The sequence below is a fragment of the Pelobates fuscus genome, chromosome 2 (genome assembly GCF_036172605.1).
Source record: "Pelobates fuscus isolate aPelFus1 chromosome 2, aPelFus1.pri, whole genome shotgun sequence".
NCBI classification, from domain to species: Eukaryota; Metazoa; Chordata; class Amphibia; order Anura; family Pelobatidae; genus Pelobates; species Pelobates fuscus.
In genome coordinates, this window is record NC_086318.1 from 95,398,737 (window position 1) to 95,542,915 (window position 144,179).

General features: G+C 41.0%; 1 protein-coding gene across 1 annotated transcript; it reads right to left on the reverse strand.

The window, feature by feature from the left end:
- Positions 1–11,412: 11,412 nt before the first annotated feature.
- Positions 11,413–94,390, reverse strand: AGTR1 (angiotensin II receptor type 1). The gene is made up of 3 exons (XM_063442478.1): positions 94,271–94,390; positions 45,664–45,757; positions 11,413–12,803 (listed from the first exon to the last, which is right to left on the reverse strand). The coding sequence occupies exon 3, from the start codon at positions 12,756–12,758 to the stop codon at positions 11,652–11,654; it is 1,107 nt and encodes a 368-aa protein (XP_063298548.1). The 5' UTR covers positions 12,759–12,803; positions 45,664–45,757; positions 94,271–94,390; the 3' UTR covers positions 11,413–11,651.
- Between the last annotated feature and the right edge of the window lie 49,789 nt (positions 94,391–144,179).

Sequence of the window (144,179 nt, forward strand, 5' to 3'; positions counted from 1 at the left end):
ATTGAAATTAAGGTGTGGGGTGGGAGGGGGAGGAGTGGTACTGGACACACAGTGGAAAGAGGACTTAATAGCCCTGGTACCAGGGCTCGAGTCCTGCAGGAACGCGTGGGAACGGCGTTCCTGCACTTTTTTTAGTGCAGGAACGCCGTTCCCGTTTATGGTCCTGCAGGCACTCAGGGGGCGGCAATAAATGCCGCCCCCAAATGCGCCCCGTGTTCCCCCTGTCATGGGGGGCCCAAGAGGTGGCCTAATGGCCACCTGAAGGACCCACCCTGCCGGCTCTTGTCTCTCTCTGTCAGCCGCGGCGAGGGAGCTGTGTCCTCTCTGCTCCCTCTCGCCGCGCCGTTTGCTGATGCTGGGAGCCGGAATATGACATCATTTCCGGCTCCCGGCATCAGCAGACAGCCCGCGCGGCGAGAGGGAGCAGAGAGGACACAGCTCCCTCGCCGCGGCTGACAGAGAGAGACAAGAGCCGGCCGCACTGAAGCCCCATTGGACCCCAGGGACAGGTCCACGCCAGCTCTCCAGGTAGGGAGGCTGGGTGGACATTTTTAAATTTTAAAAAAATATACAAATTATTTTTGTGTATGTGAGTGTGTGTGTCTGTGAATGTATGTTTGAGTGTGTGTATGTGTCTGTGAGTGTGTGTGTCTGTGAATGTATGTTTGAGTGTGTGTATGTGTCTGTGAGTGTGTGTGTGTGTGTCTGTGAGTGTGTGTCTGTGTATGTGTCTGTGTGTCTGTGAGTGTATGTGTGTGTGTATGTGTCTGTGAGTGTATGTGTCTGTGAGTGTATGTGTGTGTCTGGGAGTGTGTGTGTGTGTGTCTGTGAGTGTGTGTGTGTGTATGTGTGTGTGTGTGTGTGTGTGTCTGTGTGTCTGTGTGTCTGTGAGTGTGTGTGTCTGAGTGTGTGTGTCTGGGAGTGTATGTGTGTGTGAGTGTATGTGTGTGTCTGGGAGTGTGTGTGTGTGTCTGTGAGTGTATGTGTGTGTGTCTGTGTCTGTGTGTGTGTATGTGTGTGTGTGTGTGTGTGTGTCTGTGTGTCTGTGTGTCTGTGAGTGTGTGTGTGTGTATGTGTCTGAGTGTGTGTGTGTGTCTGAGTGTGTGTGTCTGTGAGTGTATGTGTGTGTGTTTCTGTGAGTGGATGTGTGTGTGTCTGGGAGTGTGTGTGTGTCTGGGAGTGTGTGTGTGTATGTGTCTGGGTGTGTTTGTGTGTATGTGTCTGGGTGTGTTTGTGTGTGTGTGTCTGGGTGTGTGTGTGTGTGTCTGGGAGTGTGTCTGTGAGTGTATGTGTATGTGAGTGTATTTATATGTGTGTGTGTACGTGTGTGTCTGTGAGTATGTGTGTGTGTGTGTGTCTGTGAGTGTGTGTGTGTCTGTGTGTCTGTGAGTGTATGTGTGCACCTGAGTGTGTGTGTATGTGTTTATATATGCATGCAAGTTTTTTTTCTGGTGGTGGGGTGACGGGGGAACTCGAGTGAGTTCCCACACTTTATTCCCCAGGACTTGACCCCTGCCTGGTACTATGCTGTAAAGAACGTCTTTTCCATAGTAACATCATTATGGAGATTGTACACAAAACATACAAATTTGAATATACCTTGAACTTTTTTTTACTGGCACCAATATATGTCAAATTGTACCCAAGGAGTAACTATTTCGATTCCTTAAAGGCATACAATCTAGTGTAACCATCAATCACACACACCTTATGTAAAATATTCCTTGTATACTCTATTTGTATACTTTGCATTTTTCTTTCTTAATGAACTGGGATTCTAGTCAAATTGCAGAATGAGTATATTTTAAAAAGATTAGAATAAGGTGTGTTACTATAATGGTTACAAATGTATTAAAAAGTAGATTCAATTACATTATTTCATAACACAGGATCCTGGGTTAAGCATGATTTAATTATGATGTCATACTTTTTCTGACATCATGAGCATGACAATGAAATGGGCATTTCATCTTCGGGGTGACAAATACAGTTGTCAGGATTTCACCTCAAGTGGGTTTGACTAGGGAAATTATGTCTTATGTCAAGTTATGTTAAGTAAATAAAGATAAATATACACTGTTACACTATTGTTTACAATTAGTATAAAAAGAAATATTTTTTTTAGAAGGGAATGCTCACACTTCAAGAGCCCTTTAGACATTATGGCTCTGAACGTACTGGCTTTCTTTGTCTTTAAGACAGCAACAGAAACCTTCTTGCGTGTATCCCTTGACTCCAATGTGATATGTACATGACAGGAGACACAAAATGCAGAATAATAGTGCAGAGTATTTGTGAGAGTTCACAACAGATTATCCATAGTATGTTGCTCACCTGGTTCTGGAGCCCATATGTTACTGGCTCCAAGTTTTAGCATCTGCTTGCCAAATATGGAATGACAAGGACTCCCTCTTGGTGTGGATGGAATAGATATTTATCCCAGTTATAGTACAGTATATGTGAGATAATTGTGTTTTAGAGAGACATATATATATATATGATACATCGGTGTATTTTATCATACTTTATTACATTCACTAGGCAATTTCAGATAAAATAATAATAATAATAATAATAAATATTTATTTAGTTAATGCACATCTTATAGCTTAAACCTGAAAATGCCTAAGTTTTGGCTATATAAATGATTTGGATACAATTTCCAATTCAGATTTCACTACAGTGTGTCTATTGTAGATTTCATTTGGCAATTTGTATTTCCATTAATTGTTTCAATTTACTGTTTAGTGTGAATTCTCTACAGTCTCCAACTTTTTAATTTAGAATATCTTAATAAGCAGCTTCTATTGAGAACATTCTTTTTTACCCAGCAGAGAAAGAAGGACATGACTTACGTCTCTCTGAGTAATGACACTAAGTATGACCAGTATGACTTGCATAAACCAGTTTGATATGTAGTAGCAAATATGAGTCAACTGATGAATCTGCATGCTGTTTTGACCTCTTTGACTTCTACCTCTGGTCATATTTCTCAATGGGGATTATTTAACAAACATTGCAAAATATCTTGTAATTAATATTTAATTTTCATTCCATCAATGTTTCTAAGCTCTGTTCTTTTTTCCGTTTGTGTTGACCCAGCTGTATAAAACAAGCTATATCAAAATAGTAAGTGTAAATAAAAGATGAAAATGAACAGCTGTCTCAAATATTTAGACTAAAAAGTGTGCCATGAACTTTCCCAGCAAAAGATATGACTCTGCAGTTGCAAGAGTCCAATGAAAATACACTCACACATTGATCAGAGCTAGAAACTTTCTCAGTCTGGGTGCAGTGAACCACGTATCCCATTCATTCAGCCATCGCAATTTGAGTTATTTTTTATTTTATTTTTTTAAGGGACTGTCACTTCAAAAATTTACTGAGAAATCACATATAACTTGTGTTAACCCTCCATATTTCAGCTCATCCCTAGTCTCCACCCGCATCCCATCCCGGACAGTTGACTTCCCCCTTTCTTACTGTCCCCTGACCGACAAGCACAGAGATAGTGTAAGGAAGTAGTCACCACCTGGTTGTCACCAGAACCTGCATACGACACTGTGACTATAAATGCTACAGCTTCTATGTATAGTAATGCTATCCTAATGTACTTCTGTAGGAGTAATAGACTTTCCATTGTCTCTTGATCAGTATGGCCCACCAACAGTCCAGGATTTATATATTTTTCTGTTTTATTCCTATGGAGATACTGACAAAACCTGGACTGTTTGTTGGTCTTGAGGACTGGTTTGGGAAGCACTGTTAACCTGTTTTTTTTTTTTTTCATTTATCTGAACGATTTAGCAAATTACATTATAATCCTGTTAGACAAGGCAAGGACATTGCAAACCCTGCAAATGAAGAGGAACAAATTAAGTAGAAACATTTCTCCTCTTCTCGTATCTCTACGTTGACTGTTAGGTGCCAGGACAGAGCTTATAAAGATGATTAAAAGTAAGTTAAGATAGATGCCCCCAGATGCAGGGTAAAGATAAATGTGGATTTCTACATTTATTTTCTATATTAAATATTTACCATAAATTTTAAATTCACGTTGAATTCTCATTTTAGTAAATAACCCTGTTACTATAACGTCCAGTGAAACAGGTTTCAAACGCTTGATTAAAGAGTAAGTGCAGATACATATTTTCTTAGAAGTGTTGGGTGCGGGGAAGCAAGAAAACCGGTTGCTACCCCAATGACTGTCTTGGACTGATGTATAAATTAGCCTTATATAGATAATTTTGTATTTTCAATGTTTCTCACAGTTTACAAATGATTACATGTTTTGGATTAGCACTGGGTGAATCATGATATAATTGGGCTAATAGTCAAATAGACTAGTTCACACAACTGCCAAATGAAATACCCCTAAAGGGAAATATGCCCTGTATACCATCTGAAATAATGTTCGTGTTCGTTAAGTTATTTGTTAAAAGTATTTAAGTAATAAAAATGAAATATTAGGTGACAAAAGGTCTATTTCTGTATTCATATGTTTATTTGTGTCACTAAGCAGAGTTCAAATCTTTTTCATGCTATTTTTTGACATTTCATTTTGTCCTTTGAAAGCTGCCAGAATATGTAGCTAGGCATCAGTATCACTTTAAACTCTTGTTTTGATATGTTTACAGACTAATAAATCAATCCTTGGCAAAATTAGTCCCCAAGGCTCAAGGGACTGCATTGCAGTTAAGAAAAGATTACTCAATTGAACATTCAAAGTGAAATTATATCTCATCAAGTTTTATTGTGTTAATATCATAAGTGTTTTGCTTTCTTTTTTAGAAAAAGTTTGTTTTGTTGGTTACACTTTATATAATATTGTAGCAATATATATATATATATATATATATATATACCAAGCGATAAAGTGGAGCACTCAAAAGGACTTTTCAATAGTGGATTTATTGATACGAAAAAACGCTTACATTAAATCATCTGTTTCGACGTTTCGACCCCTCAGGGTCTTTATCAAGAACCCTGAAGATAAAGACCCTGAGGGGTCGAAACGTCGAAACAGATGATTTAATGTAAGCGTTTTTTCGTATCAATAAATCCACTATTGAAAAGTCCTTTTGAGTGCTCCACTTTATCGCTTGGTATATATTTGGACGACGGATGCACCAAAGGCAGGATACATTTGAACAACATGCAGGGGTGAGTGCCTAAATTATCACTTTTTTTGTATATATATATATATATATATTTTTTATTTTTATTTTTTTTCTTTATTTTATTTTTTTTTTATTAATTTTTTTATGTGTATGTAATGACCTGTAGTGAATAGTAGAACACTGGTGGTTAGTAGGTGGAATATTTATCTAAACTGCACATCTAACACCACAGTCTTCTTTTTACAGCTCCTGACAGCTTGATTTGTCAAAAGTAGCTTCACAGCCCGTGTCATGGCTTGTATTCATGAGCATACTCCGAAAAATTAAGTGAGAAGATGACTGTCATGATTTTGGGTTTCATCTCTGGTGTCCCACTTCAGTGCATGGATGCAGTCCACGTGAAAGTGCTTCAACAATTCTCTGTATATGGGTAGACAGTATATCTGCCCGCCATTGATACCTGTCTAACATGCTCCCTTATTGGATGGAAATTACACCTTTTCCTTCTGAGTCCTAGTACCATGCACTGCATTACTTATCACCCCTTTCCCATGTTAATATCTCCCAATGTTGGTAGGTATGAGAAAATTCTCTGGACAAAGCAATCAAAAAGTGTAATATATCAACAAGATAGACTTAGTGGGTTGTGTCAGAGAGTTCCGTGCTGCAAAATACCTCAGTGGAATCCCCAATCACCTTTATAGAAACAAAGAAACTTACATACAGAGGGTAGAGCACTGGAATGTTGGATAGTATGAATCAGAAAAATTCAAGTTAGAATATTAATAGTGCAATATTTTCTAAAAAATTATATTTGATACTAAAATCATATGAAAAGCACACTCGCAAGCCTGGAGCCAAAAGAACACTTGGCTTGAGTGCGCAGCGCATTAGGACAAATGTGGGTGGTCTTAACCCTTCTTGGACTTGAAAGTTTCTGTGGGGTAAAAAAACTCACATAGTAGTACTGTATAGTGTTAAAAGAATGAATGGAGTAAGTGTACACTCACATATTAGAAATGCTGGTGTACATCTGGGAAGAAAAATGGACATCTTGTAGGACACCCAGTATTTTATAGTATAAGAATTAAAATCACACTTTATTTGAACATAGGATGCCCTTCCTACTCACTTGGATTATCCAATCAGTGGAGAAATGCAGACGTCTGGAACGTATCAGTGTTTAAATACATACCTGCATATCCAAGTCAAGTCGATCATCATAAAAAATATTTCCTTACATTAATATTATTAATGAAATTATCATGCGTAAAGAAATCATGGGGCATTTTAATCAGAGTATAAAATGTGGGGAAAGTATCATCTGCTGTGTGCTTATTTCTTTTTTTTTTATTTCTTCTAAAGTTTTACACTTTTTTATGTTTGCTCCAGTATCAACTTAATAAGTAACCCAAATGTTTATTATATGTTTATCGAAATGTGAAAGGGGAACAAACATAGCATTTTTAATAGTTTATTAAAATATTTACTGAAACCATTAAAATATGAAAAGATTGCACAATATAACATAAACATACCTTATTAAACACTGTACATGAATACAACATAATCACATTACATGTTCAACAGCCAATGCATATAATCAAATATTAGGAAGAAAGGAGGTTTTCAGCTAATAATAATAATAAGTAACATAAACGTACTTACTGGAACATTATTATCCTAAAATTTTTTTTACTGAGGTTACTGTCTAATCTTAAAAGATCGTATTCTAACAGCTTTACACCAGTTATAGTAAAATGTTGTTTTATAGTCTAACATGTAATTCTAAAAAAAAAAAAAAATTATCATGTTCTAAATTAAAAAATTATCATGTTCTAAATTAAAAAAAAAAAAAAAAAATATATATATATATATATATTTTTTTTTTTTTTTCATTTAGAACATGATAATTTTTTAATTTAGAACATGATAATTTTTTTTTTTTTTTTAGAATTACATGTTAGACTATAAAACAACACTGAAATGGTATAATTATTATGTTTCATATAAATATATATATATATATATATATATATATATTTATATGAAACATAATAATTATACCATTTCAGTTTTCACAGCAACTGGCTATTATTTTAGAATTATGAAGTCCTCCTTAGACTTTATACATAAAGAAATCGTGTTTTTACAACAATCCCAGAATTCCCAGCTTGACACGCTAATCAGCACAGGCAGGTATTGTGTTTCAGACTTCACGGTGCATTTCTGCAGGTAACCGTAGCAATTGATGCTTTTTTAAACAGGCCTTTTTTCATATTGTAAAGCGCTACAGAATATGCTGGCACTATATAAATACCAGCAATAATAATAATGACACCATGACACCATGCATAGGAGGTGTAGTTTTGACCTTGTGGGTCTTGGCATCATGGTGCCAGTTCTGTTCTGGAAGTTGAAGTCTCTGTGAGAGTGTAAAGCTACATGTCGAAAAGATTGTGGTGAGATCAAACACAATAAAACTCCCCACAGTTCAAACATATAATTACTGTTGTCCATCATCTGCATATCTCAAGGCCAATTATTTGAGAGTTCCCAACTTGACATGCAAAAGAACACAAACAGGCACCATTGATAAGGTGTGAAATGTAAATACTTGAAAAGCAATTGGTAATTAAATCAAACCAACTTTTTAGAAATGTTTTGATATTGTAAAATTGCCTAATTTTTCACAACTGTAAAAATGTACAAGTGAGATATTAGCAATTAGATTTAACCTATGTCTTTGAAATGTATTATCATAATGTTATAATAATATACACATATTCTTTTTGAAATTAAATGATTTCTACAAATATCACTATATGAACACATATAACATTAAAACATTTAACATTACAATCAAACTCAGACTTAAAGGAACACTAAAGTCACCAAAACAACGTTAGTTTAATGAAGCAGTTTTGGTATGCAGATCATGCCCCTGCAGTCTCACAGCTCAATTCTCGGCCATTAACCCCTTAAGGACCAAACTTTTGGAATAAAAGGGAATCATGACATGTCACACATGTCATGTGTCCTTAAGGGGTTAAGGAATTAAATCACTTTGTTTAAGCAACCCTCGTCAGACCTTCCTGCCCATGACTTACACAGCTTTCCTAAACACTTCCTGTAAATTGAGATCTAATGTTTACACTACCTTTATTGCACAGTCTGTTTAATATATACTGTTTTATCTCCTTCACTGTGTATAGCTTGCTAGACCTTACAGGATGCTTTTGTGAGTGATTCAATTTACAGATCAGGAGATAAAAACTTCTAAAGTAAGTTAACATCTAATTGAATATGATACCATTTTTTTCATACAGGCTGTGTGAGTCACACCCAAGAGAGATGTGGCAAAGTCTGCAAAAACAGAAACAAAACTCCTTAAATGGCAGAGAATGGAGCTATGAGATATCTAAAGCCTGATTTATAGACAAAAACTGTTTCATTAGGTTAAAGTTGTGTTGGTGACTATAGTGTCCCAAAAATGCAAAAAAAAAAACATTTATTGTTACTGAATCAATTACATTACAACTGCATTACTATCAAGTTGACAAATCTCCAACAAAACAATATTATATTTAACATTAACACAAATAGAAGTCAGTGGTGTAAAATGTGTAGCAAAGTTATACATGAATAATATTTTCCTATCTATTGCACATACCATAGGAGTTTACATATTCACACATTTTAAAACCACTTATATGTCCAACACTAGGTTGCCTCATACAAAAAGGCTTCATAAATGGTTACAGCACAATAAAGATTTACTGACATGTAAACTAAACACACACATAGTTCACATTTTCTCAGAGGTATGCATTAATGCGAGGCATGAAGACATATCATGTGGCATTCTAAGTGGTGAACAATTTTGGGCTGTTCAATCAAACTGAGTGGCATCTGGCTAAGAAATGTGGCAAAGACATTTTGACAGAATACACACTATCAACACCCAAATAAACAAATTTAAATGGGCACTATAGGCTCCCAGACCACTTCAGCTCATTAAAGTGGTCTCTGGGTACAGTGTCCTTATTGTACTTAGTCCTGCAGAGAAACTGCAATATTTACATTACAGCACTAAGTCTGCCTCCTGTAGCTGTCTCTCAGACAGCCACTGGAGGCGCTTCCTGGCTGCTAACGAACTTTTGGTCCAATAACCGACGCTCTGCATGAGGACATTCAGCATCAGCTATTTCACCATAGGAAAGCAAGTGATTTGTATTCCTGGCACTTATAGTATCCCATTAAGTATTTTGCACTTCTATTTATGCCCGCAAGTTAGTGGAAAGAGTTTACCATGGCATTGTGGTAGATACACTTTATTTTGCCAAATGATTTAATTTATATTAAGGCTTGTGCGAAATGTATCGTAGCTTAAGAAGTACAGTCATTTTTAATACAATGAAGTCTGGATATCATACTAAATACATACAGCTAGAAGTCATTCGAAAGATTAGTATCAAATGCACATTCGTGAAGCATTGAAAAAAATATATATATTTAAAATAGAGTATTTTATTGTAGATCAAATGTACAGTAACCATATGCATTACTGGGGTAAAAAAAATCCACCAGCAAATATTGTTTACATTTGAAAAGATTTGGGGTTATAGACTCCAACCTCCCTACCCCTGACTTTGAATGCCTGAGGGTGTATATATATTCTGTGATGACTTTAACATAAGTTAAGGTGCATATACATAATGTCAGTGCATAAAAATCATGAATACATTTATGACATATACTATTATATTGTGGTCAGTATTGGAAAGTGCGTCTACATGTGTTTCAGTTTTAAAGGTCAATATGTGCATGTCCTAGATCAGGGGTTTCCAAGTACCCCCTACCGGTCCAGGATTTAGGGATTTTCTAAAAACACCTTAGACACAAATGGCCATCCCTAAATCCTGGACTGTTAGGGGGTACTTGAGGACTGGGTTGGGGACCACTGTCCTAGATCAAGGGTGGTCCAGTGGTAGAACTCCATCTATGAGATAATTTCATCTCCCATGATGCTTGGTCAGTATATAAGGGCTGGCAAATGATTATGGTAACTATAATAATTTTCTACAAAACTTGGGGATCCCTTGCTGTCAGATTTTCCTTTTTGCCAACCTTGTTCAGTGTCTGATAATATATCTGTTATATCTCCATGTAATGTAATCAATAAAAAAGAATCTGAATACTTTCATAGTGAATTAGTTTGCATCTACGAGAACTGTGTATTGTGTATGGCAGATGATATACACAAAGTTGGTATGCACATTAGAGAAACTGGCATATTATTTACAATATTCTCTCAAGCAATTAATGCCTAAGTAACTCTTGATTGGCTAACAGAATAGTACAAATGTAAGTAATTTCACTTTATACTTTCTGTAAAAAAAATATTATCATTTATCTATCCTACTTAAAACATTTGGACAATTAAGGATATCATTTGTATCTAAGTGCTTCTATCTGTTGTATTTTCCTAGCATAACAAACATTTTCAAATAGTTGTGTAATTTGTGTTACTGCATGTAAACAATGCAAGTCACAAACAATGAATAGTGGAGTGTTCCTTTAAGTCCTGAACTTAGGTTACTATTTCATTTTAAATTGTTATCATATTGTTTGCAAACCCATTTTGTTGGGTACCCAGTGCATTTTATGAACATCTTAATACTGTAAAATGTTCTGTCCTACAGCACATTAACATAGCATTTGTTCTAGAATGTGTATTTTAAAAAGCAAAATGTGTTAAAATAAATGGCTATTGTAAAAAGCTTAGCTTTACTCAATAGTGACATGAAAGAAAACCAATATAACAAATATGGAAATTGTACAAAATATAAAGCATGAAAATGTGAAATACAATCTGTTATTATTAAACAAAAAAATGTAGACCTGTTAGTTTCTGCAACTTCAGAAAATGAAACCATGTAAGAATCACACAATAAAAACACATAGATTTCCATATGTTTATGGCAAATAAATTAAACAATCAGTATAAAGACAAACATAGCTTAAAAATAATACTCTTTGTACAGAGTGAGGTAGTGTAATGACTTTTTTGTACAGTTAAAAATATTTGACAATAAGATTTTTGATATTGGTTGACCAAGAATTGTTTTTTTTTTTGTATATCATTAGGTATACAAATATTTGACAATAATATGTTTGATATTGGTTGACCAAGAATTGGGATTTAGCGATCATTAGGTATATAAATGTTGGTATGAGCACAGTGTATGTTATATCATAACGTAGGTGGAAAGATGGGGAACAGTTTTTTTGTTTTTGTTTTGTACTCTTTACATAGGTAGGGTTTATTCCAGTCATCCACCTTACTTACAGTTTCTCCTCTAGGTTAACAAAAATGATGTAATAAGCACATACACTTCCTTCTGTATTACACGTTATCTATATTTGTGCCTCTAATTAACATTGTTCCATTTAGAAAATGGAAAATGTGCCAGTATGGCAAACTGCTATCTTGACCATTCGTACCTATTTTTCGCTCATTTTATCTTTTTAAATAACCCTATTCTGGTGTTCCTCATTTTCACTCAATTTTAATGAGTTTTTGACTGATGCACTCTGATGTTCTGATGGACGGTAGGAAAGAGTGCTCATCTTTGTATTGAGACTTGCATGGGACCTTACTTTGGGAGGTATATATTTTAAAAGTTGCAGGAAATGTTTTCTGAAATTCTTTCCAAAACATCCGTACAAGAATGGGTTCAGGCAGCTGTTAAAGAAAGCAATACATATGCTGATGGGCATCCCTGTGTCCACTATGTCTACAATTTCACATTTTTCAATAACTTTTAACTGAATCAAAATATCCAAAAACGTTAGAACTTGATGGGGAATCCAGCAAAAAAAGAAGACAAGGACAATTACTACAATCATCTTAAAAATATCGTCATTTCTGTCCTTGCATTTATGGGCTTGGAAAGTCCCCTTTAATGCTTTGCAAATTAATACGTAGTTTGTTAAAATTGTTAAAAATGGAATAAGGAACCCTAAAATATTTTTGGCTATACCAATACCAACCAGAAGTGAGCTATTATCATCTTGATATACCAGAGCACAGACTGTTGCATTTGCTTCTTTGATAAAGAACACATTTCTATATATTATGGTGGGGAAACTAGCTACAAATGCAAGCAGCCATATGGCAATACAAGTTAACCTGGCGATCATCATTGTACGCCGAACACGGGATCTCATTGGATGCACAATGGCCAAATACCGATCAATACTGAGACATGTAAGCAAAAAGACAGTTGTGTATAGATTCATTGTAGTGGCAGTTGAAACCACCTTGCACAAGAAGGTGCCGAAAGGCCAATTGTAATGCATGGCTGTGTAGGCTGCCCACAATGGTAATGTGATCACAAAACATAAATCTGCTAACGCTAAATTCATCAAAAAGATACTGGCCACGGTCTTCATTTTCATGTAACAATAAATCACAATTATAACAAAGCTATTGCCAAATACTCCAACGATAAAAATCAGGCTGTAAACAATTGGAACCACAATAAAAATAGAGCTGTGTCTTCCTGCTTTGGAGCAATTAACTGGAATAGTTTCATGACCTCCACTTAGCTCTGACGATGTGTTGAACAGCATCTTGCCAATTTCTTAGCTTAGATTCATTTGCTGTAATGTCTTTACCTGTAAAATATAGAAGTAAAGGATTTGCATTGATCATAGATTTATAAACTCACAAACAAAGCAACATGAAGAGCACAGGATGTTCATCTTTAATCTATACAGACAGTATCTCCTATTTGTTTACTTATTTATTTATTTTGCAGCAAAATATCTAAGAGAAGAGAAGATTTTTCATCGCCATCATTGCAACATACAAGAAGGACACCAATGTACCACTCAATTTATATGTACTGATATCTTATATATACACACACACCACTGCATTAAGAGGACCTCACACTTAACGTGGCTTTATATATTTTTTTCTTTGTTTTCCCCTCCTTATGCCCCTTGAATCTTAATTATTATACTTCTCCCTAGCCGTTGTTCATTAGCTTTTCTTTCTGGCACTATATATCACTATGCGGGTGCTGCCATTTTGTTATCCTTTGTCCATGGTGTTTGCAGTTTGACCATCTGTGGGATTGTTTTGTCTGATGGATTGTGGGTAGATTAGCTTATCAATAGAAAAGGAACTGTGCTTATGCTGTGCCCATTGCCAAAGATTGCATTTGAAAACAAATCCTGTAGAGTGACAGTGTTGCTTCAAAAATATTTTGTTTCCACAATCTCCAATTTTTGATTTCAGACAACCACCCAAACAAAAACAGGGCACCACCCACAATTGCACCAAATGCCAGTACTCATGAGCAGTACGCGCCAACATTTTAATGACAGCAATTAAATAACTACAAACCAGGACTGTAATGGTCACTAATCTCAGGTAACACTATATGCACCAGTGCTGCTTTAATATGTAAAATCCTCACCTTAACCCCTACAGTATCCAAACACAATGCACTAAACAAGGGCTCGGCAACCTTTGGCACTCAAGATGTTGTGGACTACATTTCCCCTGGTTCTTTGCACTCATTATGACTACAAGAACATACACCTGAACAAAACAATAAACACCTACACTACACTGACATGGATACTGACTGTATTGCTCAGTTATGCCTTTATGTAATACTTATTTTATCAAAGTGAACATTCCTGTCAGTGTTGTTGGCAATAAAAAGGTGAATCCAAAGTGAATTTGAAACATAAGGCCGAAAAAGCCAAAATGGAAGCATAGCTGACTTTGAGAACATTTCCAGTTCATCTATATTTGTATGCAATTTCAAATTCACTTTGAATTAGTTTTGAATTCCTGACAATATTCACTTTTTTGAATAACCTTATTAATATGAGTATACACTACACCAGACATAGGCAATCTTTGGCACTGCAGATGTTTTGGACTACACCTCCCATGATGCTTTGCCAGCATTATTGGTGAAAGTTGTATAACACTGAAGTATCATGGGAGAATAATGACATTTAGAAGCTACTTGTCCTTCAGTTAATATACATATTAACCCAAATATTGGCATAAACCTATGATTTGCATATTTTTTTTTATATTCTTTATTTTTGGTGTGCAGCAGAAACAAACATTGCTTGATCATGACATATAGGTAAGTTACAGTATAAGTGATTACAGGCTTCAAGTATAAACACAGTATGTCAAAAGAAACTGCACATATTTTTTGGTTGAAAATGTATAACATGAGTTAGTTGCTGCTCCAGCATTTACATACATGCTATTTTACCATGTCGAGATGGCCAAGCGTTGTACCTCGCTTTGGTAAGGTCTGAGACATGGCTTGCTAAGGTCTTGCGTTATTATAAGCTACAGTAATAGGTTAATTAAGGCATAGTTAAGTACAAGCTGTTAGTACCACTGGGAGACCAGGCCCTGCTGCAGAAATGATTGGTGCACTTTCGCTAAATAAAATAAGGTGAAACATTTTAAATTGATAATAATGTAAACTTATGTGGCTGGCAGAGGCCTAGCAGAAGCCCACTGGCTGAGCTGAGTTAAACTGAGGGCACAACATTTGGTAGGTGTCTAACATTTTACATCTGTGTCATGTTATTATAGTAAATACATCAGGCCACAGTTCTATGCTGACAGGTGGCTGGCAGGGGTATAAGCTTTAAGGACAGAACTGCAGCTTTGCAGTGGGAGATAAGATGGTCACCTCAGGGGCCCTTGCGGCCGAGTTCTAGTCCGGTTGGTGAGATCAGTTTGTCAGTGGTGCTGGATCTCGCCTGTGTAGTCTCCAAAGTGTGCAGGTTTAGTTCAGCGGGGCATATAGGCAAAACAGCCATGTGAGGCTCTGCTCTGCCTGTGTCCTCTGTGTGCCTCTCGATCTTGTTTACAGGGTGGTCTAGAGGCAAGCTAGTGGATGGAGTATACCAGCAGGTAGCAGATTTCAGTCGATAATGGCTCGGAGTTCCTGAGGGTAAGATGGTTGGAGGTAAGGCAGACTCTGTGGTAGAAAGTTACCCCCTTCAGCTGCCGATGTGTTGAACCAGGGTGCCCGGTCTGCTGCCGGTCGCTGGGTGCTGGGCAGGTTCTCTGCTGTGTTCCTGCTGCCTATGAGGATCCAACAGGGGTTTGGGCGATTGCTCGTTTGCTTCTCCCTGTGCCGGTAAGCTCCCCAGTGCAGCGGTGGTTGCGTGCAGCTGATGCCTGTGTGTGATGTTTCGTTTCCCTGCCCGGAGGAGGGAGGAAATACCGGGACCCCGCGGGAAGCCTCTGAGGGTGGCTTTAGTGAAGGTGGGTGGCTTGTTGGGGTTCGAGGGTGCCTGCAGGTGGATGACTGCAGTAGGGATCTGTGCTGCTGGTGTTTACGATCCGCTCGCTGTACTGCCGCTGCGGGGAAGTAGTCTGTGCAGGCTCTGGTCTCAACACCATCCCACATGGCCTCCGCCATCTTGGCATCAGTGCCTGTAGTGCTGAACTTGGCGGACTTGTTGTTTTGCGGGTCTCGAGGGTGGGGACCGGGATTACCCCCCGGTCCATGGGGGGGGGGTATGGGGCCGGTTCCCCGCGGGTCTGACTGAGCGCTGAACGGCAGGCAGCAAGGTGGTGGCCGTCCGCCCCGCTCACCGCCGGAGTAGGCCTCGGTAGTGTCATTGAGGGATCTTCCTCTAGGGGACTGAAGCCTGTGCGGCCAGCCTCACCCTAGATCCAGGGCTTTCTGCCCGCTGAGGGTTTTGTGCCAGGAATTATGATTTTTTAAGCCTGTTTAGGCTCGGGCTGCTTGAGCTGGTCTCGCTGTCGACCATCCAGCTCGGCGGTCCGGCCCCGCCCCCGATTTGCATATTTTAAATGGTGTTTTTTTGGATCTGTGATAACGCAGATTGGGATTTTATTCTTTATTTTTGCTTTATTTTTCTTATATTTGTCTTAAAAAGTTGCCAAATATTTTTCTGGAAAAAAATAAATAAATTATTGTTTCTTCATTCACTATTAAATCAGAAAATAGAATCATATATAAAGAAAAAAAAAACAAGATTCATTAACATTAAATGACTGACCCAATTTCAAGATAATTCTATCCTTGAATATATTATGGTGACTTATGCCCTCCATAGACTGTGCAGTTGGCATTAGAGATCTTAGCTCTTTATCTTATCAGTGTTCGGTTGGGAGGACTAAATATAGCAATGCAGAGAGCTAGAAGGCCTTTCCTTTCCAGATTTCAACATGGGAAAAATCAAGCTTTAAAACAGCTGGGTAAACTTGGTTCTAACTCAAATGAGAGTGAAGAACCTCTGTGTATTTTCAATAAAGTATGCAAAGAGACATAGCATAAAATATGATTGTAACGTTCTATAAACTGGTGACGTCCAAGTTTGCTTGTGTACTGATAAGAGGTACAGAAAATATTAATGAAGATAATGCTTAATTTTTACTTTTATTCATCAGTGTCACTATTAGTTAGACATTGACCTCACAGCTAATTTGCTGATGTTGCGGTCAGTTGCACTTCAATATAATGAAGATATAAGCCAAGAACACTAAAGGAACACGTATTCCTGACACTATAGTATTGGTATGGCTGTTAGTCTGTGCAGTGTGCAGCTGGCTCCGCCTGTCTCTGCTACCGTGGCCGTCAGTTTTGAGGATCTCAACCAATTCAGTGCCATATTCAATGTATATATATATAAAATACACAAGATCCAGCACACTCACTCATCCACTAAACAGCAACTTCAAAGCAGTTTTAATATTATTATTATTATTTAATGTACCCCATCTTTGGCAGGTCCTACTCTAACAGCCTAATGTCTGCTCTTATGAGATAAACCCACTTACTTAGGGAAAGAATTCCATCTGTGGCTCTCTGCAGTAATGGCTAAATAGGGCCCTGGGATGAGGAACCTGTGACAGGGAGGGGTGCAAAACCAAGGAGTTGACTAGACTCCCAAATATATATATATATATATATATATATATGAAACCAGGGGGCTGCACTCACCTGAACATGCATAAATGGGTTGCTGCTGGGGGCCAATTTATACAATACACAAGATCCAGCGCACTCACTTATCCACTAAACAGCAACTTCAATGTTGACAGATGTTATTATTTTTTTTAAAAAAACACCTAATCTAGGCAAAAATAGTTCGGGTTTAGTTACATTATAGGATCATAGATTGCATAAGCCTGCCACAATGTCAATGTACCCCATCTTTGGCAGGTCATACTCTAACAGCCTAATGTCTGCTCTTATGAGATTAACCCACTTACTTGGGGGGGTGGGCTTTCATCTGGGGCTTTCTGCAGCACAATGGTAAACTTACTTGGGGGGGAGGGGGTGGGCGGGGGGAGGGCTTTCATCTGGGGCTTTCTGCAGCACAATGGTAAATATGATCTGGAATGAGGCACCTGTGACAAGGAAGGGTGCAACACTGAAACACCAAGATGGGGTACACTGACGTTGTGGCAGGTCTTGAAAAAAGTCCATGTCGGACTAAAACTGTTCCTTCGCACAAATAAAGGATATATTGCACAAGACCACAAGCCCACTGAGTGCATTTCTCTGGTACGTGTATATATATATATATATATATATATATTTAAAAAAAACGAAAATTAGTTCAGTATTTTCGTTGTCGGTGATATTGAATGAAACAGAAAGAAATACACTTACAATTTTCTGGCGCTCAAATGCAGCTCCAGATATAATTGCTTGGACAATACCAGCGAATATTCCTTCAATATCACCGGCAATGAAAATACTGCAATTTTGTTGTGTTCTTATCATTTCATATCATCCTGTACCCTGTACTCAATTGGATTTGAGGACATTAATGAAGGCGCTGCTTACCTATATCCCCCTTTTCACAAACTATACATATGATGATATGTGAAATAATATACAGTGTACAACTGTGAAGGATTTACTTTTGCTTAACAAAGAGCGATACCTCCAGAAGGTACCACAAAGAGGCTGGTAGAGTCTACCCCACAATGAAAAAAAAAGAAACATAAAATAAGAATTTAGGAAGATAGTGGTAAGCAAAACAGAAAGTAAAAAAAAGATAAAGAAAAAAACAATCATCGATCAGAGCTATAACAAAACCACAATGCTCATAATATGAGAACACAAGGTGGCATGCTAAAGCACTATGTCAGTGAGAAAGTCCCATGCTCAGCACTGACTTCAGCAGATGCTTAATTGCCTACCAGTGTGGACGCAGCTGAACACCATGAGGCAATCGGGTAAGCTTTGCTATGCAAGCCCGTAAGTTTGAGTGCCTGGGTGTCATCAGGAACATTCTCCTCAGTCTACGTCAGGCCCAAGCTGTGGTCATAGCCAGCTTCTCTTACCTTGTCCTCTATGGAAATCTGTGAGATAAGGAGGCACACTGCCCCTGCAGAGCAGATTCTTGCTGATGATGGTGGTTAATTTTAAGAGTCCCAGCGCTAGTGCATAATCGTATACTCTATAATGCTGTCAGCAGAGAAGAGATAGGTGCTTCCTGCCCCGTCACCATGTTGGGGCCTTTTTTACTCCCAAAACAACTGACTTCTTCTACGGGCTAGGCTGACGAGGCAAGTGGCCCCTCGACTGCTGTGAGGTAGCTTAATGTGTCCTACAATGCAACTTCTGCCAGAAGTTTATGTCACGTGGTACGTGGTGTCCTCCATGCTGGATGCATTGCTATATTTTCTGTCATGAATTGTGGCATCACCATAGGTTTTTGCTAGGGCAGTGTAGCCTCCCAAGATTAGACCAGGATCACCCCCACTAGCCCAAAGAGGGGGAAGCAGGGCACTTGCTTGGCGGTGACGGATTCTTTCAGATCAGGAGATCGACTGCCTTTCCCACTCCATGCACAATAGGCAGCATGTGCTATGGCAGAGCAAGTGAGCTGCCAAGAAGTCAACCAACTGCCGATTAGTATGTCAAGTAGGTCAGGGATCAAAAACTTTCCTGGGATTATCTTGGTTCGAGATGAGAAGATAGCAGAGAGTTGTTTCTAACAAGATAATGGAGGAGTTTATTCAAGATGCGTTCTTCCTCCATGACAGTCAGGCCCCTCCCCATGTGTTGAAAATTATGATAAAAAAGTACAAATTTTAAAAAAAATATTGCAGGACATATGGAATAACTATGTGAAAAATAATGATAAAATAGTAGAAAAATATTTGGCTACAGAAAATTATTTGATGTGGGAAATGAAGAAATACCAGAGAAAATGCAGTTTCTTCCATGTAAGAAATAAAAATTATTAAAGAAAAAAAAGTGACATGAACATATGGAAAAAGAGCATAATAAATAAAAAGGAAAGAGACAGCGCTAGATAACTATTAGGCAACAACCTTAAAAAAGGGGATCCCTCAAACCCTTTGAAACAAGATAAATAAAAACAATAAAAAAGGCTGCGCACACGAAATAAAGTCCAATTAAAAGTAAAGAAAGTCCAACAGTTTTTTCTTACAAGTGTCCTTTGATAGATGAGGTCTTCTACTATTGTAGTGGTTCCACTTATTATGAAAGATAAAAAGAGAAAGAGAGACGGCCAATGGTGTAGTATGTAAAATTCAAATATAGACGTAAAAAATAATAGTATAAAACTCACATTTACCAGAGCTAATGTCCAGCTCTGGAATGAAGCACGTACAGCGGTTTAATCCCCGCTTATGGGATATAAAGCAGGTTCCTCTCCGTGAATGGTGTCCAATTCTCGGGCTAAAAGAAAACAGCCAATAGTGCTCACTGTATGGCAATATTGATAAAATAATAAAAGAATGTACTGACAGAGCGAGAGCAGACCCACTGCTCTATGATGGCAGCTTGGGTGGATTAATCCCCACCTAAGGATTTCTTTTAAGTCTTTTAAGTGGAATAACCATTTGAAAAAGTCCTTTTGTGACAAAACGCGTTATGGATATTTAAAAATTGTGTTTTTTATATATTAAAGTATTTTTGGTCATTTGCTTGTGCCAATTATCTTTTTTTATAGACACATAACCTTTCTTTTTTACCCTGGCTTTTTATTGTTATTTTATTTATTTTTTATTGGTTTTATAAGAAACCTTGAAAATTCCTGGAAGTTTCTTGTACTTAAAAGAAATCCTTAGGTGGGGATTAATCCACCCAAGCTGTCATCATAGAGCAGTGGGTCTGCTCTCGCTTTGTAAGTACATTCTTTTATTATTTTATCAATATTGCCATACAGTGAGCACTATTGGCTGTTTTCTTTTATCCCGAGAATTGGACACCATTCACGGAGAGGAACCTGCTTTATATCCCATAAGCGGGGATTAAACCGCTGTACGGGCTTCATTCCAGAGCTGGACATTAGCTCTGGTAAATGTGAGTTTTATACTATTATTTTTTACGTCTATATTTGAATTTTACATACTACACCATTGGCCGTCTCTCTTTCTCTTTTTATCTTTCATAATAAGTGGAACCACTACAATAGTAGAAGACCTCATCTATCAAAGGACACTTGTAAGAAAAAACTGTTGGACTTTCTTTACTTTTAATTGGACTTTATTTCGTGTGCGCAGCCTTTTTTATTGTTTTTATTTATATGGAAAAAGAGGTCTCAAAGAAGGAAAAGATTTGGAAGAAATGGTTACAAAACTAAATAAGGGAGAAACAGAGATTTAAGCAGCAAACAGAAATGTAAAACAAAAAGCAGCAAAACAAATATGAAATGATTAGTACAGTAGATGTTTGCTAATAGCATCATTGGTAATCTAAAAGGCTTTCAATCATTTGATTTGCTCAATTTAAGAGCAGAGTAAATGATTTACTGATTTCTCCTTTACAGCAAATTTTAAAAGCTACCAAGGGGCATGACAGCATAGAACACATTACTAATCGGTCAATTAAACTTTATGTGAATCCAGATGACTCAAGGCTAAAATATCCAGTTTACTACTTAAAAAACTACAATTTCCATTTCAGCAAATAAAGTAAAAGGAGTAAACAAGCAGAGAGTCTTTGACCCCTACATATTCTATTTGGATCCATTCATGCACAGTACCAGGAAGATCATTCATCTTATCTACTATGTACATTTAAAATAAAACAATGCAGTTGCCATGAAACATGCAGCATATTTCAGATATGATGTTGGCAAGCTAGCACTGTTTGTGATGGGAATCTGAATACACAAAATGTCAACATTTAATAGAATAGTATGCACTAATAAAGCAGTAGAACATCAGCCACAAAGAAAATCATGTTAAAATGAAACAAAAAATAAATTAAAAAAAAGCTGAGATACGTGCCAGGAGGTCCCAGCCTATGTCCTCTCACCCATCAAGTAAGAGGCTTTAGGGATTGGATGTGTGTTACTTTATCCATGTACATGCATATGTTGTCCTCCTCCTAGCCCCTGAGTAAAATCTCCTTTCCTTTTATCCTACAGTTCTACTGTGTTATTTTTCTGCATATACTTGTTATCCATGTAAATGAATAGAGTTTGCTATAGGCAGCAGTCCACTAATTTCTTCAGTTAGTATGCACACTTCTCCTGAATTTACTCCACATCGTTTAAGTCCATCTCTATCTTCTACAAGTACTACACGTAGCTCACTCACTACTACCACCACCCAATTACAATAGTAACTTCAGTGCCAGGCTAGTGTTGCAACATCTTCCCCTGCAATCAATGAAAATCCACCTGTATCTTCAGCAGGCAAAGGATAATGTATTCTGCTGATGTATTCTGCTGAGGCAGAGTTTGGGATCACTTTGATTGCCTCCAAGAAGGCAATTTGCAAAGTGCAAGGAAGTGAATGGTGGAAGAGTGGTGGGTTATCTCACTAGTCTATCACTGAGGGAATAAACAAAAAAAGAAAGTACTAGGTGAGGCAGCAGGCCGGTTTGTTTGTGACTCAGGTTAATTTCGCCTTGGAGTTCGGGAATTTGACTGAGAATTCTAGTTGTCAATTGCTCTCTCATATCTCCCTTTCACTTTTTCTATTTCAAATCCTACTTTTTTTCTAATTAAAATTGCTCCTGCTGTTGCTGCTTCCTTGTCGTGTCGCTAGTTTTAATGTTTAGTAGATATGCCCCCACCTGCCAAATGGTATTGTGGCAATATATGGGTCTTATTGACCTGCATACAATGTGTATTTACTAATTTATTTCTTTGTTTTACTAGTTTCATGTGTTGACAGACTAGCTGGCACTGGCTAGCTGCCACATAATTAACCCTTTCCCTGCTAGTGCTGTCAGTGGGCAAATTGCAAGTGAATGATAATTTGTGAGTCCAGTACTGTAAATTGGTTGAGATGAATTTCCAAATATCAGAGATTTCTGCATTTGAACCAACGTTACAGAATTGGTTGGGGCGACCAAATTCGGAATGCATTTGTTTTTTTAAATTTGAGAATTGCCAATGCAGTCAGAAGTCGGTTGGAAGGATAATGGCCGATTATCGTATTTTTCGCTCCGTAAGACGCACTTTTTTCCTCCTCAAAAGTAAGGGGATATGTCTGTGCGTCTTATGGAGCGAATGTATACTGAGATCGAGCGGCATGGAGGAGGGAAGGCTGCAGAGAGCCGATACCAAGCCCCTGCCGAGCAGAGAGTGCTGGGAGGAAGTGGCTATCTGTTACTTCCTCCTAGCTTACTGACTGCACAGACTGGGAGGACTGAAGGCACGCTGAGAGAGGAGGAGGGAGGAGAAAGAGCTTTGCAGGCAGACTCCTATCCCATCAGCCTCAGTCAGCTCCCTGCAGCAAAAGGTATGGAAACAGGGGGTGGTTAATTATATGTCAACTGCAATTTGTGTGTCAGTGTGTATGTTTAGGTATGTGTATGTGTCAGTGTGTGTATGCCAATGTGTATGTATGTGTGTCTGTATCCGTGTGCCAGTATGTGTGTATCTGTGTAGGTATGTGTTTCTGTGTGTGTGTCAGTGTGTGTATGCCAATGTGTATCTGTGTGTGTCTGTATCTGTGTGCCAGTATGTGTGTGTAGTTGTGAGTGTCAGTGTGTGTGTGTGTAATCTGTACCAGTGTACTTAATGCCACTGTTGACTGGTGTTCACTTTACATGGTTGAAATATTATTCGGATATAGTTTATTAAATAGTTTAGTACACCATGTGATTCAGAATATTTTTTTCCTTGTTTTCCTCCTCTAAAAACTAGGTGCGTCTTATGGAGCGAAAAATACGATACATCTCTGCTCTGTTCAGGGAGAGATTTGTTGGATTCTACCTCAGTCTGTATTTCATTTAAAAAAGGCCATGCTTTTCATTACATGCTACAAGATTATTTTAATATTAATAATAATTATAATAATAAAAACCTGGTGACAGTAGCCCTTTAAATATAAAACACTTAGTGAACACTCAACAGAAAAGAAGAAAATAGTGGTTGGACATAACAAAGAAACAAAGAATGAGACGGCAGATAAGAACCATTCGGCCCATCTAGACGCCCAATTTTCAAAATACTTTCATTAGTCCCTGGTCTTATCTTATAGTTAGGATAGCCTTATGCCTATCCCATGCATGCGTAAACTTCTTTACTGTGTTAACCTCTACCACTTCAGATGGAAGGCTATTCCATGCATCCACTACCCTCTCAGTAAAGTAATACTTCCTGATATTTTTAAACCTTTGTCCCTCTAATTTAAGACTAAGTCCTCTTGTTGTTGTAGTTTTTCTTCTTTTAAATATAGTCTCTTCCTTTACTGTGTTGATTCCCTTTATGTATTTAAATGTTTCTATCATATCCCCCCTGCCTCGTCTTTCCTCCAAGCTATACATGTTAAGTATCTTTAACCTTTCCTGGTAAGTTTTATCCTGCAATCCAGGAACAGGTTTAGTAGCCCTTCACTAAACTCCCTTAAAGTATCAATATCCTTCTGGAGATATGGTCTCCAGTACTGCGTACAATACTCCAAGTGAGATTTCACCAGTGTTCTGTACAATGGCATGCACACTTCCCTCTTTCTACTGCTTATACCTCTCCCTGTACAACCAAGCATTCTGCTAGCATTTCCTGCTGCTCTATTACATTGTCTGTCTACTTTTAAGTCAACAGAAATAATTACTCCTAAATCCCTTTCCTCAGATGTTGAGGTTAGGAGTCTATCAAATATTCTGTACTCTGCCCTTGGGTTATTATGTCTAAGATGCATTATCTTGCACTTATCCACTTTAAATGTCAGTTGCCACAACTCTGACCATTTTTTTTCTAGTTTACCTATTTCATTTGCCATTTGGCTTATCCCTCCTGGAACACCAACCCTGTTACATATCTTAGTATCATCAGCAATAATACATACCTTAACATCAAGACCTTCTGCAATATCACAAATAAAAATATTAAAGAGAATATGTCCAAATACAGATCCCTGAGGTACCCCACTGATGACAAGCCCATGCTTCGAATATGCTCCATTGGCTACAACCCTCTGTTGCCCGTCACTCAGCCACTGCCTTACCCATTCTACAATATTGGAATCCAAACTTGAAGATTGCAGTTTATTGATAAGCCTTCTATGTGCAACAGTTTTAAAAGCCTTACTGAAATCTTGGTAAGCAATGTCTATTGCACCACCCTGATCAATTATTTTAGTTACCCAATCAAAAAAAATCAATAAGATTAGTTTGGCATGATCTCCCTATAGTAAACCCATGTTGTCTCTGATCTTGAAATCCATGTGATTTTAGATGTTCAACAACCCTATCCTTTAACATGGATTCTATTACTTTCCCCACTACTGAAGTAAGACTTACTGGCCTATAGTAGCCCAACTCCTCCATACTACCTTTCTTGTGAATGGGCACAACTTTCACTAACTTACAATCTTCTTGGACTATTCCTGTTAACAATGATTGGGTAAATAAACCTGTTAATGGTTTTGCTAGTACACCACTAAATTCTTTTAATAACTTTGGGTGTATTCCATCAGGTCCCATTGACTTATTTGTCTTTACTTTTGACAGTTGAAATAGAACTTCTTACTCTGTAAACTCACATGTAACAAATTACTAATTTGTCCTTTTTCCTAAGTGAGACCCCTTGCCTTCGTTTTCATCTGTAAATACTGAACAATAATATTAATTGAGGCAGTCAGCTAAACCTTTATCATCTTCTACATACCTTCTTTCTTTTGTTTTTAATCTAACTCATCCTTACTTTACTTTTCTTTTCTCATTTATGGATCTTAAAAATGTTTTGTACCCTTTTTCTTTACTGACTGTGATATTTTCTCTTCTGTGTGTGATTTGGAAACTCTTATAACTTGTTTAGCCTCTTTCTGCCTAATCTTTTAGATCTGTCTATCTTCCTCACTATGTTCTTTTTGTATAACTACTAAATGCTAACTTTTTGTTTTTTACTATTTTGGCCACATCTGCAGGGTACCACAGTGGTTTCTACGTAGCCATTTCACCGCTAACCTCTGCTAAATATTGGAGTAAAATTGTGGTTTTTTTTTGTTTTTTGGCACACAAACTTATAACAAAGAACTTCTCATGTGTATTTTGTAAAGTTGGTGTGTGCTATTCCTGTACAAAGTTTTATTTTGTGTTCAGTTAAATCTCCTGAGTAAAATTACACCCCCACTGTATGTCTTTGGCACTATTTTGTGAAGCTACAGTGCCATATATGAGACCTGTCCTTTTCAGTATTCACAGTAGAATTTTGAGACAGATTTAATGAGCCTATGCTTCCATTTGGGGTATTATAGCAGTTTGACTGTTCAAAAAACCCCCACAAAGCCCTACCATTTGTAGAAGTAGACACTCCAGGGTATCTCATAAGGTGCATATTGTCCCTTAACATGCCCCCATTTTTTCACCAATATATGCCAAAGTATGTGGTAAAAAATAATTTTGGGCATTTTTTACATACGGATTACATTTTTGCTGGGCATTTTGTATATTTCATACGTGCCACTAAGTTTAAGCCCCCCCAAATTATGCTCAGCCAAGTCTTCTGAGTAAAATTACACCCCCATTGTATGTATTTGGCTCTATTTTGTGAAGTTACAGTGCTGTAAAAGAGACGTGACAAGTTCAGGTTTTTAAGTGTGAATTTTCATGGAGGGTTTTGATGCGTCCGTGTTCCACTTTGGAGCACTTGAGCAGGCTACATATTACAACTACACCATAAAGGCATACCATTTCTCAAAGAACACATCCCAGGGTATTTCAAAAGGCATATTTTGAACCTCAGCGTTGGATAATTTTTTCCGCTAGCTTGTACCAAGTGTAGTGGTAATAAGCGTTTTTTCTGCCTTTTTGACACACAAAGTGAGTTTGCACAGTATATTTTGCAAACCTTATGTGTACTACGACTGTATAACACTTCATATGTTGCTCAGCTATGTCGTCTGAGTACAGCAATACCCCCGTATGTACCTTTGCCAGGTATATGTGGATGTTGAAGGGGCACAATTGAGACACAGCCATTCAGTTTTTTTCTAACTTTGAAGTTTTACGCTGTGTCCATATTCCATTTTGGAGTAGTTTAGATGGTTGCTTATTGAAACTTCCCCACAAACACATACTATTTATTAAAGAATACACCCTGGGGTAATTCAAAAGGCATATTTTGAACCTTAGCGTGGGATAATTTTTTCTCTAGTTTGTTCCAGGTGTAGCAGTAATGAGCGTTTTAAAATGTATTTTTTTACTTTTTAAAACTTTTTTAACTTTTTAAAACTAGTTTTTAAACTTTTGTTTTGCCTATTATTTTTTTTAAACTTTTCTAAACTTTCTCAAAACTTTTTTTTTTTACAGATTTAACATTTTTCTAAGCTTTTTTTTTTTACTGTTAACCCCGAATTAGCAGTAAGCAGCACTAACAGTAAATTTCCCATTTTCCCATAACTCCCACCCACCCCAGCTAGCAAAATATATAATTATAAAATATTTAAATTAATTAATTAAATAAATTGAACCCCTGAGGGTTAAAAAATAAATAAAAGTTAATCCTCAGGGGTTAAAAAAAATTAGATCACAGTATAATACTGTGATCTATATTTTGATCACTGTAGGCAGTGATCGACTGGCAGGGAAGGGGTTAATTTTTATTTGGACTGGTTAAAGAGGGGTGTCTTTTTTATTTTTTATTTAAACTTTAATTTTTAACTTTTTAAAGCTTATTTTAAAACTTTTTTAACGTTAACCCCTAGTTAGCCTAACACCAAATCCCCCTATTCCCCACTAACTTCCACCCACCCAAGATAGCTAAATATATAATTTTAAAATATTTAAATTAATTAATAAAATAAATTTAACCCCCGAGGGTTAAAAAAATAAATAAAAAAAATTAACCTTCCGGGGTTAAAAAAAAAAATCAGATGACAGTAAAATGTAATCCCTGCCAATTGATCACTGTAGTCAGTGATCAATTGGCAGGGAAGCGGTTAATTTTTTAATAAAAGGGGTAAAGGTGGGTGGGATTTTAAATTAACTTTATTTTTTTTTCTAACAGGGACAAGATCAGTGATGATCCGTCTCCCTGCACTTCACTGTGAACCCGGAAGTGCAGGGAGGCGGAAGGTGAGTATATGGAGCACATGTGCTGGGCGAGCACCGGTGATGGGGCAGCGAGATCGGGTGCTCCCGGTCTGCCTCTAATACAGAGGCAGTCCGGAGCACCATTAACCCGATCTGGGGTTAATTTTATCGCATGACGGCCGAGGTCCGTCACCCGTCGTTAAGGGTATCCCCAGGATGACGGACCTTGTCCGTCACCTGTCCTGAAGGGGTTAAGGACTGACAAAATAGACCTTATTCGCACAGCTAGGCTACCCAACCCCACAATTTGCCTCTTTCCAGTATCAAGGTCAAGATTTGCCCCTGTAATTTTTTTTTTTTTTTTTACATTATTCCATCATAGTTTATTGGGACAGTAAATATGACTTTGTTATAGTTCATGATTTTTTTAAGGAGGTGAACAATGCATAATGGAAAATAATGTTATGAAGTTCGAGACCCCATTATAAATCACAATACCAATGGTCAAATGGTTTATAAATGTGTCCATAAACCTCCATAAATATTAAAGGCTTTTAATAATATTTTATATATGTAATTTGTTTATTATTATGGCCTAATATAGAGCTAGAGTTAGCATTTCTTTAACCCCTTAAGGACACATGACATGTGTGACATGTCATGATTCCCTTTTATTCTAGAAGTTTGGTCCTTAAGGGGTTAAAATACCTAGCAAGGGTCTGTGAAAAAAAGCAAAAAGAACAAACAAACAAACACAGTATAACCATAACATTTATTCATTTCACATTTTATCAGTTTTTTTAAAGACTGATAACAATCATCAACATACTAAATATTTTTTTACAATCTTGCTAATTTTAATATGTTTCATTTCTCACTTATTGAAAGCATGGTTTCTAATAAAGCCACTGGGCTATAATTAAAATGAAATACTGATTCAAATCCTCAGACACCGACAAAAAAACAACTTTGCCCACAATAATCAGTGTCACACATGTAAGATGACAAAATCCAGGAAATTCAATTAAGGCTGAAATTTCTCCTTTCATTCCAATTAAAGGCTTGAGAATAAATGGAAAGGCATCGTTACTTAGTTACATCCTTCTTGATTAATACATTCACAAATGTATTTAAACGGTGAAAAAGCTCAGAATACAATTGCTAATAGGTTTTTACTTTAATCAGTAGGTTTGAGAATGGAAATTCAAGACATTTATGTGACTTTCAGAGCATTGAGGTAGGCTACGGTTTCTTATAATGGTTGAAACCAATACTACAGGATCATAATGCTTTAGAAGGATTGTTATGAAATAAAAAAAAAACTGTATATTCATTACTGAAAAATAACATTTACCTTTTTATTTCCTAAATGATATTCAATATATTGTTCCTATTTCCGATGGTTAATAAGGCACTGGGCTCTGGATCATATGCAGGTGTTTGTTTAAGGTCTTATTTTCAATCTTATTTGTAAATAGCGTTAAATATTAATAATAGCTTTTAGCAGCTTCAATTAACCACCAGGTTTACATTCTTCAGACAGCAACCACTTGCAGCAAAGCAGCCTGCAGGTAAAGCACAGAAAAAACACACCTGAGCAAGCACACTTTACCTTCAGTGACATGTAGAAACAGCCAAGTAGTGGCTGGCCAGTAAAAAGAAATGGCATGGTTGGAACAAGATTGTTTTGTATTAATAGGATGTATAACGATTTAACTTTTAGTAACTTTTTCCCACCATGCAAAATGTTTGGGGAGTTAGAGACAGCCAGCAAAGTTTAGAGACAGGTTTGGAAACTAGTCGGAAACCAGTCACTAAGAAGTTAGTGACACCAAAGAGAAAAATGGGAGATGTTAACTGCTATTAAGTGCATAACTCACAACAAGCATTCTCCTTTAAATTGGGACAGTAGGAGGAGTACTGAGGGTTAGTCGCCAGTGATGCTTGTCACATCACTAGCAGCACCCACAATGAGTTGAACCTGTCCAAAAAGTTGGCAGGCAGCCTGGCCAACCCCCTAGCTACCATGTAGGAAGTACTGCTAAAGCGCTCCCTGCATGGTTCTACTGCATGCTGCACAGCGTGAGCCCATCTGATGACATGCTTGCACTGTGCTGCCTGCGGTCAGTTACCTGGTGTCCCGAGAAAGGGAACAGCGGGAGGAGCAAGCCAAAATCAGGACTGCCCTGCCGAAGGGAGGCATGTTAGTGATTGATTTTCAGTGGTTACAGTTGATAACTTAATATCACTACTTATGAAGTTTTTCCCATCAGTAAACAGCTCCTACTCTCTAAAACTAGCAACAGTCACAGTAAGGAGAATGTACCAGCAAGACTATAAACAAGCCATTTTCCTTTTGTCTGCCACTAAATACATACCATAGCAGAGCCTTAAAATAACATGTCTGAGTCACACCGGGAATCAATTGTAAATGTTTTTTATAAAACGTTCTCTGGGCACATATTTGCTAAACTGTTAAAAGTGGTGCATTGACAACCAAAATGAAAAATTATGTCCAAATTACCCATTTTGAAAAAAAAAAAGAAAAAAAAAAGAAGCAAAACAAAAAATGTAATATTTTTGAATGAGATTGTCAATTCTAGCAGAGTTCATACTGTAAATAAATGCTTTCAGTGCACTATTTCAGAGCAGTTCTATTCAGATTAGTATATGATTTTCTTAAACTACATAAATTTACTATAAATCTATAGCAATTAATGTAGTTACTGTAAACACTGCATCAGAGCTTATTGGTAGCTAAGACTAAAATATAGTAACAGAATTGTTTTAGTTACTCTTTATTCACTTTTTTTTAGTAAATAATGTACCATAGTTAACAATGACGATAGCCAAGTTTATCATGTTTCCTTGAATGTGTACAGACCTGACATATGCTGATGCATAAAAAAAATGATGACTATTTGAAGGCAGAATTGATATATTTCTGTTAGGAAATAATTTGCCAATGATGTACAAATTTCTACAGACATCAGTGCTATGGTGTAGGGCAACCCTTTTGATGTAATGACAAGAAGGTTTGTAGATATACTAGGTACTTACTGATGTATAATGTAATATTAATAGATTTTAAACTGACAGATTTCTAACTTTGCAGTATATAAATATACATTCTGTTATAATGCATCCTGGATTAATAACTATTGGATCTAAGTTAAACAGTTACTTAACTTTTCATAATTTTCCCCCCCCTAACAATTAAAGGGAAACTCCAGTGCCAGGAAAACGATCCGTTTTCCTGGCACTGGAGGGTCCCTCTCCCTCCCACCCCCCAATCCCCGGTTACTGAAGTGGTGAAAACCCCTTCAGTGACTTACCTGAGGCAGCGGCGATGTCCCTCGTCGCTATCGCCGCCTCCGCGACGCTCCTCCTCTTCATTGCGTCGGCCGGTGGGCGAGACTGATCTCGCCCACCGGCCGAGGGGACCTAATGCCGCGCATGCGCATTACGTCTCCCCATAAGAAAGCATTGAAAAATCATTTCAATGCTTTCCTATGGGGTTTTGAGCGACGCTGGAGGTCCTCACACAGAAAGTGACCAGGAAGTGACCAGGAAGTGACCTCTAGTGGCTGTCTAATAGACAGCCACTAGAGGTGGAGTTAACCCTGCAATGTAATTATTGCAGTTTATAAAAAACTGCAATAATTACACTTGCAGGGTTAAGAGTAGTGGGAGTTGGCACCCAGACCACTCCAATGAGCAGAAGTGGTCTGGGTGCCTAGAGTGTCCCTTTAATGGCCTGACTGACATGTTCCTGCCATTTAAGTAAAATTTCTGTTTTGCAAGCAAAACTAATTACAGTGCAAAACCTCTGTTCTTTGGTTAGTAATTAATCTGCCTGACGTTGGCAGGCGGGCATTCCCTCCAATGGCCATTGGAGTAACTAAATGCCCTCCATTTGTGTAAATATACATAGGGATTTAGGAGAGAGTGCAGGTAACTTTTTATTTGTTTTTTACTGTATGTATTGGGGCTGATGTGTACTGTGGTCGTTGCTGCCGCCCAGGAGTGATGGGAGTGAGCGCAATACTTGTTTTTTTGTGTTAGTAATTCATCAAATTGACCTGCAGAAATGCAGTTTTGAAAAGTAACAGTAGTTATTCTGATAGCAATAATTTTATAATAAATCTCTTTCAGACATTAAATAGCCTGATATTAAAGGGACGCCATAGTCACCAGAACAACTACAGCGTAATGTAGTTGTTCTGGTAAGTATAATCATTGCCTTCAGGCATTTTCATGCAAACACTGCCTTTTCAGAGAAGAGGCAATGTTTACATTGCCTCCTAGGGACACCTCCAAGTAGCCACTCCTCAGATGGCCACTGGAGGTGCGTCCTGGGGATGTGCTGCACAGTAGGCAGCACTGCCATTCAGCGTCTCCACACTCTGCCTGGAGACGCTGAATTTTCCTCATAGAGATGCATTGCTTCAATGCATCTTTATGAGGAGATGCTGATTGGCCAAAATGGAGTTTGGCCCCAACCCCATCCTGCCTCCTTGCCGATTTCAGCTAATCAACTGCTTTCTGTATGGAAAATAAGGTATGCTGGAAATAAGGTGAGTTTTCACCTTTTCTAAGGGAGCTAAGTGGGGGGGAGGGAGCAAGCAACCAAAATGGTGGATTAAACATTACAGGGTCAGGAATACATGTTTGTGTTCCAGACCCTATAGTGTTCCTTTAATAATCAGCTTTCAAACAGTTAAGGCTGTATTAACTAAAAAGGGAATTGTGCTGTATTGAAAAATTTAGAACCAACTGCTGTAAAAATATTAGAGGTTTATTTAGTAAATGACAAAATGTAGTGAATTTAACCCCTTAAGCACTGGACTGTTTTTGCGATGTTGTACATTTGCGACCAGGCCTCTTTTTACACTTTTGTGGTGTTTGTGTTTAGCTGTAATTTTCTGCTTCAGGACTGTCACCAGTCGGCAAAGCGAAAATGCCGATGACGGTCCTGAACCGTCCTTGGTCCTGAAGGGGTTAATAGTGAATAGTGACTTTATTATTTTAAAAGTGCTGATCTATAAAAACTCCTCAAGTCCGTTATAATCATTATTATTATTTTATTATTATTTATAGTGCCAGCAAATTCCATAGCGCTGTACAATGGGTGGACTAACAGACACGTAATCATACGTTTTTCTTAATGTTAAAATAAATATTTTTACATGTAAACTCCTGAAATTCTGTATATCCATATATACACTGTATCTTTTGGGGATTATACTATATAGACTGAAACCAAAAAATGCCTAAAACCAGCTAAGAAAATAACCCATGACTACTTGAGAAAAACAGTGTATATCCATGTTGGTGATTACACCACATTAGTGCTGTCACTTAGAACCTGGCTGGCTCAGAAACATGTGAGGTCATTTTATTTAGTTGTTGTTGGACATTCCTGGTTAAGTGTCCAGCATTTACCAAGCTATTTAATTTAATTTAATGGGCATCCACAGGAACTTTTATTTTGTTTGAAAATTTCAGTCTTGCCCCAGTCAGTGATGCACTCACGTTACAATGCAAACTGAAAATTGAGTTCAGTTTCATAATTATGAAGACCATAAAAGAAGAGGCCATTGCTTGTGAATAATACATGTGTTTAGGCACTCTTGAGATGATTAAGTAAAAAATGTTGGTTAAAAGGAAATCCAGTTTTATATTGACATCAAATGGTTGTTTAGGGATTAAATATCTTAGGTAATGATATTAATTAACATTTGCATAGTGTGATTTCTTATGGAAGCCTTTCTGGTAATGACTGTCGGTTTTACAAATATGACTCTAACATTTTACAACTTAATGAATAAATATTTTAGCCGAGAAGGCAAGTACAGGTATATAGATGGTCGAGCAAAGGAAATGCTAAGCTTTTCTCAAATTTGGAAACATTTTATGAAAATGTATCTGAAGTAATTTTAGCAAACTATCCAAAGTGCTCAGTTATTGACCTAAATGACCTTAATAGGTTTTATTTCTTATAAACTAGGTTGAATGATACATTATACCAAGTCTATCTTAAAGAATGTATATTCTAATTAGTTATAATGAACATGCATATCATATTGACATATCTAGTGTGTTAACCACAGTTTATCTAGTTCAGGCACTCCAGATGTTTTAGACTAAACCTCCCATAATGCTTTGCCAGCATTACGGGTGTAAGAGCATTATGGGGGATGTAGTCCAAAACATCTGGAGTGCTGAAGGTTGCCTATCCCTGATCTAGATCATGATTTGGAAGTGCACACAAACCTGGATTTACTGGAATTGGTGATTAACTACTATGGAAAGAACTAAAAATGCTGTGAAGCCAGATATTTTTTTTAAGCAACATGGTAAGCAATCATTGAAGAATTATATCTGTTATTGTGTGTTCTGTTTCTGTGTGAGAAGCTGCAGCTTTCCAATAACCTTTTGTTCCAGTCAAATGATCAGTTCAGCATATTTGTAATTTGTTTGTGATTCAAATTTAAGCCACTAAAACAACTAATAATTTCTTTCATACGTGAAATACAATTTGCCCAGGAAATGATTCTTAAAGGGACACTGTAGGCACCCAGACCACTTCTGGGTGCATTGTCTCATGTCCCTTAACCCTACAGTGGTACTTATTGCAGTTTCTGAGAAACTGCAATAATTACCTCTGAGGGTTAACGTCACCTCTAGTGGCTGTCTGCCAGACATCCACTAGAGGGACTTCCTGAATTAAAATGGACCTTTGCTCCAGTATCTGATGCTGGACGTACTCATGCTTTCCTATGGGGAAATCCTAATGCGAGCGCGGCCATTGGCGCACGTGCAGAATTAGGTCTCCCCAGCCAGCTGACGTCTGTGATGGAGGAGCGTGGGCGGAGTCTGATCCAGCACCGAGGGACATTGGTGCTGGATTTAGGTAACTGACTGAAGGGGTTTTAACCTCTTTAGCACTGCGGGAAGGGAGGGGGGCTCTGCAGGAGCCTATAGTGCCAGGAAAAAGGCTTTGTTTTCCTCGCACTGTAGAATACCTTTAATCCATTAAGGGCCAAACTTCTAGAATAAAAGGTAATAATGACATGTCACACATGTCATGTGTCCTTAAGGGGTTAAAGTGGAACTCTCATTTCTGCAAAAATGATATCACTGAATGTAACATTAAAAATGATCTACTAGTTTAATTAAACTTTATTTTCCATGACATGCACTATTTTATTTAAAGGGAAACTCCAGTGCCAGGAAAACGATCCGTTTTCCTGGCACTGGAGGGTCCCTCTCCCTCCCACCCCCCAATCCCCGGTTACTGAAGGGGTGAAAACCCCTTCAGTGACCTACCTGAGGCAGCGGCGATGTCCCTCATCGCTGTCTCCGCCTCTGCGATGCTCCTCCTCTTCATTGCGTCGGCCGGTGGGCGAGACTGATCTCGCCCACCGGCCGAGGGGACCTAATGCGCATGCGCGGCAATGCCGCGCATGCGCATTACGTCTCCCCATAGGAAAGCATTGAAAAATCATTTCAATGCTTTCCTATGGGGTTTTTAGCGATGCTGGAGGTCCTCACACAGCGTGAGGATGTCCAGCGACGCTCTAGCACAGGTTTCCTGTGCTAGAACCCAGGAAGTGACCTCTAGTGGCTGTCTAATGGAAAAATAGTAAAAATAGAAAAAACTGCAATAATTACACTTGCAGGGTTAAAAGTAGTGGGAGTTGGCACCCAGACCACTCCAATGAGCAGTGGAGTGTCCCTTTAACAATTTTATTAAAGATTTAGCAAATTAAATTATCATCCAGTTCGGACAAAGCAAAGTCAGGGCAAACAATGCAAATGAGGAGAAGAAATAGAAACATTGTTTAATTAATCTCATAGGCGTGCGCAGCCTATTGCATTAGGGTGTGCACCCTAAAGCCCAAGCACACGCGGCGTGTATATATATATATATATATATATATATATATATATATATATATATATATATATGTATATGTATGTATGTATGAGGGAGGGTGCTGGTAGTGTACTATGTAGGTGAGGGTGTTTGTGTGTGCGTGCTTGTGAGGGTGCTGTGAATGTACTGTGTGTCAGGGTGCTGTTTGTGTGTGTGTGTGCACTTGTGAGGGTGCTGTAAATGTACTGTGTGTGAGGGTGCTGGTAGTGTACTATGTGGGTGAGGGTGTTTGTGTGTGCATGCTTGTGAGGGTGCTGTGAATGTACTATGTGTCAGGGTGCTGTTTGTGTGTGTGCACTTGTGAGGGTGCTGTAAATGTACTGTGTGTGAGGGTGCTGTTTGTGTGTGAGGGTACTGGTAGTGTGCTGTGTGTGTGTTTGTTAGGATCCTGTTTGTGTTTGTGAGGGTACTGTTAGTGTGCTGTGTGAGTGTGCTGTTAGTGTGCTGTGTGTTTGTGAGGGTGCTGTGTGTGTGGGTGCTGTATGTGTGTGTGGGTGCTGTGTATGTGTGTGGGTGCTGTGTATTTGTGTGGGTGCTGTGTATGTGTGTGGGTGCTGTATGTGTGTGGGTGCTGTATGTGTGTGGGTGCTGTATGTGTGTGGGTGCTGTGTATGTCTGTGGGTGCTGTGTATGTCTGTGTGTGCTGTGTATGTGTGTGTGTGCTGTGTATGTGTGTGTGTGCTGTGTATGTGTGTGGGTGTTGTGTGTGTGTGTGTGTGCTGTGTGTGTGTGTGTGCTGTATGTCTGTGGGTGCTGTATGTGTGTGTGCGCTGTATGTGTGTGGGTGCTGTGTATGTGTGTGGGTGCTGGGTATGTGTGTGGGTGCTGTGTATGTGTGTGGGTGCTGTGTATGTGTGCTGTGTATGTCTGTGGGTGCTGTATGTGTGTGTGTGCTGTGTATGTCTGGGTGTGCTGTATGTGTGTGGGTGCTGTGTATGTGTGTGTGTGCTGTGTATGTGTGTGTGTGATTGTGGGGGGTGGAGGTACATTACTTAATATCCCCCCTCCCTTCTTACTTTATGTAGGGAGGGGGGATCCTTCCTTGCTGCCTTCCCTGGTGGTCAAGTGGAGGTGGGGGCAGATCAGTTATCCCCACTCCCTTCTTACCTTATGCCTGGGAGGGGGGATCCTGCTGCTGCTGCCATCCATCCCTGGTGGTCCAGTGGAGAGTGAACTCTAGCCCCGAAGGGCTAGAGTTCACTCACGCGAGATCTGAGCGTTGCCGCGGCAACGCTCAGATCTCGCGAGAGGAACCCGGCGGAGCTCCCCGGGTCCTCTCCTGCCTCCCTCCCTGCATGTGGGCCGGTGGGGAGAGAGGCTGAGAGCAGAGCCGGCGCTCGGATAGCGCCGGCTCTGCATGAGCCGACAGGGGGGATCCTGAGATCTCCCCTGCCGGTCTCAATACATAGGCGTGCCGCGGGGATTAGGGTGTGCCCAGGTACACCCGGCACACCCCGTGCGCACGCCTATGATTAATCTTGTTTTCTAGATGCTTTCTCTATGCTGACTACTAGGTTCAAATGACAGTTAATGACTCACAGGGAACACAATGTGGATTTCTATATTTGATGTAATTTTTAAAGACCTAGAACATTTCTTCTTGTTAGACATATTGATAAGTAAACAATATGAAAAATTCTGAAAAGTTGCAATTTCCCATTAATTTTGTCTGGAAGAGAAAAAATATTTTGTAAATTTCTGATGTATGTAAGACAGCCTGAAGTGTGCATTGACAAATAGGATACGCCTGAAGGGCATACCTAGTGAAAAAGACAAGAAGACAGAAGTTAAAGTTTTGAATGAAATGTAAAGTTGAAATTAAATGGGCCCTACTAAAGCTTAATGTCCTGATATGTATTGCAGGACATACTGGAAAACGAAAGAAATCTCAATGTATTCATCCTGGTAAAATATTTATAAATAAATAAAAAATAAATATATTGTCTATTTGTCCTTGTTATTGCATCTGTCATACGGAACTTTTATTTAGAAGCATAGAATGTGATGGCAGATAGGAACCATTCTGCCAATCTAATCTGCCCAATTTTCTAAATACTCTCCCAGTGGCATCTTCAGGATTCATACTTAGGGGAGGCACATAAGGGGCCAGGCACAAAAGTAGGGTGGCAGTTATAAAATGTGATATATATATATATATACATATATACATACATACATACACAGGGCTCGACAAATTACAGGCGCCAGGTCACCATGCCGACTAAACATTTCGCCCTGGCGCCTGGCAGGCTGGGCCAGGCTGCCATGGGGAGCATGTGGGCAGCGTGCGAGGGGGCAGTAACCTTCCTGCAGTTCCTCTCTGCTCCCTCAGGTGCTGTTTTGTGACATGACGTCACTCCGGCCCCGGCATTACTACATAGAGCATGCAGGGCAGGGCCGCCATCAGGGGGTGACAACCATGACGGTTGTCATGGGCCCGGGCCCCACATGTAGCGGCGGAACTGCCGCCGGTACACCTGCACTGGGGTCTGCATGCTGATAGGTCCCTTCGGGTGGCCCAAGCATTAAGGGCCACCCGATGGGCCCTACATCTTCAGGGGCCAGGTCAGCGCTGCGGCCGGGCAATAGCGCAACTGGGCCTCTTTAAAAAATTGCAGCCGCAAGTAATGCTGGGAGGAAGTGACAGCCGGTCCCTTCCTCCCAGTCCCTCAGCGCGGGAGGGAAGAGAGACACAGCTAGGCTGCGAGGATAGGAGAGCAACGCTGACTCCCATCAGCCCCAGCCACCCTCCTGCAAAAAAAAGGTAAGAAAAATTAGCTATGTGCGTATGTCAGTATGTGTATGTATGTCTGTATCTGTATGTATGTCAGTATGTGTCTGTCTGTCGGTGTGTATGTATGTATGTATGTGTATGTATGTCTGTATCTGTATGTATGTCAGTATGTGTCTGTGTGTACGTATATCTGTATGTATGTATGTCTGTATGTATATGTATATGTCTGTCAGTATGTATGTATCTGCATGTATATGTATGTCAGTATGTATGTATTTGTGTATGTATGTCAGTATGTATCTGTATGTATGTCAGTATGTGTATGTATATGTCTGTCTGTGTCCGTATGTATGTCTGTCAGTATATTTGTGTGTGTGTGTGTCTGTATGTTAGTATGTGGCTGTATATGTCCTGTGTCTGTTAGTATGTGTGTGTATCTGTGTACCAGTGCGTGTGTTTGTGTCTGTGTATTTCTGTGGGCGGGGTTTGGAGGTGGGCCCCTTGGGGGCTCGGACCTTGAGCATTGTTAGGGGCCCCAAAATTTCTGATGGCGGCCATGATGCAGGGGAGCAGAGAGAAACTGCAGGAAGATTAGAGAGGAGACACACTGGATGCCAGGGAAAGATTCACAACGCGTTGTTACCGTCCCATTTTCTATTTTTTTCTTTGTCCTTATAAGTCAAGGTGTTTCTTCTAAGAATTTTTAGGACTTCTTCTAGTGCGGTCTGGAGTTTTCCTTCCTCATATCCTTTTTGTATGAATTGTGTTTTGATTATATTTGCTTGTGTTATATAATCATGGTCGTTAGTGCAATTGCGCCTAATTCTCAAGAATTGGCCCTTGGGAGCATTTGTTAACCAAGGGGCATAATGACAGCTTTTTTTGTCAATACACCCATTAGCATCGACTTCTTTAAAATGGTTTTGTGTTATAATCCTATTGTCTTTGATGTTGATCTCTAAATCCAAAAAATTAATTGTTTCCTTGCTAATCTGTGCTGTTAAAACGATATTCCGCTGATTGTTGTTTAAATACAGGATAAAATCATTCAAATCTGTATTAGTACCTGTCCAAATAAAAAATATATCATCTATGAAACGGCGGTAGCACACCAAGTCCGCCCCCCATGGGTGTCCCTGATATACAAACTGCTCCTCCCAATAGGCCATGAACAAGTTTGCATAAATAGGGGCGAACTTGGTGCCCATCGCCGTTCCCCTAACCTGTAGGTAAAAAGTTTCATTAAACCAGAAAAAATTATTTGTTAAGATCAGGTAAATACCTTCTAAAATGTATAAAATGTGTTCCTCCTTAAAATTGTGTTTGTTTAAAAAGTACTGTACTGCTTTGAGGCCCTTTTCATGCGGTATAATGGTATAAAGTGAGGTCACGTCACACGTGACCAAAAAATTCCCTTCTTTCCAAGTCATCTCATCCATTAATTGTAATATGTGAATGGTGTCCTTCAGATATGCTGGGTTCTTTACCACAAGAGGCTGTAGCAAATGGTCAAGGTACTCTGACACCTTAGCTGAGATAGAATCTATCCCAGATATGATGGGCCTCCCCGGGGGATTTTCTATGTTCTTGTGTATTTTTGGGAGATGGTAATATACTGGTGTCTTCGGATGCGGTGTTGACAAATATTTGGCTTCTTTAGTAGTTAGAATACCCTTTTCTAAACCTTTTTCGATGTAGTCATCAAATTTTTTCTCTATATTCTCTATCGGATTTTTCTCTAATTTCTTATACGTGCCTGGATCTGAAAGGATTCGTTCCGCCTCTTGTAAATACTTGTCATTTGGCATGACCACTATACCCCCTCCTTTGTCCGCCGGTTTAATTACAATTTCTTGGTTCTGTTTTAACTTTTTTATTACTCTTTTCTCCTTAATTTACATATTTTGCTGGTATCTACTTAATGGTTTAATTTTCTTTATTTCTTTCATTATAATAATTTCAAAAGCTTTTATTTCATCTGAGATAAGATGCTTCGGAAAAAAATTTAATTTAAGCTCTATGTGTATATACTCTGATGGTGCTTCATTATTCAGTTTCTCTTCTTTGTTATAAAAAAATTTCTTTAGGCTAAGGTTCCTAATAAACTTATTAATATCTATAAAAAAATCGAACTCATTAAGATCAGAGGTAGGGGCGAATTTCAAACCTTTTTGTAAAATTGCCACTTCCCCTACGGGTAACTCATTCCCCGTTAGGTTAAAAATTCCTTCTGAATTTATCTCTTTCCTCTCTTCTCCGTATGTCTCTCTTCTTCTTTTACTGCTTCTCTTTCTTTTGTTACCGATCTCTGTCTTTTGCCTGGAGGTTCCCAAATTTTGATCTGGCGTTGTTGTTTCGATCTCTCTCCTGTTAGGTCCTACTGAAAAGGAGTCAATATAGATGCGTCTTCTTGTCTTGATCCAGAGAGCTCTCCATCTACCCTCTCAATTCTATGTCTTTGTAACTCTGGGGAATATCTATCATCTCTTCTCCTCCTCTCATCTCTCTTCCATGTCGCACCTCTTCTTTCTTCAGTTTTTTGAGGGCTTGATTTGACTACTTGACTGTAGCTTCTATAGTCCGTATATTTGGATGGAGGAGAACAGTATATACATTTGGTATAGTGGTCATGCCAAATGACAAGTATTTACAAGAGGCGGAACGAATCCTTTCAGATCCAGGCACGTATAAGAAATTAGAGAAAAATCCAATAGAGAATATAGAGAAAAAATTTGATGACTACATCGAAAAAGGTTTAGAAAAGGGTATTCTAACTACTAAAGAAGCCAAATATTTGTCAACACCGCATCCGAAGACACCAGTATATTACCATCTCCCAAAAATACACAAGAACATAGAAAATCCACCGGGGAGGCCCATCATATCTGGGATAGATTCTATCTCAGCTAAGGTGTCAGAGTACCTTGACCATTTGCTACAGCCTCTTGTGGTAAAGAACCCAGCGTATCTGAAGGACACCATTTACATATTACAATTAATGAATGAGATGACTTGGAAAGAAGGGAATTTTTTGGTCACGTGTGACGTGACCTCACTTTATACCATTATACCGCATGAAAAGGGCCTCGAAGCAGTACAGTACTTTTTAAACAAACACAATTTTAAGGAGGAACAAATTTTATACATTTTAGAAGGTATTTACCTGATCTTAACAAATAATTTTTTCTGGTTTAATGAAACTTTTTACCTACAGGTTAGGGGAACGGCGATGGGCACCAAGTTTGCCCCTATTTATGCAAACTTGTTCATGGCCTAATGGGAGGAGCAGTTTGTATATCAGGGACACCCATGGGGGGCGGACTTGGTGTGCTACCGCCGTTTCATAGACGATATATTTTTTATTTGGACAGGTACTAATACAGATTTGAATGATTTTATCCTGTATTTAAACAACAATCAGTGGAATATCGTTTTAACAGCACAGATTAGCAAGGAAACAATTAATTTTTTAGATTTAGAGATCAACATCAAAGACAATAGGATTATAACACAAAACCATTTTAAAGAAGTCGATGCTAATGGGTGTATTGACAAAAAAAGCTGTCATTATGCCCCTTGGTTAACAAATGCTCCCAAGGGCCAATTCTTGAGAATTAGGCGCAATTGCACTAACGACCATGATTATATAACACAAGCAAATATAATCAAAACACAATTCATACAAAAAGGATATGAGGAAGGGAAACTCCAGACTGCACTAGAAGAAGTCCTAAAAATTCCTAGAAGAAACACTTTGACTTATAAGGACAAAGAAAAAAATAGAAAATGGGACGGTAACAACGTCCCATTCATATGTAGCTTTAATGGAAATAATAGAAAAATAAACAATATCATCAACAAACACTGGCATATCTTAAAAGATGATCCGATTTTGAAAAACATTTTATCAGATAAACCCAAAATAATTTACAGAGGGGCCAAAAACTTAAAAAGCACTTTAGTACAGAGTTGCAACAAAAAGAGAACACCTGTAAATAATACTTTTTTTAAATATGAATAAAGGGTTCTATGGCTGTGGACAATGTCTAGCATGCAGAAACACCAAAAGCAAGAAAAGACACATCACAGACATGGAACCTATTATCAATCAAAAATTTCAGATAAGGGTTCACTTAACCTGCTACTCAAAGGGAGTAATTTACATATTAAAATGCCCATGCAATGTCGTGTATGTTGGCCGAACAATTCGAAATTTGAACACCAGAGTGGCGGAACATACAAGGAATATAAAAAATGGGGTAGAGACACATAGTGTCTCAGGTCATTTTAAGAGAGTTCATAACTCAAACCCGGATGGAATGTTTTTTAGCGCAATTAAATTGGTGAAGAAAGATTGGAGAGGGGGAGACTACACCAAAAAAATAGGAAGGGAAGAAATTAAATTAATTTACGACTTTAATACCATGGTCCCACATGGATTGAATAATGACTTTGAATTATGTCATTTTATGAGTTAATAATCCTTTTTATAGTGTAAAATGTTTTTTAGTCTTGAATAAGGTTTTTTAAAAATTCTAAATTGATTATACTTTTTCCTCCATTTTTAAGATATTTTATATAACTTTTAAAAGACATCTACAAACTGCCACTACTATATTACCTTTTATGTTTACCTGTATATATGCTCATGGGATATTATTTATTTGTTATACTTTATATGGATCCTCTATTGAAATAATTAAGCCAATATGTTGTTTGGCTGATAGATATAATGCACTTGAAAGGAGAAAAATGAGATTTCTGTCATGTTTTAAATTATGTTCTTAATAAAGTTTGTTGTTTCAATAGGTGGAACGCATGTGCGTTTCACCAGAAGATGCCAACAAAGGGAGACGCACATAGAGTGAAACGTTGGAACGCACGTGCATTCCACCACAATGAGGAATACGGAAGTGGATGCGCATTGAATTAAGCGCCGGAACGCACGTGCGTTCCACCGTAATGAAGAACCCGGAAATAGATGCGCACAGTGGAACGCACGTTGTGTTCCACAAGATGGAACCCGGAACCCGGAAGTGGAAAAAAAGGCGCACAGGATCCGATCAGTGGAGGACATTTAAACAGAAAAGAGAGGGAAGATTCACCTAACAGCTAACTGAGGAAGCCTTTTGTAAGGCGAAACGCGTTTTGGACACTGTTGCAGACTATTGAGTCAAACCAGACTAACATCTGGAACTTATTCTTTGATCTTTTATTTTATATATATATATATATATATATATATATTTTTTTTTTTATATTTGAATTTTTACTCATAATAAAGCACCCTTTTTTGGAATTCCTTTGGGATTTTGCATTTCTATTAGCAGCAAATCTAAAAGGGAAAGCATAAAGCACCAAGCACCCTTAAAGAAACCATCTAGTCCTCAAGGAGAGAAAAAGGATTGGGACATCCTTGAATGGTCCAGAGGCGTATACCACCTGAGTCATATGAGGGTATGACTCCAGGCTTGTGAGTTATAATATTTCAGCTTATACACTTTCAATGCTTACTTACAGTGTTGCACTACTGCCTGTATAATTTTGTCTTACAGAATACTGACTGTATCATATTTCTAGGAGCTCCACCTTTCTATATGTATGTATATTATATGTTTTGAAGTGGTGTAGGGGTTACCACTTATTAGGTGTTTGAGCACAACCTTCCAATTAGTGCACAGAACCAGTTTTATTACTTATATTACAACAATAATATAGTCCATAAAAGTGCAGTTTGTTTGTAAAAAATGCAAAAAACATCATTTTTAATTAAAATATCATCATTGTAATACAATTTACCAGTTTGAAACACTAATATCTGAGTTCAGCGAAGTCTCTCAAGTAAAACAGTACCCCCTATGTACAGATTTTATGGTGTCTTGGAGAGTTACAGGGTCAAATATGGTGCTTGCGAATTAAATTCTCTGCACTTTTCCCTGTGTTGTCAGGCATAGCAATCAAATTTTAATTAAATCACATAATTATGTTAAACGATTACTAAAATATACATGTAGAATTTTAATATATATGCATTTCTAGGTATTTAAATTCTACGTGTATACTAATGTAATCTTTTATGTATTTATATGTATTTATCTATTTATAGTTATTTGCGGTTATTTGTATTTTATATATAGATAGATATATATAGAATGTCATTCTAAGTCTATTTTGTTACATATATATATATATATATATATATATATATATTAATAACAAAATACAGTTAGAATGAAATGACATATGAATATATAATTTATATAAAATTTTGTTTCAATATTTTATTTATTTATTTTATTATTGTATTTATTTATTATTGTAATTATACGTATATATATATATATATATAATATGTGTGTATATATCTATTATATATATATATATATAATATACATATTATATATATGTAACGTCATTCTAAATGTATTTTAATACTAATATATGTACTAATATTAATATTAAAATACACTTTGTATGACGTTACATATATATAATATGTATATATATATATATATATTACATATATAATATATATATATATATATATACATATATTATCTATATAAAAATACTTTTTAATTAATTTTAAACATGTTTATTATTTTTTTTTTTTTTACACCTCCTACCAGCAGGGGGACTGTCTGACATTTTAGACAGTCCCCTTGCTGGAACATCCACAGCCTGCTATAGGGGGCCATGTGATCGCTCTTTGAGAGCGATCACATGGCTCCCGGGGGCCTCATTTGCCGGGGGAGGGCTGCCTGGGCTGTCAGGCAGCCCTCCAGAAGAGGATCGCGGCGGAGGTAAGTAGATCTCACCTCCTGGGAGCTTAAGCCATTACGGCGTTCTATGCTGCCGCAACGGCTTTAAAGCCCTTTAAATGCGGGACGGCATAGAATGCCGTCACGGCATTAAGAGGTTAAAAAAATGTAACCTTACAACATGGCGTTGTAAATGTGTTTTTTATGGTTTCAGAAAATACATAAACCTGAACCTCGTCTATTTGCTGTTCACATCTTCGGCCAGAGCAGTTGGTGGATCCACTTACTGATGCGGTCACTTCACTGGTCATAACACGCATGAATAAAAAAAAAAACATTGAGAAAAACCAAACCTTGGCATATGCACATGAGGTGTAAATCAGACCGGATACATATATTTATTCATAATTAGTTATTTTTAAAATGATGCATGTGATGTAGAATTAGATTTGCATGTAGCTTGCATGAAGTTGTTTGCTGAAGAGATTTTGCAACATGCTATATATACAATGTACTTTTCTATGTGTTTGCCTTTATAGTCATAAAGCTCACAATTGTGTAAATACTAAGTATGAATAAAATGCCATACCTTGGAGCTACAGCGATCTTCCTTAGATCATTGGTGCGGATTCAGGGCTGGGTAAAGTGCAAGATGTCCATACACCAACACGTTCAGCTACGATCTGTAAAGACAAAAGTCTTAGAAGTGGCAAAAAGAAAAATGAACCTGTAAAGATATTACAAACTAATTAATAAATTAACTTAAAAACTGTCATGCAGTGTATATGATCTATTACTATGAATTTCTGAAAAAAACAAACAAACAGCGGGATGTGACTTTTGTAGTTATTTAGTTGCATAACTTAAAACAACCAGAGGCCCGAGTTAAACCTGTAATTTGGTAAAGTTGAAAGAACTACCAATAATGAAATTTTGGACACTTGAAAAGTTCTCTCATTAACACAGATTACCACCAGTTAAAGACATCTGTCACTCCTTAAAATAAACACCAATTGATATTATCTATATCTATGAGAAACGTTCTATATTATATATATACATATATATATTCTTCCAGCACACATGAAGAGTTAGTCAGCCCTAGGACCTGACATGATCCACAACTACTGGACTACATGAACACGTGCACCAGCTACTAGCAACAGGCTCCCACCCTGGCTGGCTAACACAAGGCAGAACAATACTACTGAATGTCACATTCTCGACGGAAGAATACGCCGCCCTCAGCACTGTATTCCCATTCCCCTGGTGCTCTGGTAAAACGAAATATCTTGGCATCTGGGTAACCACTGGGGGAACAGACACGCGGAGATGTGGCGCCCTTAGTCCATAAGCAAGCTTACCAGTGGGGGCATGACGACCTGACCTAGGTAAACTACGTGGCTCACAAAGCAAACTAAAGGCGGGTGACGAATGAGTACTAAGCACTCTGTGTTTCTCACCATACCTACAGGGGTAGACTCAAACTAATCCCTTGCCACCTAATATAACCATCAGGTTCCACATATTCATCTAGCTAAGAGACACAGAAACCCTCTGGGGACTCTACCTGCCCTCCTTCTCTTTCTCTGTCTCCACATTTACACATGTACCCCTTCTTTTCCCTTCGAGACCCTTACCTCACAAACACTCACTCCAAAATCAAGATATAAACAAACACCAAGATGCAACTCACACTCACGAAAGAAAGCACGGACACGAACGCATGATAGACAACGTTTTGCATGTTACACTATCATAAACGTGTTATATTGGTGGAAACGAATGACGAAAAAACAACCTTTCTAGTGACTGTGCTTCAATGGCTGTCTAAAAACTGAATACATGTGCAAATAAGTATACTGAGTTGCCATGCATGTAAATGAAAATGATGTATATATATATATAAGTCTGTATGTACTCCTGGAGGCCTGCGTGCCTGCCACTGTTTCTAATGCCACTTCAATAAAAGATAAAAAAAAAAAAAAAAAGGAGAACAATATTGATTATGAAGGACCCTCACAAGGGAACAGCACCATCCAAATACTGACCAATAACCTGCCTCCCCACAACATGGAATCTCCTGTCAGGTATCGTAGCCTCCAAGATCCAAGGGCATATAAGTCCATATATGAGCAATACTCAGAAGGGGACTGGAAACAACACCAGAGGATCAAAACATCAACTACTGCTAGACCAAGCAGTCACAAGGGATTCTAAGACCAGACAGACCAATCTGTGCACGGCCTGGATTGACTACAAGAAAGCCTATGACACAATGCCACACACATGGATACTGGAACGCTTGGCTTTCTGCAAGGTCAGTAAGACAAAAAGAGCCTTCATCAAGAACTCAATGGGCAAGTGGAAAACAACTCTAGAAGCCAATTCCAGGACAATAACTCAAGTGAACATCAAATGTGGCATATACCAAGGTGATGCACTATCTCTAATGCTGTTCTGCATAGGCCTCAACCCCCTTAGCCAGATCATCAAGAAGAGTGGATACGGATACAGGTTCAAGAGTGGAGCTACCATTAGCCACCTACTCTACATGGGTGACATCAAGCTGTATGCCAAGAATGAGCAGGACATTCACTCACTGATCCACCTAACTAGGATATACAGCAAGGACATCGGAATGTCGTTCGGGCTAGAGAAGTGCGGGCAGATGAAATCAAAAAGAGGGAAGATCAGGACAGAAGGAGTTGATGTTCCAGAATGCCAAATAGAAGATGTAGAGAACAACTACAAGTACATGTGGGTACCACAAATGCATGGCAACCATAAGGAAGGTGCAAGGAAGAAAGCAACATCCAAGTACCCCCAAAGAGTCAGACAATACCAGATGTATGGCTAGAACAAGATCCAAGCCATCAACACATATGCCCTACCAGTCATGAGGTACCCAGCTGGAATAATAACCTGGTCAAAAGAAGAACTGGTCACCATGGATGTCAGGACCAGAAAACTACTCACTATGAATGGAGGATTCCACCTGAAATTCAAGACCCAGATACTGTACACCTGCCGTAAGGAAGGAGGTCGCGGTCTGATGAGTGTCAAGGCCACAGTTCTGGATGAAACACAGAGCATTCACAAGTACATCATGAAGATTGCTCCCAAAGATGAACTGCTAAGGGAATGCCTGAGACTTCAACAGATAGAGGATGCAAAAAAAGAGGAGGTTCCTGTCAGGGTTTCTTTGCTGTTTTAAACAGCAACCCTTCCTTTCTCTGTGTCTGAGCTTTTAACAATCAGCTCCTTCATTAATGTTGCCACGGGTACTCACCTGATTGTAGTAACCAGCCCTGCTGCCAATCGGGTCAGCCTATTTAAGCAGCAAGTTCCAGTACCTCTTTACCCTTGTGTGGTTTCTGGTTTCCCAAAAGACTTCCTGTTTCCTGTGTGTTCCTGGTTCATGACTTCTGGCCTTGTTCCGACTTCGCTGCTCTCTGTTCTCTTAATCCTGGCTCGTCTGAATACCCACTTTGGTGCCTGACCCCTGCTTGCTTCCTAGACTTTGCTTTTGGTTTATGTCATTATTTGCTATTTATAATAAAAGTGTTTTGCATCTACGTTCTGTCTCTGTCTGGTTCCTGGTCCCTGACAGTTCCCTGGCTAGACAAACCTGTTACGGTTGCCTCTCCGATCCTGGAGAGTGGTAGAAAGTCCCAAGTCAGCACCTAGCGATCATCCTGCAAGTGAAGAGTATCCCTGGAGCATCCCTGGAGATAGTGATCAGCATTTCCCTACAACACGAGTCAAAGCTGCGAGTTGAGGGTAAGACGTCTGGTTTATTGAACGGCAAGGCATCGCTTATATACACATTTTCAGGCCAGAGGCACACCCCTCTAGACCTGATGGTACACAGTGTTTTAAGGGACAATAACCAATAAGAACAAAGTTAATTTTTCAAACCCCCCCTCTATCCTGGAGATAATTAGCTTAAATGGTTACAGTAACTTAATTATCTCCATGTAAGGCAATATTCTGGTTTTGCAATTACTCTAAAAACTACATTAAAATCCATAACTCATACAGTATATTATTTAACTTATACGTTCAACATATCCCCAGACAGCTTGGATCTGAGCGCACAAGATATCTGAAAAGCACTCCGATCTCACGAATAGCATGGGAATTCCATGGAGATAAAGTTTGTCTCCAGGGGTATTCGGTAAAATTCAACCCAGTAATTAGCTCTCCAATGTTCAGTTATAGGGTCAGTATAACCTCCAAAAACACAAAGTACCGAACGGCACGGTGTTCGTTGATTTAAATCCGGACGGACGAGGTTCTGAAGATCCCAGCGGGGTTCGTGCACAATAGTATCCGAAAAGAGTACCAGGGGGTTGACAACCAAGTCCCACTGGGCGTTCGGCAGTAAAAGATGGCCACCGCCATGTGTTCGTGCATACGAACGATGACCACCCAGCCGATCCTCAATTAAGCTGCGGTTAACCACAAAACCGCAGCTTCTGGGAGGTTAATAAGGGGCACACTCCTCATGTAGGGTGGTCAGTCGTCCGGTAATATGTTTGGTATTTTATTCGGTAGTTTAGAGTGGAACGGGGTTAACAAGCATAAAACCGCAGCTTCTGGGTGGTTAATAAGGGGCACACTCCTAATGTAGGGTGGTCAGTCGTTCGGTAATATGTTCACTATTTTGTTTAGAGGGGAACGGGGTTAACAAGCAGTTTCTCGTGGTCAATAGGTGGCACACGCTATATGCCGGGTGGTTGGTCATTCATACATGCGAATGCCCTGGTCAAGGTTTTCGTGGGTTTTACTACAACAACATAAACAGCAACAATGTAGCAAAAGTGGAAGCCAGAGGGTTATTTGTAACACTCTCCATGGGGTGTACCATCAGCAGCTAGTGGATGTGGCTCACATGACCAAATCCAACCAGTGGTTGAAAAAGGCAGAACTGAAAACAGCACTGAGGCATTAATCCTAGCAGCAAAGGAGCAGGCACTCAACACCAGATCAATAGAAGCTGGAATCTAGCACACCAGCCAAGACCCAAGGTGCAGACTGTGCAAAGAGGCCTCTGAGACAGTCCAGCACCTAGTAGCCAGATCTCAAGCTACTGGGATTGTGTACCGAAACATCTGCAGAGAATATGGATTTACCTGCCTAAGTCCAGATGGGAGATACCACAAAGGGTAGTTGAGAATGACAGGGCTAAGATCATGTGAAACTTTAAGATCCAGACAGACAATGTGCATGCGCGGAAATGGCGTGCACGTGCATTAGACCTCCGCATAGGAAAGCATTGAAAGATACTTTCAATGTTTTCCTATGGGGATTTCAGCGACGCTGGAGGTCCTCACATAGCATGAGGACGTCCAGCGACTCTATAGCATACCACATAGCTCTATAGTTTATGAAAACTGCAATATTCACAGTTGCAAGGTTAAGGGTAGTGGGAGTTGGCACCCAGACCACTCCAATGGGCAGAAGTGGTCTGGGTGCCTGGAGTGTCCCTTTAATATTTAACATCCCCTAGGGATGGGCCTTTCTAGTGACTGTGCTTCAATGGCTGTCTAATCGCTGGGTTTACAAGTTTAGTAAATATGCCCCCACCTACTGAAATGGTGTAAATTCAAATATGACAATTATGTCTAAAAAGTAACAGATGAAAAAAAATTGATGAATTTAATAAACTGTGCCACAAATTTGCCTAGGAATAGATGTAATATTTCTCCCAACGTATCTCAAAGCCATGAACTGAGCTAGAATGTAAGACTATAGCTAAAGTATACTTATAATCTCATCTGTTAGCTTGTCCCTGTCAAATTAAAGAGGCACTCTAATCATCAGCATTTGCAGTAGTTATGATGCAATGAGTCTTTGGGTGCTGTCCAGTTGTTCTTTATCAAACTACTTTCAAGCAGTTTAATTGTCGTGCAAATTTGTATAAATATTGAAGTAGTAAAATTCCTCATCTTGGTGTTTGAGGTGGGATTTGTTTTTTGAGTGGCTTGAGTAAAAGCTGGGCAGTAGTTTGTCAAAAACTCGAAGACAAACATAATAACCACTAACCTCTAGCTCTATAACTGTTATAACAAAATAGTTGTTAATGGCATATTTCTTTAACGTCTTGCAAAAAAAAACCTTAATGTAGTGCTGTGGAAATTCCCTTGCAAAAGTAGAAATACTTACAAAAAATTATGTATTCAGTAACACACCACCCTCTTTCCACGTATCGACCACATGTAACAATATTATCATTTAAACTATCATGTTTTGTTCACCTGTTTCCAATATATCCGTTGCATAGCTGTTAAAACTGTAATGACATTGATGATCTTTGTTTTTTTGCAGGGTGATCATACAAATCTTCTATAGTGATAATGCTAATATCACTTATTTACTGCTCTTTTGTTAGATAAGATATATATTTTTTTCTTTTTCAAAGCAGAGTAAAAGAGAGAATGTGATTTAAATGCAAGCAATTTGTGGAAATGATTATAGATAATGGCAAAACATGTATCCGGGATAAATAATGCCATCATGGGGTTCTGGAGACATTTGTAAACCACTTAACCTTTTGGCCTGTGATTTATTATGGTATCGCCAGAACTGTTCAATGGCATTAGTTTCCTATAATATGCTGCCATGCTTACTATAAGAGATCACCTATAATGTATCAGTAACCAGGTATAAGGGAGAGTCATGACTAGATGATAATGCATTATTATCAGTCTTGCAGTTGACAGGCCATGTTTGATTTCTTGTCAGTAAAATGGTGAATTATAGATCTCTTCAGCTAAATGGATCCATTTTATTATGCTGGATAATATGTTTCTAAGACACTATAAAGTGTATCAAAGACAATTTACTGAGCCTCATTCTCATTTAAATATGATCAAAGTTAAGCTTACTGTTTCAAATTTAGTGGGATATATGTATCTACATCTACATTCCCAGGTATTCCTTGCTAAATTTCTAGAGACCTAGGATCTCCTTGTTGATGTTCAAATGGACAAAAACAACCTTCTGTTCGGAAAAGTACAAAGGGATTTGTATAATTTAGGCTGTACAATAAGTTAAACAAATTAAAGTTTTTTTTTTCATGGTAATGTTCCCTAAAGACTTGTAATTTTTTTACTCCCACAGCCTTTGTTTTATGCTTGGGAACTTGATTGTTTTCCAAGAGGTGGCTTCCACTTTGGCAAAATTGTCACCAGAGACCCCAACCATGTTAGTTCCCCATGAGGAATATAAAGTTTACTGCCAAAAAATGTACAAGGTCATGGGACAGTTAAGAGTAAGGCTAGGCAACCTTTGATTTCCAGCTGTTTCAAGCTTCAACACTCTACACTTCCTTTTTTGATGTATTGCTGTCATGGGAGATGTAGCATAATGTAGAAGAGCTGGCACAGCTTGTTTGATCCAGTTTTCACATTAATAAAAAAATCTGTGTCTAGATCGCCAACAACTGAAAATCACTTACGGCTCCTAAATTTCTTTGCATAAATCTTTATTTTATCAGAATGAAATGGAATTTCTGTACACAATCACATCAGTTTCAGTCCCACATTTTGGACTTTTATCAAGAGAATTAGTGATGTTCCACTGTGCAATGAAAACACTACTGGCTGGTTCTCCTAAAATACTGATCTTCCAATTTAATCTATCATCAATTTAAAAAGCTCTCTAGAAAATTGCAGTAGGTTACAAGGATTAAATCGCACTAAAACTTTTTTAAAGAATGTTTTGCTTGGTAATCTTCTTGCTTTGTAATAGAAGGAGAAAATGTACGCTTTGTATTTAAAAGGACATCTGTAAAATATTTTTTTTCTCAATAGTCCTCAGCAAAATTATTCAGTTACATTCAAGTCAAAACTAAATAGGATTAACTTAGATAGAAAACATGTGTAACAGACTGAAGGGCAATAACTCAAGCAGATCTCAATAGGATTCTTTGGTAGACAAAATGAAATTCATTCCAAGAATCGCTTGTTGATATACTAGAAAGTTCTTCTAGGACTAAACATTAATAAGTTCCACCAGCTAGAACAGTGATAGTCAGAGGGGGCTATATATCCTTAGTTGAAATAGTTCGACTAACAAGAGTGCGAATACTGAAATGGGCAAATCCATCAGATGGAAACCAGGAGATGAACACGCTGTTTTTGTGAATTTTGTTAAGCTTTTAATTGCCAATAAGAGCAGCAAGAGAACATATTGTGCCCATTATTTGTATTTTTTTAAGTGCTCCATGCTCTAGAACACATTTTGTTTTATAAAGTTAAAATAATGACTTGACTTTACCTCTGACAAAAAACAAACAACACAAATAAAAATATTAGAAAGGGAGACATGGTGTATCCACTAGAACAAATCATGCAAGATCACATGCGAACTACACAAGCCTCTATTTGTAGTCTTTCTGCTTCCTCACTCATTGTGTGGTTGGGTGATAGTTTGAAATGCGTGACAGAAGCTGTACATTGCTGTGTTCTGTGGAACGGAAGCTGATAATATCAAAATGGGCACCCCCACCACCTGCCCAGCAGCATGCTGTGTCACCTAGGTGGTAAAGATGTATATAAAAGAATGCTCCAAGCACCACAACTGCAACAGAAGTTATAATGCTAGGCAGAATGCCATAGCACCCCCCAATGTAAGTGATCAGCTGAAGCACTCAGTCACTGACCTAGCTGTTCATTATCCCCTTAGTGACCAGACAGCTTTTCAATTTTCTTACCGTTTGGGACCAGGGCTGTTCTTACATTTCTGTGGTGTTTTTGTTTAGCTGTAATTTTCCTCTTACTCATTTACTGTACCCACACATATTATATACCATTTGTATCACCATTAAATGGTCTTTCTAAAGATACTTCTATTTCTATCATATCATAATTTACTATTAAACTATTACTATTACTATTTACTATTAAAACAATTATAAAATATGATGAAAAAATGTAAAAAAAACCCTTTTCTAACTTTGACCCCAAAAAATGTTACACATCTACAACCACCAACAAACAACCATGCTAAATAGTTTCTAAATTTTGTCCTGAGTTTAGAAATACCCAATGTTAACATGTTCTTATCTTTTTTTTTTGCAAGTTGTAGGGCAATAAGTACAAGTAGCACTTTGCTATTTCCAAACCATTGTTTTTCAAAATTAACACAAGTTAGATTGGAACACTGTATTTTATTAAAAGAAAACACCTAAGGTTTTAAACTTGGGGTATTTTGACTCTTTTCATGCAACCATTTTACCACCAATATATAAAAAAAATGGTGTTTTTGTTTTAAACACATAGCAATTTAAGAATACATGTACTGAGAATTTTAAGGGTTACTGCCAAAGAACACCCCAATATGTGTTCAACATCTACTGAGTACAGTGATACCACCCATATATAGGTGTGTTGGGTTCTCTGGTAGCTAAAAGTTCTTATTTGGAGGGTGCGCATTCCAGTTTTCCAACTTGGAATTTTCACAGCTGGTCATTATGTCAAATTTGGGAAATTTTTGAAGCCAGCCAATGTAATTTACCCCCATCAAACCATATATGTTTTTAAAGTAGACAATCCAGGGTATTCAATATGGGGTATGTCCAGTCTTTGTTAGTAGCCACTTCACAAACACTGGCCAAAGTTAGTATTTATGTTTGTTTGTGTGTTAAAAATGCAAAAAACAATTATGAACGCTAACTTTGGCCAGTGTTTGTGACTAAGTGGCTACCAAAAAAGACTGAACATACCCCATTTGCGGGGTAATTCTCGTTCCTGGGCTACCATACACTCTCAAAGGCAACATAACCAATCTGGCAAAATTGCCAGATTGAAATGTGAAAAAATGGAAAACCAAGCCTTATATTTGACCCTGTAACTTCCAAAGGGGGGGTACTGTTATACTAGGGAGACTTTGCTGAACAAAAATATTAGTGTTCCAAAACAGTAAAAAGTATCACAACAATGATATCAACAGGGAACGTGCTGTTTGTGTGTGAAAAATGCAAAAAAGGTCACTTTCACTGACAATATCATCGCTAGGTTTTACTGTTTTGAAACACTAATATTTTTGTTCAACAAAGTCTACCGAGTAAAACAGTACACCCCATGTATAAGTTTTAGGGTGTCTTGGAAAGTTACAGGGTTAAATATAGTGCTAGCAAATTAAATTATCTGGACTTTTGGACTGGGTTGTCAGGCAGGTCCCCCTAATTGCAATCAATAAAAATTACTTAATTATGTAAAAATATTACATAAATATGCACGTAGAATGAAAATATATATACATATTTGAAGTCTACGTGTATATGGACATGGGTATATTTCATTTATTTTTTATTTATTTCTTTATATATATATATATATATATATATATATATATATATATATATATATATATATATATATAATTTCATTCTAAGTGTACTAAGTGTATATTAATATCAAAAAACAGTTAAAATAAAATTACATATATAATTATTTAACTTTAAATGTTTTTATTTATTTTTAATTAATTATTTATAATATATATACACATATGTGTAATTTATGTAAAAAAATATTAAGTATATATATATATATATATATATATATATATATATCATATATACTTAATATTTTTTTACATTTATTAACTTAATTTTGTATATTTGGAAAAAAAAACATTCTTCTTTTTTCACCAGCAGGGGGACTGACGGTCAGTTCAGGCAGTCCCCCTGCAGGCAACACTATGGACGCCTATTGCGGCCAAGGGACCGTTCTCTCAGAGCGATCACATGGCCCATGGGGTCCTAATTTGCAGACTCTCAGACAGTCCAGCCAGATAGAGAAAAAACACAGATCGCCGGCGGGGGAACGGCGTCGATCAGGTAAGTAAATAGGAATGGAGAGGAAGGCAGGGAGGGAAGGGTGCTAATATTTTTTTTAAATGTATTTATTTATTTTTTTATATAATTTTATAATTTACTGAATGCCTAAACACCTCGAGGCACTCAGCACACAGGCAGAGCATCGTAAGCATGCGATGGCTTGCGATACTCTGCTACACTGTCGGGCTCCACGTGGGGCAACCCGGGAGTCTTCGCTCCTGGGGGAGCGATCACTCGGGGGCCCTGAAGTCAGGAGGGGTATTGCAGGAATGCTTCGACATTGAGGCATCACTGTAATACCCTTAGAGTGGCTGGAAGCGATCATGATCACTTCCAGCGATTATATTTGCCGCAGACATACAAGGTACATCAGCGGTCGTTAACGACCATTTTTTGTCTGATGTTCCCTCTTTGCCCATGGTCGTTAAGGGGTTAAAGAGCATAGCACAGAACAACTCTTTGTCATCAGTAGTGGAGGTGGGTAAAGGCGCCCAGCAGACCTCTTAAGAAGTCAAACAATTCTAAAAATTTTATAATCGGGGGTACAAAGGCACATTTTTTTTTTTAATTCTTTATTTTTGCAGTGCAAAGAAATATGACAACACGCGTGAGGTACCCCAACGGCATTTCTCACGCTGATTTTCATTGATTATAACAATGGGATATTAGATTGACTTGCACATTTTTTAAGTTACTTAAGGAAATGATGATCATGTTTAAACATTTGTAACGATGGGTATTCAAGTTGTGGTTCACACATTTTTTTAACAGCATAGTAAGCACAGTGCTAGAGTTGCCTCACCGACTGCATGCATAAGTTAGCAAGCTAGTACATTAGATCAGCTATACATCTGTCAGGATACTTATACTGAATCTGCGCTTTGCTGCCTGATAGCAGGCTTGAAAGATGAAAATGAAAGCAAAAATGAAAATCATAGTTAAAAAAAGACTTCTGCATTTGTGGGCTAAACTAGCACTAGCTGTCATATAAAATATGTTTAAATATAAGAACTAACTCAGGTGCAGGCATAAATTGAGTGCACACATTGTGTTGGGCCTTGTGCGCATCATCTATAGTAAGGGACACAAAGTCCTAGCTCTGTGGTCTAACCGATCCCCATCAGCAGTAGAGTTGGTGCCCGAAGTAGCAGACGGTGGGGGTCTCCCCAGTCGGTGCCCTTCCAATTCCCAGCTGGGATGTAGTCGGAGGGTTCAGTAGCATAAATCCCCTGTCTTGTGACCAGCATGTCATGGGCTTGTTGTCCCTGGTGGGGATTGTGAAGGTTGTGGTCACTGGGATCCTCTGCCGAGGAAGATTGGTGAGTGTGGGGATGTCCCTTATCGCGCCACAGCACATTTAGGAGTCGTGTCTAGAAGTCTGAGGGCCTCCGCTGAGATGTCTTCGCCCAGGAGAAGTAGTGATTACCTTGAGGGGACGGGGGGTTTGTGTGGGTAGACCTGGGGTTTGTTGTTTTTTGGTTAGGTGACTCACCGCTGGTCTGTTGCTGACCCGCTGAGACCTGAGTCGTGTCTCCCGCCTCCTCCTCCCAGCCTTCCATACTGCAACTTGGCCCCATCCTGGAGCCGCGGGCTGTGGCTTGGTGGGGTTGTTGGTGATTGCACCTCTGCTGGAGTGCTCCTGTGGACCGAGAGCTTGGCCCAAAAGTTAGCTAGCAGGTGGTCCAGCCGTTCAGAGAGTGGTGGCAGTGGGGATCTGCGATATGGCTGGCATGTGGCATCCGCCATGTTAAGCAGCGCTGGATCGGCAGTGCAGGTAAGCCAAGAGTGGCGCCGTGCTCCTGAGTTTTGGGCTGTTTTCCGGGATATCTCTCTCCGGCAGGGGGGGGGGGGGTGAGTGTGCCGGGGAGACCTCCATGTGAGTAGGCTGCAGTCAGCAGAGGGATCGCCCGCTTCCCCCGTGCCGTCTGAGTAGGCCGCTTGTAGGCCTCAGGTAAATCCCCGGGACGTCGCCGCTGTTTTTGGCCGCAGTCTTGCTTTTGCACTGCCTCTGTGGTGAGCCCTCTTCTCGGAGGTTAAAAAGCAGGCAGTTTTAGGGCTTAATGTGGTTATTTAAGCCGAATTCAGGCTTTTTTTGTGTGGAGCTCATCTGATGTGCGGCCGTTCAGCTTGGCTGCTAGGCTCCGCCCCCACAAAGGCACTTTTAAGTGTAGTGTTCACCTTGATGTGTGTGTATATATATATTTATTTTAAATTAATTAATTATTTTTTTTAGATGGTACACCCAAGATAAGTAGCTAAATGTATAAAGATGTCTTACTTCCATGTTGAAAATATTTTAAACTGAACTTAAAACAAAAATGTTGCTCATGACCAGTCCTGGTTCCTTTATGGGAAGAGGATTTTACACTAATAATCAGGCTTTTGCTATACAATGATATACTTAACATAAAGATGGAAAATCCCCATGTGGATTTGAGTACTTGCTTTTGCTATATTCATAATGGTCAGTTTTCTGATTACCAGAGATTAGAAGGATATTTCGATTGCTTGCCTCCTTTTACAGGATTTAAAGGTTCAAACAAATGTATACAAATCCATGATGATGGAACATGATATGCGGATATCAGGTTATTTTATTCATTAGGCTTTCTCTTCATTTCCAGTTTGTTCTGCAGCAGGTTGTTGCCAAGAACACGATTAGGTGCTTCACAGAGGAAAAATGCATCTTGCGATGGAAATAGAGAATTTAGCTAGTGCCGGTAAATGTATTTAATGAATATTACAAAAAAAAGTTTTTCTTGTATTAGGTTAAAGATAGATAGCTTTTTTCACCATTTTAAAAGTAATGTCAGTGCCTTTTTTTACTGGCCTGATTTCACTTAACAACTTATATCCTCCTCTACTGTGATGATTCCCTTTATGTATTTTAATGTTTCTATCATATCTCCCTTGTCTTGTTTTTCCTCCAAGCTATACATGTTAAGTTCCTTTAACCTTTCCTTGTAAGTTGTATCCTGCAATCCATGAACCAGTTTAGTAGCCCTTCTCTGAATTCTCTCTAAAGTATCAATATCCTTCTGGAGATATAGTCTCCAGTACTGCGTACACTCAAATATTCTATACCCTGCCCTTGGGTATTTAAGCTCAAGATGCATTATCTTGCACTTATCCACAATAAATGACAGTTGCCACAGCTCTGACCATTTTTCTAGTTTACTTAAGACATATGCCATTTGGCTTATCTCTCTTGGAACATCAACCCTTCTTTGTATCATCAGCAAAAATAAATACCTTACCAGAACTAAGACAAAACAATAGACCCAGGCATTTTTTTTTTTGTTGTTTTTTTTTCTTCTTTTTTATTTTTTTATTTTAAAGATTAAGCACTAACATGTACTATGAAATATTCGTCCATGGTGTTGAAGCGGTTCTGCGCTCCGTTATACACCAAACTGGTGCAAAGACAGGTTATTTAAACTCGTGATAATTATTATAGTCACTTATCTGCTGCTGCGGAATGCCAGTCTGGAACAAGTTTCATTTGCGGCTTAGCTGATCCGTTTCCAGCAGGGGTGTCTTGTGCATCGGCCTCTATGGGGATATCCCACTCTGACAGGGTGTTCCTTCCATCTTCCAGATTCAAGATGTGTCTCTCAGTGCCATTGCGCTTGACGATCAGTAGAGCTGGAAACCCCCATTTATAGGGTATATCTGCAGTACGTAGGGCTCTGGTAATTGGCATGAAGGTCTTCCTTGTTGCCAGTGTTGATGCCGAAAGGTCTGTGAAGAGCTGTATTTTGCCAAAGGCCTCAGGTAAAATTGGTTGCTTCCGTGATGCCTGCATTATGGCCTCTTTGGTGGTGTAGTAATGGACCCTGGTGATGGTGTCTCTCAGAGTAGCTGCAGGGAGGTTCTTGGGTTTAGGCAGTCTGTGTGTTCTGTCAAGGAGCAGAGCTTCGTCTATAAGATCTGGAATCAGGAAATGGAACAGCGATTTAACGTGAGTGCCTAAGTCCTTAGATGCGACCCCCTCAGGGATTCCACGAATGCGAATATTATTTCTTCTGTCTCTGTCTTCGTGGTCAGCCAGTTTTGTGAGGATTGATTGGAGTCTCGCCTCCATGTTGTCGTAAGCCGAGGCAACATGATTGTGTGCGGAGATGATCTCTTCCGTTTTGCTTTCAAGGTAGTCAGTACGGTCACCTAAGGCTTTGACGTCGTCCCTAATCTCCTTCGCCAATTTGGCAAAATCCGCTTGGGTAGTTGTTTGAAGCTCTTTCAGCATTTTGGCAATGGAGGAATCCGTTGCCGGGATATGTTTAGTGGAGATGGAGGTAATATCACTCCTATCTGAGCTCGAGGCCGGCGACAGATTCCCTCCAGCGCCATCTTGGATTCGGCGTGGCGGTGAACACATAGCCGAAATCTGCATGGAAGGCGCTTTCAGTTTTGCTTTCTTCGCCGATTGGTGAGCCATCGTGTCAGCCGTGTTCACGGTTTGTTTAGAGGCAGGATTGGAGTGGTAAACGGTTGTAAAATATATGATATTCGCTGTTTAATGGGATTCTCGTGCGGAGCTGATCACTCACACGACCATCTCCTCGAGCAGTCAGGCCACGCCCCCAGACTCAGGCATTTTAAAACACATCAGCCCTCTTTCAGGGTTTGGTCAAAGTCACTTTCTGCGCACAACTAAATTTCTCATTGAAGATTGAATGATGTACTGAACTTAACACATGTACCTGCATATTAGACATATTTATATAATCTACAAGGCACATATGTTTTTGTATATATGTAGTTGCCAACAGTCCCATTGTTGATGGTATAGTCACACTTTCTGAGCTCCACCCATTTCAAAACTAAGTCCTGGCACTTGTCCCTCTTTATGGGATCAGTCCTGCAATTCAGATTGTGATCAGCAGTATTCCATAGTATAGAGCACAAATAAAGAGTATATAGTGCTTAAAGTATATATACCCACAATGAAATCATGCATGCATTTAATCATGCATTGTTTTAATTGGGGTGTATATCTAAAAACATCTTGCAAAATATGCTAATTTCTTGACTGCAGCCTTTGCAAGCCCTCTCTAATGATGTCACGAACATAAAATTTTCTGTTCGGGAATGGCAAACGCGAACTTCCACAAATGTTCACGAACCGGCGAACCGGGCGAACCGCGATAGACTTTAATGGGCAGGCGAATTTTAAAACCCACAGGGACTCTTTCTGGCCACAATAGTGATGGAAAAGTTGTTTCAAGGGGACTAACACCTGGACTGTGGCATGCCGGAGGGGGATCCATGGCAAAACTCCCATGGAAAATTACACAGTTGATGCAGAGTCTGGTTTTAATCCATAAAGGGCATAAATCACCTAACATTCCAAAATCACAATGGATATGGATTGACACCTGACATATGACATATTGACACCTTGACATATGGATTGACACCTGTCCTCAGAGACCATGATACACACTGACACAGAGCAGAATAGGGACTGTTCCCCCTACATAGGGTCACTTGGCAGATATGTATTGACACCTATCCTAAGGATCCCTGATACACACTGACCCAGAGCAGAATAGGGACTGTTCCCCCTACATAGGGTCACTTGGCAGATATGGATTGACACCTATCCTAAGGATCCCTGATACACACTGACCAAGAGCAGAATAGGGACTGTTCCCCCTACATAGGGTCACTTGGCAGATATGGATTGACACCTACCCTAAGGATCGCTGATACACACTGACACAGAGCAGAATAGGGACTGTTCCCCCTACATAGGGTCACTTGGCAGATATGGATTGACACCTGTCCTCAGGGACCCTGATACACACTGGGGGGACCTACTGTCCTCCCCCCGCCCCCACCCCTGCGTGGTGGGTGGGGGCCATAAAAATAATGAGGGGGGACCTACTTTCCTCCCCCCTGGCCCCCACCCCTGCACGGTGGGTGGGGGCCATAAATCACAATGGGGAGAGGAACTACTGTCCTCCCCCCACCCCCACCCCTGCGCGGTGGGTGGGGGCCATAAATCACAATGGGGAGAGGAACTACTGTCCTCCCCCCACCCCCACCCCTGCGCGGTGGGTGGGGGCCATAAAAATAATGAGGGGGGACACCTACTGTCCTCCCCCCCGGCCCCCACCCCAGCGCGGTGGGTGGGGCCATAAATCACAAAGGGGAGGACCTACTGTCCTCCCCCCGCCCCCACCCCTGCGTGGTGGGTGGGGGCCATAAATCACAATGGGGGGAGGACCTACTGTTCTCCCCCCGCCCCCACCCCTGCGCGGTGTGCGGGGGCCATAAAAATAATGAGGGAGGGGACCTACTGTCCTCCCCCCGGCCCCCACCCCTGCGCGATGGGTGGTGGCCATAAAAATAATGAGGGGGGGACCTACTGTCCTCCCCCCCTGGCCCCCACTACTGAGCAGTGGGTGGGGGCCCTAAAAAAAACAATAAGGGGGGGACCTACTGTTCCCCCCCAGCCCCCACCCCTGAGTGGTGGGTGGGGGCCCTAAATAAAAATTCCACCCCAATCAAAGGTGACTAGGGGTCCCCAAGCCCCTAGTCACCCACCCCCAAAAAAGTTACCCCCTACCTACCCCCCTCACACTAAAAAATAGTGAAGGGGGAATAAAATAACTAACCTGTAAAACTTACCATTTGACGTCTTCTTTTTTCTAAAATCTTCTTTTTTCAGCCCCAAAAAAGGCCAAATAAAAAGCAATAAGAACCGATGCAATTTAAAAAAAATAAAATATATGAGTGCAAAAAAAAAATCCATCTTCACCCATGGAGGGCTCCGCGCAGACTGAACTCTGCAGGGCGGGGGAAGGCTTATAAAGCCTTGCCACGCCCTGCAATTAGGCTAAGAACACTCTGATTGGCTGGTTTAAGCCAATCCGAGTGCTCTTTGTCATTTTACACAGCGTGGGAAAATTCCAAAGAACTTTCCCACGCTGTGTAAAATGACACAGAGCACTCTGATTGGTTAGATTCCAAGGCCACCAATCACAGTGCTCTGTGTCATTTTACACAGCATGGGAAAGTTCTTTGGAATTTCCCCACGCTGTGTAAAATGACAAAGAGCACTCTGATTGGCTTAAACCTTTATAAGCCTTCCCCCGCCCCTCAGAGCTCAGTCTGCACGGAGCCCTCCATGGGTGAAGATGGATAAATTTTTTTGGCGCTCTGTTTTTTTTTTTTTTTAAATTGCGTTGGTTCTTATGGCTTTTTATTTGCCCGTTTTTGGGGCTGAAAAAAGAAGATTTTAGAAAAAAGAAGACGTCAAATGGTAAGTTGAATTTTTCTTTACAGGTTAGTTATTTTATTCCCCCCTCACTATTTTTTAGGGTGAGGGGGGTAGGTAGGGGGTAACTTCTTTTGGGGTGGGGGTTGGGTGACTAGGGGGTTGGGGACCCCTAGTAACCTTTGATTGGGGGGGATTTTTATTTAGGGCCCCCACCCACCACTCAGTGGTGGGGGCTAGGGGGGGGGACAGTAGGCCCTCCCCTTATTTTTTTTTTAGGGCCCCCACCCACCACTCAGGTGTGGGGGCCAGGGGGGAGGACAGTAGGTCCCCCCTCATTATTTTTATGGCCCCACCCACCGCGCAGGGGTGGGGGCCAAGGGGGGAGGACAGTAGGTCCCCCCCTCATTATTTTTATGGCCCCCAACCACCACGCAGGGGTGGGGGTGGGGGAGGACAGTAGGTCCTCCCCCATTGTGATTTATGGCACCCACCCATCGCGCCGGGGTGGGGGCTGGGCGGAGGACAGTAGATTCCCCCCTCATTATTTTTATGGCCCCCACCCACCGCGCATGGGTGGGGGCAGGGGGAGGACAGTAGGTACTCCCACCATTGTGATTTACGGCCTCAGCCCACCGCGCAGGGGTGGGGGCTGGGGGGAGGACAGTAGGTCCCCCCCTCATTATTTTTATGGCCCCCACTCACCACGCAAGGGTGGGGGCAGGGAGAGGACAGTAGGTCCCACCATTGTGATTTATGGCCCCCAATCACCGCGCAGTGGTGGGGGCAGGGGGAGGACAGTAGGTGTGTGTCCCCCCCCAGTGTGTATCAGGGTCCCTGAGGACAGGTGTCAATCCATATCTGCCAAGTGACCCTATGTAGGGGGAACAGTCCCTATTCTACTATGGGTAAGTGTTTATCAAGGATCGTTAAGATAGGTGTCAATCCATATCTGCCAAGTGACCCTACGTAGGGGGAACAGTCCCTATTCTGCTCTGTACCAGTGTCTGGGGGGAGCAGTAATACAGAGTGTCTGGAGGGAGTATCTGCAGTAACACAGGGTGTCTGGAGGGAGTATCTGCATTAACCCAGGGTGTCTGGAGGGAGTATCTGCAGTAACAAAGAGTGTCTGGAGGGAGTATCTACAGTAACACAGGGTGTTTGGAGGGAGTATCTGCAGTAACACAGGGTGTCTCGGGGAGTATCTGCAGTAACACAGGGTGTCTGGAGGGAGTATCTGCAGTAACAGAGTGTCTGGAGGGAGTATCTGCAGTAATACAGAGTGTCTGGAGGGAGTATCTGCAGTAACACAGAGTGTCTGGATGGAGTATCTCCAGTAACACAGAGTGTCTGGAGGGAGTATCTGCAGTAATACAGAGTGTCTGGAGGGATTATCTGCAGTAACACAGAGTGTCTGGGGGGAGTATCTGCTTGTAACATTTGTATGCACTGAAAAAAAAAATTGAAAAAAATAAATAAAATGGTTGCAGCTTCCGAATGAATCTAAAATGGATGCTGTCCAGTAGGTGGGAGGGTCTGTTAGGGAGGGTGTGCTGCTGATTGGCTGGAATGTGTCTGCTGACTGTGAGGTACAGGGTCAAAGTTTACTCAATGATAAAGAATAGCGGGTGGACCGAACATCGCACGTGTTCGCCCGCGGCAGCGAACGCGAACATGCTATGCTCGCCAGGAACTATTCACCAGTGAACCGTTTGGGACATCACTAGCCCTCTCCAACCCAGCCTAAACTTTCTATGACTTTCAAATTACAGGCTTCCCACAACAGCTCAATCAGTCTTTGCAAGGCATGAGGATCTGAGCAAGTGTCTGCCACTTGAGTTTAGCTCCACTGAGCTAACCAAACCAAGAAGTAACAACACAGGTGTCTGATTGACAGCCAGAGGGTGTAACAAGGTTAATTTATAATAGTGACAATTTCAATTTGCATCTGCATTTTTTGTAGACATTAAAAAATGACACACTCTTCACACATAAACACTTAAGGCAAGCTAAAATACTTTAGGGGTCTGGAGTGACCCTTTGACAAAATATACAGAACAATAATAAACAATACTTACTAAAAGTAAGCAATACTAAAATCTGACACCTGTAAATGATTTGGCTCTAAGGAACACCAATGTAAAAGTCACCATAATAATCAAAAGCAATTTTCCCCCCATATTCTAGAAAAAACACACACTAAGAACAATGGACTGTAAATCTGGGCATTAAAAGACTTTTAATATAAACTGATGATGATATATTGGCTAAAATATGTTAAAGTATCAATATTACAATATCTTTGAAATGTTTCATATTTGTATCTATTTCAGTTGCAATTCAATCTGGTCATCAGGAATATTATTAAATTTGTTGGTGCTGTATGCAGAAAATATGTTCAGGTTCTCTGCATATTAGAGACGAGACTTGTACATTAATTTTCAACCCAACTGCAATTTATAAAAAATTTGTCCAATGAATTCTGTAACTCTTTAGTGACTTTCCTCTAGCCATCAATCATTTTTTTTCCAATCATCTCTCTTTTTGACTCCACAGGCAGAGATCAGAATTGCAATTCAACCGTGCTTGGCATTGCATGTTTCGGTTGTCTCATGATTTGGGTACATTTCAGCTCAAAGGTTATGAAATTGAGTGATCACTATTCGGCACATATTCGGACGAATTATAGTTCGGACCGATACAAATCTTCAAGTTTATTTTGAACTCACCTGTCATATTAACAAGTAGATCAACTAATAGTAAATAAGGAAGTAAGCCTTATGTGTTCCATGTTGGTAGCAAATTCAATATGCATTAAGTTGCACTTGCTAAAATTTTAATCTGTAGTGCCTCCGGACAAGATGGTTTTCCAATAAACACCATCTATATGTGTGTGGTCCAACTTTGTTAGTAATAATTGATCATGTTGGGATCTTAACCCAAGACAGGAGTGCGTGAGTAGGGCCAGTGACAGCTCAAGGGCATGTCATAACAAACTGCATTACGATCATGCCTCATATCAGCTTCCCTCACTCGTCCCTGCTGGAGTCAACATAACCGTGAACAATAATGAAATCAGCCTAGCCCAGTTAAGTGTGCAATCTGTATTATTTAGTAATACTGATCACAATCTATATTTGTTGGGTACATTTCTGAAAGCAGACAAGTGCTAAAACATGAGCCCAAAAATTGGGACTGTCCAGGCAATAATAATAATATTGGCAACTTTACCTTAGTGCAAATGAAACATTTGGAAAAGTTCACATTTCAGTCAAAAACTATATAAATTATAAAAAATAATATAATTGTCTAACAACAAAAGTATTTTATGAAACCAAATAACATCAATACTCAAGGACATGCCTGAAGATGATGGATATTTCAGTGTACTCTTCTTTGGTTGTTATTTGTTGTCCATCAAAACTGGCTAAATTTTGTCTTCCCAATTTCAAAACATGTTTAGTATCAGGTAATTCTAAAAGTAAAGGATACACCAAGAACTATTCAGTGATTTGAAGTGGGTACAGTGCTTGGAGTTTGTAATTGCTATGAAATGCTACACATACAGAGTTTGGCCCCATTGCTACCGGAGGTGTAACTTCACCCTTTGCAGAATCATTGGGCTGTTATTAGCCAGCCCAGAAAGGAGTTTCGGCTGGGCTAATGTCAGTTCTCTGCATATTGGATGTCTGTTATCAGCATCTGGCGAAAAGTCTATTTCACCCAAGTCCTCCCTGAAATTCCTCCCTCTGTAGTGAGGGGGGGTGATGTCACCAGAGGAGGCTCAGCACTAGAACTGAGGTAAGTTTTAGTTTATTCCCAAAGAAGCTGTAACTCCTGCACTTGACACAGCTGCCGCCGACTTCATTCTTCATTCCTCTCTGTGGCGCAATATGAGAAAGTTTTAGCCAGATAGTTGGTGATAGGCAAAGATCACCAGCTGATCGTCTAACCCTACCCTAGCTGCCCATTAAACAGAAAGTACTACTTCATTAAAGACTATTTTATATTTACTGAGTTAAACTATGAAGAGTTGTGGTCTGCCTAGGAGCTAAAGTCCATGTTCAGTTTTAAAAGGGAGCATTGTTTGATGTTGTTTATTTACTTATTTACTTAATTGCGAACTTACAAATAAACTTCATCTGAGGTTTTTTGTAAGGAGGCTAATTAGAAATTGACAATCTGTATTGTTTTCAGTAAGTGTAGAAAGACCTCTTCATTTTATCCTCTTATTATGTTAAAGGGACACTATAGTCACTCAAACAACTACAGTTTACTGTATTTGTTCTGGTGAGGAGAATCATTCGCTTCAGGCTTTTTGCTGTAAACACTGTCTTTTAAGAACATTACAGCCTAGGGACACCTAAACTGGCCACTCCTCAGATGGCCATTAGAGGTGCTTTCTGGGACTGTTCTGTACACTGTGCAGCCCTGACATTCAGTGTCTCCACCCTCTGCATGGAGACACTGAACTTTCCTTATAGAGATGCATTGATTCAATACATCTCTATGAGGAGAAGCTGATTGGCCAGGGCTGTTTGGCTCTGCCCCTGATCTGCCTCCTTGACAGTCTCGGACAATTCTATTGTAAAGCATTATCTGAAGTTGACTTAGATAATCACTTCTGATGATGTCAGCCAAGCAGGCAGATCAGAGGCAAATCCAGCAGCTGCAGACTTGAATCAAAGTAAGATTTTACTATATTTATGAATTCCCGGGGGACTAGATGGGGGTTTAAACACTACAGGGTCAGGATACGTGTTTGTGTTCCTGGCCCTATAGTGTTCATTTAATGCTTATAGCTAGTATCTCAATAGAAAAAAAAAAGTTACTGTAAGAACACAGATATAAACTTGTTAACATGTATGTACAATACTGGAAACAATGCCCTATGAAGATATTATGGCTATTTTCTCAGGATAGTTAAGGATTTACCGATTTATTTGATTTCAATTTAACATCTTAGTTTACAACTTATCACAGCTTATTATTTAATGAATAAACTTCCATTTGTACCATACTGGCCGAGAGAATCATCTAATTAAAAAAAAAAAAAAAAAACAACAACACAACAACAACACAACAACAACAGACTTTAAAAGACCCATGACCAAAATTGGTTAAAAGGCATATATTGTTGTGAATGTGCTTCATTTACAAGTGATTTCACCATGAGCACTATTTACCAGTGTTATTTATATTAAACAAAGTATACTGGTCTACACAAGTAAAAGACTTGAAAAGACAAGTAAAAGATTTTTTTCCCAGAATTGTGATCTGGTCATTAAAATGTACTTTTAGATCTTGGATCTGTCATTGAACTGTCAGAACTGGATAAGACCAGATTTTCCCTTATTTTTAAACAGTGTTTACTAAAAGTACTGTAGTGGAAGAGATGCAAAATACATATAATGATATTAAAATAGAAAACACATGTAATATTTCTTTGCGGGGAGAAGATTCCACAAACAATGGCATGAGCTATTCTCAGGGGCAATGTTCTTTTCCAGTTCTGATGAAGACATAACAAGTGTTTGTATCTAAACCATACTCAGGATGAATATATAGCATGATCTAGAGACTAAAGATTTCAAACTTAAATATGAAATTCACATTCATTCCAGATGTTAAACATCATCTCTTTCTGCACAATCACCTTCTTTGCGTCCAAACACAAAAAAATAGAAAAATCTGCTAGATATATGCAGTTTTCTCCAAGTACATAATTCATTCTATGACCTAATTCCTAAGGGAACGTTGGTTGAAGTGTCCAGGAACCAACGGTTGGGTTATAAATGAAAATAAAGAGGGGCTATTTGGGAAAAAATTGGAGTGAAAGGGTGAGAAGAATTGCCTGCGATCCCGAAGTACGAGTTGCAAGCATTTCTAAATGGCAGCCTAAACCCCTCCCACAACAACAGGCCTGTGGCTTGAAAATTTGTGGTTGGTGAAAAAAAAGCCATAATATGACCCAATTCCTTAGGCAAAGTTGGTTATAGTGTACCAGAACCGACAGTCGGGTTAGGCCTGAAAATAAAGAGGACAAAATATTATTACAGTATTATTAAAAAAAAGGAAAAGGAAGGAATAAGGGTGCGCCTAAAACAAGTGGAAATAAAAAATAATAATATAAAAGTCGGTTTAGCAGCAATAACAGAAACATCCGAAAAATGTCCATATATAATATAAAAAATTGGAATAACAACAGGTACCTATTAGTCCGAATATAAAATATCCAAATGTGCAAATGGTGGTCCTAGTAGTCCATCAGAAGGGTATGTAGCGTCCGAATGTATATTTGTAGTTTGGAGATAAATATGCGGGAAGAACAGAAGAGAGAAAAACTCCAATTGTGTAGTATAAAAACAAAATATGGATATTCTGTAAATAACAGTGGAGCTACTCACAATATTCAGAGCTTAAATCCAGCTCTGGTATGGATAGCGTGAAGTGGAATAATCCCCACTCAAGGATATGTGGTGCTCCTCTTTGGTCCTTTGGTGAAAAGATGGAGTAGTCCAACTCGGGATAATAAAAAATGAAAAATATAGTGCTCACTGTATAAATGATGAAACAATTAAAATGAGATAAAATATACTCACGGTATATAGAGCAGACGTACTGCTCGGTGGATGGCGTATGGGTGGTATAATCCCCACCTAAAGGATTCTTTGGTAGTCCAATATGGTCGGAATCAATGGTGGTTAGGTCTGGATAAAATAAACTTGCATAGAATAAAATAGCACATAATATAATATAAAAGTGAAAGAAGGAATGTGGCAAACCAGTGTATAATAGCCAAATATTCCTTTAATAACACTTTGATTTATAAAAGAAAAAAGTTTCTATACGCGTTTCGCCACAATAGGCTTCATCAAGTAGAAACATATATAAAAAAGAGAAAAAACAGACCTAACATGGTTAGGTCTGTTTTTTCTCTTTTTTTTCTCTTTTTTTCTCTTTTTTATATATGTTTCTACTTGATGAAGCCTATTGTGGCGAAACGCGTATAGAAACTTTTTTCTTTTATAAATCAAAGTGTTATTAAAGGAATATTTGGCTATTATACACTGGTTTGCCACATTCCTTCTTTCACTTTTATATTATATTATGTGCTATTTTATTCTATGCAAGTTTATTTTATCCAGACCTAACCACCATTGATTCCGACCATATTGGACTACCAAAGAATCCTTCAGGTGGGGATTATACCACCCATACGCCATCCACCGAGCAGTACGTCTGCTCTATATACCGTGAGTATATTTTATCTCATTTTAATTGTTTCATCATTTATACAGTGAGCACTATATTTTTTTTTTTTTTTTTTTTTTTTTTTTTTTAAATTCTTTATTTTTATTGCGCAGGTGTGTACAGTATCATTGACAAACGCCACAACAGCGTACATTTGCATACAAAATAGGTTTTACAGTGGCATTGATGAGAGCGCTTTTTTAAATTATAAATGAATACAGGCTTAATTAAAGAGTGGGGTTACAACGTTTAGAGGTACAGGTAAAGAAACTATGTGCCTCAGGATTGAAGTAAGTAGCAATGCTATAGTCATGCCTATATTTCAACATACCAGTTAATAATAAGGTACATGCTGGAGTGAGGTATGTTGCTTCTATAGGAACAATAAAGCAGTGTGAGGCTTTCGCTTATATGCATATTGTGCATCATAATAGTGGAAGGAAAACGTGTGATTATCACCCTGGTGGATCGGGGCACCCCGAACTGCCTTCGTGGGAGAGGGTCGGTATCTCAGTGAGTCCAAGACTATTCATAGAGGTGCAGTCCTGTTTTACCCTGATACCTGCTCTGTGGTGTCTGTGTAGTGGGAAGCAAGCGTCTTGTAGAGCAGGGGTTGTCAGAGTGTAAGTCTGATCCTGTCAAAGGCTGAGTAGTAAGCGGGTACAGGGTTGGTCCGCTTCCAGAGGTGTCTTGCTGGGTGGATGGTCGACGCTGGATAACCGGTCTCCTCGGTGTCGCTGCTATCACCCGCACTTTCCATGCGCCAGTTGCTTGCGTTGGTGGTTTGTGTGGTAGCGGGGATTAGCCCGAGTATTGCTGCTTCTCCTTGTGGCGGTATCTGCTATCAAGAGCTGTGTCGTGGGTAGTGGACGCCAGGAGGGAGGTTTGTCCTGCATGCATTCAGCGCACATGGCGCCCGCCATCTTGGAGGCGGCGATCAGGTTCCCCGGCCTCAGATGTGGAATCTCGCTTGTGGCCACCGGGTGTGGACCGGGATCACCCCCCCGATCCATAGGGGGGGGAACGGAGCCAGGTCCGCGCCGATCAGAGCTTTTGGCCGGGCTCTGTGGTGCAGGATAGCGAGGCAGCGGCCGTCTGCCTCGCTCACCGCTGGAGAAGGCCCGGGTTAGGGCACCGCGATCCTCTCCCCTGGGGGACTGTAGCTCAGCGAGCCAGCCTCTCCCCAGGTCCAGTTGTGCCTCGGCACTGGGCATCTGAGCTGTCAGTTCGTATTTGATGCAAAAATAACGGTTTTGAGCGTGTTTGCAAAGATATGTTGCCGGAGCCGCTCTGACTTGCGACCGACCAGCACGGCGGCCCGGCCCCGCCCCCTATTTTTTATTTTTTATTATCCCGAGTTGGACTACTCCATCTTTTCACCAAAGGACCAAAGAGGAGCACCACATATCCTTGAGTGGGGATTATTCCACTTCACGCTATCCATACCAGAGCTGGATTTAAGCTCTGAATATTGTGAGTAGTTCCACTGTTATTTACAGAATATCCATATTTTGTTTTTATACTACACCATTGGAGTTTTTCTCTCTTCTGTTCTTCCCGCATATTTATCTCCAAACTACAAATATACATTCGGACGCTACATACCCTTCTGATGGACTACTAGGACCACCATTTGCACATTTGGATATTTTATATTTGGACTAATAGGTACCTGTTGTTATTCCAATTTTTTATATTATATTTGGACATTTTTCGGACGTTTCTGTTATTGCTGCTAAACCTACTTTTATATTATTATTTGTTATTTCCACTTGTTTTAGGCGCACCCTTATTCCTTCCTTTTTCCTCCATTGTATTCTAAGGGGTCCAGAGGGGATTCCCCTTTTTAAGGTGTGCTGCCTTGCTGTAATATTCCCTGTTTCTTATCAGCGCTGAACCTTATCCTGATCTTTATTATTAAAAAAAGGCTTATACAGCAAGAATCATCAAGGAATTATGAAACTAAATTACAGGATACATAGCAAGATTTTGCAGAGATGAAGGACTATATCTGCCAATCAACCCAATGACTTCCATTGATGCATATGCTGTGAATTGTGAATAGTTATATGACTAAATAGGCATAAAAGTGAGTACACAAGATAAACTGAGACCCTAAGGTGCTGCATTATAATGAGCAACAGTGAAATAAGAGGCATGTGGCAAAGATGGCCAAGATAAGGAAGCAAAAGGATAATATGTAATCTCTGCAAAAAGGCATGCAACACTATGGTGAGCATATTAGCTCTATGACAGGGAAAACTTGAAACCATTCCAACTTGATGCACAGGTAGCTCAGTGATTAGTGTAAACTCAGCAACAAATAAAATTATATATATGTGGTCTCCAAATACTAAGTTGTACCAAAATCCACAGTTCAACCACTAATTGTTTGATTGCATCATATAGCCTCATAACAACAAACCACCAGGAAATGTAAATTTGTTAAATAGTAATGCAGGGGACGTTTAACTTACGGAGTTTCTAATCACCTAAAAATAGATGGAATGGCAAACCTACAACTTGTGGAAGTGCATACAAATAAGCAATATGTACTAATGTAAAAGTCCCCCGAGAATGGCTCTTAATCAGAAACATACCACACTGAGACCCAATCAGCACTCTGGAACAAAAGGCAGGCATTTTTAAATGTACACTAAAACAGGCTTCCAGTGAGTGTAAAACAAACACTGTACCAGTATGAGGCAGTATGAGGCAGTTTGCGAAACTTGCGGTCAAATTGTCAGTCCTCAGAATGCTCCCAGCCCATATGTTCCATAGCTGCTGTATCGTTCCTGAAGCAAAAGGAAAACCTATTGGAAGGCTTTCTGAAGTGCGAACCCTCCTTACTCACTACCCTGCAACAAAGCCATCAATTATTTTTCTCAATGGGAGACCATTGATAGGCTGAGAACTTTAGTCGATCGGCACTCAGCAAAAATCTTCCAATTTGAAGCAAGACATGGAGTAGAAGACACAGAGATCTGGATGACAATACAAAATAATTAATAAAATTGGGCTATTACAATGTCCATTACACTGGTTTAGTTGAAGGGAGCATGCTAAGTGCTCTAAATTTGTACTATATGTTAATCATTACTAATATTGTAATAGCATAATAAAGATCATAGATACCCCAAAAAGGTTTTTTTGTGCATTTATGTCAATTATGACCTAACTGGGAAGAAGAAATGTTGTCAAAATATGAAGGGCTAGCATCCTGTTAATTAATCACAAAATCCAAGCTTAGAGGAAGTCAGGACAGGCAGAGTTATTCACTAGCCCCCAAATTTCTGTTTTATGAAATCTATCAGGGTTATTCACTAAAGTCAGACTTTAAAGTGAATCCAAAGTGAATTTCAAATTTAGGCCAATGTAACCAAGCTAGAAGTTCAACTGATTTAGATCATTTTTCCTTTTCATCTATTTTGAGCTTGCATTTCAGCACCATAGATGAAGGACGTCATTTAGATTCTGGCTTTCTGGCACACTACCAAAACTTTATATGAACACAAATCTTAATGTCTTCCATATTTATTTTCCAATACTCCCACTTTACTGATATTTGAGCAAGCTATATATATCTTTAGGTAGCTGGTATGTGTCAAAGTAACTTTTTACATGAATGCCAGGACCCAAGGTTTCCCAGCAAAACATTGCACAGTGCTTAAAACTGCCTCCGCCGGCGTGCCTTCTTCCCACAGCACATGCTGCTGCCATCTCTTTTCCAGGTAAATGATGTACACACACACACACACACACACACACCAGGCAATCCACCTGATCTAAAACAAAACATAATTCATCAGGCCAGACAACCTACTTCCATTGCTCCATGGTCCAGTTCTGATGCTCACATCCCTATTAACCCCTTAAGGATCAAACTTCTGAAATAAAAGGGAATCATTACATGTCACACATGTCATGTGTCCTTAACCCCTTAATGATTCCATTTTACCCCTTAATGATTCAATTTTATTCCAGAAGTTTTGTCCTTAAGGGGTTAAGGGGTTAAAGGCACTTTTGGCAGTGGACAGGGGTCATCATTGACGCTTTCACCGCTCTATGACTATAAAGCTCCATTTGCAGCAAACTGCAGTGCACTGTGTGTTCTGACACCGTACTATCATGGGCAGCATTTATTTTTTTATTTTTTTTGCAATTTGAGCTAAGGTAGCTCTTCTGTGTGATCTAATCAAACGGGCTATCGTTTACTCCCCACGTGCATAAATTAGCTTTCAGTGCACATAAACCTTATTCCTGTTTTCTGGTGTCCTTCCTTTCCACTTTTGGGAAGTACTCATCACTACATATTGGCCCAGTCATCTAAGCATTTATACCCTGACCGGCCACTAGGACCGACTTATTTTTATATTCCTTTATAGATTTGGAAAATCGGATGATTATTTTAGACATTTGGCTGCAAAAAGGGATTCATTACACTCATGACAAAATAAATAAACTATAGAAGATGTTCTGTTTATTTAACAGTTGTAACTTTAAGACAATTGATATTCGTTCCAATACATTGGAACCTCTATCCCTCTGGAAATTCTTAATTTTTTTGATTTACTGTCCTTTTGGATTATGTAACTTATTTATTGTAAATTAATGAATTCTATATTTAATTATCATTATGTTATCTTACACTGATCACATATCAGTTAAGTAATAGGTTGCAATTACCTTTTGGACACATCGGTACTCTTAAGCCTATACTCTGTTGCCAGTTAGGCTTGTTAGTCTGTCACTCATTTAATGCGGAATGTAAACTGATACAATTTTTTTAATGATTGGTTATTATGCATTCACTGTGCCTAGAACGCACAGACTCATTTACCCCTTTCTCTCATCATTTATATCTAAAGTGTATTGTAAGCTGACAAACTTTAATGTGCATTGCCTTACAAGTAATTTCCTGAGGCAATATTATATATTCAGTGGGTATTTACTCATTAATAATTTTTGTAGGCAATATTCAATAATTAATGATTATTAATGATTTCCTACAATCACTTTTATTAAATTAAGGGCTGATTACCCCGTTTACTGTAAATATGACCGCAATAAATATGACATCTGGATGCGTTACAATTTATTCATTTCTCTGATCAATTAATTTTATTCATGATGAATGCAACAATTTTTCAATAAACATGTATGCTGTAGTTTTTCTTCAGTTCTTACAGGCATACCACAGGTTAATATTACCTAAGAGACATCAGTCCCGCCCATTGCATGGAGAAATTGAACCAACATCCAATCATTGCAAAGGGCGGGATATTTAAACGTCCGATTTTCATAACATCTTTTCCCCTGGAAGAGCCAGCACTTGGCGAAACGCGCAGCAGGCTATTAGTTAGCAGAGATTTTGGCACGCAGATTAGGCAGATTGTCTTCAATACCCTAAGATTAGCCACTTCGCTAAGATTGACTTCTATTCAATTCGTTATTTTTTATTTTGTATCCTTTTACGTTTTTTTTTTTTATAATTAGATATTGGTGTGACTGAGGGTGCTAGGAGAAGGGCTTACCCTTTGACCTGGAAGTCCTTTTGTGGGTATTGGGGAGATATAGTGGAGTTCTAGATTTTTTAAGGGGTACCCTTGAGGCACGATAGGGTTCTAGCTTTTTAGGATCTATTTAACCCCTTCTTGGCTCTATCCTTGCTCACCCTGACATTGCTAAAGAGACAGATTGACTTTTCATTTTTGCCTTCCCCTTTTTTACCCTCAGCAACGTTTTTTTTTTATTTTAAGTCTGTATTTTTTTGTAAACCTACATTTATTATTTTGATATTTAGACTACTATACTTTTCACTCCCTGACTTGGGTTTTAAGACAATTTATTAAAAGTGATGTTTTAATAATATTATTATTTCTTAAAGGGGTTGCTCTCCTTCTTGTCAAGGATAGTTTTGGGAGGTATCTATATTTTTACCTCTCAGTCTCCCCTTCAGTCATATTTATGTTCTTATATATAGGGGTTACCCCCCCCCATATTTGTGAGCAACCTGACACATTCTCCCTGTTTAAATTAATTTCAATTCAGTCATTTAACCATAACTATTTGGCTCTTGTCAAAGTCACTGAGAATTTTGCGCGTGCTCATTTTTCCTGATTCCAACATATGAAATACAACTGGCTGTTTTCTAATATATCCCACCCCATGACAGATGCCATTGTAACAATATAATTAATGTTAATTGTTTTTTTAAGTGTTAAACTCGATCATATTGATCTGTATTGTTTCAGACCTGAAAAAGAGAAGACAACTCTCTTGTCCAATAAAAAGGTATCATTGCATGCTGCTAATATTTTGGGACCTTACGTTTGAAATTCACCTTTGAATTCACTTTGAATTCTCACCTTAGTGAATAACCTTGTAAATTGTAAAATGTAAAATGTAGAAATGCATAGCTGATTTATCCAACTCATCTATGTTATTTTAGCCTCAATTTAGCACTTCAGATTTCAAATCAAGGTTTAGTGAATAACCCCAAGAGCCATATTGAGACAATTTCTTATCTGCAGACTTTGCAAGCCATCTCCTCTTTCCCTTATCTGCAGCCTCTCCTCTTTCCCTGACACAGATTTTCAGTCAGTGCCAGGGAATTCACCAGTAAGAAGTTTTTCATTGTATTATCTTCTGTGCTGGTGCTGTGAGTGCTCTAGCCCAGGAAGGCACGTTCTAGCCCAGTACAAACAGGGTTATTCACTAAAGTGAGAATTGCCAGGAATCGTTGACGAATGTCAAATTCAAAGCCAACATAGTCAAACTGCAAACAAAATCGAGTCCGATTGTGTCCATGTCGGCTATTTTGGCTTGAATTTTGAGATTCTCTTTGAATTCCCAGAAATTCTCTTTCTTGTCAATAACCATGTATATGAAAAAAAAGCAATCTGAATTAAAATTACTATTAAAAGAGGAGAAAATACATATTACAGTTAAATAACAGAAGACCCTGGAATAATTTGGGACACTCCATGCAATGCTGTGATGCGATGTCATTAGTGACATGCAATGGTGGAAGAAGATAGAGTTGGTTATATGTCCATGATTGCTGTTATAAATTCACTTATTCTTGTAATACTATGACGGATATCTCTAGCAAATTGGCTATTTACTGGTCACTATAGCTTGCTTAATACTTGCTGTACATTGCTGCATGAATTTTACAAACCATTACATTGAGTTTGTTAATAAAACAAGGTTTTTTGTACTGGCTTGTAATTGATTTTAAAGCTCTTATCTATTATATTTGCAGATGCAGTTAAGTCAGAATTACTATCTGTTGCAATCTGACCTCATTTCACATTTTATTTAAAAAGAACACATTGTAACAACCAGGAAGCCTTCATTTTTCTCCTCTGATAGAAGGACGAAGAGCATCAGCAGTGATGTGTGAAACGTCCCATATATACCTTGCAACCCAAACAATCTTGAGCAGGAGGATGGTTGCACAAACACTGATGAGCATGTGATACCCAAAACTCATCACTTAAAGTTATTGTCACCTCGCACTTTCCTTTCTCTTATTGTCCTCTTCCTCTTTCAAATTCTGTTCTGATAAAGTTCTCATTAAAACATAAGACTATGTTGGGACTACTTTGTCTTGTGTATCTTTCCGACAAGTGATAATGGGAAGAGCTTAAGGCAAGTTCCACACTCTTTTTAATCTTGACAAGGGAAGAGGAACTTGCATCAAGCTCTACGCTTTGTCAATATTGTCAAGTGTAGAAAAAATACAAAAGTAGTCTTATCGTAGAGAAATACATAAAATAAGAAGAACAGATTCTGAAAGAGGAAGAGAAGACTAAACAATTGGAGAAAGGCAGGTTTGAGGTGACAGTGTCACTTTAATATCTGTGATTTAACCTATTAGAGACCTATAATTATACAGCCTCACCTATGCATTTCTATAGGGGAATATTTACCGGGACAAAACCCACTTGATCTAAATAGATTAATTCTCCAATGATGGTTTTCAGTCTAGCGGAAAGCACTGACACATATATCTTAATATCAACATTAAGATATTGGACAGTAGTTGGAGATCTCTGTTGGGGTCTTACCCTGCTTTAATATAGGGATAATATTTACTCTTGTCATCTTTCCAGGATATTCCCCACCCTCAATTATATCACTAAACACTTTAGTCAGGACATCTGTGACCTTAGAGGAATATGACTTAAAAATAAAATTGGAAAACCCATCGGGTCCTGGAGATTTATATTTTTTTCAAATCAGATATAGCCCTTCCTATCTCCTGGTAATAGATCTATTAAGTTGATCTTTATGATAATTTTTAAGAATAGGAAGAGAAGTCTTAGAAAGATACTTCTCTATCAATGACATTCCAGGTCTAGATTCTATATTATAAAGATTAGAATAATAATCATTAAAGGCCTGTCCAATTTCTACAGTGTTAATATATGTTTTAGAGTCAACTATTGATTTATGAACTCTATTATCGGTTTGTTTTTTCTTAAATTTTTTTTGGAAGGATTTTATCTGCCCTATTTCCTCTGTAATATTAATTTATTTTCATTTTTTAAAGATTTGCTGTTATTCTTTCTGTGTGTACCTAGACTGTTCTGGTGTACCTAGTGTAACACACAGAGAAGAGGGAGACAGACTAGCACTAAGCTGCTCAAACTGGAAACAATAAGGATTCACTAAAAACCTATATTAAAGACAGATAAAAACACCCTAAGAATATAGTGTGTAAACTCAAGGAGCTGGCTAGTGGCTGATGGCTAAAACTGTGATAAATAAACCTAATAGGTATAGGATGGAAATGTAGATTCCTATATGAAGTAGGTGGATACTGTGCCTTAAAGTGTTAAAAATAAGTGCTATACCTTTAAGTGCTATAACAAAGTGGTAAGGGATAAAAAAAGGCAGCAATGGAGGTAGAAGGAAGGTGGAGTAGATGATAGAAAAGGGGAAGGGATGGGTAAAAGTAAATATAAGTAAGAAATGTAAGTAAAAGATAAATATAAATACATAAATAAAATGAAGAAAATAAATAGAAACAGATGGTAATATAAGTAAACCACAAAATGCTTGAATAAACTCCTTGAACCAATATGTGCAAACAGGTATCTCGATCCCCAATGAGGTGGGGGGTAAATGATACCTATTTCAAAATGCTATACTTTGTGGTATCAAAGATAAAAAAGTAACAATATCTAACTGCTGAGCGATACAGCATATAGAACTGCAGGCTTGGATACTATGTATAATGAATCGTGATGAACTAAAGCAAGGTAAACTGGATAGGTAATAAAAAAGGGTCCAGTTTAGTAAACATTAAAAATATATAAAAAATAATAGTTAAAATATAGATCAGAAACAGTTCATAAGTGCATTACCAGGCTCTAGTGAATACCTAGGAAACCTGTGCTAGAGCATCGCTGGACGTCCTCACGCTGTGAATGAGTTTTCAATGCTTCCCTATGAGGAGCGCTAATGCGCATGCGCGGCATCAGTCTCACCCACCAGCCGACGCAATGGAGAGGAGGAGCGTCGCGGAGGAGGAGACAGCGGCGAGGGACATCGCCGCTGCCTCAGGTAAGTGACTGAAGGGGTTTTCACCCCTTCAGTACCTGGGGATTGGTGGGTGGGAGGGAGAGGGACCCTCCAGTGCCAGGAAAACGGATCATTTTCCTGGCACTGGAGATTCCCTTTAAATTCTGTCTTCTTGCGCGATCTTCCATGTCACCTAATTTTAATTCTATATCTGATATTTTCTGTTCAGAAATTACTTGAAGCTTTTTAACTCCTTCAGGATGGAGTCAATAATACACGTTCTAATCAAACAAAATGTAAACAAAAACTGGAATTTGCGCTATATGTCTGTTCACCCGTAGTTCACCTCTTTCATATTAAGTGCATCCACACTTATATATAATTTTGTTCAGGAGAAACAGGGCTTTAATTTCTCATGAACTATTCATACATGAAACATAATTTATTATGAATAAAATAAAAAAAAAAAAACTGTCAGAAATTAAGATTTTTTTTTAAAATGTGTAGTTCCGCCTGACATTTTAGCTGTAAATGTCATAATACTGTTAGGTTTTACTGCAATAAAATGCACATATTTGTATTCAGCAAAGTCTCAGGAGTACAACAGTACCCCCCATTAACATATTTTACGGTGTTTTGGAAAGTTACAGTGTCAAATATTGCACATTCTATTTTTTTTTTTATTAGATTTTTTATTAGATTAGTAATATTACCTTTAAGACCGTGTGGTAGCCCAGGAATGAGAATTATCCCCATGATGGCATACCATTTGCAAAAGTACACAACCCAAGGTATTGCAAGTGGGGTATGTCAAGTCTTTTCTAGTAGCCACTTAGTCACAAACACTGGCCAAAGTTAGCGTTCATATAACAAATATTTTGCCAGTGTTTGTGACTATTTGGCTACTAAAAATGACTGGAGATACCCCATTTGCAATACCTTGGGTTGTCTACTTTTGCAAATGGTATGCCATCATGGGGGTAATTCTCATTCCTGGGCTACCAAACGGCCTCAAAGGCAACATAACCAAACTGGCAAATTTGAATGTGAAAAAAAATCAAATGCAAGCCTTATATTTGACTCTCTAACTTTCCAAAACACAATAAAACCTGCACATGGGGGGTACTGTTATGTTTGTGTTCAGTGAATTCTCCCAAGTATAAGTGTTTCAAAACAGTAAAACATATTACAACAATAATATAGTCAGTAAAAGTGCTGTTTGTGTGTGAAAAATGCAAAAAAAACTACACTTTTACTGAAAATATCATCTTTGTAATACAATTTATTATTTTGAAACAGTAATATTTGTGTTCAGCGAAGTCTCCCAAGTAAAACAGTAACTCCCATGTAGAGGTTTTATTGTGTCTTGGAAGGTTACAGGGTTAAATATAGCGCTTGCGAATAATATTCTCTGCACTTTCTGCCTGGGTTGTCAGGCACGTCAATCAAAGTTTAATTAATTAAATCACATAATTATGTTAAAAGATTACTTAATTATACGTAGAATTTTAATATGTATACATATATATTTATTTAAATTCTATGTGTATACTTATGTAATCAGTTATGTAATTATATATAATATATACATATATTTAAATATTAATAACAAAATACAGTTAGAGAGGGGCGGGGCCTGACTGCAGAGCAGAGCAGACGCATGTAACTGCTGCTCTTGCTTCTCAGCGCATATCTAGCCAATTTACGCTGAGCAGAGGCTGTGACCCAACTTATTTTGGCTGCCAAGAGATCTGGAATACCGAGCCCTACAGGATGATCCCACACAAGTGGACTTTTGCAACGGTTCTGAACGCCCAGACATGGCAGCCTACAAGCATGGCTCTCCTGCCATCTCAACACACTGCAAGGCAAAGCTTGAGCCACCATTCCCCCCCCCCGGGACCGGCGGGGGTTATCCCGGTCTCCACCGACTTGGCACGCACGGCACTGTCGACTAAACCTGCCCGCTACAGCCGGGGCTCCGGATATGCCGGGCCCAGCAACATGGCAGACGCAGCCCGAATATCGATACCTGCACACACGCAGGCACCAACCGCAACCTCAATCTGATCTTCTGGGACCAGCTGGAGAAGCTCCTCACTGGGCCTCCCCCTACCCACGGAGAGAAGCCACTGGGGACAGGGGTGCAGAGACGGAGCAAGCCTATCCCAGGTATAGCAAACCCCCTCATACTCAATAAGCGCACCAAATGCCCACTTGCAAGGGTTGCAAGGAGGTTACCTCTAAAGCATCGGCCAGTGCGTAGGAAGACCGGCCAAGGCAGGCGGTGGCAGAACACTGGGGTCTTCCATGGTGCCCTTGAAGGGAAAGACCCAGCCTCAAAAAGAACCTGAGTCTGTGGCACGCAGACTACAGGAGGCCTGGGGCTGGGGAGTGGCCACTCCTTTCTTGCAGCTCACCTTCACCCTCCAGAATCGCCAAGCATCAGAAACTTCACTGCCCAGCGAGGTTATTGGCTGACACGGCGGTCCATGAACTGTGTCCTCGCATAAGACTGAGTGTTGTGCCCGGACTGACACCATGCGACAATCGAGCCATTACTGTTAAGTGTTTCTCTACCCACACGAGCAGACTGTCTTTTAAGCTATCCGCACCTACTGGATCTTCGGACTTATCTGCCAACTCGCAGGATGCCCAGTATCCAGTGTCTCTTCCTAACGCCTTAGTTAACACATTCTTTCTTTATTTTCAATGTATATAAATTTGTTTTGATTTTTCTTTCGGTTCACAATCGCAGCAACCAAGTACATAGTGAAGTGTGTGCCATAGGGTGGATATCAGCCTGTTGAATTACTCTAATACTGTTAATATTTATGTGATAATTATACTCTTACCTATATATATCCTGAAATACCCTAATTTGTGTGTACGCATATTCTAGTAGCACACTCATGAATAGCTAGCCTGATCTGGCTAATGTTAAACTCATTATAACACATAATGTGCACTATGTTAACCCTGCCTTCATTTTACTAATTTATAGACTAGCCAGTCAAACCTTTCCAGGGATATGCTACAATGCCTAAGCTAGACATGTATCTTTAGCCTGTGAAATGCACCACGCTTAAAAACGTATTATTTTGTTTCAAAGTACTGCTCACCGACATTTAATATTTCTCTCTCAGTTGATAACTAGCATGCTTTCTGTATACTAGTATTATTATTATCAAATGAGGTTGGAGCCTGCTGGAGTTTATGATTGTACACTACCGTCGCAAATGTGATGTCTGTTTACTTGATAACACTCCCTTTTCTTCTTTCTGTACTGTCCTTAAAATTGCCTCAATAAAAGAAAGCTTGACAAAAAAATTCAGTTACAATGAAATTACATGTGTATATATAATTTTTTATATATATTTTATTTATGTATTTTATTATTTTATTTATTTATTATTATAATTATACACACAAATATATATATATATATATATATATATATATATATATATATATATATATATATATATATATATATATGTAAATATATATATATATAGATATATATATGTAACTTATTTTAAGTGTATTTTAATACTAATATAAGTAATTATATTAACATTAAAATACACTGCATATTACGTTAAATATATACAAGAAGAATATATTATATATATTTTATATATATATATATATATATATATATATATATATATATATATACACACACACATTTAATTTACTTTAAACAGATTTCATTATTATTTTTTTTACACTACCCACCAGCAGGGGGACTTTCTGACAGCCCAGACAGTCTCCCTGCTGGCAGATCCAAAGCCAGCTATAAGGAGCCTGATTTGCCGGGGGAGGGCTGCCTGGGCTGTCAGGCAGTCCTCCTAAAGAGGATCACGACGGAGGTAAGTTTCTCCTGGCTCCTGGGGTAGAAAGCCATTACGGCATAGAACGTCGTAACGGCATTAAGTAGTTAAATTATTTATTATTCTCCTCCATTTCAGCTATATTTTTTTCAAGGCGTGTACTTAGGTTTCCAATTTCTTGTTTAATGTCACTAGACTTAATTTCGCCTTTTAGGTTTTCCACCATAGACTGCATATAATCTTAAAAAAAGTCTGGTATACATTTGTGTCTTCAGGTTCTTGGCTTACTTCCAGAATATTTTGCCCAGCATTTCTGTGTTTGCCATTATTGATTTCTCTTTTTGAGCGACTGAGGAGAAGAACCCAGGCATACCTTTGTCTAGTTTATTTTCTCTCTTATCCCTTTTTGTCGTCTGGCTTTTGGTGGCCATTTTATGTGTAGAAGTACTTTTTAATTATATCTCTAGGAGATGATGAGAGAATATTACTCTTAGGGTTATATTTCTAAAGGGCTAATCTCTAAGCCAAAAAGCAAAAAAAACTCAAAAAACAAAACAGAAAGTGAGTGTAAAAAAAAAAAAGTATTTACATCCAGAATTAAATAATTGCTTTTTCCCTTCTATTTATATTACTCTTTATATCTGTAATGGAGCTTCCTGTACCCCAGCTGAGTACCTCCGCCAAGGACCACTTCCTAGCTGGAACAGAGGACAATTCTGCCCACAGTTGCTGTGGCTTGACTGGGGTCCAGGAACCGCTCCCTTCTGGAGCTGAACAGGGAACTCACTCTATCCACCCCTGGCACTGGACTACACTTAGTTCTGGGAGCTCTAGTCCTTAAAAGGACTTCTCCCGTTGAATCTTCCACACCAGTAACCAGACGACACATAGTTCTGGGAGTACAAACTGGAATGTTTTCATCTGGCCAGATGGCTTGTTTTATACAATTTCAGACACAGTTAAGCACGCACCTGACACTCACACACAAACAGGAGAATCCCTCTCTTGTACCTGAGAGGGGATTAGTTACAAATACCAACTCCTCCTCTGTCTCTGAGACATAATTGAGTCAGGAACTGAACTAACTCAATTATCTCCAAGCATAGAAAAAACATTCAATATTACAATACCCAATACCTTTAAAACACATAAAAACCCCACATCCCCTGATAGCCCTGTTCTGGGTGACCAACATATCCAAAAATCACCCAGATCGGTACAGGGGTTCTGAATTTCCCTGGAAGTCATAATTTTGACCGACTGTGCACATGGTCTTACGCCCAAAACAGTTCCATGAAATCAGTGCTAATGGTCGGTCAAGTTCGGTAGTTTAAAAACAAACAAACTACCAAACAGAATTTATATTTCTACCCTGGAGCATGTTCACCTTGTTTGTGGGAACGTTTTCACCGAAACAGTGCCCTTCTAAGTTGTATAGAACCAAACGCAGGCGATGATGGAAGTCCAGCGGTGTTCGGGAGTTTCTGTGTCCGATTTTAATTCTATGAACTTGACGACCAAACACTGCTGCCTGCGTTCATGCGAACAAGATGGCCACCACCTTGTGGTCATTCATACGAATTGCGGCAACCCAGACGAGCAATTAGAACAGTGGAACTAGTAACAAGATGTCAATTGAGCTTAACAAGCTCCCCGGTGAACTCTGGTTTGTGCGGTTGTTCGGTTCCTGAACAACATAAACCCAAATTACACAAACAGAGTAGTTTGCAGGGTATTTTGTATGGCCCAAAATTCTGGTGCAGAAGGCTGGCTAGCAGGCTCCTCTAAGAGTTTGTGGCAAACGACCAGACCACAGTGCATTTGTCACAATATCTTCTCCTTCTTAAGCTTTCCACCTAATACAGCATTAGAGAGCATATATTGCATTTTTAAATTGTTTATGTTATGATGTTATACTCATCTTTTTTATGGTGGAGGAGCTGTCTCTTCTTGATCTGATTGCTGTATTGGATCTCTTCGGTTTCTGCTCTTCCCCTATCTTTTGGGCTGTAGCAGTGTTGCAGTGCAGACGCTGTAGTCTTGCTTGTTCCCACTTCCCAGGCACCAGCAACACGTGGGACATGGCTTCTGCTCTTCTGTCCTAAGGAGTATAGCAGTGCATACACTGCGATCCTGCTCAACCCCAAAAAAACGGCAGCACGTGGCAGAGCCTCCAAGAGCCAACTCCAGACTGTCTTCTCTCCAGAACAAGTCACTCCTATGTGTACCAGGTATAAAAGACACATATCCCGGATTCAAAACAGCGACCCGTTTGGTACTAATTTACTGTGGTATGAACGCGCTCTTCCTTTTCCAATGTAGCCAGTCGACTCCTCCAGGCATGAACGCACCCATACGCTGTTTTTGTCAACTAGTTTGGATGAGATATGTGTCTATCAGGGGCGGACTGAGAACCCTCAGGGCCCCCGGGCAAAATAAATCAAGGGCCCCCCTTACAGGCCCCACCCATACTCCGCAGCAAGCGCCACCCATGTCCCGCCTCCATGCACCGCCTCCAGCCACACCCTACACAATCTTTAGACACAAGGAACAAAAGTGCAATAATCCCTTCGAGGCCCCAGTAGAGACTACAATTGAGGGCTAATGGGCCATGGAGGGGGTCTTTTTAGCAGAGGCTATCTCAGTGTCCTTTAGAGAGTGTGTTAGAAAGAATCCCCTCCAGGCCCTATTAGAGACTACAATGGAGTCTAATGTGGCCTGGAGGGGGGTCTCTCCAACACTCTGGTTCCTATTCACAATATAGCAACACAACATAGCTCGCTGATACCTAGGCCAAGTTGGCTCCTCTTACCTTAATTACTGTTGCTGGGTGGCAGGCTGTGGGCTTGCTGGAAGGCTGTGGGCTTACTGGCTGCAGCTGGCAGGCTGTGGGCTTGCTGGCTACTGCCGGCAGGCTGTGGACTTGCTGGCTGCGGCTGGCAGGCTGTTGGCTTGCTGGCTGTGGCTTGCTGGCTGTGGCTTGCTGGCTGGCAGGCTGTGGCTTGCTGGCTGTGGTTGGCAGGCTGTGGGCTTGCTGGCTGTAAGCCTAACTGGTGGCCTGTGGGCTGGCTGGCTGGCTGGCTTCTGGCCAGCCTGTGGGCTGGCTGGCTGGCCGGCCTGTGGGCTGGCTGGCTTGCTGGCTACTGGGGCACTTGTAGATCATTTAAAGAAATAATCCATGCACAATAACCACTACTGCTCTGTGTAGTCGTTATGGTGCCAGGAGGGCCGGGCCCCCCTTTCAGAGTAAGTAGTCAAACCGTTTAAGAACAGTTTGACAACTTACCTGGGGTCTGCTGGGATATGAGGCTGTAGTAGGGTATAGGAGCAGTGGTGCAATGTGTAAGGGGTGCAGTGTGTGTGAAAGGTTCAGTGTGTGTGATGGGGTGTAGTGTGTGAATGTGTAGGGTGTGTGGGGCAATGTGTGTATGAGGGGGCTGTGTATGTGTGTGACAATGTTAGTATGGGGGGCTGTGTGTGTATGGGTGGGCAGTGTGTGTGTGTGTGAGGCACTGTGTGTAAATGTGTATGGTGTGTGTGGGTGTATGGGGGCAGTGTGTTTATGGGGCTAGAGTTCACTCTCACCACTGCGACCACCAGGAATCCCTGGTGGTCACAGTGTTGAGAGTGAACTCTAGCCCGTTGCTCCAGGGCTAGAGTTTACTCTCGCAAGAGCCGTAACGTTGCTGTGGTAACTGCGGCAACGATCTGTGCTCCCGCAAGAAGGACCCAGAGGAGCTGAAGGGTGAGCTCCCGGGTCCTCTCTTCCTCCCTCCCCTGCCCGCACGGTGCTGGCGGACAGGGGAGGGGGCAATTGCCCTCCTCTTACTCCCCCCTCTTCATACCCCCCTTCTTACTCCCCCCTCACTCTCTTCTTACACCCCTTCTTACTCTCCCCCTCCCCCTCTTCTTACTCCCCCTTCTTACTCTTCCCCTCTTCTTACTCCCCCCTCCCCCTCTTCTTACCCCCTTCTTACTCTCCCCCTCTTATTACTCCCCCCTCCCCCTCTTCTTACTCCCTCTTGTTACTCCCTCCCTCCCCCTCTTCTTCCTCCCCCCTCCCCCTCTTTACTCCCCCCTCCCTTCTTACTCCCCCCTCCCCCTCTTCTTACCCCCTCCTCTCTTCTTACTCCCCCCTCCTCTCTTCTTACTCCCCCCTCCCTCTCTCTTCTTACTCCCCCCTCCCTCTCTCTTCTTACCCCCTCCCTCAATTCTTACCCCTCCCTCTCTCTTCTTACCCCCCCTCCCTTTCTCTTCTTACCCCCCTCCCTTTCTCTTCTTATCCCCCTCTCTTCTTTCCCCCCTCCCTCTCTCTTCTTACCCCCCTCCCTTTCTCTTCTTACCCCCCTCCATTTCTCTTCTTACCCCCCTCCATTTCTCTTCTTACCCCCCTCTTTCTTCTTACCCCCCTCCCTCTTTCTTCTTACCCCCCTCTTTCTTCTTACCCCCTCTTTCTTCTTACCCCCCTCCCTCTTTCTTCTTACCCCCTCCCTCTTTCTTCTTACCCCCTCTCCTTCTTCTTACCCCCCTCTTTCTTCTTACCCCCCTCCCTCGTCTTACCCCCTCCCTCCTTCTTACCCCCCCAGCCCTCTCTGTTCTTACCCCCCTCCCCTCTTTGTTCTTACCCCCCTCCCCTCTTTGTTCTTACCCCCCTCCTCTCTTTGTTCTTACCCCCACCCCTCTTTGTTCTTACCCCCCACCCCTCTTTGTTCTTACTCCCCCACCCCTCTTTGTTCTTACCCACCCCCTCCCTTTCTCTTTGTTCTTACCCCCTCCCTCTTTGTTCTTACCACCACCCCCCTCCCTCTCTCTTTGTTCTTACTCCCCCTCCCTCTTTGTTCTTACCACCACCCCCCCCCTCTTTGTTCTTACCACCCCTCTTTGTTCTCACCCCCCCTCTTTGTTCTCACCCCCCCTCTTTGTTCTCACCCCCCCTCTTTGTTCTCACCCCCCCTCTTTGTTCTCACCCCCCCCTTTGTTCTCGACCCCCCCCTTTGTTCTTACCCCCTCCCCTGTAGCGTGGCCGAGCTGCTCTGCGGTCCGCGGTGCCCGGCCGGAGTGATAGGAAGGTGCACACTGAGTGTGCACCTTCCTGTCAGTTCGGCCGGGTACAGGAAACAGAAACTCCGGCCGGGCACCGCAGACCGCAGAGCAGCTCGGCCACGCTACAGGGGAGGGGAGGTGAGAAGCTGCAGCCGCCTGAGGCTCTTAAGAGAGCGCTCAGGCGGCTGCAGCATTTAAAGGGGCGGGTGGGCCCCCTGATGGCGGGCCCCCCTCCCGGCCGGGCCCTCGGACCATGTCCGAAGTGCCCGACCGGTCAGTCTGCCCCTGGTGTCTATGGTGGCAATTTTCTTTCTATTTTTTTTCTCTTTTGTGGCACATCATTACACACAAAATATTTAATCTGCATTACACAGCCATGAATTTCACAAATCTCCTTCTGCCTTTATATACTTTACCATATCAATATATATATATATATATATATATATATATATATATATATATATATTTATATCAATGAGTGAAGAGCTACATGACTATAAGGGGTCAAGTGCCACGTTGCAACAATGGGGGATATTAAAGCGTTCTAAAAGTGACAGCTAAATTCTATTATATATTGATTGCATTAAAATGATGTAAAAACTTACAGTAAAAATCCATTACACAAGAACACCAGTTTTAGAGAAGCTGGAAAAATTCTGCTACTTTTTCTTTTTCAATTTAATATATTAGAGTATTAAAAATATGGGTGCAAAGAAAGCAACAGATAGACTTAATAAACTGTGCCAAATGTGCGAAAATTTGATTCAAAAGTGTTCGTGACATTTTGAAAAATCTCCCTCAGCATCTTAACCGGCTGCGAGATCACAAAGAGTTATATTATATATGTTTATATATATTTTTCAATCATAAATACAAGATTAATCATTAGGCTACAAAGTATTGTATGTCAATTATTTTACACTATGCATCCAAGATACTGAAAGAAAATAAGCAATGATTATCTTTATCACTTTCTGGAAAATATTCTCAAGCAGCTGCTTTATTAAAACAAACAAACAAACAGTTAATATCTGTTTTGGGGTAAGATATAAAGACACCGTATGTGCCCAAGGGCTGAGTTTTTGGCACCTTGTGTTGTTCACAGTTGGGAACTAACCCGATTCAAACTGTGGGCCAGCTCGAACTTCTGAATTATTCCTGTGTCACATAGTGTTTCTCTGGAATGTTCAGTACAATTTTGCAGGGGGCTGTAAACTGAATACTATGATAATATAGGAATCTTTGTCTTATGTGTGTCAACTAAATGGGAGACAAAAAAAAGTGCATGAAGGCTTCTGGCACACCATCATAATGCAAAAACAAAATCAAATTGTTTTTTGCACATTGCTGCATGCATGTTTATTTCATCATCATAACGTCTCCTTTTCCCACTTACCAGTGTTGGGACACTTAAAGGGACATACACATAGTGCTCTAAGATAAATTTCTGTGGAATGTTTTACAGTAGCAGAAACTGCTCTAATTTCTGAGTGACACATTGAGATCAGCTCAGTTTGTAAAAATGCATACCGCTCTACAGCTCCCATAGACGCTTGAACAACTCTCCATCAGAAAACTGTGGGGACTAGGATTGGCTGAATAAAATTTCAGCCATTTCATGCTTTAAGAAGACATCACTGTAGAGGCCGGTGGATGGATTTTGCTACACTATATTTTATTATTATTTTAAATATGGAAGATACATACATGACAAGACATGGCATTTGAGCAGGATTAGCCCACTATCTGATCTAGGCTCCAGTCGGTGCGGGTTTAGAACATGTGAGATGCAGCATACAGATACATATGTGTTGGATTCCTTGTTTGGCTTTGCAAATTGACAAAAAAAAATAGCAGTTGTGGCTCTTCTGTTTGCTCTTAATCTAATGTGGCTGATGTATTGGAATTACAAACAGGTGTAAGCACACACCATAAGCCGCAACACCACCTACAAGCTTAACCATCAACATGCATATGATGAAAAAGGAGGTGTAACTAAACCTTAGAATGAATACTAGACATACGTACACTGCCCTGTGTGGGTAACATGTTAAAAATGCCGGTCTCAATAATAACAGGGATCATACGTTATAAGCCTCTGCATAGGCTAATGTTGCAAGGCTACCGATGTACCAATTCTGCATTTCAAGCCACTTACCAAATATGCATTACTACCCCTGCATGGGTAAACTGTTCCCTATCAGATGTTATGAATTGCCTATCATTACCCAGGTCGGAATTTATGTGAAATATGTAATATGCCTTACATTTGTTTGACATACTATGCCTTTGCATAGGCAACAGTGCATTCATTTTTCAAACCCGTCCTATGTCTGCTAATATTTTGCATACAAAATTAAAAAAAAAAAAAAATTTAACACAAACAGGTGTGAATGCTGTCTGTCTGACTGACGTACACACAGAGTCAATCACAACCAGTGCAATAGGCCCTTTGCATCAGCAGTAGTATTTTAAAGAGGTGTAACTAAGTTTGTAAGTCAGAAAGTAACACAGGCAACCGTCTAAGTAACAGATTCCATAACAATGCTGATGATAAACAGAGGCAAGAAAGAAAGTCTGTCACTTGGTGGTTGGCACACAGCACAGACTTGGCAAGTGGCAGGCATTTTGCTATGTCGGGCTAAATAATAAATTTCCATTTAGAAAAAATTTAAGCAAAAAAAAAAAAAAATTAAATAAACTTATTTAACACAGTGACAAAAACAAAAGTTCACCCGATGATCAGTCATTAATGTAAGCTTCTTCATAGTCAGTTAAGCAGCAGCATAGTGTCCAGGGTAGCATGGTGGCACACTGGCTGCAAAGCATAAAATGCCTTTCCTTTTATCCTTCTCTCTTACAAGGAACATTATATTATTTGCGATGATTGAACATACATTAAGGGACACTGTAGGAGCAGGAATACAAACATGTACTCCTGACACTACAGTACCTGTGTGGCTGTTTAGGTCCCTGACCCCCTGTCAGTGCAGTAAAAAAGTGATTTTACTTACCTTTCCCCCACGCCGCACTGGTCTTCCTGTGGTTGGCTCTGCCTTTTTCTTGCCTCCATGGCTGAGATTATCAGTTTTGATGGTCTCAGCCAATGCAATTCTGTCCCATAGGAAAGCATTGGGAGCCTATTGTGTATGCGTGGCAAAATGCAGTACTATGCCAAATGAAGTAACGTATCTCTATGCGGAATGTTAATAACCTCCATGCAGGGTGTGGAGACGGGAAAAGTCAGTGCTCCGCAGAGGACACGGGAAGCACCTCTAGTGACCATCTAAATGACTGCCACAGGAGGTGTTACTAGGCACCAATGAAAAAACTGCTTTTTCTCTGAAAGGGCAGCATTTTTATTGAAAAGGCTGCAGGGACATGCTGTGGACACCAGAACCACTACATTAAGCTGTAATTGTTCTGGTGACTAAAGTGTCAATGATTAATTATACTTTAAAAGCTGCTTTGAAGGAAATGGCACATACCAATACTGTTTTCATTGCTTCCTCAGCATTTAATGCAGAACCTCTGCTGTTTTTGGAATGAAGCCACAAGAGGGTGACTTACACAACACCAAGAATAGCAGGACCAAGCACTGGTGATAACTGATGTTAAAAACTTGCAAATGCTTCTGTTATCAGACTACATCCATCTCTCTGCTTTAATTTTATTTAGAAGTAGGGGTTAATGGATGCTGACAGTTTTCAATGTCTTGGAGAAAAACAAAAATTGTCTGGGGCCTTCCTGGATTTTAAAGATTTGCCAGTATTCAGAACCAGTCTATAACCCTGGGGGGAAAGCCATGGGCTTATGAAGAACAATTATACTATAATAAAAACTAAAACATCCAGATAATGGCTCTTTTTAGAAAACATTTTAGATGGAAATTGTCCTGCGGTAGCTATATTAAATATGTAGCTTATTCACCAGGTTCTGTTAAAGTAACAAAGTAATTGTAAAATTACCAAAGAAAACCCCCCATCTGCTACAGTATATATATATATATACTGTATAACATTTAGTAAGTGTTACTTTTAGTAAGTCATCTCCAAGTACATGGGAAAATTCAATATCAAGAATTTAGCAGAAATAGTAAAATGTCATTGAAAGTTACAGAAATTATAGGGGATAATAAGTGGTATAAAAAGTGTACATGAAAGAGTTGAGCAGTTGTAATCTTTTTTACTCAATATGTTTGTAAATTGAATTAACATCCACTACTATTTTTAGGCAAAAACAATGTAATAATTTAATTCATATGGACACAAAAATCAAGATATAAATTCCCATAGCATGATTTGCAGAGAACATGTATTTTGATAACATTCACACAACTGTTTTAGAAATGTAAATATAAAGTCTGATGATGACAGATATGAGCCCCTCTGCCTCAACAGCTGTGCATTTCCTTAACAGTGTGGGAGAGTGTTCAAGCTCTCCCACAAAATATTAACTCCCACCACCTCTTCTGAAAGGCTATTCCATGTATCCACATTTTTTTTATTTTTTTATTAATTATTTGCCCCTGACATGTATTTGCAATCAGGCACATTTATAGTAAATGCATCTAATTCTGGATATGATCACACTGCTCTGCTTTACTCAAGATTTAACACTGCAGGCAAAATCAACACATATTACAGAATCATTAACTCTCCAAGTACCAGTTAATGCTAGAACTCAGCATAAGAGAACTACAGCATAATAGAGTCATTGTTATTCAACAGATGGAGTTTACTCTTTTTCACCTTATCTTTCTCTTGTTTTCTTTTGTATACCCATAACTTTATTGAGCATAAAAAAAATACACTGGGTCAACAACATGCTGCATATAATGTGTTGTTTCTAGAACTACCATGACAAACGTATTTTTAATTTAACCTTTTAAGTCCCACAGCAGCCATATTGATAATATAGCTCCATCCATACATAGAAACCAGAAACAAAATTAAACAGAAAAATTGTTTTTTTTTCTCACTCTAGAAATTATCCATTGATCTGACAGTGTTTATAAAAACAACAACAACAACAGTTTGATTTATACTATATTAATGATATATTGATGTCTTCTATGAGAAACAAGTGTGGCAAAAATAAAAGTAGTGCACTCCTGAAAAAAAAGTATACTTTACTAATTTTCCATATTGATTAAAACTATATTCAAATCCTATCTTAAATATTTCTAAAAAAAATAAAAAAAAATAAACTATAATCAAATCAGTAACTATCAAGGGTTAATCATATGCATTACCAATAAAACAATCTGTAATCAGCTTGATGTAATCTTACTGTCACCAGAATGACAGTATTTAAAGAATGGTTACTTTATCTCCCGAGGAGTGAGGTCTGATAAGCTGCATGTTAATGTTTGAAAGACTCATTCTGGCTGCATTAAGAGAACTATTTGAAAATACTTTTGCATGAAGTCATGGCAAGAACTACTTACCTCAACAGGTAGAATCTGACTCTGATGTATCAGTTAGCAGTTTGGGAAACAGAATCAACAGATACTGCAGCAATGGCAACAGCTGAGCTCTCTGAACTGGTACAATTCATTTTCAGAACAGCAACCTCTGTCTACTGAGTTCCAGCTGAGCTTGGTGACTTATCCTCCAGCATCAGCTGAGACACGCCTCTGCTGATCTCACTAACTGACAGTGTTTATGAACAGATAGGTTCCAATGCATGACTGTAAGGAACACAGCAAAGGACAATGGAAACACTAACAGACAGCATTGGGATATCTCAGTTAGAGATTATGTGTCCAATATATTAGATGTATTTTTATTTCACAGTATTATACATAGATTTCATCCAGGGAGGATTTATGGTCTGTTGTTTATCAGAAAGAAGAAAAATCTGTTTCTTTGAAAAACAGTGAGATTGAGTAAGAATACCCAATGGAGCAATAAAAACCAAATAGAAAAGAGAACAAGTTTTTTTTTTTTCCCAAACTTGGCTATCATTAAACTTTTTTGTGGTTTAAATTCTGTTCTGCATCCATAAAATATTATGTCAATTTGTTTACACATTTTTGTGATGAAATGTGACACTGTTTCATTTTTACTGGACAAATGTTCTTCAGAAACAATTTTAACTAGTCTCATTATGACCAGTGTATTATTTAGTTTGATCATTTTAATTGCAGCTTGGAATCATGTGGTATAAAAAAAGATTGACTGTATTTGTTGCCATAGCAGCAGAAAACAGTCCATAACAAGTAAATGGTTACTCCAAACAAAAAACTGTGTTTTAACAAAACACTGTTTTTGTATAGAGTAACCCGTACTGGCATGGTCCCCAATCCTAAAATAAAAAAAAATAAAAAAGAAAGAAAGAAAAATACACCTGCATTTCAGGGTGAAGGCAAATTCTCCCTGCAAATCAGTGCTCGTTTGGTGATGTCACACTTCCACATATGCACAAAATTAATATTAGTCAGACCACAATTCTTGGTTTTGGCTGGCTAATGATGTTGCCAGAGGTGGTGTTAGAGCAGGAAAGGGATTTGAACTCCTTTCAAGATAAAAATTGAACCCCCATTCTCTTTTTTTTATGATTTAGTTATAATTCCATTGTTAACGGTTCAATCTGATATTGTTATTATGTTATTATTGTTATTAGATTGTTATTATTAGTTTTTTTAATTGTTCAATACAATTTTGTTTTAACCCCTTAAGGACACATGACATGTGTGATATGTCATGATTCCCTTTTATTCCAGAAGTTTGGTCCTTAAGGGGTTAAACAAATGAAAATTGAACATACATACTCCAAACACCGCAACCACTACAGTCATGATTGTGCTTGAAGTAACCCTTTAAGTGGTAGGTCTGACATTTTTTTTTTTTTTAACCCTGAAGCCTGTCCAGTTAAGTTGCACAACCCTTGCAACCATTGTACACACATTTATATGGGACAACCATTTACAAATTGCTTTTCATTAAAAGCAAATGGGGACATATCTATTCATCAAACGAGGTAAAACCTAAGCAATTTGTATAGATTGCCAAGTGAAATGTAGCAATATGATGCATATGCCTGATGTCTTGGTCTGACTGAAAATTCTTAGTAAGATACTGATACCAGTATCAATATGATATTAAGTAAAGGATATCACATATAAATGAATTTAAAAGGAAAATGAACATGGTACCCTAAAAGCCAGCATGAACCCACTGATAAACAGGGGGTTCTGACAAATTTGAACCCCCCTCCCCCTTTCCCAACAATACCCAACTGTAAGAGATTGAATCCTATTTTAAAAAATAAAACAAATATATACCAATGAAAAACTGAGAATGGACAATAACTCAAATTCATTAGGTCTCTGGTAAGGTCTGAAGCTATTTTAACCCCTTAGTGACCAGGCCACTTTTCAATTTTCTTACCGTTGGGACCAGGGCTCTTTATACATTTCTGTGGTGTTTGTGTTTAGCTGCAATTTTCCTCTTATTCATTTACTGTACCCACACATATTCTGTTTTTCTCGCCATTAAATGGTCTTTCTAAAGATACCATTATTTTCATCATATCATATAATTTACTATAAAAAAAAGAAAGATAAAATATGATGAAAATATTGAAAAAAAACAAAATACACTTTTTCGAACTTTGACCCCCAAAATCTGTTATGCATCTACAACTGCCAAAAAACACCCATGCTAAATAGTTTTTAAATTTTGTCCTAAATTTAGAAATGCCCAATGTTAGCATGTTCTTAGCATTTTTTTGGAAAGTTATAGGGCTATAAGCACAAGTAGCACTTTGCTATTTCCAAACCATTTTTTTTCAAAATTAACGCAAGTTACATTGTAACACTGATATCTGCCAGGAATCCCCGAATAACCCTTCACATGTATATATTTTTTAAAAGAAGAAAACCTAAGGTATTAAACATTGGGTATTTTGAATCTTTGCATGCAGCCATTTTACCACCGATCTATGCCAAATAAAAAAAAATAATAAGTGATTTTTTTGAGACACATAGCAATTTAAGAATATATGTACTGAAAACTTTAAGGGTTACTGCCAAAGAACACCCCAATATGTGTTCAGCATCATCTCCTGAGTACATGGATACCACCCATGTATAGGTGTGTTTGGGTTCTCTGGGGGCTAAAAGACCTTATTTGGAGGGTGCGCATTCCAGTTTTTACAGCTGGTCATCATGCACCCATGTCCTCTTTGGAACATTTTTGAAGTTGGCCAATGTAATTACCCCCATCAAACCATATATTTTTGAAAAGTAGACACCCTAGGGTATTTCAAATGGTGGTATTTTAACACTTTCCATTCACTTATTCTATCTCCAGTCTCTGTCAAACGTTTGGGTAGTCATTTTTTTTGTGTTATTTTTCACACTTATTCTACTTTAGGCATGGATTCTCATGCTCTATTTGGTGTTACTGCCAAAGAACATCCCAATATGTGTTCAGCAACATCTCCTGAGTACAGCGATACAGCCCATGTGTAGCTGTGTCAGGTTCTGTGGGGGTTAAAAGACCTTATTTGGAGGGTGCGCATTCCAGTTTTCCAACTTGGAATTTTCACAGTTAGTCATCATGCACCCATGTCCCATTTCCATGCACTAATGCTACCACCAGCCTTTGTCAAACATTTGGATAGTCATTTTTTTGTGTGTTATTTTTCTCTCACATTGTACTTAAGGCATGGATTTTTTGTTCCGTTTATGTGTTACTGACAAAGAAACCCCCAATATGTGTTCAGCAACACCTCCTGAGTACAACAGTGCTCCCAATGTACAGGTTTTATGTTTTTTTCCAAACTTACAGGGGTCAAATGTTGGGCTTTCCGGTTTTACATGTTTGCACATTGAATTTTGCCAGATTGGTTTGCTGGGCCTATGTTGCCTTTGAGACCATATAGCAGCCCAGGAATTAAAATTAACCCCATCATGGCATACCATTTGTAAAAGAAGACAATGCAGGGTATTCAAAATGGGGTATGTCCAGTCTTTTGTAGTCGCCACTTAGTCACAAACGCTGGCCAAAGTAAGCATTTTTTGTTTTTTGCTTTTTTTTAACACACAAACTGCACTTTTACTGGTGATTTCATCGTCAGAATACGTTTTACTGATTTAGAACACTCATATTTGTGTTCAACGAATTCTTCCGAGTATAACAATACCCCCCCATGTACAGGTTTTATGGTGTTTTGGAAAGTTACAGTGTCAATATAGGGCTTGCCCGATCTTGTTTGCCAGATTGCTTTGCTTGACCTTTGTTGCCTTTTGAGACCATATGATAGCCCAGGAATGTGAAATAACGCCACCATGGCATACCATTTTCAAATGTAGACAACCCAGGGTTTTCCAAAAAGGGTATTTCCAGTCTTTTGTTGTAGACACTTAGTCACAAACGCTGGCCAAAGTTAGCGGTTTTATTATTTGAGGGATTCCCTGCTCTGGTGCATTCGTCTATGTTCGGGGAAGTTTTCCCGAACATATACATACGCACCAGAGCAGGGAATCCCCATGACGGCTTGCACTAACAGCTGGTCGTAAGTGCGAGCTCTGGTAAAACAGGTAGGTCGCTAAATGAGGACCACCTGTATATGTATAATATTTTTATTTTATAATTTTTTTAGCAGCCTGGGGGACTGCCTGAAAGCTCAGACAGTCCCCCTGCTGGCAGCTCCTAGAGTCCTATTGCGGTGATGTGATCATGGTCATCACATGGCCATGGAGGGCCGGAGCTGCTGTAGGGGGACTGCTGGGGTCCCCAACTCATACATCCACATATATATATATACACATATATATATATACACACACACACACACACACCTTTTTTTTACTTTTATTTACTTTATTTAAACTTATCCACCAGAAGAGGGACTGCCTGTCAGTTCAGATAGTCCCCCTGCTGGCAGTACTGTGGACACCTATGGGTCCTAAATTGAAGAGGGGGGACTCTCTGGGCTCAGGGGTGGGGGCCAGGGGGGCGACAGTAGGACCCCCCCTATTGGTATTTAGGGCCCCCACCCGCTCAGGGAGGGGGGGCCCTTTTTTTTTTGCAAGTAGGGGCACAATTTACTAGTACTAAGTAATTATTTGCCAAAAAAATAAATAAATAGGGGGCGGACCGAACATCGCATATGTTCGCCATCCGTGGCGAACGCGAACACGCTATGTTCGCCAGGAACTATTCGCCTGCGAACCGTTCGGGACATCACTAGTCCTGACATGAAAAGTTTTGCCGAGCAGCAATCATGCACATGGAAACCTGGTAATTGCCTTTGGGGTCAAAGGCCGGTTACAACCAATCGGATCCACAGGAGGGGTATTTAAACCTAATTCCCCTTTTGCTCATTGCCCTGTCGTGGTTTCATGCCTATGGTTATCCGAGAGTGCGTTCCTGATCTTGACTTTCTGGTATTTGACTTTGGCTTTGTTTTGACTTCCCTGAATACTAGTATCCTTGACTTTTGCTTTCCCTCATCGTTGTGTCTGATTCTGTGTCCCTGACCTTGGCAAGTATTTTGACTATTCTTGGAGACATTAAGTCCAGCAATTCTAAGGTCCGTTTATATGTCATCCTTAGTCCTAGGTGTGACAGTACTGCATGCTGGATCAAATTGTAATCCTGACATTACGACATGGCCATAGATCCTGCAAAATTGTGTCAGCACATAGCAGCTTGTGAGAGAAAGCTCAAGGAGAATGATCACCATATGGATCAATTTGCCCAGGCTTTTAGCACGCTCCTTACTAGGACGGCTCATTTACAACCTGAGGCTTCTCCAATTATGTCACCACTGCCTAATATACCTCGATCTATAGTATATAAGACACCTACGATCTCCTTATCTCCTCCCCTGCATTTTTCTGGTATATCTCAATCACTTTGAGGCCTCACCTGGTTAATTTCCTTCAGACAGAGCTAAGATTGGGTATCTGATGAACCAACTTAAAGCTAAGGCCTTAACCTGGGCTAATCCATTGTGGGAAAGTAATAGGAGTATTGCTCATTGTTACCAGGAATTCAAACGTTTGAACCATTAGGGAGAGTTACATTCCGTAACTATTGTTGAGAACATTTGGGTCAAAGTCTCTTGTGTGCAGTACCAATGTGTGAGTTATTTGAATCCTGCCTCTTGATAATGAGTGCTAATGGAAGATTTGTGCATAAGTATGAAGATTTTCTCTGTAGACTGCTCTGTTTAAGTCTTCTTCCCAATAGTTAGTGAAATAAGGGAGAGAAGAATCTGCCGGTGGAGTAATGAGCAATTTATACATGTAGGATATGCAATGTGATTGAGGACAGGTTTGTGTGCATATCTTCTCTATATAAGGCTTAGAGTTTTAAATGCAATTCCCTTCGTCCATATCAGGATAGTCAGAAAAACCCAATGAAGTCAATCCAATTGCAATTTGGCTGATTGTGAATAGCCAAATCACCCGTGTTATATTTAGAGATGGCTGATTTCAATAAACAGCAGATCTGTAGCCAAATAAAAGTGCAAAAGTGGTTAAAATAATACAAGTTACCTTTTGTAAATGGCTAAATGGGTTAAAAAAAAGCTAAATTCTAAAAACTGAACAGCATTCAGCTATGGTTTATTTGTTGTGCAGTATTTTGTGCATAAACCCAGTGTTTTATTTCTGTAATAGTGTTGTCGCGAACCCGAAATTTTCGGTTCGCGAACGGCGAACGCGAACTTCCGCAAATGTTCGCGAACCGGCGAACCGCGCGAACCGCGCGAACCGCGCGAACCGCGCGAACCGCGCGAACCGCCATTGACTTCAATGGGCAGGCGAATTTTAAAACCAACAGGGACTCTTTCTGGCCACAAAAGTGATGGAAAAGTTGTTTCAAGGGGACTAACACCTGGACTGTGGCATGCCAGAGGGGGATCCATGGCAAAACTCCCATGGAAAATTGCACAGTTGATGCAGAGTCTGCTTTTAATCCATAAAGGGCAGAAATCACCTAACATTGACACCTGTCCTCAAAGCCCTGCCCTGATACACACTGACACAGAGCAGAATAGAGACTGTTCACCGTCCACAGAGACCATGATACCCACTGACACAGAGCAGAATAGGGACTGTTCCCCCTACATAGGGTCACTTGGCAGATATGGATTGACACCTGTCCTCAAAACCCCTGATACACACTGACACAGAGCAGAATAGGGACTGTTCCCCCTACATAGGGTCACTTGGCAGATATGGATTGACACCTGTCCTCAAAACCCCTGATACACACTGACACAGAGCAGAATAGAGACTGTTCCCTGTCCACAGAGACCATGATACACACTGACACAGAGCAGAATAGAGACTGTTCACCGTCCACAGAGACCATAATACCCACTGACACAGAGCAGAATAGGGACTGTTCCGCCTACATAGGGTCACTTGGCAGATATGGATTGACACCTGTCCTCAAAACCCCTGATACACACTGACACAGAGCAGAATAGGGACTGTTCCCCCTACATAGGGTCACTTGGCAGATATGGATTGACACCTGTCCTCAAAACCCCTGATACACACTGACACAGAGCAGAATAGAGACTGTTCCCTGTCCACAGAGACCATGATACACACTGACACAGAGCAGAATAGAGACTGTTCACCGTCCACAGAGACCATGATACACACTGACACAGAGCAGAATAGGGACTGTTCCCCCTACATAGGGTCACTTGGCAGATATGGATTGACACCTGTCCTCAAAACCCCTGATACACACTGACACAGAGCAGAATAGGGACTGTTCCCCCTACATAGGGTCACTTGGCAGATATGGATTGACACCTGTCCTCAAAACCCCTGATACACACTGACACAGAACAGAATAGAGACTGTTACCTGTCCACAGAGACCATGATACACACTGACACAGAGCAGAATAGGGACTGTTCCCCCTACATAGGGTCACTTGGCAGATATGGATTGACACCTGTCCTCAAAACCCCTGATACACACTGACACAGAGCAGAATAGGGACGGTTCCCCCTACATAGGGTCACTTGGCAGATATGGATTGACACCTGTCCTCAAAACCCCTGATACACACTGACACAGAGCAGAATAGGGACTGTTCCCTGTCCACAGAGTCCATGATACACACTGACACAGAGCAGAATAGAGACTGTTCCCCGTCCACAGAGACCATGATACACACTGACACAGAGCAGAATAGGGAATGTTACCCCTACATAGGGTCACTTGGCAGGTATGGATTGACACCTGTCCTCAAAGCCCATGATACACACTGGGGGGAGCTACTGTCCTCCCCAACCCCTGCGCGGTGGGTGGGGGCCATAAATCACAATGGGGGGACCTACTGTCCTCCCCCCTCGGCCCCCACCCCTGCGCGGTGGGTGGGGGCCATAAATCACAATGGGGGGGCCTACTTTCCTCCCCCCCAGCCCCCATCCCTGCGCGGTGGGTGGGGGGCATAAATCACAACCTACGGACCTACTGATAGGAGTGGAGTATTGTTCATATCAGTTTAATACCTTCCGCGTCTTTTATCAGTGGACGTGTAAATGGCAGAGATTTTTAATTGTTGAATCACCTCCCCTTTTTAGGCCAAGGTGGGAAGATGCTTAGACCACTGGTATATTGGTGCCATCTTGGAGAATTTTTTTTTGGTTTGGTTTTTGAAGCCACAGTGCTGCACCAGTGGGCCTAAAAATTAGGCATTTACACATGAAAACAAATTACCGTATATACTCGAGTATAAGCCGAGTTTTTCAGCCCATTTTTTGGGCTGAAAAACCCCAACTCGGCTTATACTCGAGTCAGAGTCTGTATTATGGCAATTTGCATTGCCATAATACAGACTGGGGGGAGAGGGGGGCTGGCAGAGCTGTACTTACCTTTCCTGCAGCTCCTGTCAGCTCTCTCCTCCTCCGCGCCGTCCGTTCAGCACCTCGGTCAGCTCCCAGTGTAAGTCTCGCGAGAGCCGCGGCTCTCGCGAGACTTACATTGGGAGCTGACAGAGGGAGCTGCACAGACCGCGCGGAGGAGGAGAGAGCTGACAGGAGCTGCAGGAAAGGTAAGTACAGCTCTGACAGCCCCCCTCTCCCCCCCACTGAACTGCCACTGGACCACCAGGAAAGGAGAGCCCCCCTCCCTGCCATATATCAAGCAGGGAGGGGGGATGAAAAAAAAAAATATAAATAAAAAGAAATAAAATAATAAAAAAAAAAATAATAATAAAAAAAAAGGGGTATAAGGACCACTATGGGAGGGGGGGTATAAGGACCACTATGGGAGGGAGGGGGTGGGTTAAGGACCACTATGGGAGGGAGGGGGGTATAAGGACCGCTATGGGAGGGAGGGGGGGTATAAGGACCACTATGGGAGGGAGGGGGGGGGGGTAAGGACCACTATGGGAGGGAGGGGGGGTATAAGGACCACTATGGGAGGGAGGGGGGGATAAGGACCACTATGGGAGGGAGGGGGGGGGTATAAGGACCACTATGGGAGGGAGGGGGGGTATAAGGACCACTATGGGAGGGAGGGGGGTATAAGGACCACTATGGGAGGGAGGGGGGGATAAGTACCACTATGGGAGGGAGGGGGGTATAAGGACCACTATGGGAGGGAGGGGGGATAAGGACCACTATGGGAGGGAGGGGGGGGATAAGGACCACTATTGGAGGGAGGGGGGTATAAGGACCACTATGGGAGGGAGGGGGGGTATAGGACCACTATGGGAGGGGGTGGGATAAGGACCACTATGGGAGGGAGGGGGGGTATAAGGACCATTATGGGAGGGAGGGGGGGGGTATATGGACCACTATGGGAGGGATGGGGGGGATAAGGAACACTATGGGAGGGAGAAGGGGGATAAGGACCACTATGAGAGGGAGGGGGTGGGATAAGGACCACTATGGGAGGGGAGGGGGAAGTAAGGACCACTAGGGGAGGGGAGGGTAAGGACCACTAGGGGAGGGGTGAGTCAGGACCACTGGGGGGGGGGGGAGTGAAGGAACACGGGGGTGGGGAGGTAAGGACCACTGAGGGAGGAGGAGGGGAAGTCAGGACATATGGGGGGGGGAGGGGGCGGCAAAAATTTTTTTGCCTACGGCGGCAAATATCCTTGCACCGGCCCTGCACACACTGCATTCACACACTGCATTCATGCACACACACTGCATTCATGCACACACACACTGCACTCATACACACACTGCATTCATAAACACACGCCGCACTCATACACACACACATACGCACACACTGCATTCATTATACACACACTGTAAATAAATATTCAATTAATATATTTTTTTTAGGATCTAATTTTATTTAGAAATTTACCAGTAGCTGCTGCATTTCCCACCCTAGTCTTATACTCGAGTCAATAAGTTTTCCCAGTTTTTTGGGATAAAATTAGGGGCCTCGGCTTATATTCGGGTCGGCTTATACTCGAGTATATACGGTATTCTCTTCTATTACAATGAAAACAAATTATTTATTTTAAATCTAAAGCTTAACCAATTGTTAAAACAGATATGAGTGGTGGCACTGGGCAAGTAGGCACAGTATCCAATGTGAACCTCACACAGAAGCTGGCAGGCAGGCAGCTGCTCTTCTATTACAGTGGAAACTAAATGTTGGTTGTAAAAGCACGCTATAGAGACACCAGATAGGAGTGGCAACTGTCAAAGTACGCTGGCAGGGTTGTGCAGGGCACACGCTGAAGGAAGGCCTGACAGAGCCGCTTGAAGGACACTGACTGGCTGCTATTAGCTTACACTGGAAACCTTTTTTCTTTGTAAAAGCACGCTAAAGAGACACCAGATATGATTGGCAACTGTCAAAGCACGCTGGCACAGGTCTGCAGAGCACACGCTGAAGTAGGCCTGACACCCAGACGCTTGCAGACAACTAACTAATCTTCTATTACAGTGAAAAAAAATGATTTCTTTAAAATCTAAAGCTTAAGCTATTGTTAAAACAGATATGAGTGGTGGCACTGACTGTGCAAATGGGCAAGGCATCCAACCTGACACAGAAGCTGGCAGGCAGGCAACTGCTCTTCTATTACAGTGAAAACAAATTATTTATTTTAAATCTAAAGCTTAACCAATTGTTAAAACAGATATGAGTGGTGGCACTGGGCAAGTAGGCACAGTATCCAATGTGAACCTCACACAGAAGCTGGCAGGCAGGCAACTGCTCTTCTATTACAGTGAAAACAAATTATTTATTTTAAATCTAAAGCTTAACCAATTGTTAAAACAGATATGAGTGGTGGCACTGGGCAAGTGGGCACAGTATCCAATGTGAACCTCACACAGAAGCTGGCAGGCAGGCAACTGCTCTTCTATTACAGTGAAAAAAAATATTTATTTTAAATGTAAAGCTTAACCTATTGTTAAAACAGATATGAGTGGTGGCACTGGGCAAGTAGGCACAGTATCCAATGTGAACCTCACACAGAAGCTGGCAGGCAGGCACCTGCAATTACATTACACAGGAAAAAAAAAAAAAAGCAGCCTTCATGTTATAGCCCTAAAGGGCTTTTTGGGGTGCTGTCCTTACAGCAGAGATCAGATGAGTCCTTCAGGATTGTAGTGGACACTGAATACCCTAGCCTAGCTATCAATTTCCCTATCTAATCAGCAGCAGCTAAACTTTCCCTCCTCTCACTAAGCATGCAGCTTCAGAATGAATCGAAAATGGATGCTGGGAGGGAGGTTGGAGGGTGTGGAAGGGAGGGAGTGCTGCTGATTGGCTGGAATGTGTCTGCTGACCGAGAGGCACAGGGTCAAAGTTTGCCCAATGATGACGAATAGGGGGCGGATTGAACTGCGCATGTGTCCGCCCGCCGCGGCGAACGCGAACACGCTAAGTTCGCCGGGAACTGTTCGCCGGCGGACAGTTCGGTACATCACTATTCTGTAATATAACCTACGTTTATGTGACATATTTTTTGTTACAAAAATATATGGTACTGATCTTTATTCGGCTTGTGTTTGTACTTATTTTATTTGAATTTCGTCTCTCATAGCCGCATTTGGTGTTTTATGTAGTAACATGTTAATGGCATCTTCAATCAGAAAAGCAACACAATTATGGTTAAAGTTTAATTGAATTTTCTGTATCTCATGTTACATGTGCAAAAATGTACTATACATGCTAACTGACCTGCACCTAAAAGCAAAAAAAATTATATTGTTCCTGGTAACTTACTTAGCACGTCAATTAGAAAATTATTTGTTGTTTCCATCCTCTGGGCTTTGACAATGTGTTCCAGAAAACTGGGGACAGTTTGTACAGAAAAAGTAAGAGAATTTAAACTATCAGTAATATATGAGTTGTTTAATTTTTGAATGAATAACTTTTAAAGCACAGATATGGTAGCTCATAATTAAACAAAGTATTTGGAGTGCTTCTTATTTATTTAAGTTCTTATGTGCTTCATTTTTGAATACTTGCAATGTAGCTATTTATTAAAGGTAATTTGGATGCAAATTAGAAGATTAACTCCAAAGATGCAAATTCAATGTGGAATAAATTCAATGTGGCTAAAGAGTGAACTACTGACATTGCTTTCCTTTGGGAGAGGGTTAACTTGTATATTTCAATTATAAATAGTGATGTCGCGAACATAAAATTTTCCGTTCGCGAACGGCGAACTTCCGCAAATGTTCGCGAACGGGCAAACCGGGCGAACCGCCATAGACTTCAATAGGCAGGCGAATTTTAAAACCCACAGGGACTCTTTCTGGCCACAATAGTGATGGAACAGTTGTTTTAAGGGGACTAACACCTGGACTGTGGCATGCCGGAGGGGGATCCATGGCAAAACTCCCATGGAAAATTACATAGGTGATGCAGAGTCTGGTTTTAATCCATAAAGGGCATAAATCACCTAACGTTCCTAAATTTTTGGAATAACGTTCTTTAAAACATCAGGTATGATGTTGTATCGATCAGGTAGTGTAAGGATTACGCCCGCTTCACAGTGACAGACCAAACTCCCCGTTTAATGCACCGCAAATAACCGCAAACAGTCCATTTGCACAACCGCAAACTCCCCATTTGCACAAGGTTGGATACCAAGCTAGCCATGTCCCGCTCCTTGTCCTCACTGATATCATTGAAGGTCTCTTCCTCCACCCAGCCACGTACAACACCAAGGGTCCCCGAAAGGTGACAACAAGCCCCCTGTATTTTTTTTTTAAATGTACACTACTGTTACACCAGATATGAGTTGCACTGGTGTGACACTGTGCCCTGGGAGGCCCTGAAACGCACACGTGTGAAGGAAACTGACTGCTATTATATTACAGTCAAAAAAGTTTCTCTTTTTTTTTAAATGCAAGCTATTGTGACACCAGATATGAGTTGTGGCACTGGGCAAGTGGGCACAGCATACTCTGTGAGCCTGACACACACGCTGGCTGGCAGGCAACTGCAATTAGATTACACAGAAAAAAAAAGCAGACTGATGTTCTAGCCCTAAAAAGGGCTTTTTGGGGTGCTGTCCTTATAGCAGAGATCAGATGAGTCCTTCAGGACTGTAGTGGACACTGAATACACTAGCCTAGCTATCGATTTCCCTATTAAATCAGCAGCAGCTACACTGTCCCTCCTCTCACTAAGAATGCACCTTCCGGGGGGCGGGGCCTAGCTGTCATAGAGGAAAGACGCACTTCGTGTGAGCTCCCTCAATATCTCACTTTAAGCAGCTATCAACAAGCGAATTTCACCCCAGAAGGGGATGACCCAGCAATGTTGCTCCTACCTGACCGACTCGACATGCTTAATAGCGGTCAGCAACTCGACAGAGTCTTACTTACCTCCACGTGGCAAGTGTGGCCTGGTGCTCACCGTGCGGGAGAGGCGGCCTATCTCCCGATCCTGGGATGCCCAGGAGCAGCTACTTCCTGGCAGGAGCTCCGTTACCCTCCTCCCCCTCGGACCGGTGGGGGATATCCCGGTCCACTCCTGAGAAGCTTCTGGAGCTAATGGACGCACAGAGCACAGCTGCCCAGGCTGACATACTCATCTTCGACTCCCAATATGGCGGCAGCCGCATGTCCTCCTGGTACCAGCAAAGCATGGCAGGATATTGAGTCTAAGCTGGACAGACTCTTTAATCAATTTTGGAAGCAAATAACAAGCAGGAAGCCCCAACAAGCTCCACCACAGCCCCAACAAGCTCCACCACAGCTAAGTGAAGCAGTCCCCATTAAAATCCACCAACGCAAAAGGCGTCGAAGACGGGACCGGAGGCACAAACAGAAATGCAGAGCCTGCCCCACGTCAAGCACTCGCCTCCACCTTAAGCCACCACAATCCCACACCGGACGTGAAGCACCACCAGGACAGATCCGACCACCTGACAAAACAAGCTTCCACCACCTCAAGCCGCGAACCCGGCACTCAGCCAGAGACTTGCCTTTGTTATTCCAGGTATCAGGGTCTCCCAGGGTCTGCACCTGTCGCCCAGAAGGGATCGGATGAGCACAAGCAGTAAACAGCAGCCTGCCAAGCATCTCCCACTATAGCCGATCCTCCACACCATGCCTTTGATCACATGAACTGCTCTATGCACATTAACTAATCGTAAAGTAGCAAGCGTTTAAACATGTCATTATTTCACCTCCTAAAGAGTTTGTCGTAGTTCCTTACATGCCTTTACCTTAACCGTTCATGTATTATGTTATTCACTAGTCTCATCTCATGGGGCGACTCACACTTGATTTATAACTAGTGGTGGAGCTGCTGATATAAATACACAGTTGATAAGCTACACCCTAAACATGACAGCCATCTTTCACAACAATGTACTGCTATATACTCATACCCTCAGTGCAACTAGCCATGATATACGCACGTTCAGCCTAGCATGCTCAAATATAACACACTTCTGTCAAAAAAAAAAAATTAAAAAAAATTCTGCTTTAGAATTAATCTAAATTGTATGCTGTCTAGGAGGTGGGAGGGTCTGGGAGGGAGGGTCTGCTGCTGATTGGAATGTGTCTGCTGACTGTACAGGGTCAAAGTTTACTCAAAGATGACGAATAGGGGGCGAACCGAACATCGCATATGTTCGCCGTCCGTGGCGAACGCGAACAAGCTATGTTCGTCAGGAACTATTCGCCTGCGAACCGTTCTGGACATCACTAATTATAAATGGTAAACATATACCGCAGTACTACAGTACTGCAGTGATATCACTTTCTGTTCCCTTCATCCACTACAGCACAAATTGATTGATTGTTGATAATAAATGATGGATGTCTGGGTAAAATGCGGACATGTGTGCGGGATATGTGTAGAATTAAGGTCATTTGTAAAATCTGTCCAGTCTTAGAGAACCTTAGACATGCTCAGTATGGCCCAAGAGGTGATTTTCAAATGGCTCATTTCATTTACAGTAGGGATTCTGAATTGGATACCCAGTGTATATAGTTCAAAATGCAAAATTGTTACTTAGAAGTAGTCTAGAGGTAGAGAACTAAGCTCACAATTCAAACGTTAGGAGTGTCCAATTGTTGTATGGTAATGCTTTTGTCTGCCCATTCTGTGGACATCAAATTTAGGGGGTTGTGATTTTAATCCCTGCCTTTTTGAGTTTTTTTTTTTCTGCTCAATTTTTGGAAAGTTTAACCTCAAAGTCTGTAATGTCACCCATAATTTCTTAGCTACTCTACTTCATTTGAAGGTCTGAGGCTTCAATAAGGAAGCATTATACCAGGCAGGTTTCATAGGCTGAGAGCATCAGCTGACACTCCGTTTATCGCTAGTTTCCCATACACTGAAAATGGATGAAAAAGATAAAGTTTTCACTCACTTTTCTGTATCTGGAGCTAGTGTTAGGCTGAGAGCATCATCTGAAGCTCTCAGTAACTCTGTTCTGGACTTCAGAGGCAGTGGAGGGGTAGAGAAATCAGGAACCATTTGTTAGTGGTTTAACCACCCAGAGGAAGACAGTTCCTGTCAGTTAGGCATTCCATAACAACTTTATTGTGATGAAGTTATGATGTCCAGAAGGTTCCATTAATATTGTCAGGAACGCACCCTACTCCAAGAGTGTGCATGATTTAGTTCTGGTGGTGAAAGGGTTAAAGTTCACTATTTGTCTGCACTAGACCAGAAAAAAAAATCCCCCTTAACATCACCCACACTTACTCATAATAATATAAATTACACTATTTTAACACTGCCACCACCAGGACAATTTATAAATGGGGTGCCTTGATCCCACAGGTAACGTAGAATAAAAACCCACCAAATACCAAACAATACCTATGCAATTTCAAAACACTTATGAATTGGTCTCTTCAGGTAACTGGATTCTTTACCAAAGTCAGAACTTAATAAAGGAATATTTATTATGAGCATAAAATAGCCACAGTACATACACATAATAGATGACAAACAAATTACTTACACCAATAACAGATAAAAACTAAAAGGATAAAACAAAAGTCCTAATTACTTACTCACTAATTACTCAAAAGTAAAACTTTTGCTGGCAAGGAAAGATGGACACTCACTTAAAATTAGATTTTGGCCCCAAGAAAGTACAAGACACATATCAATATTATTGTATATATACCGTATGGATTCATCTCAAGTTTCCAAGCCTGGCCTAGAGGTGGATATAAGACATACCTATAGAAAAAAAAATAAGTGACCATGCCTTGTTTTCCAGACCAACATCAATCCAAGTAGAATCTTTTTGTTCTCTCCTCGTTTGTACTTACCACAGAAATAATAAACTGCATCTACGAATTTGATAACATTTTTCAATTTCATATATATGTCTCACTTCTTACTTGTGACCTAATAAAGCGGACTTTGTAATTCCTTCTAAATGACTTATCTGGCGACCCCCATATTTACATTCAGATTGAAGGACTTGCTTTTTTCATTCTAAATCTGCACAAAATGAGGGACAGTTATCTGAGAGTTATTATTCATGTTTATTTTGGATATGACACTGATGTGAAACTCAGGGCCAACTTTAATATTGATTGGACCTTGGGCAAGCATTTGCTTGGGCCCCCTGGACCCTGCCACCTCCCCCCTTACTCCCTGGCATGCAATTAAGCCCTCTACCCCAACATAGTGACGGATTAAAGTAGAAATAGCCCTGGTGCAATAATTTTTCGGGGCCCCCCAATTGCAAGGGTGGCCAGAAGGTAGATCCCTATCTGTCGTGCAACTCCATCAATGCTTTGGTAGCTGGAGCTCTACCATTTTCTCATGCTTGCAAGGTTGTATTTAGCACTGAGCCGTGTTGGTGTGTTTGAATGTAAGCATGTTTTTGTATGGACTATGTTTGTGTGAATGTATGGGTGTGTTTGTATGTGGCGTTTGAATGCAAGCATGCATTTATGTGTAGTGTTGTTTTTTGAATGTAGGGGTGTGTTTATATATTATTGGTGTTTAACACCAAAATGTTTGTGTTTGTATGTAGTGTTGATGATGTTTCAATGCAGGAGTGTGTTCATATGTAGTGTTGGTGTATCAATGCTGAGATGTATACACATACACTGCCACACACACACTGTGATACACATACACACACTGAAACACATGCAGATATACACACGGACACACTTGCAGATACAGGCACATGAACTGACGCAGATACAGACAAACAGATACACAACTTGACACACATGCAGATGCTCAGACACACAGGTATACACACACATTGATAACATATAGATGCACGCACACACACACCTATACTGTCAGACATACGAACACACACATACACTGGTAGACATACTGATACATAAACACACTGACAGACATACCGTCTGTCAGTGTATGTGTATCTGACACACACAGATACACACTGATACACTACACTGTATACAGATACACCGACACAGACAGACATACATACATGTGCACCGGCAGACATACTGACACACAAATACATACATTGACAGACATACTTACACACACACACACAGATACATATACACACACCGACACAGACAGACATACATGTAAAATGTACATTTTTAAACCCACCCAGTTTCCTACCTTTTTCTGGAGGGTATCCATTTGCCCCTCGTTAAAGACGGCCCTGGTGGGGGGGCGTGTCTGGCTTCCGGTGTGAGCAGCCGCATGGAAACTCGCGAATCGGCCAAAATAAAGAAAAAAGAACGCCAAGTACTTACCCAAGATGGCGGCGAGGAGACAGAAACTATGTCGGACGGCGCTTCCGACCAGGAGTCAATCTCCTCCAAATACACAGACTCTCCAGTAACGGAGAAGAGTCTCCACAAAATGCTGCAAGAGCTGAGAGCTACTATAAAAGCTGATTTCCAGCGTATTGACAAAGATCTGCGGAAAGAAATTACAAGCCTGGGCGAACGGACTAGCCACTTAGAAAACAAAACGGGCGACCTATGCAATGCCCATAACGAAGTTGTGGACAAGCTCCAATCATTATCGGACGAAAATGAAGCACTGAAATTGAAGTTAGCTGACCTGGAGGACAGGTCCAGGCGGCAAAATATCAGATTCCGGGGTATTCCCGACGACATTTCCCACGATGCTCTCCCAGCGTATATTCTTTCTATTTGCAAGGCCTTGGTCCCGGACTTACCCGACTCTGCATGGGCCTATGATCGTATGCACAGACTCCCTCGACCGTCTCGATTACCTCCTGAATCGCCCAGAGACGTGATAGTCAAATTTCATTACTATGTACACAAAGAATCCCTATTGTCAACAGCGAGGAAAACGGCGAACCTTCCTGACCCACACACCACAATTGCTTTATTTGCGGACTTGTCTGCTGCCACCATGGCGAAACACAGAGAATTTATCACCATTACAAAAACTTTGCGGAAAACAATGTGAATTACAAGTGGGGTTACCCTACAAAATTGATTGTCTGGAGACAGGGAACAACCCGTGTTATCAGCGACCCTAAAGAAGGTATGAAGACTCTCTCTGAATGGGGACTCTGGTGACCAACAGGAGAACGTCAAGTGGCACCCGGGGAGAGTTCTCCGAAGAAAATCCAAAATGAGTGGCATATGGCAGGAGCCCAAACTACAGCGAAATGAACTTTTACAGTCATCATGCACCATATATTTCGAGCAATATTGGTATAGTATTCCACTGTATGCTCCAGAGGGGTTTCTATCCCGTCTGTAAACACCCACCTGTTAACTTATTGCATATACCAAGGCTAGGTCTTGTTGAAGGGGCATAGTAATAAGAGTAAGAGCAATTGTCAGCATTTTCACCCTGACCATATGGTTAAGGCCTCCCTCATTTATTTATTTCTTGGTCAGAAATGTTAATCACTTTGACGGCCTTGGGGTTGAAGTTACCATTATATGTTATGTCATATTATATTGTCCCTGTATAAGGCGTGTAGACGCTTAAGTCGGCCCGTATCCTTTGCCATGCTGAAGGTTCAACTTTAAGCAAAAATGTTCATGCTTTATTTATATTGTTTTATTCTTCTGCTGCCGTGGTATATGTAACATTGGTCCTTTCAGTGTGCTCTGTGCGTGCATAGGTCACGTCATAACTCACGAGTTATACCCTTAAGGCTCCGTCTGATATCCAGACTTTCCATTTAAATTTTAATTTCCGTTTAAATTTTAATTTCCGTTTACATTTTAGATCTAAATTTAAGGCTAAGTTTAGTTAAAGAGCCACTTTGACCAATACAACCTAACGATTATGACTACTCCGTGCTCAGACCAAAATTAACTTGTTGCAATACACTGCAGTTTGACCCAGGATTATTTGTTGTGGCTACCAACTGCACTCTATTCAAATCACTCGTTATGTTGATGTTTATGGTTGCTGTTTCCAATCATGATTAGGGCACGGCATATCCGCCATGATACTACCCTTTATGAAAATACGTTCTCTCTTTTTCTGCTTTTGAGTTATACACCATCAGGGCGGTAGGAGCTCCACGTTCCCACGTTCCCACCAACTTTTCAGGTCACCTCTTGAGTTCATCTTTCGGTGTACTCTATATGACCTTTTCTCATCTCCTTCTAAATGGAGATAATTGTATATACTTTTGTTTGTTGTTTCCCCTTATTTTTCCCCTTTCTCCCCTTTCCCCCGTAATTTCCACACTCTTATACATGTTACCAGTGGAAGCTGCATTCATCACCATTGGCTTAAAAGGAAGGCACGAGCACAGCCCGACCACTTCGCAGGGCGGTTTATTTGTAAAGCAAACGTTCACTCAGATTATAGTTCAGTGTTCTCATTTGTCCATCGGACGTTACGGCCATGTCCTTAGCACTTTCTCTATACTGTTGTTGATATGACTCGTAATACAATGAAAATTATGTCCCTCAACGTTAAAGGGCTTAATAGTCCAAACAAACGGCGGCAGGTGCTACGGGACATGCATGCCTCTAATGCGGCAATCGTTTGCTTACAGGAAACTCACCTCCAAAAGAAAGGCCCGCCTAGACTATATTCACCACGTTACCCAACTGGGTTTCACGCACACGCACCAAACAAAACCAAGGGAGTTGCCATATTCTTCCATTCAGACTGGGCTTTCTCATTGTATAAACAATATGTAGACCCAGCGGGTAGATTACTAATTTTAGTGGGTGAATTGAACGGAATAAAAGCTACAGTAGTATCCCTATATGCACCTAACGAAGCTCAATACCCTTTTTTAAAAAAAGCCTTTAATAAAATCTCCAAGCTTAAAGGACCACTCTAGTGCCAGGAAAACATACTCGTTTTCCTGGCACTAGAGTACCCTGAGGGTGCCCCCACCCTCAGGGACCCCCTCCCGCCGGGCTCTGGAGAGAGGAAGGGGTTAAACTTACCTCTTTTTCCAGCGCCGGGCGGGGAGCTTTCCTCCTCCTCTCCATCTTGATCGCGACGTCATCGGCTGAATGCGCATGCGCGGCAGGAGCCGCGCTCGCATTCAGCCGGTCGCATAGGAAAGCATTTACAATGCTTTCCTATGGACGCTTGCGTGCTCTCACTGTGATTTTCACAGTGAGAATCACGCAAGCGCCTCTAGCGGCTGTCAATGAGACAGCCACTAGAGGATTTGGAGGCTGGATTAACCCTTATTATAAATATAGCAGTTTCTCTGAAACTGCTATGTTTATAAAAAAAAAGGTTAATCCTAGAGGTACCTGGCACCCAGACCACTTCATTAAGCTGAAGTCGTCTGGGTGCCTAGAGTGGTCCTTTAAACAAGGACATTTAATAATTTGTGGCGATTTCAACTGCGCCTTAGACCCCCAGTTGGACACCCAACGCACTCATAAAAAAACCCCTACTAAGACATCTATACAGAACGGCAAACTATTCACCCACCTTCTCCATTCATCTGATTTATATGATGTCTGGAAAAAATTATATCCTACGGGCAGGGATTACTCCTATTTCTCACATGTCCACACAACTTACTCGTGTATAGACCTATGTATCATAGACAAATCTACTCTACCACATCTGGTCAGCCAAACAATAGGCCAGCGCACCTGGTCTTACCATGCCCCAATTGAGACCATTATTGAGGTCCCGTACCCCGCCAAGGGTCGGGGAAAGTGGAGGTTAAATGAATCACTTTTAGACTATCCGGAAAACCATAAAGCGATTGCTGCTGAATTAGACCACTATTTTCATACTAACTCTATCGAGCACACCTCCGTTGAAACACAATGGCTTGCCCATAAAGCAGTCATTAGGGGTGCATTCATAAAATTGGGCTCAAAAAACAAAAAACGCATCCAAAATTCCATGGTTAAGCTTACCCAACAGCTGGAATCATTGGAAAAATCCAATAAAGCCTCCCCCTCGAAGTCCATATCTAAACAAATAGCCAAAATACAAGAGGCCATTCACCATCTACATGCAGACGACCATATTAATCATGCTCGAAAACTGAAACAACACTTCTACCATATGGGCAATAAAGCCGGCAAACTGTTGGCGCGCCAATTAAAATCTAGATATATCCAGACTAAAATTCCCTATATTACATCCAAAGACGAAGTGAAAATGTATAATCCTAATGATATTGTCAACGAACTATCTCACTACTACGAAGACCTATATAATCTGGGAAAACACACTGACACGCACACACCCACTATAGAAGAAATTCAGCACTTTTTAACACGGATAAATCTCCCACATGTCACACCGCAGCAAAACGAGTTGTTGAGCACACCTTTCACGACCGGAGAAGTTGAATCAGCTATCCGCTCCCTCCCCAAACATAAAGCCCCTGGCCCTGACGGCCTCTCCAATTATTATTACATTAAAATGGCATCACATCTGTCCCCTCACATTACAAACATATTTAATGCAGTCCAAAAATCTGGGTCTTTCCCGCAAGAAATGTTAGAAGCATTCATCATAACTCTACCCAAACCAAATAAACCCCCTACGATTTGCAGTAACCTTCGGCCGATCTCACTCCTAAATGCTGATGTTAAATTATATGCTAAGATCATCGCCAACAGATTGAAACCTTTACTGCCCAATCTAATCTCAGAAGAACAGGCAGGTTTTGTTCCAGGTAAACAGGTGGGAGATAACACCAGGTATTGCATAGATATATTGGAATGGGCTATGAAGAAAAAAGAACAAGGTGTTTTTATGGCATTGGACGCTGAAAAAGCGTTCGATCGCCTCAATTGGTCATACATGGAAAGCACACTATTGGCGTTTCAATTCTCCAGCCCCTTCATTAATAGCATTAAAGCCCTATATTCAGCGCCCTCTGCCAAGGTGTTCAATACCGGCTTTCTCTCTCGCAGTTTTCCTATAACTAATGGAACCAGGCAAGGCTGCCCCCTTTCTCCCCACATTTTTATCCTATGCCTGGAACCACTGATCAGAGCGATCAAACAAGACCCCTTGATCCCTGGCATACACGCCCGCAGGTGAAAAAAAGGTAGCACTTTTTGCAGACGATATCATGCTATTTCTTACCAAACCGTCTCATTCGATTCCGCATGTTATAAACAATTTGCTAGAGTACGGCAAAATATCGTATTATAAGAACAATATAGTTAAAACACAAATTCTCCCTTTTAACCTAGATACACAGCTGTTAAACACACTTCAGGCCCAATATCCATTCGAATGGCGCAAAACTTCTATCTCCTACCTAGGTGTCAAGATAGCTCGATCAACGAAACAAACTATTCTAGAAAATCACGAAGTGGTTCTAGCAAAAATCTCAAAACAAATTGCATCCTGGGACGGGGCAAATGCCTCCTGGATAGGTAGGATTACCTCCCTAAAAATGATGGCTCTACCGCATATCCTATATCTGTTCAGAACATTGCCTATAGCCCTTCCTAATGCCCTTTTAAAACGTTTTCAAATGACCTTAAACGCTCATGTATGGAAAAAAAAGCCCCCAAGGGTATCCTTCCGTTCCCTGTGGTACCCCATTAAAAAAGGAGGCCTTCAAATTCCTAATGTTAAAAACTATTATATAGCGTCTGCTCTAGCTCAAGGTATAGATATAATGACACTCAAGGCGACGCCTGTGTGGCTGGATCTGGAAATAAAGTGTGGTACTTCACTCCCCCTGAGTTATAATTTATGGTCAATGACACATTCAACATCACCAACCATGCTGTCTACTACAACATTTTTAATGAAATCATGGTTGGCTTGGAGCTCATTGCTGGGGCCCTGTTCGGAGCTACTCTACGCGGCTCCTTTGCAGACGCTCACGGCTATCTCCCCAGACTTGCCATTATCACGTTGGGTCTCCAGCGGTATTTCACATGTGTCTTCTTTGTATACAAAGACAGGTTTAATGTCATTTCCTACCATACAAAAACTTTTCCGGTTGCCACCAAAAGACCTTTTTGTGTACTTACGTTTGAAACATATTCTACAATCCAGATCCATCAAATATATCAACCCACTAGAGTGGAGTAGACTAGGGCACTTGTGTTTTTTGGCCCGCCAAAGCACATCCTCTATAAAATCTTTATCCTTTTGCTACTCGTCCCTATCATCAAATCCAGGCGAGAACAAATTGCCGTACATGGTCCGTTGGGAACGAGACCTAGGTGAAATATTTCCCCTATCTACTTGGGAAGCCGCTATTACATACACTAAAAAATCTTCACAATGTGTCAATCACTGGGAAGCTTATTTTAAATTATTAATGAGGTGGTATTTGACTCCTTCCAGGCTAGGTTTAATCTATCCAGGTTCGTCCCCTAACTGTTGGAGATGTGCCGATCCCAATGGTACGTTGAAACACATATTCTGGGATTGTACAGCTCTACACACGTTTTGGGACTCAATACGACTTTTGATCAAATCAGTTAGTGGTCACGATATTCCACTTAAACCAGCCAGTTACATTCTTCATTTACTACCTGATTTACTACCTCTCATCAAGAGCAGCAGTATTAAACATTCTTGTAGCAGCGAAAACTAGCATAGCCGCTCATTGGAAGAGTGTAAAATGCCCCATAGTTCAGGAGGTAATAAACAAAGTTAACTCCACTTATGTCTTTGACAAAAAGTGGGCAATGGGAAAACACTTGGATTCCTTTAATGCATTGTGGTACAACTGGGAAGCCATTGGTAATCCGATTACGGACTTCACTTAAATATCTAGTATTAGAGTGTTATTCTATTCTCTCCCCCTCACCCTCTTTTCTCCTTGTTCATCGCCCCATTTAAGTAAAAATTTTGTTTTTGTTTTTGTTTAATCTCTCGTTCAGTTTTTGCAACGTGCTCTGGAGAACTAAGTAATTGATAGGACAGAACTGGTTACATGCCAGACAGTCTTCCTAGAGAGGAAGCGAGTTAACTGCATTACAGCCGTAATACATATTTCAAGGTACGATCTACAATTAGGCCATGTGGTTTGTTCACCCTGATCTGCAGACTTTAGGCCCACCATGTACATCATTAGACATCAGTTGTCTCATGCAGATTATACTTCCCAACCTGCAGCGTCATTGAGTATCACATGGTAACGTTATACCATTGTAATTTTCATTGGTGAACAATTATGACAGAGTGCTATAAAATATTGTAATTATATGTTTATTTTGTATGCTTACTTCGCTATGTTGTCATACACTGAGAATTATCAGTCATCATACTATATTCTGCTAAACAATTTGTATCTTGTATTTGGCATTGTATTCCTCATATTCATGTCAATTTATGAAGCCTCTGTATGCATTATTGTTTCTCACTACAGTATTGTTGTACTACTGATGTGATTGTTCTTCCTTTGCACATTTGATTTCAATAAAAATTATATATTGAAAAAAAAAAAAGATGGCCCTGGTGACACTTAGAAACAAGCCTCCTTTGATATGCTAATTCACATTTTAAGGAAATCGATGAACAATTAAGAGTTACAGGCCATATGGTCAAAGTCAGTTAGTTTACATTAAAACTAGACATACAGGCAGCTCAACTGTAACATTCCACACCTTGCAGAGCCTTTGATTAATGAAAGGAGCAACCCAGGTTGTAAACCATCTGACCTCTATCACATCCCTATATAAATTGCAATAACCCTTTCTGACATCTGTCCTCTACCAAGCAGCCAATTAATTTATGCACTACATAAGTTACATTAAATAACAATATTCTATAGTGCAACAATGAATTATGAACCCTTGAATTATATACCGTGACAAATATATTTAGTCTTCTTTTGCTAAATTAGATTTTTCTTTGTAGACAATTGCAATAATTTCATAACAGGGCAGCTCTCCGCCATCTTGGACTGAGTCCCGGGACTGTCTCCCATACGTCCCCTTGTGATCAGAGCATGGGGTCGCCTTCCCCCCCAGAGCATCTGCTAGTCTTCCCAAGGCCCGCAGCCTCTCCACTTCTCCTTCAATGGGTCTGTTGAGTTATTTCCTTCTGTCAAATAGGCCGCCTGTGGTAGAGAGGTCAGGCTTCCTATATGGATGGGAGGAGTTGTGTTGCATTTACGGTTGGGATCCGCCTTTTTTGCGGGAGGTATAGGCAATCCATGGGGGTCAACTGTAGGGCGCATTGTTCTGGGTTACCCCTTACATCTGCAGTGAGGCCTTCCATGCTGTGTAGGGTCTCCACTCAGTCCAGCCATTCTTTAAAATGGGTGCTTCCGGTTTCCCCTACTTTGCGGGTATGAGTGCTTTGGCAGCATTTAGAAGATGTCTTGTTAGACTTTTCTTGTAGGTGGGAATGGTAAGTAATGATGTCGCAAATCCGAAATTTTCGGTTCGCGAACGGCGAACGGGAACTTCCGCAAACGTTCGCGAACCGCCATTAACTTCAATGGGCTGGCGAATTTTAAAACCCACAAGGACTCTTTCTGGCCACAAAAGTGATGGAAAAGTTTTTTCAAAGGGACTAACACCTTGACTGTGGCATGCCGGAGGGGGATCCATGGCAAAACTCCCATGGAAAATTACACAGTTGATGCAGAGTCTGGTTTTAATCCTTAAAGGGCAGAAATCACCTAACATTCCTAAATCGCAATGAATATGGATTGACACCTGACATATGACATATTGACACCTTGACATATGGATTGACACCTTGACATATGGATTGACACCTGTCCTCAGAGACCCTGATGCACACGGACACAGAGCAGAATGGGGAATATTCACTAAATGCCAAACATTGTTATACAGGGGAATATTCAGTAAATAAGGATAAGGTGGGGGGCCTACTGTCCTCCCCCCCGGCCTCCACCCCTGCGCGGTGGGTGGGGGGCATAAATCACACTGGGGGGGACCTACTGTCCTCCCCCCCGCCCCCACCCGAGAGCGGTGGGTGGGGGCCATAAAAATAATGAGGAAGGGACCTACTGTATGATGTTGTATCGATCAGGTAGTGTAAGGGTTACGCCCGCTTCACAGTGACAGACCAAACTCCCCGTTTAACGCACCGCAAACAACCGCAAACAGTCCATTTGCACAAGGTTGGATACCAAGCTAGCCATGTCCTGTTCCTTGTCCTCACTGATGTCATTGAAGGTCTCTTCCTCCACCCAGCCACATACAACACCAAGGGTCCCCAAAAGATGACAACAAGCCCCCTGGGACGCCTGCTGTGTTTGGTCTTCCACCTCCTCAAAGCCACCTTCCTCCTCTGACTCCTCTTCTTTAGAATCCTCTCTCTGCGTTGCCTCTCTCTGCGTTATTATAAGGTGTGTTAACTTAGTAGTACTATTCTTATCAGTTTAATACCTGTTGCGTCTCCTATCAGTGGACGTGTATATGGCAGCAATTTTTGGAACAGGGAGATGGAAGAAGATGCTTGGTTGGTCCTCCTACTTCAAATTTGGGGCACTGCGCATGCAATCTAATGTGCCAACAGATAGGAGTGGTTTGTTTAGTACTATTCTTATCAGTTTAATAAGAGTTGCGTCTCCTATCAGTGGACGTGTATATGGCAGCGATTTTAGGAACCGCACACCTGGGACCCGAGCAAGGTCACCTCGTTCAACAGGCTACAACATTTGTCCTTGGAAACCTAGCCTGGACATCATGCACAACTTGAATGGAAAACGGGACTTTGGTCGGTCCTCCTACTTCAAATTTGGGGCACTGCGCGTGCAATCTAATGTGCCACCAGATAGGAGTGGTGTGTTTAGTACTATTCTTATCAGTTTAATACCTGTTGCGTCTCCTATCATTGGACGTGTATATGTCAGCGATTTTTGGAACAGGGAGATGGAAGAAGATGCTTGGTCGGTCCTTCTACTTCAAATTTGGGGCACTGCGCGTGCAATCTAATGTGCCACCAGATAGGAGTGGTATGTTTAGTACCATTCTTATCAGTTTAATACCTGTTGCGTCTCCTATCAGTGGACGTGTATATGGCAGCGATTTTTGGAACAGGGAGATGGAAGAAGATGCTTGGTCGGTCCTCCTACTTCAAATTTGGGGCACTGCGCATGCAATCTAATGTGCCACCAGATAGGAGTGGTGTGTTTAGTACTATTCTTATCAGTTTAATACCTGTTGCGTCTCCTATCAGTGGACGTGTATATGGCAGCGATTTTAGGAACCGCACACCTGGGACCCGAGCAAGGTCACCTCGTTCAACAGGCTACAACATTTGTCCCTGGAAACCTAGCCTGGACATCATGCACAACTTGAATGGAAAACGGGACTAACAGGTCAACCCTGCTTACGGAGACTCTCAGGTCATTGATCGTGTCAAGAGGAGGGGAACAACTTCAAAAAAAGATTACTGGCAAATTCTTAAAAAAAAAGTGGAAACTGCTGCTGCCGAAAATTCCAATACCTGACTAGAACGCTACAGATCCCATTACCCAATGCGTACTTGCGACGTCTACAAAGGACTCTCACTAGCTTCGTGTGGGCACACAAAAAAATCAGGGTAGCCACTAGCATACTCACCAAACACCTAGAGCAGGGAGGGCTAGGACTACCAGAGTTGAGAACTTACTATAGGGCAGCGCTGATGACCACCGCCCTGCAGGCACACACAGCCCACAACACACCACAATGGGTGGACATGGAATCAACGTGGGCTTGCCCCAAGGGCCTTAGGTACTTATTCTGGGTCCCACATAGACATCACCCTAAACTACCAGACACACCGGCCACTACCGCAATCCTGCTGAAAACCTGGGATACGATTAAACCACAATTATACATATAAATGGGCGCTGGCCACACCACTATACTGCATACACATGATGAATCCCACATTTGACCATCGACTATGGACCGAGCGACGATGCACGTTGGTTAGACACCTCTATAATCAAGGACAGCTGAGACAATTCCCCGACCTGCAATAGAGTTACGATTTGCCACAAAGAGCGATATTCTCCTACCTACAACTAAAGGGAGCACTGACAAACTCCACTATCCTGACAACCCCGACCCACACGCGTTGTATAGAGAAAGCATGCGAATCTAGAACAATGCCCAAGAAACCGCTTTCACTCATGTATGCAATTCTAAATAATCCTACCCAACAGCCACCACCGCAGCTAGACAAATTCAGAGAGGCATGGCATAAGGATTTGAGTACAGTCTTCTCAGTAGAACAATGGAACCAAGCCTTCATAGCCCATAAAGGTAGATCCAGATGCGCATCCCACCTAGAGCTAATGCGCAAGATACAATATAGGTGGTACTTGGTATCGACTAGACTAGCGACCATATATCCCAACACCTCGGGACTTTGCTGGAGATGTTTAATAGAGTAGGGCACAATGCTCCACATCTGGTGGGCCTGCTCGGCCATCAGAGGATACTGGAAGGCAGTTGAGGGGGTGATACAAGGGGCACTGGTCACGAGAACCAACCTGAGACCAGAAAATGCCCTACTCTTCATCTCGATTGACCCATTCCCAAAAGCACATGCCAACCTAACATATCCTATTTTGATTACTGCCAACTTATTAATAGCCAGAGGGTGGAAACAACAACAGCCACCGGAGAGATCTAGCCTTCTCCAACAGATCTCCCTAAACCTAGCATATGAAACAAAAACCTGCCAGCGGCTACACCCCCCCACACCACATAGTGGAAGCCAGGAACATATGGGAGGCGTATCTGAGGAAGGAGGAGGAGGGGGTCGTGTTAGAACAATAACATATCACATATATATATATACACGAAGGATGAATAGTACCACTCCTAAGACCTAACTGCTCTGACGCAGAGAGACAACGACTCCAAACACCATGGTACAACAGCCAACATTGAGGTATACCAAGCTGAGGTTAAACAATCTACAGGGCATAAAGGAACAAACACCCACATTGTACATAGTTAAGTAGTTAGATAAGGGAATAGACCCGGTGACCGCACACAGCGTGCTAACTAAGAAGGAGACAAAGGGAGATGAGGGGCTTTCGACGTCTATTTCCCCCGTTCTTCTTCCCCTACCGTAGCCTGTCCCCAGGTTTCCCTCTTCCCATACCCCGGATCAAACCCAGGTTTAGGAGAGAAAGACAACCATGACATGGTACTAGACCAAAGGCACAAGGGCAGCGGAAAAAACCCCATGAGAATGAATAACCAGTTTGCTCTTGAATGTATAACATGTGAATAAGATCGATGTACCTTAACCGCTTACCCTCCCTTTTTTCCTTTCTGTATCCCGAACAAGTTCTCTGATAAAATAAAAATTGTCAGATTCAAGTTCTTGTGCCCCACAGTTCAAATTAACATTCAAATGACAATTCATGACAGATCACACAAGTGAATAGCCCTGCCAATGTCGTCTCAGAATTTTTTTGTTATCTAAGAAGAAATAGAAATGCAACAGCAGAATAGAGACTGTTCCCCATCCTCAGAGACCATGATACACACTGACACAGAGCAGACTAGAGACTGTTCCCCCTACATAGGGTCACTTGGCAGATATGGATTGACACCTATCCTAAGGATCCCTGAAACACACTGACACAGAGCAGAATAGAGACTGTTCCACGTCCTCAAAGCCCCTGATACACACTGACACAGAGCAGAATAGGGACTGTTCACCCTACATAGGGTCACTTGGCAGATATGGATTGACACCTGTCCTCAAAGCCCCTGATACACACTGACAAAGAGCAGAATAGAGACTGTTCCCCGTCCTCAAAGCCCCTGATACACACTGACAAAGAGCAGAATTCACGTTGTTTCTATGATGTGCATAACATGTTCTTGTAAATGTTTGTTACATTTTTCCTGGAATTGTAATTTTGGAATCTGAATAAAGATAGTCAAATCCCTGATACACACTGACACAGAGCAGAATAGGGACTGTTCCCCCTACATAGGGTCACTATGTGCCTTTTTTTTGGTTTGGTTTTTGAAGCCACAGTGCAGCACCAGAGGGCCTAAAAAATAGGCATGTACACATGCCTGAAAATTTTGGTATTGTTGCAGCCGCTGCTGTAGCAGCAGCCAGAAAAATTGATGTTTGTTTCACAGGCAGAAAGTGCCCTAAAACATGGCGGCTTGAACCCTAGTTGGTGGCGGATAAGTCACGCAAGTCAACCGTCATTCAGAGCTAAAATACAGCAGCGTGTGGACCATTTTTAGCCCAAGGCAGCTCATCTCATCAGGCCTTTTTTAATCGAATGTATCGCCCAGTGTCAGTCCCTTCGTGATCCATCCCTCATTCATCTTAATAAAGGTGAGGTAATCTAGACTTTTTTGACCTAGACGACTTCTCTTCTCAGTGACAATACCTCCTGCTGCACTGAAGGTCCTTTCTGACAGGACACTTGAAGCGGGGCAGGCCAGAAGTTCTATCGCAAATTGGGATAGCTCAGGCCACAGGTCAAGCCTGCACACCCAGTAGTCAAGGGGTTCATCGCTCCTCAGAGTGTCGATATCTGCAGTTAAGGCGAGGTAGTCTGCTACCTGTCGGTCGAGTCGTTCTCTGAGGGTGGATCCCGAAGGGCTGTGGCGATGCGTAGGACTTAAAAAGGTCCGCATGTCCTCCATCAACAACACGTCTTTAAAGCGTCCTGTCCTTGCCGGCGTGGTCGTGGGAGGAGGAGGATGACTTCCACCTCTCCCCCTGTTAGATTCCCGTAGTGCTGTGACATCACCCTTATACACTGTGTAAAGCATACTTTTTAATTTATTTTGCAAATGCTGCATCCTTTCCGACTTGTTGTAATTCGATAACATTTCCGCCACTTTCTGCTTATACCGGGGGTCTAGTAGCGTGGACACCCAGTACAGGTCGTTTTCCTTCAGCCTTTTTATACGAGGGTCCCTCAACAGGCACGACAGCATGAAAGACCCCATTTGCACAAGGTTGGATGCCGAGCTACTCATTTCCCATTCCTCCTCCTCACTGATGTCAATGAAGGTATGTTCTTCCCCCCCAGCCACGTACAACACCACGGGTACCAGATAGGTGACAACGATCACCCTGGGATGCCTGTTGTGGTTGGTCTTCCTCCTCCTCCTCAAAGCCACATTCCTCCTCTGACTCCTCTTCCTCACAATCCTCTTCCAGCGTTGCCGCAGGTCCAGCAAGCGATGCTGATAAGGCTGTTTCTGGTTGTGATGGTGACCACAACTCTTCCTCTTCCTCTTCACGCTCATCTACGGCCTGATCCAGCACTCTTCGCAGGGCACGCTCCAGGAAGAAAACAAATGGTATGATGACGCTGATGGTGCCTTCGGTGCGACTGACTAGGTTTGTCATCTCCTCAAAAGGACGCATGAGCCTACAGGCATTGCGCATGAGCGTCCAGTAACGTGGCAAAAAAATTCCCAGCTCCCCAGAGGCTGTCCTAGCACCCCGGTCATACAAATATTCATTAACAGCTTTTTCTTGTTGGAGCAGGCGGTCGAACATTAGGAGTGTTGAATTCCAACGTGTCGGGCTGTCGCAAATCAAGCGCCTCACTGGCATGTTGTTTCGCTGCTGGATATCGGCAAAGTGAGCCATTGCCGTGTAGGAACGCCTGAAATGGCCACACACCTTCCTGGCCTGCTTCAGGACCTCCTGTAAGCCTGTGTACTTATGCACAAAGCGTTGTACGATCAGATTACACACATGTGCCATGCACGGCACATGTGTCAACTTGCCCAACTTCAATGCCGCTAACAAATTTTTTCCGTTGTCACAAACCACTTTGCCGATATCCAGTTGCTGCGGAGTGTTGGACTTCCCACGACTCAGTTTCTTTTGGCACAGGTTGCAAATGGCATCACTGTTGTCAGAGGCAGACACACAAAAAAAATTCCACACTGCTGAGCTCTGCAATGACGGCATTCTGGTGGTGGACACAGCATGCGTTGATTGGCGTGCTGTCGGGCTGACCCCGGGTGCCGATGCATGCTGTCTGACTGTGCCACTAGCTCCTTGCGACGACCTCCTCCTGCTTCCAACTCATCTCCTCCTCCTCCTCTCTGTCTCCCTATCTGAACTTTCGCCCTGGTCTTCTTCTTGCCGAGCGGGCACCCACGTGACATCCATGGACACATCGTCATCATCAACCGCTTCACTTGTATCTGACAACATCATCATCATCACACCGTACGTCCATGTGTGTAATGCTGCCTGCCTGAGACATATCCCTGTTATCTACATCCTCTGGCAATAATGGTTGCGCATCACTCATTTCTTCAAACGGATGTGTGAATAACTCCTCTGACATACCAAGTAAAGCGGCTGTGGTGCTAGTTTTGGTGGTGGCGGCAGGCGGGTGAGTGGTATCTTGAGAGGTGCCTGAAGCTAAGCTGGAGGAGGATGGTGTGTCAAGGTTCCGAGCGGAGGCTGTAGAAGATTGGGTGTCCTGTGTTAGCCAGTCAACTATGTCCTCAGAACTTTTCAAGTTCAGGGTACATGGCCTCTGAAAACTGGGCATTATTCTAGGGCCAAAGGGAATCACAGCGCCACGACCACGATGGCCCCTGCGGGGTGGCCTGCCTCTGCCTGTCATTTTTTGGGGGATTAGTGGTACTATGTGTGCAAGCTACTGTGAGACCAGATATGAGTGGCAATGTGCAATGGCAGAGGTCTGCAGAGTACACGCTGTAGGCCTGACACACCCGCTTGAAGACAACTAACTGTTATTCAATCTACAACAGTGAAGAAAGTTTTTTGGTTTTAAATGCACAAAATTGTGACACCAGATATGAGTGACAATGTGCACTGGCAGGGTTCTGCAGGGCACACGCTGAAGGAAGGCCTGACACACCCGCTTTAAGGACACTGACTGCTATTAGCTTACACTGTAAAACTTTTTTTCTTTGTAAAAGCACACTACAGAGACACCAGATATGAGTGGCAACTGTCAAAGTACGCTGGCAGGTTTCTGCAGGGCACACGCTGAAGGCTTGAAACACCCGCTTTAAGGACACTGACTGCTATTAGCTTACACTGGAAACCTTTTTTTCTTTGTAAAAGCACGCTACAGAGACACCAGATATGAGTGGCAACTGTCAAAGTACGCTGGCAGGTTTCTGCAGGGCACACGCTGAAGGCCTGAAACACCAGCTTTCAGGACACTGACTGCTATTAGCTTACACTGGAAAACAGTTTTTCTTTGTAAAAGCACGCTACAGAGACACTAGATATGAGTGGTGGCACTGGGAAAATGGGCACAGTATCCACTGAGCCTGACACAGAAGCTGGCAGGCAACTAACTGCTATTCAATCTATTACAGTGAAAAAAAATGTTTTATTTTTAAATGTCAGGCATAAGCTATTGTGAAAATAGATATGAGTGGTGGCACTGGGCAAATGGGCAAGGTATCCACTGAGACTGACACAGAAGCTGGCAGGCAGGCAACTGCAATTACATTACACAGAAAAAAAAGCAGACTGATGTTCTAGCCCTAAAAAGGGCCTTTTGGAGTGCTGTTCTTACAGCAGAGATCAGATGAGTCCTTCAGGATTGTAGTGGACACTGAATACCCTAGCCTAGCTATCAATTTCCCTATCTAATGAACAGCAGCTACACTTTCCCTCCTCTCAGTAAGCATGCAGCTTCAGAATGAATCTAAAATGGATGCCGGGAGGGAGGTGGGAGGGAGGTGGGAGGGTGTGGAAGGGAGGGTCTGCTGCTGATTTGCTGGAATGTGTCTGCTGACCGTGAGGCACAGGGTCAAAGTTTGCTCAATGATGACGAATAGGGGGCGTATCGAACCGCCCATATGGCGCGGCGGCGAACGCGAACACGATATGTTCGCCAGGAACTATTCGCCAGCGAACAGTTCAGTACATCACTAATGGGAAGCTTTGCGTGGTGGAGCAGCATTGGTAGTGGTTGCAGCTCTATGTCTGAGTCGGTGATATCCCTGATCAGGTTATGTATCCTCTACCAGTATGGTGTTATCACCGGACATGACCACCAGATGTGCAGGGTGTCTCCAGGTGCTTGCTCACATCTCCAAAACAGGTCGGAATATTCAGGAAACATTCTGTGCAATCTGGTCAGGGTTCTATACCAGTGGGTGATGATCTTGTAGTTGAATCCCTGTAGTTTAGTGTTAGCTCTTCCGAGATGGGCCAGTTCGTGTATCTTTTCCCATTGGTTGTCTGTCAGTGTGACCCTGTGTCCTTTTCCCACGCTGACATGTAGTTCATTGGAACTGGTTTGGCAGCTGATTGGAGTCATGTGTAGAGGAGTGTGATGCTGTAGCTTAAGTGCTGCCGTGGGTTCTTTGTGTAGGAGGTGTGCGCCTAGCAATGAGTTGAAATGTTGCACATTTTGATGGTAGAGGTATTTCTGGAGTCCAGTGGAGGTTCCCTCCCCAATAAGTGCATTGAGGGGTTTGAGAGCCGGGTAATCTGTCCATTGATGAAAATATACCCAGTCTGTGGTTGTGAGCCCTTCCTTTCAAATCTGAAGGCATTAGGCCCCTCACAACCTCTGGGTTGTGAGTGATTGGTATCAAAGAGGAATTGGTAGACGAGAGTTGTAGAGTTCGTCTAATTGAGCACCATACTTTCAGGGTTGTGCTGAGGAGGTGTTTGTGAGCCACAGTGTGCATAAGCATATCAGTTGTCCATGGCAGGGTGCCATTCATGTGGGTTCTCAAGCGGTAGCCATAATTTCTGTGTGCCTTTCACGTGCCAATTTGTTAGTCGCAGGAGGTGTGCTGCTTGATAATATGTCTGAAGGGTAATACGTCTGAAAGGAATGGGAGACCCACCCCACCGAGGTGTCTCGGCATGGTCAGGTGTGATAGTTTTATCCTAGCCTTACACACACATTGTGTCAGAATTGATCCAATGGACTGGAAGAAGGTTCTTGGGATGGTTATCGGTATGGTATGGTCTCTTGTGGTGAACTTTGTAATCTGCTGCAACCGTCTTTGTTTTCGTAACATCCCAGCAAGAAGTCAACTACATTTGTTGGAGTGCTCATAGAAAAATCTTTGGATGTTCGCAAAGTGAGGGCTAGGCGTTGTGAGAGGATCCTTCATAGGTCCCTGCGGGCCTCAGTTTCTTGTAGATGTCTTCTGTTTGGTTATCCTTTTGTTGCTGTTCCAGCATGCTTATTTTGGACGTGAGCTCTAGAGTCTGCCTCTTGTGTTACTTTTTACGAGTAGTGCACATCTTGATGAAATTACCTCTTATTACACATTTATGGGCCCTTCCAGAGGACCAGGGGGGATATTTCTTGGGCATCATTCTCCTCAAAATATTGTTGCATGACCTCCTGTGTCGCTTGTCTTGTTTTGAGATCTGTGAGGGTATGCTCATTAATTTTCCATTGGCGTTCCACCGGTTTGTATAGTGGGGAGTGCAGTTGTGTCAGGACTGGTGCATGGGCTGACCAGCCCATAGGTAGAATGGTGCTATCTTAGCAGGTGGAGGTATTCCCGTGCCATCAATATGTAGTCCAGTCTACTATAGCTTCGGTGTATGGGGGAGTAGTAGGAGTAATCCCTGTCATCCGGGTCTATAACTCGCCAGCTGTCCGCTAGTCCGGCTTCTTATATTGCTTTCTTGGCTAGACGGAGGCTGTTTTTGGGAAATGTGCTGTGGCCTCTGGATGTAATCGATCCTCGGGTCTAGTGCAAAATTGACATCTCCAGCTATCAGGAGGAGGACTTCCTGGAATTTCTCTAGGAATGACAATATTCTGACAAGGAATCTGTGCTGCCTCACGTTTGGTGCATAGACACATGCTAATGTTTATTGTCGGTCAGCAATCATCCCTTTTAGAACCAGGTATTAGCCGAATGGGTCTGCCTGCTCCCCTGTGCACTGGAATGGAATTAGTCTGGAGAACAGTATTGCTACCCCCGTTTTCTTTGCATCCTTGTGGTTGACAATCTCATGTCTCTGAGCGTGGGTTGTTCTGAGTCCTGGAGGAAGTCCACTACGGCCCTGGCGGACCACAGTGCTCTAAGTAGGTGTGATCGCCGTTCTGGGGTATTGAGGCTGGGCACTTTGTTGGACCATAGGCGCAGGGAAGAAAAGGTGAAGCCAGAGGTAATTGCGAGGGCGCTCCAGTTACCGACACACCTCAAGGCATAGAGGGAAACGAAAAAGGAAGTTTTAAATGGTGTGGGGTGGGGGGAAGGAGGTAGATGACAAGGAGTGGGGGGAGAGAATTGGAAGGGGTAGGGGCTATTTATTCCACTACAAGAAACTATTTACAGTGTAATAGAAGCCCAAGCACCAAGAGCTTGGGAAAACAGGAGATCTGGTATAATATTTTAGGCCTCCTGGCTCTGTGATCCATTAAAATGTGGGTGTTTGTCTTGGGAGTGAAGCTGTGGACTTTGCTGGGAAAAGATCGCACCAACTAGCGTTATTCGAGTGCCTTGTTGTGTATTCTTGAAATGGGTATAGAGATGTGGATGTGGGTGCTTGATCCCTGGCCGAGCTTATACATTAAGAGCATTATCCCTACCTATCATGTGTGTCTTGGGTTGTCGTGTATGCAGATGTAGCGCGTCCCCACCTTTGGGTGTGGGCAGCTTTGTAACCGCAAGGCCAGCCCGTGTCCCCTATGAGAGCTACCAAGTCTATGGGGCTATGGGGTCAGGGTTGTCTAGTGTTCTTGAGGGTGGGTCATGATAGTTCCTGTCCAGTGCCATGGGTTCAAGGGAAACAGGTGAGCCGCGAAATGGTGGCTCGCTCGTGTGGCGGGTGGGGTCAGCATGCACAGGAGTGGTGGTGAGCCTCTCCGTTCCATGGGGGTGGTGGTCAGAGCTGTGTTAAACATGTTGCGCTGTGCATGCATGGCTGACGCTATTCAAGCGGTTTATCTTAGGTATGATTGTAGTGAGTCAGGTACAAGGCTGAAGCTTGTTTGTTTACGGTCATAGTTATACATGTATATAGTTATGCTATACCATGAGATCAAAAGTACCCTTATGTTGGTGTTGTATGGGGTCAAGGTGGTAGAAGACTGGAGAGCATCCCCTCGGGTCACCGCAAACCTATGGGGTAGATGGGTCGGCAAGTATGTCACGGGGTTCCTTAGCAGACCTTTTCACCAATCCTTTGAGCTGTACTGCGGTCAGTTTGCGCCTACCTGTGATTCCCTATTCTTCCCTATCCTCCTCTGTCTATGTGCTTATTCCCTTATGAATGTGAGCTATCCCTCTCTCTGCATTCTCCTCCAGTCCCACCCACCATATTTATGGTATGTCCTTTTCTCTGAGCGCACTGGTGACAGATCGCAGGGCTGTTTATATTTATTTATTCTATTTGATTGTTTCTTGCGGTGTCATACATTTAATTGTATTGTTCCCTATGCAGCGTGGAAAAGTGCCTAAAGTTCCTAAACTGTAAATAGGTTTCTTATGGAGTGTAGGATTATCCTGACAAGCTTTTATTTTGGTTATTTTGTGCTTTTTTTGGGTAGATGGAGCACTCTGGCTTATTTTATTTAGTTTAAAATCATGTTGGGGTTTATGTAGCAGTCAGGTTTAAGGGGCTGGCTTAATATGGTTGTTTAGTCATTTTTTAACAATCTACAGGAATCTTATCTACAGGTTTAGTAAGTTTGTCAGGGTCATCCTACACTCCATAAGAAACCTATTTACTGTTTTAGGAATATGTTAGCCATTTTCCACGCTGCATAGGGAACCTAGTTTGCTTGTTCAGTAAGTCAGTTAGCATTTTTTTCAAAGTTTCATAGGGCTCCCTATTCGTAGGATACTATGAGGTACTAGCCTTTCAAATAACCCTAAAGACACAACGCTATACCACTTATATATAGACATATTTTAGGTAATTAAGGTGGTAGATTATTATACCGAGTGATTTATAGCGACCATCTGCAATTGTTTTATGGTTGACCCAGGGAGAGGTTGGGGAATTAACATATTGTTCTGTACTTGCAATGGGTAGGATCTGATGATTCACTTTTTATATTTTTTTTCTTTCCCTGCTGACTACCTTCATACATTATCCAGCTACTTTTTGCCATCTTGTTAGAAGGGAATGTTACTTCGATATAACAAAAGTTGAACATTTTTTTGTAATGTTCTTGATTTAATAAGTAGTGTTATGGGCAAATGCAAATATTACAAGTTTTAGAATTAAATATTGTATTCCTCAAACTGTGTACTTTGTCTTTAAGAGATATTGCAAACTGACAAGGTGTTAGAAATGGAACATATTGTTTTTCATACATGTTTCTTTAAGCAATAACCTCTTACTTACCTTCAGTGCATAATATGCTTACGCCATTTTTATCCAGACGAAATACAATTACAATAATGCATAAACAAGCTTCAAGGATATGCTATGACTCTTTCAGTACATAATATACTGCGGTAACCCTAAGTAGATAATGTTCATCCTTTAAGATGCCATCTTGACCTAGGTCAGGAAAATTTCCATGACGTGTACACCCTTTAGTTATGGCCTTGTATTTTTTGCCAAATTAAGGGAGGTCCTAAAATGAATAAAAGTAAAAGAAGTTACTTTTTCATTTATGAACTACGGTAACCCTAAAATGAAGACACCTAAAGTATAAATAGGTGTACTTTTAAATGTTAAGGCACAGAGAGAGGAGAGATTTCGAGACAGACGCTGCTCCATCTTAAAATGACAGAGAGGCTGACATGATAACATGTTCAGGAGGTTATGTTAATCTATTAATGATATTTGCAAGCATTTAGTTTAATTTTATAAACTTTGCTATAAATTATTATAATGGATTTTATATGTCTATATTTATATTTTTATATAAAAAAAATCTAAAAAATACAAAACTTTATTGCTTCCAAGACAATCTTTGTTTTATATTGTATTCTCAATTATTTATATATGTTAAAAAGAGGATCTCTTACTAACTATATAAAATTATGGCTAAGATATCTGTATGGTTAGCCCTGCTAAGTTCTACGCTTTAAGACATTATAGTGGTAAATAAGGGAACCAGCCGTGGTTACAGTAGCCTCCATAAGGCTTTTATACAGAGGTACATTTCATTATATGTGTGCCTTCTATAGAGTTGGTAGAATCGATACCCTTTCTTTTAGACATTTAGTAGACATACCATCTAACATTTGTCCTAGCATCTGATAAATTAAATTTCCAATAATATTAGCACTGGCTATGTGATGGTATTGCCTTTTAGAGACTTTTCTTTGATTCTAATATTTCTATAATAATACACAATTAATTGTAGTATTCATTTGGGGATTTCTGTTTTTTTTGGAAGGTTACTCCAAAACTCTTGGTTCCTTTTTTGGAACATAAATTTGGACTCTAATTTAGGGTCAGGCCCTCTGTAGTTGGAGGATCCCATTTAGAATACCTTATCCTACCCCATTTTTTTCTCTTTATTAAAATGGGCAGCATCTTTGCACCAAAATGACTAGATTAAGATGTTGTGATTTTGGCACTTTGAGTGTTCCTTTAAAGACCAGTACAGTTTAACAGTCTCTTGATTTATATGAAGTAACTACAGATTTATTTTAGAATCACTCTAAATACAATTAAATAACTCAACATTTAACTAGCATTTCTAGTAATTATTGAAATTTCCTCACATGCCGTGTCAGGAAGTTTGAACCCTGCAGTAGCCCTAAATTACAACTGAGCATTTTGCGTTCATTTCTCATTAGGAGATTATAAAGTCATAAGTCTTGGAGCAATTACTTTTTAGATAAACACCAAAAATAGGAAATTGTAACAGTAGGGCTTATGATTGCTAATGATATAAAATGCATATTTTTTAGATTTTACATGTGACACTCACTGAGTTGCTGCAAATTAGTGTCCTGTTTCTTTATTTAGACACTGATGTTACTCCGTTTCAATTATTAACAAGAGGATGGTGATAGCATAGTCATTAGTGAACATCCACTTCTGGAATTAACAGTGAGTCATTTGCAGTATCTTCTGATAGAAATGAAATAACAGCTTGTGCTTTGCAGCATGGCCAAATATGTACGCTTTTAATAATCATTTAAAGAACATACAGAAAGCTTTGCAGACATCAACTCTGCATTTAGTTATTCAGAGAGAAATCGAGGTGGGCACACCAGGATATGTAATCAAAGCCAAATAACTTGACATAGTATCTTAAGATGAAATATATGTTACTGACACAGAGTATGCATGTAGTTAGGCATATATTTGTACCCAGTGCCTGTCTATCTATCTATTTATGTATTTTGAAACAAGTATGGAGCAAAGCTTAGAATTCCTTAAGTGTCAGGGTTTATAAAAGCTGTTCTGTAATACAGTTGACAAAATTAATCTTATTCTCCAAGGGTAACTGGCCATATTCGAGGGATTGCACAAAGGCCATCCATGTCAGAGATCCCTTTCACCCTCAAGCTGACCGGAAGATGGTCACTATACTGCTGTGCATAAGGAACAATATAGTCCATGGGCTTTTGGACCATAAAAAGGGCCAGGCTATTTTTCAGGGCTAAGGAGATCTAATATTCTACTCCCTCACGTGCCCATTACTCCTGAATCTCTTAGTCCTAGACAATGTGTGATTGTAGGTATGTCACTATGTGCCTTGCGTTCCAAGAAGAAAAGGCCAATTGTGAATAAAGGTCTGTTGGTGGGAACTTTAATTACCAATATAGGGGAAACAACTGTGAAAAAATCTGCGGGTTGGTGATGGCAATTCGGAAGCGGATCTATATTTCCCTTATAACTTTGTTATGTTTGCATGTCAGTATTACTGATCTTTGTTAATCTTTATAATTATTACAGGATGGGCCTGTGTCAGAAGAGAGCATATTGGACTAAAGATCTTCCACTAGGAAGGAGCTTTGGTACGAGGCCCTGGAGGATGTACAGCGTCGACGGGGGGAGAGCCTCCCCAGCGAGGCACAGGTACGAGAGGCAGGGCCGGATTAACATAGGGGCTGATGGAGCTGCAGCTCCAGGCCCAGGCCCATGGAATAGGCCCACTGAAAAAAAAAAAAAAATTTTTTTTTTTTTTACATTTTTTTTTTTTTTTTTACACACACACACACACACACACTACTCTTAGGTCTCCCACCTGACTGGTATTTTACTGGCACAGCCGGTATTTGAGAATGCTTGGCCGTGCCGGTATTGCAGTAATACTGGCAATACAAATGCAGGTATTTTTCTCAGAATAAGTGGAGATTACTCTGCAAGTTACAGCATATCCCCATAGACATATAATACCTAGACGCCGCATTGACCTCGGGGGGCCATGAAATGCGGGCGCCATTTTTGGGCCGGTCACCTGGTGTGGTATTATATGTCTATATATTAGGACTTCTGTCCCTAATTTTTTTTTAATTTACTTTGCCTTTAGTGACAAATCTCACTTTAGTAAATAGCGATGTGATTGTTTGTTCTCCTATTCTCTTTATGCTATCTCCATGCGGACTTCAAAGTGCAAAAGACAGAGCTCACAATAATAAAGACTTGTAAATATCTACATTTTATTTTGCACAGTTCCAAAATCCATATTAGTTAGAAATAGGTGAAAAGTAAATACATTACAAATCAGGCAAAGATCCAGTCCCACTTTAAAACATGTATATTAAGATGATAGATTGTGGGGTTAGTTCACATACTTATAATTTTAGCAAACCTAAATCCAAATGCAACGCATAGTTTCAATCTGGAAATTCAAATAATTTCAATGTATTGAGTAAATTTAGTCGATAACGTAAATAACCACAGAGGTCTTAAAGCAGCAAATGTCAGTTAATTTTATTTAATATCCCAGGATTAAACATCATGCTACTGGATCTATACACCCTCCAGGTGGATTTTAAGACTAACCATGTTTACTTTGAGGACCTTGCTCTGCAGATCATAGACATATATATTCTATATATGTCTATGCTGCAGATCACACTGTGACCGATCCAAGATGGCGGCCCCACGGCTCATCAGCGCCAATAGGAAGTAGCAGTCAATGCGGCGTCTAGTATTTTATGTCTATGCATATCCCTGCCTCTCTGTACTACTCACTGATCCGTGGGGACCAGCAACACAGCACAGAGTCCAGACAGCAGCTCTACAGCTCAGATAAGTGAGGGATGAGGGGGGGGGGGGGGGAGGCAGCAGGGACACATGGGGACACTGAGACACTAGGGAACACATGTGGACACTGAGACACTAGGGAACATATGGGGACACTGAGACACTAGGAGACACATGGGGACACAGACACTAGTACACATGGGGACACAGACACTGGGAGACCTGGGAACACTGAGACACTTGGGGACAATGAGACACATGGGGATGCTGAGACACATGGGGACGCTGTTTCTCCCAGTGTCCCCCATCCAGTGTCGCTAGTGTCTCAGTGTCCCCAAGTCTCCCAGTGTCTGTGTCCCATGTCTCTGTGTGCCTAGTGTCACCATGTCAATGTCCACAACTGTCACCATGTCTCCCAGTGTCCCCAAGTGTCTGTCTCCCAGCCAGTGTCCCCTAGTCTCCCAGTGTCCCATAGTCTCCCAGTGTCCCATAGTCTCCCAGTGTCTGTGTTCCCATGTCTCTGTGTCCCTAGTGTCTTAGTGTCCCCAAATGTTTCAATGTCCCCATGTCTTCCAGTGTCTGTGTCCCCATTTCTCCCAGTTTCCCTAAATGTCTGTGTCCCCATGTCTCCCAGTGTCCCCGGGTCTCTCAGTGTCCCCAGGTCTCAGTGTCCCCATGTCTCTCAGTGTCTCCATGTCTCTCAGTGTCCTAGTGACATGGGGACACACTGAGACACTGGGAGAAATGGGGACACTGGGAGACTAGGCGACATGGGGACACTGACACTGTGATACATAGGGACACTGAGACACTGGGTGACTTGCGAGACTGAGACACTGGGAGCAATCCATCTATACAGCAGAATCAAACTGTGAGTAGTTTGTTGGTGATTTTACAGAATTTTCTCTGATGTCACTCCTTGTGATTATACAAAGGATTAAGGCTGGTATTTTGTTCCAAGAAAGGTGGCAACCTTAACTACTCTCCACATACTCTTGCTTAAAGTAGCACTATAGGGTCAGGAACACAATCATGTATTTCTGACCCTATTATGTTAAAACCACCACCCTGCCCCCTTCTTGCCTCCCTAAGTATAGTAAAATATAACTTGAATTCAAGGCTGCAGCTGCTGACTCTGCCTCTGAACTGACTGTCTGCTGACATCATCAGAAGTGGTGGTCTGAGCAAATTACAATACTTCCCCATAGGATTGTCTGAGACTGTCAACTAGGCAGATCAGGGGCAGAGCCAGCAGAAGTCATAGCCCTGGCCAATCAGCATCTCCACATAAAGATAAATTGAATCAATGCATTTCTATGAGGAAAGTTCAGTGTCTGCATGCCGAGGGTGGAGACACTGAATGGCAGTGCTGCACACTGCCCCAGGAAGCACCTCTAGCAGCCATCTAAGGAGTGGCCAGTGGAGTTATTTTCTCTGAAAAGACAGTGTTTACTGCAAAAGGCCTGAATGGAATGATTCTACTAACCAGAACAAATACAATAAGCTGTAGTTGTTCTGGTGACTATAGTGTCCCTTTAAGTTTGGAAGCTTAAGAGGGATGTATGGGAACAAAACTTGTGTGGACTGGCTGACAATAAAATTAGTTTAGGTAATGCAGACGTTGGTCTCTCTAACACTGTGGCATGTCCCCATTCATCTACACTCACTACATACACCTTTTATCTGTCTCAGACTATATACCAGGAACTTCTGCCTGCTAGTAAGAAGGTAAGGAGATTAGTGGACCAGCGAGTGCTAGGGGACAGTCCTTAGAAAGCATTGAGTGAGCGCATCATTAGACGCATTTATGTTAAGCTCAGGGTGCTGCCTGCATAGTATGCCCTTAGTTGGACAGCCTGCATGATTGGCGGGCAGCCTGACATGCATTCATGCCAGGCTGTCCTTCAAATTCTTTGGACAGACATGCCCCCTTTTTGGGCATGTTCTCCCTTTTGGCAGGTCTGGTCACGTGATTCGCCCATTGACTGCCTGCTTCACTGGACACTGCTGTTAGGGGGTATGGATTTAATTGAAAGATGAAAGATATAAATTAGAGAGAGATTAGCATAGAGTTTGTGTTTTCTTATAGCTGCATCCTATGAGTTTCCCTCCAGCACCATCTCCATCAGATACATGACGCTTGGGAGGTATGATTGTTTTAATGTTTTTGGTCGATAAGATTCCGTAATTAGGCCCATCATAATTGTCAGCACCAGGCCTAGTGTGCTCTTAATCCGGCCCTGACGAGAGGCGCTGGGGATGCCTTTCCTGGGAGAGCAGCCCCTGGATAAGTGGGTGATGGAGCTCGAGAGCGTGGTATAGAAGGAGCTTTGGCTCGACGACATGTACCAAGCGCTATGGTGGTACACGATTCAGCATGTTCCCTGGAGGGCTGAGCACTACAGCCCCAAGGGTAAGGATTATGATGGCCCTGGCCTATTATGAGAGGCCTTTACCAAACCAGAGTTTGAGAGTGCTGGAGAGTCATGATTTTGGGACATACATGACTACAGGGAGGCCATGTATGGTCTGTCTACAGTCAGTGAAGGAGACAGGACGTGACGTTTCTGGTGACAATAGAATAGGTACTGGAGCAGGATTACCAACACCTGTTCAGCTTGATTCAGTCACAATATACAGGGAAACTGGGCGGCTGACCCAGACCTACCACACTCCAGGTGGGAAGTGGCAGCTACTGTAACCACTGCTTCACAACTGGTTCAAGAAGTGGTGACATTATAGACTGGGCCCGGGAAGACTCCCAGCCAGCAGGTAGAGATGGGACCGAGGTATCTCCACTGGCCCTAAATGGATGCTGTGCAGCAAGCCCAGATCCCTAACTACAGCTGATGTTACCGGAAGGCACCAATGGCAGGTACCAGAAGAGGTACCAGAAGAGGAGCCCCTGATGGTGAAGACGACCGGTCCCACTTCCCTACGAAGGATGCCCAACCCAGCTCTGGAGATAGTGGATGGGACGGCAGACGCCAGAGGAAGAGCTGGCATCCAGGCAGAGAGCAATTGGCCTCTGCCCTCCCCTTTCCCTTAATCCAGTGCCTGATTATACATAGGCCACCCCAGCAGAAGAGCTGGCACCAGGGAAGAGTGCAGCTGGTCTCTGCCATACCTGTTCCCATATTGTTGAGCCTGATGACCAGCAGGCTCCCAGAGCAGAAGAAATGCCTACAGAGCAGCACTGGCCTCTGCCCTACTGGTCCATTTGTTCTGGGACCTGATGACCCACTGACCTACCCAGCTGCAATGCTGGCTACAAGGCAGTGCGCCGCTGGCCTCTTCCCACCAAGTACCCACAACTCCATGCCTGGGATTACAAGCGAGACAGGGGGTGATGGATGCCCACTCAGCAGCCTTGGACATATAGGACGTAGCTGGGCACTGGAGGTCACCAGGTCAGCTACTTGTTTAGTGGGCTGCCTGACAGCAGGTCAGGTCTTCCCTTGGGGGGGGAGGGGGAGATTTGTGGTGAACAGACCTCGCCACTGTTTGCCAGCCTCCTGCCTCAGGACTGTGGGCCCTGCAATATACCTTGCCCAATGCACTTTAAAAGGCTCCGTTCATGGGATTTATGTACTTTTGTACTCCATAAAGAGAGACCGACTCTTAGCCCTTATTCCCTGAAACTGTTTTGGGCATAGGACCATGTGCGCGGTCGGTCAAAATTATGACTTCCATGGAAATCCCAAACCCCTGAACAGATCTGGGTGATTTTTGGATATGTTGGGTCAGATCAGGGCTCTCATTGGATGTTGTTAAAATGTATGTTGTCTGTGCCTAGAGATAATTGAGTTTAGTACAGTTCCTGATTCAATTATCTCTCAGGCACAGGGGAGGGATTTCCCTGTTTTGTGTGGTAGTGTCCTGGACCTGAGAGTCAATGTAATTATGTGTATGTTTTACTGTAGTCTCCTCTCAGGTCCAGAGAGAATTGCCCCTGGAATATGTATCCGGAAACCCCTTGCATGGGGAGTTGCATTTAAGGCTGCATGTAGCTCTCATTAAACCAGTTCCTCTTCACCCTCATCATAGAGCTTAGTCTCATGTGTGGAGGGGACAGCAATATTCACTACTTTGGGGATTGCTATAATCACTATACTCCCTTGAAATATAATCACCTGCTCTTTTATGAGCATACTGCTACACTCTCTTGAAGAAGATGTCGTCTCACTGGAAGCTGTAATGCTGGCCACGGGGACTACAGTGGTTATGGTGTCGTGTGGAGTGCTTGGAAGTACTCAGAGTTACTAGGAAGCAGTGATTGGCGGAGGCACCCAGTCGGGCTGCCAGACGGTCCGCCACAATTATTACCCCTGGGGAAGTCTCCTGGGAGACGAAACGTATAGGGTGAGATTGGACAACTTTATGGTTTTAATATTGCATGTCTTACATAATTATCTCAAAGAGAAGGACAAAGGAGAGTTTCCCTGCACTTGCACTTTACCAGTGCAGAGAGAACTTGCTGGCATTTTGGATCTGGACTGCCCGTATGGATGGGACCAGTCTGATATGCTTCAGATATGTTCTCTCTGTAATGGCATAAGATGAGCTAAAACCAGCTTGAGTTCTGAGCAGGGACCCACTGAAGGGCAGGCTATTTCAGCTGCTGTCCGTTCTCAGACTACTCTTGCGACCCGTTTTTTGCTCTGTACTTTACCAGTGTTCCAGTTTATTCAGAGATTTGATCATGGATTTTTAATTTTAAAGGATTTTGTAAATGTGACCAATTAAAGTCATTTAGATAAGCCTGACTCCTATTTTTGTGCATTTAACATTAAATGTTAGCCCTTTCTTAGTGTTTTACTCTACTGCTCTATGTGTGGTCCTGTTTTTTTATTTATTGTAGATACTTATTTGTGTGTCATATTTACAAGAAACTTGTGGAAACTTTGTGCTCTACAATAAGTTTTGAAAATGGTAAATACTTTGTTGTGTTTTAGCACTGCACTTTTTTGGAGAGTGTGGTTTGAACTTTGTGTTATTTATGTATGTATATGTGAGAGCATATCTGTACAAGTGTACCTGTCATGGTCTTACCTTGATTGGAATCCGAAGTGCAGAGATGTATGCTCACCCTTGCAGATAAACACAACCCACGGTAACCAGGTAAAAAACTACCTGGGCTGTGAATCTGTGCACAGGGGATTCGACAGGAACAAAAACTGGGTACAGGGAAACAGGCAAGGGAAAATCCAGAAGATTAGTCAGGCATGGTTCCAAAGGTCAGGGCAGGCAGACAACAGGCAATAACGAAGATTCCACAAGCAGGGGTCACAAGCCAAGTCAGTCTTAGGAAACAATTAACTGACACTGCCCTCACAGAGAGGCATTGTTATATATGTAGATAACGAGTAATCTGCCTCAGGTAGACTTGACACAGTCCAGCCCCCAGTGCTGCAGACAATACCAGGTAAACAGGGCTAAAACCAGAAGTTCTGAAGTGGCTCAGAGGCAGGAAAGGTGGCTTAAGATACATATGTGCCCAGGTTCAATTCCACTGTGGGGTTTCCACTTCTAGGTTTCTTAATGGCATGGGGAGAACCGTGACAGTACCTTTGTGTGGTATGTGTACCTGTATGGTTGAGTTTATAAGCATGTACCTGTATATATTTGCTTTTCTTTGAGTGTTTGTTCATATATATATATATATATATATATATATATATTCTCTGCATGAGTGTGTCTGTGTGTGCACCTTCTATCGTTAGCCATTTTATTGATCTCCCTCAGTCTATGCTGTGTCTCTTTGTTTTGCCCCTTTCCATCATTCATTCCAGTTGCTTTTTCCATAATCTTATTTTTTCTTTACACGACAACCACATTTGGGTTTTGTCAATCTAATAGATTCAAATTATTGTATTTATTATTTTATATAGCTTTCCCTCAATTTTCTTTCTAGGTCCTCTTTCCCCCTTTTTATAACCTCTCCTTCTTCAGTTAGACTTCCCCTTTGAATAGCTATTGTCTTTTTGTTTTTCATACTAAGATGTCAATTTGCTAGAACCAATTAGCAGCTTTCTTTGATCTCCCTGTAAGAGTATCAATGGTTCAGATTGATAATGTTATAGCCATTACATCCAAGGTTTATCAGAATATACTTCACAAATATGCTTTGGATTGGAAATATCGGATTTGCTTACTTAATTCTATTTATTGGGCGTATATTCCATTATTTTTGTAATAATTTAAGTGGCCAAAAAACTAAGTGTTTTTGTTCAGAGTATTGTAATTACACAATTTTCTTAAATTTTTTGACACATAAAAGCAGTTATTAAAAGCTTATTTTACCTTTTGCCCACAGGTAGCACTAGCAGCTAGTGGAAAAATTAAAAAAAAAAAAAAAAATGCTTAACAGGATCAGTATGACCCCCACATTAGTATACAAATGTTTTAAATTGAGGTTTTAAACCCGACATGGTGCTTGTGGGGGCAATGAAAACTAAACAGCAAGTAGCCAGCAGATGCTCAGTGTAATACAAATACAAAAATGTTGGCTGTCAAGTAAAAAACTAAATAAAGGGGATACCTGGCACAAGCCCCCCATGACCCCACCCGTGGGTATCAGGTGGGGCTGAAAATCTATAGTAGAATGTCCCCCACCGCTTTATTTATGAGATAGCTTGTAGTTGCTATGGGTTGGGGCACAGGGGAAGGACAGTGGCCTGTCCGTCTCCCATTATTTAATTTTCAGATCCTTCCCAATGCCAACAGTTGGGTCATAGAGGGACATGTGCCAGGTTCCACCTGCATTTTACTGGGCAGCAATAGTTACCCATTTGCTATTTTTTGTACAGTGAGCATCCGATGGAAATTGGAATGGGGGCACAAGGGGGTGTTAAACCTCCCTTATGCTAACAAGGAGTCACACTGACCCACATAGGCTTCTTTTTTTTTTTCAATTTGACAGCCGGATAGGATTTTTAAAAATATTTTGCACAATTGTTGGTGAATAATTACCAAAGGCTAATCCGTTTATCTTGTTCAGTTGCAAAACATTGCCTGGCATTAAATCTAGAAGAAATTGTATAAAAACAAAATCAATACAATTGTCGACTGTTTTTCTCAATACAGCTAAATTGAGGCCTAAGTGTGAATTTTGAGCTGTACATGTAATTGAGTACATGTAATTGTGTGTAGCGCTCTGTCTGCTTTTGTGAACTAGAGTATGTATTTTACATCTTCGGTTAGTGTGTTTTTCAGTGGTTGTTTAAAGTGTTAGATGTGTGTGAGTGTTAGCTCAGAATGTGTGACCTTGATGTGTTAGTATATGTGAGCTATATGTGTGTGCACATGAGCTCAGCATGCTTGAGATGAGCTAGCGTAGTATATGTGAAACGAATGTACTATTGTTGGCTCAAATTATTGACATGACTGGGGATTAGAATGGAATTACAAGATGTGAGATGTGTGTTTGCTATTGTGAGCTCATTATATGTGTGTATATTAATGTACCCAAATGTAATTTTGTAAGTCAGCATTTGAATGACATGAAGCT

Coding starts and splice junctions, on each gene's coding strand:
- AGTR1 (XM_063442478.1), bottom strand. CDS start 12,758: ATGCTGTTCAACACATCGTCAGAGCTAAGTGGAGGTCATGAAACTATT.